The 133,163-nt window shown below is 52.6% G+C and overlaps 11 protein-coding genes and 1 non-coding gene across 27 annotated transcripts; 6 read left to right on the top strand and 6 right to left on the bottom strand.

The window, feature by feature from the left end:
* Positions 1–5,733: 5,733 nt before the first annotated feature.
* On the bottom strand, positions 5,734–17,448 carry FUS (FUS RNA binding protein). Of its 2 annotated transcripts, none has more exons than XM_004057553.5 (15): positions 17,121–17,448; positions 14,920–14,944; positions 14,678–14,829; positions 13,334–13,478; positions 12,934–13,112; positions 12,155–12,398; positions 10,499–10,533; positions 8,974–9,006; positions 8,108–8,211; positions 7,543–7,672; positions 7,196–7,297; positions 6,939–7,062; positions 6,498–6,598; positions 6,230–6,377; positions 5,734–5,941 (listed from the first exon to the last, which is right to left on the bottom strand). In XM_004057553.5, exons 1-15 carry the CDS (start codon positions 17,131–17,133, stop codon positions 5,902–5,904), a joined length of 1,575 nt encoding a protein of 524 aa, XP_004057601.1. In that variant the 5' UTR covers positions 17,134–17,448; the 3' UTR covers positions 5,734–5,901. The 2 variants fall into 2 exon arrangements, with proteins under 2 accessions (XP_004057601.1, XP_018867815.1); XM_019012270.4 differs by having other exon boundaries at positions 13,334–13,475; positions 17,121–17,277.
* A 5,071-nt stretch (positions 17,449–22,519) lies between these two features.
* Positions 22,520–22,774, bottom strand: LOC109023658 (NADH dehydrogenase [ubiquinone] 1 alpha subcomplex subunit 3-like). The gene has a single exon (XM_055365977.1). It carries the CDS (start codon positions 22,772–22,774, stop codon positions 22,520–22,522), a length of 255 nt encoding a protein of 84 aa, XP_055221952.1.
* A 22,381-nt stretch (positions 22,775–45,155) lies between these two features.
* Positions 45,156–56,327, top strand: PRSS36 (serine protease 36). Its single transcript, XM_019011615.4, has 15 exons — positions 45,156–45,223; positions 45,491–45,526; positions 45,724–45,759; positions 45,987–46,149; positions 46,547–46,827; positions 49,295–49,461; positions 51,424–51,670; positions 51,787–51,916; positions 52,261–52,517; positions 52,610–52,773; positions 53,294–53,531; positions 53,644–53,785; positions 54,493–54,758; positions 54,835–54,956; positions 55,838–56,327. Exons 1-15 carry the CDS (start codon positions 45,187–45,189, stop codon positions 56,114–56,116), a joined length of 2,565 nt encoding a protein of 854 aa, XP_018867160.3. The 5' UTR covers positions 45,156–45,186; the 3' UTR covers positions 56,117–56,327.
* Positions 56,328–59,487: 3,160 nt separating this feature from the next.
* Positions 59,488–63,791, top strand: PRSS8 (serine protease 8). 3 transcript variants are annotated; one of them, XM_004057536.4, is made up of 6 exons: positions 59,488–59,827; positions 60,070–60,087; positions 61,838–62,000; positions 62,273–62,544; positions 62,631–62,797; positions 62,890–63,791. In XM_004057536.4, exons 1-6 carry the CDS (start codon positions 59,743–59,745, stop codon positions 63,214–63,216), a joined length of 1,032 nt encoding a protein of 343 aa, XP_004057584.1. In that variant the 5' UTR covers positions 59,488–59,742; the 3' UTR covers positions 63,217–63,791. The 3 variants fall into 3 exon arrangements, with proteins under 3 accessions (XP_004057584.1, XP_055221950.1, XP_018868282.1); XM_055365975.2 differs by having other exon boundaries at positions 59,787–59,827; positions 61,146–62,000; XM_019012737.3 differs by lacking the exons at positions 59,488–59,827; positions 60,070–60,087 and having other exon boundaries at positions 60,108–62,000.
* Positions 63,792–63,864: 73 nt separating this feature from the next.
* Positions 63,865–77,824, bottom strand: KAT8 (lysine acetyltransferase 8). 2 transcript variants are annotated; one of them, XM_031002961.3, is made up of 11 exons: positions 77,316–77,818; positions 74,938–75,012; positions 74,684–74,859; positions 68,137–68,190; positions 67,872–68,036; positions 67,086–67,175; positions 65,068–65,208; positions 64,865–64,958; positions 64,619–64,769; positions 64,327–64,481; positions 63,865–64,032 (listed from the first exon to the last, which is right to left on the bottom strand). In XM_031002961.3, exons 1-11 carry the CDS (start codon positions 77,524–77,526, stop codon positions 63,968–63,970), a joined length of 1,377 nt encoding a protein of 458 aa, XP_030858821.2. In that variant the 5' UTR covers positions 77,527–77,818; the 3' UTR covers positions 63,865–63,967. The 2 variants fall into 2 exon arrangements, with proteins under 2 accessions (XP_030858821.2, XP_030858820.2); XM_031002960.3 differs by lacking the exon at positions 63,865–64,032 and having other exon boundaries at positions 64,039–64,481; positions 77,316–77,824.
* Positions 77,825–82,642: 4,818 nt separating this feature from the next.
* On the bottom strand, positions 82,643–86,967 carry BCKDK (branched chain keto acid dehydrogenase kinase). Its single transcript, XM_055365974.1, has 12 exons — positions 86,719–86,967; positions 85,794–86,165; positions 85,633–85,701; positions 85,429–85,539; positions 85,088–85,135; positions 84,888–85,007; positions 84,713–84,811; positions 84,451–84,524; positions 83,993–84,121; positions 83,823–83,912; positions 83,185–83,343; positions 82,643–83,091 (listed from the first exon to the last, which is right to left on the bottom strand). Exons 2-12 carry the CDS (start codon positions 85,986–85,988, stop codon positions 82,947–82,949), a joined length of 1,239 nt encoding a protein of 412 aa, XP_055221949.1. The 5' UTR covers positions 85,989–86,165; positions 86,719–86,967; the 3' UTR covers positions 82,643–82,946.
* Positions 85,894–86,001, bottom strand: MIR1343 (microRNA mir-1343). Its single transcript, NR_106470.1, has one exon. It is a non-coding gene; the product is annotated as a microRNA mir-1343 (primary transcript).
* A 10,709-nt stretch (positions 86,968–97,676) lies between the features above and the next one.
* Positions 97,677–98,336, top strand: LOC101127117 (zinc finger protein ENSP00000375192). Its single transcript, XM_055365972.2, has one exon. It carries the CDS (start codon positions 97,677–97,679, stop codon positions 98,169–98,171), a length of 495 nt encoding a protein of 164 aa, XP_055221947.1. The 3' UTR covers positions 98,172–98,336.
* VKORC1 (vitamin K epoxide reductase complex subunit 1) lies at positions 98,157–102,228 on the top strand. 3 transcript variants are annotated; one of them, XM_055365973.2, is made up of 4 exons: positions 98,310–98,498; positions 99,635–99,744; positions 100,201–100,284; positions 101,740–102,228. In XM_055365973.2, the coding sequence occupies exons 1-4, from the start codon at positions 98,326–98,328 to the stop codon at positions 101,946–101,948; spliced, it is 576 nt and encodes a 191-aa protein (XP_055221948.1). In that variant the 5' UTR covers positions 98,310–98,325; the 3' UTR covers positions 101,949–102,228. The 3 variants fall into 3 exon arrangements, with proteins under 3 accessions (XP_018867958.1, XP_055221948.1, XP_018867960.1); XM_019012413.3 differs by lacking the exon at positions 100,201–100,284 and having other exon boundaries at positions 98,157–98,498; XM_019012415.3 differs by lacking the exons at positions 99,635–99,744; positions 100,201–100,284.
* Positions 102,229–102,231: 3 nt separating this feature from the next.
* PRSS53 (serine protease 53) lies at positions 102,232–109,633 on the top strand. 3 transcript variants are annotated; one of them, XM_004057535.4, is made up of 11 exons: positions 102,363–104,328; positions 105,254–105,274; positions 105,381–105,543; positions 106,176–106,441; positions 106,583–106,737; positions 106,891–107,110; positions 107,814–107,964; positions 108,050–108,294; positions 108,371–108,516; positions 108,739–108,955; positions 109,265–109,633. In XM_004057535.4, exons 1-11 carry the CDS (start codon positions 104,271–104,273, stop codon positions 109,282–109,284), a joined length of 1,662 nt encoding a protein of 553 aa, XP_004057583.1. In that variant the 5' UTR covers positions 102,363–104,270; the 3' UTR covers positions 109,285–109,633. The 3 variants fall into 3 exon arrangements, with proteins under 3 accessions (XP_063556233.1, XP_004057583.1, XP_055221938.1); XM_063700163.1 differs by lacking the exon at positions 102,363–104,328 and adding an exon at positions 102,232–102,307 and having other exon boundaries at positions 105,254–105,543; XM_055365963.2 differs by having other exon boundaries at positions 108,739–109,633.
* ZNF646 (zinc finger protein 646) lies at positions 109,562–119,312 on the bottom strand. Of its 5 annotated transcripts, none has more exons than XM_055365946.2 (3): positions 119,114–119,312; positions 111,397–116,855; positions 109,562–110,126 (listed from the first exon to the last, which is right to left on the bottom strand). In XM_055365946.2, the coding sequence occupies exons 2-3, from the start codon at positions 116,774–116,776 to the stop codon at positions 110,005–110,007; spliced, it is 5,502 nt and encodes a 1,833-aa protein (XP_055221921.1). In that variant the 5' UTR covers positions 116,777–116,855; positions 119,114–119,312; the 3' UTR covers positions 109,562–110,004. The 5 variants fall into 5 exon arrangements, with proteins under 5 accessions (XP_055221921.1, XP_055221919.1, XP_004057577.2 ...); XM_055365944.2 differs by lacking the exon at positions 119,114–119,312 and adding an exon at positions 118,381–118,681; XM_004057529.5 differs by lacking the exon at positions 119,114–119,312 and adding an exon at positions 118,470–118,679.
* On the top strand, positions 119,305–132,217 carry ZNF668 (zinc finger protein 668). 4 transcript variants are annotated; one of them, XM_004057531.5, is made up of 3 exons: positions 119,305–119,441; positions 128,608–129,276; positions 130,784–132,217. In XM_004057531.5, exons 2-3 carry the CDS (start codon positions 128,630–128,632, stop codon positions 131,994–131,996), a joined length of 1,860 nt encoding a protein of 619 aa, XP_004057579.2. In that variant the 5' UTR covers positions 119,305–119,441; positions 128,608–128,629; the 3' UTR covers positions 131,997–132,217. The 4 variants fall into 4 exon arrangements, with proteins under 4 accessions (XP_004057579.2, XP_004057581.2, XP_055221933.1 ...); XM_004057533.4 differs by lacking the exon at positions 119,305–119,441 and adding an exon at positions 120,248–120,359; XM_055365958.2 differs by lacking the exon at positions 119,305–119,441 and adding an exon at positions 127,478–128,289.
* Positions 132,218–133,163: the final 946 nt, after the last annotated feature.

Genomic DNA, 133,163 nt, shown 5'->3' with positions numbered 1-133,163 from the left:
TTGCTTGGACCCTGCTTGCTGAAACGCTTTGTCGTTGGCTCCAGAGTCCAGCATCAGCACTCTCACAGGAACAGCACATCCACCATCTTCAGCCCAACCATCCAAGCTTTCCTCTGCCTCTTGCCGCTAACATGGGTGGCCCTCAATTGTTTTCCAGTTAAGAGTCGCTACTGCCCCAATATTTAGGGCTAAAGCCACAATCCAAGGAGCTGACAGCATTAACCACCAACAGAAAGCAGTATTTCTTCCAGCTCCAAACTCCTGCTCATAAACTACATTCTTTCTCCAAGTCTGTTCCTGCCTCAAAGATACTGGGAATTTTAGACTCAATGGTCTCCAAAATTTCTTAGAATACCTTGAGATTGAGGATCTAATACTTCGTTTTTTGAGACGGAGTCTCACTTCGTTGCCCAGGCTGGAGTGCAGCGGCGCGATCTCGGCTCACCGCAACCTCCGCCTCCTGGGTTCAAGCGATTCTCCTACCTCAACCTCCCGAGCAGCTGGGACTGCAGGCACCTGCCACCACGCCCAGCTAATTTTTGTTTTAGTAGAGTCGGAGTTTCACCATGTTAGCCAGGCTGGTCTCAAACTCCTGGCCTCAGGTGAGGATCCAATATTTCTACAACAAAAAATCCTGGTCAGATGTGCTGGCACAACCCACTTGACAATACTTCTCAGCTTGTATATGCCAGCGCCACTGAAGATTGTATTTGCATAAGGTGAACACAGTTGTAGAAATATTCTTCTAAGTCAAATTATTTCAAAATAGCCAGGTGCGGTAGCACACCTGTAGTCCCAGTCATTCAGGAGCCTGAGGCGGAAGGATCGCTGGGGCCCACTGAGACCAGCCAGGCCAAAAGTGAGACCCCATGTCTTTAAAATTTCAAAATAAAGTTAAAAATGAAGAAAAAGAGGGTTTGTCAGAACTGAGGATCCAAAGGTAAAAATGGAGTCTGAGACTACTGGGGAGGAATGACTGCAGATAGGATGCCACATTCCAGGACCCCACATTCCCTACTAAGTTTAGCCTCTCTTGCAGGCTAGGATAGGAAGTGAGACCTGGTTACAGACTCCATGGTGGATGGTTAAGAAGGATAAGAAATGTCACCTCACACCTGTTAGAATGGCTGTATCAAAAAGATGAAGATAACCAGCAAAGATGTGGAGGAAAGGAACCCCTATACACTGCTGGTGGAAATGTGGACTAATACAGCCATTACGGAAAATAGCAGGAAGCTTCCTCAAACAGCTAACAGAAGTACCCTATGACCTAGCAATACCACTTCTGGGTGTACATTGAAGGGAACTGAAATCAACGTCAGCTGGGCACGGTGGCTCACACCTGTAATCCCAACAATTTGGAAGGTGGAGGCAGGCGGATCACCTGAGGTCAGCAGTTTGAGACCAGCCTGGCCAACATGGAGAAACCCCATCTCTACTAAAAATACAAGAGTTAGCTGGGCATGGTGGTGCACACCTGTAATCCCAGCTACCTGGGAGGCTAAGGCAGGAGAATCGCTTGAATCTGGAAGGCAGAGGTTGCGGTGAACCAAGATCCTACCACTGCACTCCAGCCTGGGTGGCAGAGCAAGACTGTCTCCAAAAAAGAAAAAAGAAATCTGTATGTCAGAGATGTCTGCACTCCCACCCAATGCAGCGTTATTCACACTAGCCAAGATATGCAAGCAACCCAAGTGCCCAATTAACGGATGGATTTTTAAATGTGGTATGTAGACACAACAGAATGCTATTCAGCTTTTTAAAAGGAAACCGTTATTTGTAACATGGGTCAATCAATGAATCTAGAAGACATTATGCTAAATTAAATAAGCCACAGAAAGACTGCATGAACTCATACATGGAATCCAGAAAGTCAAACTCGGAAACTGAAAGTAGAATGGGGGTTACCAGAGGCTTGGAGGTATGGGTAAGCAGGGAGACCAAGGGTACAACACTTCAGATGCAAGAAATGAGTTCTGGTAAGCCACAGCACAGCATGGTGACTATAGTTCATAAAAATGTGAGACACAGTGGCATGCATCCATAGTCCCAGCTGAGAGGCTAAGGGCAAGATCATCACTTAAGCCCAGGAGTTCAAGTCCAGCCTGAGCAACAAACATAGGGAGACCCATTTCAACCCATTTATGCCTAGTGCTCCTATTCTTACTGAATGACTGAAGTCAATCATTTTTTATTTTTGGTCTGATTATTCACAAAACATTTGCAACCTCCAGCATAAAAGGGCTGAAATAACATAAATTTCAAAATTTTCTAAGAGTGGCTTTGTATGTTCTCATTCATGCTAATGATATGAAGTGACGGATATATTAGCATGATTTCATTCCACAATGTGTACATGTACAGAAATAGGACATTGTACCTCATAAATATATACAAGTCAATTAAAAATAAAATTTTCATAGCCGGACACAGTATCTCACACCTGTAATCCCAGCACTCTGGGAGGCCAAAGTGGGGCAATCACTTGAGCCCAGAGCAATTTTGAGACCAGACCAGCCTGAGCAACATGGCAAGACCCCATCTCCACAAAAAATACAAAAAAAAATTAGCCAGTCATGGTGGCAGGTGCCTGTAGTCCCGTCCCAGCTACTCCAGAGGCTGCGGTGGGCAGATCGCTTGCGGGTGGGAGGCAGAGGTTGCAGTTGGTCGAGATCACACCGCTGCAATCCAGCCTGGGTGACAGTGAGACCCTGTCTCAAAAAAATATATATTTAAAAAGAATAAGACTGGAAGGAAGACATGCCTAAAGGTAGATCAGTGAGTCAAGTCTCACATGGGCTGGACCCTAGACCTTAACTCCTGGTCAATCTACCCACCACTGACGTAACTGCAGCCCTACATCCAAGTACTGAAACCCAGGAAGGCCCGGCACAAGATATGGAAAAAAGCCGAAAGGGCTAACTGAAGGCTACATCAAGGAAGGGACAAACAGACCTACAGCACAGCTCTCCCCACCCTCCTCACTTCCTACTTAGCCTGTCCCAATTCCAACTCACAAAAATGGGACACCTAATGCTTCAAGACAGATTTCAATAATTCAGTAAGAATAGAGTATTCTGGCCAAGCGCAGTGAGTCACAACCTGTGATCCCAGCACTTTGGGAGGCTGAGGCAGGCAGGTCACTTGAGCCCAGTTCAAGACCAGCCTGGGCAACCCAGTGAAACCCTGTCTCTTAAAAAAAAAAAGTAATTAAAAAAAAAAATTAGCCAGGTGTGGTAGCGAGGAAGCACCTGTAGTCCCAGCCACTTGGGAGGCTGAGGTGGGAGGCTGGCTTGAGAGGCACCAATGTTCTCTCTGCTGCTAGGTGTCTCTATCCATTCTCCTGGAAGATCCCCCCAAACTGGACCTACCCACTAAACAGTCACCTGGGACCCTATTTCCTTTTAAGGTCAAAGCCAATCACATATGCCATTTGAAGGACACAGGAACTTGACACTAATGGTCCCAGTAATCAGATCTTACAAGGAGCTTCGACCTCCTCCACTCCTAACAGGAGGGCCATCAGGGGACCACAACCAAAGCAAGATTAGAATCCTGCTAGGCAAAGCACCAACAGTGAACTACTCAAATATCGTATCAGGCCATTTCAACTAAACATTTAACAAAGAAACCAGCAGTGGCAGGGACGGAGACTCCGAACTGCCACATCCTCTACATGTACTAAGTCAAAGCAATGCCTGGGAAGGCCCACTTGACGATCCTTTGTTTTTAATACGCCATGCCACTCTCCGCCTACTGTTGCTTAGAGAGCACCCCAATGCTGGCAGCGAAGGTAAACCTGCTATTCCTTTTAAAAGTCATGGTTTATTGGGAGGCTGAGGTGTGCACATCACCTGAGGTCGGGAGTTCGAGACCAGCCTGACCAACATGGAGAAACCCCGTCTCTACTAAAAATACAAATAAATTAGCTGGGCATGGTGGCGCATGCCTGTAATCCCAGCTATCGCTTGAACCCAGAAGGCGGCAGTTGCGATAAGCCGAAAACGTGCCATTGCACTCCAGCCTGGGCAACAAAACTCCATCTCAAAAAATAAAGTCATAGTTTCTGTGCCTCAAATCACCCAAGATTCAAGGACGCAGCAACTCTTCGGTAGAGAACATACTTGTGGAACACTTGAAAATTTGAGAGGATGGCCAGATGCAGCGGCTCATACCTGTAATTCCAGCACTTTGGGAGGCCAAGGCAGGTGGATCACCTGAGGTCAGGAGTTAAGAGACCAGCCTGGCCAACACGGTGAAACCACACCTCCACTAAAAATGCAAAAACTAGGTGGGCATGGTGGCCCACACCTGTAGTCCCAGCTATTTGGAAGCTGGGATTCTCCTGAGGCAGGAAAATCGCTTAAACTCAGGAGGCAGAGGCTACAGTGAGCCGAGATCACGCCACTGCACTCCAGCCTGGATGACAGAGCAAGACTCTGTCTCTAAAAATAAAAAATAAAAATTTGAGAGGAAAGCACTTCCCAGTGAGGGGTCCCCAGCACATTTGTAAGCTATGCTTGTGATGGCAGCCGTCTTACAAACCAAGTTCAAAAACCCTGTAACTAAAACCTTTTTGCTCTTGGGTTAATGTTACGCTCTGTGTAACTAAAATGAAAAGCATGCTAAATAACTGGTTGGCAGGTACGTGCAAGTTTACAACCACATGGTAAGGGGCTGAGGAGCACTGCTCTAAGGTTTTAACTCATTGGCTGCAACCCCTTCCCCCTCTTATCACTTATCATTCCCTTACGAGGGCCTTCCACCCTCCAATCAAAAAGGGATCAAGCCTAAAATCTCAAAATGTCAACGACCTCAAGCCCTCTGAGTACAGGCAGGATGTGAAAGTAACCCAGCCAGACCAGTCTCCTTATATAGCAGGTATCTACCCAAGCGCTGTTCACCAGGGCAGCTAGGAAGGGAGTCACTCGCCTCCTTTAAATAAAAGCAACTACGTCTACGTTCCTTTCCCAGAAAACCTTCCCCCTTTTCACCATCTCCATTTCCCAAGTCTCTTCTCATTGTAGCATCCTCTTAAGACCTAAGTAAACCAGGCTGGGATAGGAATTTGGCCCCTTCAGGACCTCCTGCATGATGGTTTCAGAATCAAAATGCCATAAAACGGAAATGGAGTCAAGAAATCTTGAGTAGGACTCACTTCCGGCTTTCCCATTTTCTGATTCTGAGAGCCATGTAACTCATGTACTTCCTTCTCAGCCATCAACTGCCTGGTCTCCCAGGGTTGATTAGATCCTGACTCCACTCCACAAACTCCTGCAGCACTCAGTTACTCTCCTTCCTGTGAAAGACCCAGAGTGGCTAAGCGCTCTCCACCATGGTCAGATCTGAATACTGCCCCATTTAAATGTAGTTTGTTTGAGCCTCACCATTAAAAGGGCCAAAAGATCCAAGAGTTCTTAAAAAGGGATAAACTGCTGCAAATAAACTAAGACCAGTATGCAAATAAATGTGGTAAAGGAAAAATTCCCCATAGCTGGGCAAATTTAGGCCAACACTCATGACATCCCATGTTCTTCATTTCTCATTTATACACCAACTTTCCCCATGACAGAAAAGTTTAATCTCTGCTCTCAAGGATATCATTTGGCCTTCTCCCCGGAACACTGTATTCCAGTTCCTGCTGGGCAGGGTAATCTGAACAGGAAAACTCTCCACCTTCCTGATCAGGACATCGATCTTCCAGGAAAGTGAAAAGGGGGAAGAGGAACAAAATTTAACTAAAATGGTCACTTTTAATGGGAACCAGAGGTATAGTTACAATTACATAGTCCGACACAAAAAAAACCCTTGGGTGATCAGGAATTGGAAGGTTACAAAATAACGAGGGTAACACTGGGTACAGGACAAAAAGCTGTTCCAGAACCTGGGGAGCCAGGCTAATTAATACGGCCTCTCCCTGCGATCCTGTCTGTGCTCACCCCTGCAAAAAAAAAAAAAAAAATTAAGTATCCATTATATTTGAGTTACCAGCCTCTCCAAGCCTAGATATCCCATCTGCCCCTCCTACCTAACCCAGCGAGTATCTTATCTCAAGTGGGTCTACAGATTCACTCCCCCTGAGTTAATATTCCTTCCCTCTCCACTACTGGTTACAACCTCAGGTCTTTCCACCTAGCCCTCAAAATGAAACCACTTTCTCAACAAAACCCTGTTATCCTATGGCCTCTGTTCAACTGCTCTACTTTTTTATTCTGATTTAAAGTCTTACCTGGAATCCATCTTGCCAGGGCCAAAGCCACCTCTGTCCCCACCACCCCGGCCCCCTCGGAAGCCTCCACGGTCCCCGCCGCGGCCCCGGTAGCCGCCTCGATCATAGCCTCCTCTGCCACCACGACGATCATCCCCATAGTTACCCCCTAGGACAAAAGAAACAAGATCTATCATATTCCCATTCCCCTATCTTCCCCGAGCCTCCCCGCTGAAAAATTAAGGATTCTTTGGTCCCAGCTCCCTAGCACCAGGTCTGCCTTTCTTACCCATGTGAGAGCCACCTGGTCCCCCTCCTGGGCCATCTGGTTTAGGGGCCTTACACTGGTTGCATTCATTCCTCCAAGAGAAGTTCATATTCTCACAGGTGCTAAGGAGAAGGAAGACAATCAGTCTGGAGCAATGGGGAATAGGCAAGACCTAGAACTAGGAAGAAACTACCGTAACTTTAGAGATAGTGAGGAAACTGAGGCTTCAGAAAGATAAAATGGCTTGCTTCTCAGAGTCAGGAACAAAAATCATTATTACTGAACCCAATCCATTACCTTTCCCATTACATCAACCTTACCTAGGTAAGCTTTTGGCTAAATCTGACCCCAACAGTGTGGCCTTGACATTTACTTCTTTGGAAAACACACACATACCTCATTACCAATATATCAAAGAGCACGCATGCAAGAGAACTAAGAAAAAAATTAAGTTTCACTCACGGATTAGGACACTTCCAGTCACCAGCTCGCTGCTGTCCTCCACCGCCACCACCTCCACTGGGAAATCCTCCTCGGCCACCACCACCACTGCTACCACCTCCATAGCCTCCACGGCCCATGGGTCCTAATGCAGATAGACCAAGTATGGGTCTGCTCCCCCTCCAAGTTTGGTAAATCTAACCCATTCCATGCAAGCCTTTACCATCTTCTGCACTCTCCCCATCACCCCTCTGCACCACTAGCAGGTAGCTCCTCACCTCCTCGCCCTCGGCCTCCACGACCATTGCCACCACCCCGATTAAAGTCTGCCCGGCGAGTAGCAAATGAGACCTTGATAGGATTTCCGGAGAATTCTTTACCTAGAGAAACAAAAAATCATCAAGAGACTTTAAATACAAGACACATTAATCCAAAAATACAAGAGAAGCGTGCCTTTCTCAAACGGTTTATAATCTGCTGACACATAAGCAAAAATCAGACTACCTGAAACCGCAGCTAAAGTAAGTGTTGGAAGACTCAAAAGAACCCTCAAACTATGGCTTGTTTCCTAAGGCTTGCTGCCCTATATCCCCAGCCCCACCTCTGCCAGCCTTCTCATACATACCATCAAACCAGTCAATAGCTGCTTTAGCGGAAGGTGGGTCATCAAAAGAGACCGTTGCCTCTCCCTTCAGCTTGCCAGTTTCCCTGTCTGTGTACAAATTAATCATGGGCTGTCCCGTTTTCTTGTTTGTCTGAAGAAAGCAAAATGAGGTAACATCAATTTTAAAGGTTACAGTACTCCCTTTCCATCTTCTTCCTCTAGAACATGAGGTTTATAATTCCCAAACTTCAGCTCCCCTCTTCCCAGTTACTTCTTCCTACCTCACATGTAAACCTCCATTAAAGAAAACTATCTCTCACTCCAATATTGAAAGATAAAACTAAAAGTTACTATAGAGTACAAATCTCAGAGTTTAGGGCACTCTGATAAGTTATACTTTTTGTGTTAAGATAGAACTTCTTTTAGAAAACAGTAACTAAGGCTCTTTCCTCAACAAATTAAGCTGGCAACAACCACTAAGACTTGTTTTTACTGCTGGCAACCATTAAAGACTTGCTTTTACTAATGTGTGAAATCCACAAGCCTGCAACACTGACAGAAAGCACCCACTCCTCTCCACAAGTACCTTAATAATACCAATCTGCTTGAAGTAATCAGCCACAGACTCAATTGTAACATTCTCACCCAGGCCTTGCACAAAGATGGTGTTGTTGTCTGAATTATCCTGTTCTGCTTGTTGAACAGAGAAAATGCAAATGTGAAAAGGTAAAATAAAAAACACAGGAAAAAACCTAAAGCACCTAGTATCCATCAAGCAACTGGTATCATTTGGTTTATGGAAGACAACTAAAAAGAAATCCACATCCCTTCTGAGTCCCTATATGCCAGCCATGCTGATAAATTTCAGATTCAGTTTGACAATTATCCTTTGAAACATGTTAACACCCAGTATACAGTATGGAAACCAGGGCTCAGGAGTGAAATGCCCAAGACCACACAGAAAAGTCCATCAGTATTTATCAACTTTCAGTTGAAGGTCCCCGAATTAAATAAGAAACCCATTTTACATTCAAATCTAGTACACAAACATCAATACAACCTAAACAAGAGTTCAATGCTTTACTTCATGTGGTCAGGTCTTTCACTAGTTTTGTTCACCAACTTGGACACGATCCACATTTTGAAAGAACCACTGCTGTAAACCATCTGAGTGTGGTCCAGACGCACCAGCATCACTGGGGACTTGTTAGAAAGGTAGATTTTCAGGGTCATCTCAGACCTAAATCACTGGGGGTGGAACCCACAAGCCAGGTATTTCTGAGAAATACTTCATAACAAATACTTCTCACTGCTAACTAAGGACACACCTAACTCCCTTCCTCCTCTATCCCCATTTTTTTCAGTTTCCTTTTTATAATAGTTTCAAAGAACATCCAGGCAGTCGTGATACCACTTTAGCCACTCTTTTCATGCCACCACCTGTGAACTCACCGGAGTCATGACGTGATCCTTGGTCCCGAGGGCCTTTAGTGACATGGAAAAAAAGAACAAAAAAAAAACAAAAACAAGGAAAAGAGAAGCCGTTAGTCAACAGGAAAAAACGGACAAGGAAAAAAATTAACACCAAATCCAAACTTGTAAAATATCAAGTAAGTGCTCACAGCCTCACTCCAAACCCTTTCCTGGGTCGCCTGCCCAGAGGAGAAAATTCTAGGCAGGCCCCTTAAGATCTGTAACTTGAGTCTCCACAGAGACAACTCCACACTTCAGAAAATGCTGCCTCCCCCAGCTCAGGCTGGGAAATGTCCTCAGCACAGGTGGCAGGGGAAACGGAGACCCATTAAAGTGAACAAACCAACTCAGCTTGGCCCAGTTCTCTCACCCGAGAGAAGAGAGATGGGCTCGCCACCAGCCATGCGATGTGCATCCATCCAGTTTCTCCCAACTTTACCACCAGACACTTAACCCTTGTGGAACAATTTTTAATTTCATCTTTAGAAACCATCCTTAAAACCGTGTTATGTTTCCCCAAAACCACATGAAAATAAAAACCATACATAATAGCTATCGTATTTTTTAAGCATGTCCCAGGGAACAGACCAGAAATCTTATTTCCGTAATGCAGCCTCTATTTTGTTTTTCCAGAGACCATCCTTGACCAATGTTTATCTGAATTCGCCATATATAAATATTGTACCCACACGCAATGACACCTAAGTCATGAACCCACGCCTTTGGCTTTAAATGTTGAAACAGATCAAGAAACCTTTTGTTAGTTAACCAAACCAGAAAAGTTCCAGCTTACTGGGAGACTTCTCAAATTTGTCATTTTTCCATGAATTCAGTTTGTGCTGTTTAAGACCTTCCTGGTCCATGAATTCAGTTTGTGCTGTTTAAGACCTGGTTATTTCCCATGAGCCACACATGCTTCCAATCTTTCTTGAAGTAGTGCACATGTTCCTTCCCAGCTAGTTTCTATTTGCCCATCTCAGTTAAGTCCATATACAGAGAATTGCATTCATTGACACCATTCCGTACTTTATAAATGTATACCAACTTCACCATCCTCAGGGCAATGTTACATCCCTCTTCCAGAATTAAACATTCGGAGTTGTCTCCCACACACACACACACACACAAGCCTTGGACACAACGATCAAAAGGATCCTAAAGCCAAGATGGCACCACGTGTTCCAGCACGCACTCTCCAGTTTCTCATGATGATGGTCACTAAGTGCCAGGTGTGGCAACAGCCCGGTCCAAGGCCTACTAGACCCCTCTTATTAACCTGGGGCAAACCCATTTGGTAAAAGATGACTATTGAGTCTTACCCCTACCTGCTCCAGGTTAGCACACACCAGGCAACAGATGGCATTCTACCCTACCCCTTTCTGGAGGTGGTTCTGGATACCTCAAAACCTTTGACATTTAAATTAACACGCTAAGACATCTGCAAATGAACAATCAGACAAAGCATTGCTGGGAGTTGGGAATTTTGGAAACTCTGTTCACTTACCACCAAATTTATTGAAGCCACCACGGTCACTTCCGCTGGAGAAGACAAGTTAGAAGAAAGGACATGAAGCTTCCAACGGCTACAAAAGGTTGTTTTTTGATTTTGTTTAACATTCCCCAAACATGGGTAGGTGTTTTTGGAAAAAGATACAAGTGGCTACTAAAATACATCCCTTCCTGACCACCCCTTGTCTGACCTTTGAGCATGTCACACACACGTGTGCAATTTCTCAAACACAGTTTATAAAGATTTTGCTTTAAAAGGTTACGTATCTATTTCCTCTGGAAAAAAAATAACCCATTTTCCTTGGTCGTTCTTCCGATGGAGCAGATGTTTTTTTTTCCTCTTGTCGCAAGTGGTTGACAACCAAGTAGTTGGTTTAAAAACCCTACCCCAATTTACCCAGAAGACATTTCACACCAGGCTGGGGTAGCCTTGAACACATTTTTGTGGTTTTTGCTTTGAAAGCAGCAAGCAGACCCAACCCCATTCCATAAAAAGTCAAAACCAAAGGCAACTTCCCCTTAAAGCAAGACAAACTTAGCTAAGCTCTGTCCTAACTACTGAGCTGTTTTTGATCTCCCCCAACCCCCGGGGTCACCCCTTCTACACTGCGAGAAGAGCGGAGTATTTTGCAATGTCACCTTTCATACCTGTGGCACATAAAATGCAGAGCAAGTTAACAGTCACATAACAGTTGTTTTTCTTTTTAAAGTTTTGCATTAAACACACGCACACATTTCCTCATTTTTGTTTTCCTCATTTTTGTACGTTTTTGAGATTGCCCCCACCCACCTCTGCATACTTACCATTTCCAAACTCGGTTTAAAAATCTACTTTTTCCAAAAACAGTAACACTGACATTCCTCCCCTTTTTCAAGGGAGACAGAGTAGGGTCCTTCAAATCTTATTTACCAACAGATTTGACAACTGTTTTAACATCAAATCTAAGGTTTTACTTCAAATCAACTTCAGCAGGAAGGAAAGAAGGTCCAGTTGGACAAGCTGATGAATTTTAAGAAACCAGGGGAAGGCAGACAGTGGAACAAATAGGTGGGAGACCACTGTCAAAGCATATTTTTGCCCAAAAGGTCTGCTTACTTCAGTCAGCTGGCCCCATAAACCAAGTCACACACAAAATCAATGTCGGTCAAATTAGTGCAAATCAAGCTCGTGGATTCAAATGACTATAGAAAACGGGAAGAGTAGCCAATTCCTGGAAGCTGAAGTCAGGTTAACCATTACCAACTCCCTAGAGGACACATGGGAATACACATACCAAGTTTCCCTACTATTTCCCAGGAGTGGGATCATCGGTTTCCCTTGCAGAGAAAGAAGTCTTCACTTCCATGTTTCTTGCCTAGGATATTAATGACTCCAATCCATACGTATCTATGTATGGTTTCTTTTTTTTTGGAAACAAGTATCATTACTCAAAATCTCTATTCAGTGGGATGGATGGGAGTTCAGGCTCCCAAGTTCTCACAAAAATAAAATGGGGATGTAAAAAGAAAGTCACTGCCCCCAAATCAAAGCCCTCACAGATTCCTAGACAACAAGAATACTAAACCATGCACTAGGGACTGGCTTCAGGGAGATTCATGCAATCCTCCACACTCCCCACCAAAGATACTCCCTGGCTCATGAGACACCTACCCCATGCCACCTCTGCCTCCACGGCCACCTCCACGACCTCTGGGTTCATAGCCACCACTGCTGCGGTTGTAACCACCACCGCCGCCGCCGCCGCCGCCGCCACCACTGCCACCCCTGCCGCGGCCTCCACGGTCCTGCTGTCCGTAGCCACCGCTGCCACCTCCACCACTCTGGTCTTGATTGCCATAACCGCCACCACTGCCACCACCACTACTCATGGAGGATTGATCTTGGCCATAGTTACCTGTGAGAAAAGAAAGAGTGGTTAAAAAAAAAAAAAAAAGATTGTAAAGTAGCACTAAAAGGTTTGAAAAGGTTGACAAGTGCCAGGCAATAAAGGACAAAAGTAAAAAGACAGCTAGGAAACAAGACAGGAACCCTCTTTTAAGCTAAAACAGGAGAATACAAATCCTTATAGAAAATGGGCTGCAGACACCAGGCGCGGTGGCTCACGCCTGTAATCCCAGCACTTTGGGAGGCCGAGGCGGGCAGATCACAAGGTCAGGAGATCGAAACTATCCTGTCTAACATGGTGAAACCCCGTCTCTACTAAAAATACAAAAAATTAGCCAGGCATCATGGCGGGTGCCTGTAGTCCCAGCTACCCGGGAGGCTGAGGCAGGAGAACGGCGCGAACCCGGGAGGCGGAGCTTGCAGTGAGCCGAGATTGTGCCACTGCACTCCAGCCTCGGCAACAGAGACAGAACGAACGAGACTCCGTCTCAAAAAAAAAAAAAAAAAAAGAAAATGGGCTGCAGACAAAGCTGAAGACATCTCACCTCCACCTCCGCCACCACTGCTGCTGTTGTACTGGTTCTGCTGTCCATAGCCCTGAGGGGGATTATAGCTTTGCTGCTGTCCACCATAGCTAGGCTGCTGTCCACCATAGCTAGGCTGCTGGCTGTAGCTCCCACTCTGGGGCTGCCCATAGCTGCTGCTCTGAGAACTGCTACCGTAACTAAGGAAAACAAACAAAAAACACAATCACAATCCCAGCATAGCCCCCAATTTTCTTTCACTTTTAGTGGAGTCCATTCTCTGTACCCAACACAGGCTCCCCTACCCCAATTACACCTCTGAACTGCTCCTACTGCTGGTCCCTTTATCATTCCTCATCAATTCACCCCTCTTTTCAAGCCTTCCCCAACATCACCACCACCAGCATCAACACCACCGTACCTTCCCGAGGTGCTGCTGGGAGCTGGCTGCTGGCCATAGCCAGGGTAGGAGGACTGCTGCCCGTAAGACGATTGGGAGCTCTGGCTACTGCCATAGCCGCCAGTCGAGCCATATCCCTGGGGAGTTGACTGAGTTCCATAGCCTGCTAACCAGGATAAGAAAAAGGGAGTCACAAAAGCCACCAGGAAACAGAAAATGTAAGGAATGGGTTAAAGAAAACATATACGACCTAATACCTATACTCATAAAGTCAGCCTCTCAGAAGCTGTTAGTGATGTCGCAACTCATAGGCAGATAGTTACCCTCCTTTCAAAGCCTAAATTTAATGCTTCAACTTCTACCAACTCTTTAGTACAGTTCCAATTTCACCCCGCCAATCCCAACACCATCTCCAGCACCACCCTCTAAACCCAGGCCCAAGGATCCCTGTTAACAGCACTGTAATATGCAGCTGTGCGTGCAGTATCTACAGGACAACCACCTTTCTTAGTTACACTTCGGGACCTTGGAGCAAATCCCACCTCCTTATGTATCACATGATTTCATACATTTTCAAACAAAACCATTTTCTCCATTTCAGAATTGGCCTAAAACTGGTTCTTCCTTTAGAAAATATGCTCTCTTTCATGCTGATGGAAAATAAGAAGAGTCAAAAAAGTTAAAAGCCAAAGAAAATAAATGGAAACAGAATCACAAACCAATAAACATTTTTTTTTTTTTTTTTTTTTATGTTTTTGAGATGGGGCCTCAACACACTGCCCAGGCTGGAATGCAGTGGCTGTTCACAGGCACCATCATAGCTCACTGCAGCCCCAAACTCCTGAATTCAAGGGATCCTCCCACCTCAGCCTCCTCAGTAGCTGGGACTACAGGTGTGCCACAATGCCCTGTAAAGGACTCAGACCCGAAAGAGTTTTAAGACTTATACACTGTTTCAGGGAAAAGAAATATGGAACAGTTTCAACATTTCAGTGCTGCTCAGGTTTAAGAAAAGCAACATTCAGGGCATTGTGGCTGACGCCTGTAATCCCAGCACTTTGGGAGGCCAAGGCAGGCAGGAGGTCAGGAGTTCCAGACCAGCCTGTCCAACACGGTGCAACCCCATCTCTACTAAAAACACAAAAATTAGCCAGGCGTGGTAGCAGGTGCCTGTAATCCCAGCTACTCAGGAGGCTGAGGCAGGAGAATCGTTTGAACCCGGTAGGCTGATGTTGCAGTGAGCTGAGACAGCACCATTGCACTCCAGCCTGGGCAACAGGACCAGACTCTGTCTCCAAAAAAAAAGAAAAAGAAAAGCAATATTCAGAAGGAGTAGGAAGAGGTGACCCGCTGAAAGAGACTCACTGTTCTGGCTCTGGCCATAAGAAGAATAGCTGCTCTGGCCATAGCCTGAAGTGTCCGTGGACTGGCTATAACCACTGTAACTCTGCTGTCCGTAGGGCTGACTGCTCTGCTGGGAATAGCCCTGCCCGGGCTGGGTGGGGTAGGCCCCATAGCTAAATAAAAGGAAAACCAGCGTGATCAGAAAACATGGCTTGACCACCCTTGCCCTCTACAAACTCTGGAAGCCCAAAAATAGCACTCACCTTTGGGTTGCTTGTTGGGTATAATCTGCAAAAGAAAAATACAATCACATTATTTTAAGCTGCCACTCTGAAAGAGTTGAATTAAAGCTAAATTCCTTAACTCAAGACTGATGAATAAAAAGGACCACGTAGGCCAGGCACGGTGGATCATGCCTGTAATCCCAGCACTTTGGGAGGCCGAGGTGGGTGGATCACTTGAGGTCAGGAATTCGAGACTAGCCTGACCAACATGGTGAAGCCCCATCTCTAATAAAAATACAAAAAATTAGCCGGGCATGGTGGCGCACGCCTGTAATCCCAGCTACTCGGGAGGTGAAGCAGGCGAATCGCTTGAACCCGGGAGGCAGAGGTTGCAGTGAGCCATTGCACTCCAGCCTGGCAACAGAGCGAGACTCCATCTCAAAAAAATAAATAAATACAAATAGGACCATGTTGCAACAAAGGGCATAAAATTCCTCCATGAGACACTGGTTGAGAAGAGGAACAAACTGGCGTTATCAGCCAAGTGTTCTTACAATAAAGAAAAAGTGAAGAAAATGCAAGTTTCTAGAGAGTCCCAGAAGCCTTAACCATTGGAAAAACCAAGGTCTTGGTGGACATCCACAATTTTCTGCAAGCCCAATTCATGTCAGTGATTGCCTTAAAACATCGCGCATTCGTTTCATCCACTCTATGAGAAAGCCATTATCGCCAGGAGTCAAGAGACTAACTCTCCCAACGTCGCAGAGCTACCAAAGTGGCACAGGTTTGAATTCGAACAGTGTTCAGATTGTGGCCTCTGCTCTCTCAGCCCAGACCCACAGAATAAGAAAGTCTCAAAAATGGCCATTCTTCACTCTTTGACCAATCCCGGAGATGAAGTGGGCTTTTTATTAGTGCAAAGCCAGAGAATCAAAAGAGCCCTTGGACCCCAAATGACAGAGATCATGCAACTGCTCGCCTTAGGAGGCGAAAGTCAACAGGTACTCGAGTCCCCAGCCCTGGGACTCCAGATGGTTCCGTTTTCTCACCTACCCTGCCTTCCCCCAGCGAACAAAAAGCAACAAAAGCGCTTTTGAAAAGCCCCACTTTCGATACACGAACAAGATCAACTCATCCTCCCAGCACAGGAAACGCGGCGCTTCCCCCGCAGGAAAAGGGAAAGGACCAGGAGAGGGTGTGGCCTCGGGCGGCCGTTCTTCTCCGTCCCTATCTCAGAAAAAAGAAATTTAGACCAGGCGTGGTTGGCTCACGCCTGTAATCCCGACACTTCGGGAGGCCCAGGCGGGCGGATCACCTGAGGTCAGCAGTTCGAGACCAGCCTGACCAACATGGTGAAACCCCGCCCCTACTAAGAAACACAAAAACTAGCCGGGCTGTGGTGGCGGGCGCCTATAATCCCAACTACTCAGGAGGCTGAGGCAGGAGAAATCACTTGAACCCAGGAGGTGGACATTGCAGTGATCTGAGATTGCACCACTGCACTCCAGCCTGGGCGACAGAGGAAGACCGTGTCTCAAAAAAAAAAAGAAAGAAATTTAGGCGGGAAAAACTCTCGGGCCCTGTCCCCAAGTCCGTTGGTCGAACCCTGACCACCGCCGCCAAACCGTTAAGCTAGAGGGCGGCCCCGATCCCGAGCCTCCGCCCCCAGCCGCGTGGCAACCCAGGCGGGAACGGAGCGGTCCCGCCCATTCGCGAAGGACCACTGAGAGACAAGGCTCACACCGGACGCGCGCCGCCGAGTCTTCCGCGAAGGGTCTCGCGACAGAAAGCTGAACCAACACGAGGCGGGGAAGCGGTACCCGCGCCGCGAAGGGGGAGGGGCCCGCAGAGCGCGTGCGCGCCGCGAGTGCCCGGATGCAGCACTGCGACAAAGCGGGCTCGAGCGCGGGGCCGGGAATTGGGGGAGGCGAGGCCACGGAGAATGGGCGTTTTCCACCCTCACCTGACGCTTCAAACCCCTAAGAAGCGTCCCTCCCAACGCCCACCCCAAGCAAACGGACTGCGAAGAAAAGGCTTCCCGCCCCGCGCGCGAGGGCCAGAGAAGCGAAACAAAATGGCGACACCAGCCTCCTCCAGTTACTCCTCTCCGCGGCTTCCCGCCACAGGGGCGCCAAAGAATCCCACACGGGATCGCCGCCCCGGACCCACTGAAAATGAAAAGCCCAGCTGGGAGGCCTCGGCCGGGTGCGCCGCCGCCGTCGCCTCGCGCCCTTACCTACCGTTTGAGGCCATGTCCGCGCACGCGCGCACAGGCAAGCAAGCAACGAAGTTCCAACAATGCTAAGCACCGACGCCTGGAGGACTGAGCAGCCCCGCCTCCTGCGTCGAAGCTTAAGTACGCTCCGCCGCCTACGCACCGCGCAGGCGCGCACCAAACGCGGAAGAGCAGGGGGAGGCAGGAACGCACTCCGACCCTTTCGTAGGGCAGGTAGAGGATCCGAGCAGGCAGAAGGGAAACAAGTTAACTAGAATCATGCGAATACTATACATAATCATATTTTTTGAGGAAGAACTCCTCTCTCCTCGGCAGGACTAGCCCACGATCTATCTCCACCCCCATGAGGCACAGTGGTACGGCCTGAGGGCCCGCTGGGGGCGGGGCGAGGGGGGGTCCCGGCGGCTGGGGAGGAAACTGGAGTCACAGCCGGGAGTAGCGGGGTGGAACCGAGATTCCTGTGGCCGGGCCCCTTCGCTGGGCCCTGCTTTCACCCAGGATGGCGAGCTCCTGCCCTCCGCCCTCTTGCCGCTGTATGGGGCGCCTCGTCCCCGCGGCTCCAGCCTCCCTCGTCGGCAGCACACTGGCCCTCCCTCTCCTGCGCCCTGAGGTTGACTTCGTCGTCTTTCGGGGTTGCCTTGCCTTTCGGCCTTTCTGGGGTTCGGGGATTATGACGTTTGACCTGAAAGACAGCAGGGATTTCGGCCGGGACCCCCGGGCCCCGGGCTCGTCCAGCACTGGGCTCTCACCCGGATCCTCATGGCTTTGCCCCTGGGGAGCCACGGGGCGGAACAGCCCAGGCCATCCTTGGGACCAGAGAGGGTTGACCTCAGATGTAGGGTCCCCAGCCTTTTCTCAGGGACCTCCTTTTTGTTTTTCTGAAGCCCTACCAGGGCGATCCCAGAAATAAAACGTGTACAAGGCTTAAGTGGTTTCAAAATGCACAGATAATTTCCTTGTCATCAGTCTTAGGAAGGAAGTAAAGATGCCTCCGTTTTCTAGATAAGGAAAGTGAGACTCAGAGACCCAAGTAATTGTGCCTGATTACAGGGCAGCTAAGAGGAGTCGTGATTCGAATCCAGGTCTTGTAACTGCAAAACACTCCTCTTTTTGGTGGCATGAATGCTAGAGTGTTTGGTCGCCTTTTCACTTCCTGTGAGAGCAAAAGCAAAAAGAAACATTCAAATTAACTTGCAACTTGCACTTTCATCAGCCTTGCCTGGAGAAGGCAATTTGAAACTACTGAATAAAACAAGACAAAAGACGTTAATTCATGATACATAGGCATGCAGGTTTTCCTTCCCAACTTAACCTTTCAGCGGGATTTCAGAAGGTCCTTTGAGGGTTGGACACGTCTTTCTAGAGAAACAATGAGGGCCATGCCCTCGGCCCGCCCACAAATTAAGCCCCACTAAGCCCTTGACTTCAGCCCTAAAGGCCCTGAATATGCCAATATCCACCCCACCGCCTTTGGAAGGAGAGTTCAACTCTCCAGTGAGAGCAAAAGAAAGGAAGTCCACCCTTATTCATGCATCAAGTCACAAATATTTATTTAGCACCTAGTATGTTCCAGGCACTGTTCTGGGCACTGGGTATGCATTCGTGTACAAAGCAGATGAAGCTAACATTTAATAATAAAGCTGACCGGGTGCGGTGGCTCACGCCTGTAATACCAGCACTTTGGGAGGCCGAGGCGGGTGGATCACGAGGTCAGGAGTTCGAGACCAGCCTGGCCAACATGGTGAAACCCCATCTCTACTAAAAATACAAAAATTAGCCAGGCGTTGTCCGCGCATCTGTAATCCCAGCTACTCAGGAAGCTGAGATGGGAGAATCGCTTGAACCCAGGAGGCGGAAGTTGCAGTGAGCCAAGACGTGCCACTACACTCCAGCCTGGGCGACAGAGCAAGACTGTCTCAAAACAAATAATAATAATAAAGCTGACATTTAATAATGATATACATTGTGCTCATCTATAATATGTAATAGCTAACACTTTAACAAGACTTACTGTCAGGCCCTGTTCTGACTGAGTAAACTCTTGATTTTATTTTTCACAACAAAAGGCTGATGTGAGGATGACATTTTATCTTTTTTTTTTGGGGGGGGGTCACCGTCTCACTCTGTCACCCAGGCTGGAGTGCAGGGGCGCCGTCTCGGCTCACTGCAACATCTGCCTCCCGCGTTCAAGCGATTCTACAACTTCAACCTCCCAAGTAGCTGGGAGTACAGGTGTGCGCCACCACACCCAGCTAATGTTTGTATTCTTAGTAGAGACGGGGTTTCACCATGTTGGCCAGGCTGGTCTCGAACTCCTGGCCTCAGATGATCCACCTGCCTTGGCCTCCCAAATTGCTGGAATTACAGGTGTGAGCCACCACGCCCTGCTAAGGGTGACATTTTACAGATAAGGAAATAAGCATAGAAAGACAGGCAGTTGACCGGGCATGGTGGCTCACGCCTGTAATCCCAGCACTTTGGGAGGCCAAGGAGGGCAGATCACAACGTCAGGAGTTCGAGACCAGCCTGACCAACATGGTGAAACCCCGTCTCTACTAAAAATACAAACATTAGCCAGGCATAGTGGCGCGCACCTGTAGTCCCAGCTACTCAGGAGGCTGAGGCAGGAGAATCGCTTGAACCCCGGAGGCAGAGGTTGCAGTGAGCCGAGATCGCGCCACTGCACTGCAGCCTGGATGATAGAGTAGAGCAAGACTCCGTCTCTAAAAAAAAAGAAAGACGGAAACTTATGCTGAAGCTACACAGGAAGTGGCAAAGCTGGGTTCCCAAGCCAGGTAGCCTGCTCTTAACCCCTGCGCTTCAGCAAACATTGCCTGAGCACTGCATAGTATGTTCCAATCATGGGGCCGACTGGATGGATATGGATAAAAAAAAGCTCAGTTCCTAAACCACAGGACCAGCCAGTGGGTGAATGTGGGTGAGACACACAGACCACAAAGTGTACTTGAGTGTAGTAAGTGCCATCACATGGAATCAAAGACTGGAAACCCTGCCAGCAGAGTAAGTCATCCATCAGGTGGACAACCACAGAACACTAAAGAGAGATGGTAACCCTGAAGCCAAGGCTTACTGGGTAAGTAGAAGTTTGCCAAGCAGCAAGGGAGGAAAGGCTATAATAGGCAGAACCGCAAAGACAAAGGCACAAGTGGGGAAGACACTGAGGCAGAGTTCAGGCTCCAACTGTGACTCTGGGCTGGGCATGGTGGCAGATGAGACTCGGTCTCAAAAAAAAAAAATTGTGACTCTGAAAGACTATATCAAATGGCCATTTCTTTCTTTCTTTCTGTTTTTTGAGATGGAGTCTCGCTCTGTCACCCAGGCTGGAGTGCAGTGACGTGATCTCAGCTCACTGCAACCTCTGCCTCCCGGGTTCAAGCAATTCTTGTGCTGCAGCCTCCCGAGTAGCTGAGATTACAGGCATGCATCACCATGTCCAGCTAATTTTCCTATTTTTAGTAGAGACGGGGTTTCACCATATTGCCCAGGCTGTTCTCGAACTCCTGATCTCAAGTGATCCACCTGCCTCGAATGTTTTAATTTTTTTAACTAGTTGCCAACACTAAAAATAGTGGGCCATTCCAGGCCCACTTCCATAGGGCAAGGGTCAGCTGGAGTGAGACACTGTTACCTTTAGCTGCCATATGTGCTTTAAGTTCACCATAAATGTCTTATTTACTTCCTATCTCTGACAGGAAAGTCAATGTTAAATTTTTCTTTTTTGAGACAGGGTCTTGCTATGTTGCCCAGGCTGGTCTTGAACTCCTAGGCTCAAGGGAATCCTCCCAAAGTGCTGTGATTAAAGGTGTGACCACCACACCCAGCTTCAATTAACATGTATATCAGATATTGGGCCAGATGCGTTGGCTCACACCTGTAATCCCAGCACTTTGGGAGGCTGAGGTGGGTAGATCATGAGGTCAGGAGTTCGAGACCATCCTGACCGACCTGGTGAAACCCCATCTCTACTAGAGATACAGAAATTGGCCGGGCGTGGTGGCGCGCATCTGTAGTCCCAGCTACTCGGGAGGTTGAGGCAGGAGAATCGCTTGAGCCAGGGAGGCAGAGGTTGCGGTGAGCAGAGATTGTGCCATTGCACTCCAGCCTGGGCGACAGAGCGAGACTCCATCTCAATAAAAAAATAAACATGTATATCAGATATTGATTTTTTTTGAGACAGAGTCTCACTCTGTCACCCAGGCTGGAGAGCAGTGCTGCAATCTCAGCTGACTGCAACCTCTACTTCCCAGGTTCCAGCAATTCTCCTGCCTCAGCCTCCTGAGTACCTGGGATTACAGATGTGCACCACCACACCCAACTAATTTTTTTAGTAGAGATGAGGTTTCCCTATGTTGGCCAGGCTGGTCTCGAACTCCTGACCTCAAATGATCTGCCTGCCTTGGTTTCCCAAGTGCTGGGATTAGAGGCATGAGCCACCGCACCCAGCTCAGATATCCAGATATTTATTTAGTTAGTTAGTTTTAATTTATTTATTTAATTTTTTGTTTGTTTGTTTTTTTGAGACAGAGTCTCACTCTGTCACCCAGGCTGGAGTGCAGTGGCACAATCTCAGCTCACTGCAACCTCCGCCTCCAGAGTTTGCAGTTCTCTGCCTCAGCCTCCCGAGTATCTGGGATTACAAACTCCCACCATTACGCCTGGCTAATTTTTTGTATTTTTAGTAGAAACAGGGTTTCACCATCTTGGCCAGGCTGGTCTTAAATTCCTGACCTCCTGATCCGCGCGCCTGGGCCTCCCAAAGTGCTGGGATTACAGGCCTGTGCCATCGTGCCAGGAAGTTACATATATATATTTATTTATTTATATTTATATATATTTGTTTGAGATGGAGTCTCGCACTGTTGCCTGGGCTGGAGTGCAATGGCGCGATCTCGGCTCACTGCAATATCTGCCTCCCGGGTTCAAGCGATTCTCCTGCCTCAGCCTCCAAGTAGCTGGGATTACAGGCACCCGCCACCACGCCTGGCTAATTTTTTGTATTTTTTTTTTAGTAGAGACAGGGTTTCACTATGTTGGCCAGGCTGGTCTCAAACACCTGACCTCGTGATCCACCCCTCCTCGGCCTCCCAAAGTGCTGTTACAGGCGTGAGCCACTGCGCCCGGCCCCAGAATTTATTTTTTAAAGAGGAGGTCTCATTTTGTTGGCCAGTTTTGTCTTGAACCCCTGGCCTCAAGCAATCTTCCTGCCTCGGCCTCCCAAAGTGCTAGAGTTACAGTTACAGGCATGAGCCACTGCGCCTGGCCTAGATCAGATATTTAATGCAATTTTTCTTTTTCTTTTCTTTTTTTTTTGAGCAGGGAGAGGTTGGTTTTCACATTTTTAGTGGGAGCCATGGGAGGGTCCTCCTTTGGCAATGGAGGTGCTCACAATTTCTTCAGCCACTCCAAACTGGGGCCTTGGGGGTCCTGGGGGTGGCTGGGCACGGCGGGCATGTTCCCATCATTGCAGACAGGCACTGGGTAGTTGTAGGGCATTGCCTCGTTGGTCATGATGGAGTACTTGGTGTAGGGGCTAAGTGGGGGTAGAATTACAGTGAGGCTCCGGATGACAGAGGACATGACCAGCGCTGGCTCCTTGGCCCAGGAAATCTTGAGGAAGGTGCTGAGTCTCGTGGCCATCTTGGTCTCGGTGGTGATGACAGCGGCCTTTTTTTTTTTTTTGAGATGGAGTCTCGCTCTGTCGCCCAGGCTGGACTGCAGTAGTGCTACCTCGGCTCACTGCAAGCTCCGCCTCCCGGGTTCACGCCATTCTCCTGCCTCAGCCTCCCAAGTAGCTGGGACTACAGGCGCCCACCACCATGCCTGGCTAATTTTTTTTTTTGTATTTTAAGTAGAGACGGGGTTTCACTGTGTTAGCCAGGATGGTCTCGATCTCCTGACCTTGTGATCCACCCGTCTCGGCCTCCCAAAGTGCTGGGACTCAGGCGTAAGCCACCGCACCCAGCTATTTTTTTTTTTTTTTTTTAGATAGGGTCTCGCCCTGTCGCCCAGGCTGGAGTACAGTGGTACAATCTCTGCTCACTGCAGCCTCAATCTCTTGGGTTCAAAAGATCATCCCGCCTCAGCCTCCCCAGCAGCATGCACCACAACGCCCCAGTAATTTTTGTTTTTTGTAGAGACTGGGTCTCATCACATTGCCTGTGGGCGGCAAGCCACCCAGGCGCCAAGGCAAGAGACCGAGGACACGAGCTGTTCCAGTATAATAAAATATAAAACAAGAATAGTTATACCAGATATAGATCTTAGATATGATTATATATGAATATCATTAATCATTAGTTTGTAGCAATTACTCTTTATTCCAATATTATAATAATCCTCGCTGTATAATCATAACCTAGGAGAAACCAGGCCATACAGAGGTAGGAGCTGAGGGGACACATTGAGAAGTGACCAGAAGACAAAAGTGCGAGCCTTCCGTTATGCCCAGACAGGGCCACCAGAAGGGCTCCTTGGTCTAGCGGTGACCCCAGCGTCTGGGAAGACGCCCATTGCCAGGCGGACCGTGGTCTAGCGGTAGCGAGAAGTGTCAAGGAACAACACCCGCTACTTAGCAGACTGGGAAAGGGAGTCTCCTTTTCCCCAGGGGAGTTTAGAGAGGACTCTGCACCTCCACCTCTTGTGGAAGGCCTGACATCAGTCAGGCTCGCCCAGAGTTATCCGGAGGCCTAACCGTCTCCCTGTGATGCTGTGCTTCAGTGGTCATGCTCCTAGTCTGCCTTCATGTTCCATCCTGTACACCTGGCTCTGCCTTCTAGATAGCAGTAGTAAATTAGTGAAAGTACTAAAAGTCTCTGATATGCAGAAATAATGGTGTAAGCTGTCTTTCTCTTTGTCTTCTCTCTCTCTCTGCCTCGGCTGCCAGGCAAGGAAGGAAGGGCCCCCTGTGCAGTGGACACATGACCTTACCTATCATTGGAGATGACTCACACTCTTTACCCTGCCCCTTTTGCTTTGTATCCAATAAATAACAGCACAGCTAGACATTCGGGGCCACTACCGGTCTCCACGCATTGGTCGTAGTGGTCCCCCGGGCCCAGCTGTCTTTTCTTCTATCTCTTAGTCTTGTGTCTTTTATTTCTACACTCTCTCATCGCCGCACACAGGGAGAAGCCCACCGACCCTGTGGGGCTGGTCCCTACAATTGCCCAGGCTGGTCTTAAACTCCTGGGCTCAAGCAATCCTCCTGCCTCAACCTCCCAAAGTGCTGGTATTACAGGCATGAGCAATTGTGCCCAGTGAGGAGTTGACATTTCAACTGAACGAATGAAGCATTTCTCAGTACAAAAACTGTACGAACAGAAGAGAGCAAGCTTGACCCAGAGCCTGTCCTGTCCAGGCACTTTAGCTGGGTTCTTGTATGTATTTATATTTTAGAGACAGGACCTCGTTCTGTTGCCCAGGCTTCTTGAGTGCAATGGTGCAATCATAGCTCACTCTAACCTCGAACTCCTGGCCTCAAGCAGTTCTCCCACCTCAGCCTCCCAAAGTGCTGGGACCACAGACGTGTGCCACTGCCCTAGCTGGGTCCCTGTAGAAGGGCAAGGGAGGAAGAGCAGGCGTGTAGAAGGGCAAGGGAGGAAGAGCAGGCGTGTAGAAGGGCAAGGGAGGAAGAGCAGGCAAGGCCCTCCCCTCAGGAGCACTCTGGCTTGGGGAGCAGCGTGGAGGGATGGTGAGAGATGGCTGGGGCCAGACCCAGGCCCCACCTCTGGCCTGCTGCACATCTTTGTGCAAATTAGGAAAAGGCATCCCTTCCTCCAGGCAGAAACCCACCCCCCGCCCAACTCTGCCCCCCAAGGCCGAAGACTTGGGGAGGAGAGCGGGAGCTGAATTTTACTCAGCCCCATTTCAGCTCTGAACAGAGGATTTCATGCAGGACAAAACAGTCACACTCCTAAGCAGAGGCACTGAGGTATGAGACAACCTGCTATTTCACATCACTCAAAACAACAGGCTTGGGATTGCTCACACCTCTAATCACAGCAATTTGGGAGGCAAAAGCATGTGGATTTCTTGAGTCCAAGAGTTCAAGACCCCAGGCTGGTCTTGAACATGGCGAAACCAGTCTCTACAAAAAATACAAAAATTCGCCAGGCTTGGTGGTACACACCTGTGGTCCCAGCTACTCAGGAGGCTGAGGTAGGAGGATCTCTTAAGCCCTGGAGGCAGAGGTTGCAATGAGTGGAGATTGCACCACTGCACTCCAGCCTGGGAGACAGAGCAAGAACTGTCTCAAAAAAAAGCAACTTCTACTGGGAATATTAAATGACATTTCCATCTGCAAATTACCCTTAACTGGGCCTAGAACATAGTAGGCATGAATAAATGACCTTTTCTCTCTCACTCGTCCTTCAAGATGTACTGCTTCAAGCAAGAAATAATTGCTTTATTATCTCCTTGGGCAGTGCCCAGGACAGGAAGTGCCCCTGTCTGCATGGGGCCCACTCAGATTTTGTGTCTCTAGGAGAGGTTGTCATGGTAAACAGACTGGGAAAGTAAATGCTGGGCAGATAATTGGCTTGTGCTAAGAAAAGACCTGCTTGGACCAGCTAGAAAAGAGCAACACAGTGCTGGGTCTGAGGGAAAACTGCAGAAAGTCCCCCTGGAGGCAGGAAAAGGGCCTGGGGCAAGGTATGCAATAGTCACAGTGATAGATGGGAAATTGACCAATCATTGTGCCAGGTCTATTTCCAAACAGGTTAAAGGTCCCAGGGAAACAAATTGAGCGTCCTGGTACCTGGTTTGCAAAAATGCAGTGTGGCCAGGCACAGTGGCTGACACCTGTCATCCCAGAGCTTTGGGAGGCTGAAATGGTGGGGGATATCACTTGAGCCCAGGAGGTCAAGGCTGTAGTGAGCTATGATTGAACCACCGTACTCCAACCTGGGCCACAGAACAAAACTGTTTCTCAAAGACAAAAACAAAAGTGTGCCAGGCGCTGTGGCTCATGCCTGTAATCCCAGCGCTTTAGGAGGCCAAGGCAGGCGGATCACCTGAGGTCAGGAGTTCGAGACCAGCCTGACTAACATGGTGAACTCCTGTCTCTACTAAAAATACAAAAATTAGCCGGGCGTAGTGGCGTGTGCCTGTACTCCCAGCTACTCAGGAGGCTGAGGTGGGAGAATCGCTTGAACCCGGGAGGCAGAGGTTGCAGTGAACCGAGATGGCGCCACTGCACTCCAGCCTAGGCAACAGAGACACTGTCTCAAACAAACAAACAAAACAAAAGTGTAACTTAGGCCGGGCGCGGTGGCTCACGCTGTATTCCCAGCACTTTGGCATGCCGAGGCAAGCAGATCACCTGAGGTCAGGAGTTTGAGACCAGCCTGGCCAACACAGTCAAATCCTGTCTCTACTAAAAATACAAAATGTTAGCTGGGCCTGGTGGCAGGCGCCTGTAATCCCAGCTACTCGGGAGGCTGAGTCAGGAGAATCGCTTGAACCCGGGAGGCGGAAGTTGCAGTGAGCCTAGATCGCGCCATTGCACTCCAGCCTGGGCAACAAGAGTGAAATTCTGTCTCAAAAAAAAAAGTGTAAAGTAAAAGGATCTGTTAACAATTCCATATCATTTGCCTTTTTCAAGGACTCTGGGCTACAGATTCTCTAGCTCTAAATAGGAGAAGGGAGAAGAGTGAGAGAGGGTGTCAGTACAGGGGCTTCTGAACAAATACGCAAAAGAACGGAGAAACTTCTTTATGCTTAAGGCCAAGCTCAGTGGCTCACACCTGTAATCCCAGCACTCTGGGAGGCCAAGGTTGGAAGATCACTTGAGCCCAGGAGTTCGAGATCAGCCTGGGCAACAAAGCCAGACCCAGTTTCTACAAAAACTTTAAAAAATTAGGCCAGGCGTGGTGGCTCACGCCTGTAACCCCAGCACTTTGGAAGGCCAAGGCGGGAGGATCACCTGAGGTCGGGAGTTGGAGACCAGCCTAACCAACATGGAGAAACCCCGTCTCTATTTAAAAAAATACAAAATTAACCAGTCATGGGGGCCCATGCCTGTAATCCCAGCTACCTGGGTGACTGAGGCAGGGGAATCACTTGAACCCAGGAGGCAGAGGTTGCGGTGAGCCAAGATTGCGCCATTGCACTCCAGCCTGGGCAATAAGACTGAAACTCCGTCTCAAAAAAAAAAAAAAAATTAGCTGGGCATGGTGGTACATGCCTGTAGTCCCAGCTACTGGGGAGGCTGAGGAGGGAGGATCATTTAAGCCCAGGAGTTCAAGGCTGCAGTGAGTCGTGATTGCGCCACTTCAGCCTGGGCGACAGAGAGAGACTCTGTTTCAAAGAAAAAAAAAAAAAAAGAAACTTGTTTATGTTTGACCCTGCAAGGTGATTTAAACACTAATATGCCAAATATATATGTATACTTTTTTCAGATTAATTTGCAAATATTTCCAGGAAGATACATGTAAAACTACTGAGAAGAGTTCTTTCTCTGTGGGACAGCTAAAAAAAAATTACACACATTTGGCCAGGTGCAGTGGCTCACACCTGTAATCCCAGCACTTTTGGAGGCTGAGGCAGGTGGATCACAAGGTCAGGAGTTCGAGACTAGCCTGGCCAACATGGTGAAACCCCATCTCTACTAAAAATACAAAAATTAGCCAGGCATGGTGGTGGATGCCTGTAATCCCAGCTACTCGGGAGGCTGAGGCAGGAGAACTACTTGAACATGGGAGGTGGAGGTTGCAGTGAGCCGAGATCACGCCACTGCATTCTAGCCTGGGTGACAGAGACTCCATCTCAGAAAAAAAAAAATTACACATATTTATTTTTTATTTATTTATTTATTTATTTTAGACAGAGTCTCGCTCTCTCGCCACGCTGGAGTGCAACGACATGATCTCTGCTCACTGTAACCTCCACCTCCTGGGTTCAAGCGATTCTCCTGCTTCAGCCTCCCAAGTAGCTGGGATTACAGGTGCCCGTCACCACACTTGGCTAATTTTTTGTAATTTTAGTAGAGACAAGGTTTCGCCACGTTGCCCAGGCTGGTTTCGAACTCCCGAGCTCAGGCAATCCGCTCGCCTCGCCCTCCCAAAGTGCTGGGATTATAGGCATGAGCCACCGCACCCGGCCTACACATATTTTTTAAATTTTTGATTTTTTGTTTTTTTAAGATGGAGTTTCACTCTTGTTGCTCAGGCTAGAGTGCAATGGTGCAATCTCAGCTCACTGCAACCTCTGCCTCCCAGGTTCAAGCATTCTCCTGTCTCAGCCTCCCGAGTAGCTGGGATTACAGGCACATGCCACCACGCCCGGCTAATTTTTGTATTTTTAGTAGAGACGGAGTTTCATCAAGTTGATCAGGCTGGTCTCGAACTCCTGACCTCAGGTGATCTGCCCACCTCGGCCTCCCAAAGTGCTGGGATTACAGGCATAAGCCACCGTGCCCGGCCTAAATTTGTTTTAAATGGATGCCTCAAGGGAACTATTTTGAGCAGCATGATATACTTACGTAATTTTAATTTTTTTTTTTTTTTTTTTTTTTTGAGACACAGTCTTGCTCTGTCGCCCAGGCTGGAGGGCAGTAGTATGATCTCAGTTCACTGCAACCTCCACTTCCCGGGTTCAAGTGATTCTTCTACCTCAGCTTCCCGAGTAGCTGGGACTACAGGCCTGTGCCACCATGCCTGGCTAATTTTGTATTTTTAGTAGACATGGGATTTCACGATGTTGGCCAGGCTGGTTTCGAACTCCTGACCTCGTGATCCGCCCGCCTCGGCCTCCCAAAGTGCTGGGATTATAAGCGTAAGCCACCGCGCCCGGCCATAATTTTAAATTTTCTAGGAGCTATTTTTTTTTTTTTTTTTGAGAAAACTGTTTTAAGGCACTGTGACATGAAAAGGGCTGCCAGGGACGTGTTCCTCCCCCCACTTCACAGCCAGCACGTAATGGCCCCTCTCCTTGACGACGTGTGTGACATTGTATTGCTCGTTGCCTACATGCTTCATGGAGACCTTCTCGCAGGCGGTGGTGGGCCCATGTACCCCGATCAACAGCATGTTGGAGCCGGCTTTGCTGCAGTCCACCAGGAAGGAACTCTTCTGGCCCACAAAGGCCTTCGAGATCCCTGCCCTCTTAGAGGTCACCTTGCTGGCATCATTTTTTTTTTTTTTTTTTTTTTTGAGACAGGTTCTCACTCCGTCACCCAGGCTGGAGTACAGTGGTGGGATCATGGCTCACTGCAGCCTTGAACTCCTGGGCTCAAACAATCCTCCCACCTCAGCCTCCCAAGTAGCTGGGATTACAGGTGCACACCACCATGCCTGGCTAATTTTTTGTATTTTTAGTAGAGGCAGGGTTTTGCTATGCTGCCCAGGCTGGTCTGGAGCTCCTGGACTCAAGCAGTCCACCTGCCTCAGCCTCCCAGAGTGCTGGGATTACAGGCGTGAGCCACCATGCCCAGCCTTGTTTTTCATACCAAGTCTTCAAAGTCTGGTGGGTCGCCAAGATGATCCTGGCCAGGCTAGACCAAGAATGCACAGACACACACACACACATACACACACACACACACACCCACCCCTGGAAGGACATCTCTTGGAATTTCCAAGACTGATTTTTGTTTCCAACTAAGCAGTTTTCTTGTTGTGTTTATTGGTGTGTGTGTGTGTGTGTGCGTGTGTACGTGCATACGTGCATGTGTGTGGATGTGTGTGTGAAAGAATATTGTGGCCAGGTGAGGTGGCTCACACCTGTAATCTCAGCACTTGAGGCCAGGAGTTTGAGACCAGCATGGGCAACATCGTGAGATGCTGTCTCTACAAAAAATACAAAAATTTGCCGGGTGCAGTGGTGTGCACCTTTAGTCCCAGCTACTCGAGAAGCTGAGGTGAGAGGATTATCTGAGCCCAGGAGGTCGAGGCTGCAGTGGGCCATGATCGCACCACTGCACTCCAGCCTGGGCAACACAGAGAGACCTTGTCTCAAAGAAAAAAAAAGAATTTTGGGGAGGGATGGCATTAGGAGAAATAACTAACATAGATGACAGGTTGACGCGTGCAGCAAACCACCAGGGCACATGTATACCTATGTGACAAACCTGCACGTTCTGCACATGTACCCCAGAACTTAAAGTATGAATAAATAAGAATTTTGCCCTCAGCACCAGCTTGCATGGTGAAAAAAGAAAGAAGGAAAGTAAGAATTTTGCCCTAAGGCACCTATTAGCTGTTTAGAAACCACAGAATTTAGCAACTGTTTTCTTTCTTTAGTGGAAACTTCATAAGAAATTATTTTGGAAAGTTTTGCCTACAAAATTAAAAAGGAGACACGGTGAAACCCCGTCTCTACTAAAAATACAAAAAATTAGCCGGGCGTGGTAGTGGGCGCCTGTAGTCCCAGCTACTCGGGAGGCTGAGGCAGGAGAATGGTGTGAACCCGGGAGGTGGAGCTTGCAGTGAGCCGAGATCGCGCCACTGCACTCCAGCCTGGGCGACAAAGCAAGACTCCGTCTCAAAAAAAAAAAAAAAAAAAAAAAAAAAAAAAAAAAAATTAAAAAGGAGGCCGGGTGAGGTGGCTCACGCCTGTAATCCCAATACTTTGGCAGGCCGAGGTAGGCAGATCACCTGAGGTCAGAAGTTCGAGACCAGCCTGGCCAACATGGTGAAACCCCCGTCTCCATTAAAAATACAAAAATTAGGCCAGGCTCTTTGGCTCACGCCTGTAATCTCAGTACTTTGGGAGGCCGAGGCGGGCGGATCACCTGAGGTCGGGAGTTCGAGACCAACCTGGCCAACATGGTGAAGCCCCGTCTCTACTAAAAATACAAAAAAAATAGCCATGTGTGGTGGCAGGTGCTTGTAATCCCAGCTCCTCAGGAGGCTGAGGCAGGAGAATTGCTTGAACCCTGGAGGCAGAGGTTTCAGTGAGCCGAGAATGCTCCATTGCATGCCAGCCTGGGAAATGAGTGAAACTCCATCTCAAAAAAAAAAAAAAAAATTAACAAGATGCTGAGCATGGTGGTGCATGCCTGTAATCCCAGCAAATTGGAAAGCTGAGGTGGGAGGATGGCTTGAGCCCAGGACTTGGAGACCAGCCTGGGCAACATAGTGAGACCATCTTGCCCCCGATTTTAAAAATAATAATTAAAATGAAAAGGCTGTGGGAAAACATTACATAATAAAGCTGGAAGATTTCCTTCTCATTTGAGAAGGGGTCTGTTTGTTTGTTTTATAGAGACGGTCTTGCTGTGTTGCCCAGGCTGGTCTGGAACTCCTAGACTCAAGCAATCCTCATGCATCAGCCTCCTGAAGTGCTGGGATTACAGGCATGAGACACCACGCCCAGCCTCAGAGGGTTTTTTAGGTTGTTTTGTTGTTTTGTTTTGTTTTGTTTTGTTTTGTTTTTTGACACGGAGTCTCCCTCTGTTGCCCTGGCTGGAGTGCAGTGGGGTGATCTCAGCTCACAGCAACCTCCACCTCCCAGGTTCAAGCCTCAGTTCTCCTGCCTCAGCCTCCTGAGTAGCTGGGATTACAGGCATGCGCCACCACGCTTGGCTAATTTTTGTATTTTTAGTAGAGACAGGTTTTCACCATGTTGGCCAGGCTGGTCTCGAACTCCTGACCTCGTGATCCACCCACCTCGGCCTTCCAAAGTGCTGGGATTACAGGTGTGAGCCACCGCACCCAGCTGTTTTTCTCTTTTTTTAAGACAGAGTTTTCGTTCTTGTTGCTCAGGCTGGAGTGCAATGGCACGATCTCGGCTCACTGCAAACTCTGCCTCTTGGGTTCAAGTGATTCTCCTGCCTCAGCCTCCCAAGTAGCTGGGATTACAGGCATGCACCGCCACACACAGCTACTTTTGTATTTTTAGTAGAGATAGGGTTTCTCCATGTTGGTCAGGCTGGTCTCAAACTCTTGACCTCAGGTGATCCGCACCCCTCAGCCTCCCAAAGTGCTGCGATTACAGGCGTGAGCCACTGCACCCAGCCTCAGAGGGTTTTTTAACCTGATGATGCGTATCGAAATAGGAAGACATTTTTATTAGTAAATTTGACTTTAGTATTTTTAGGTGAATATGTGTTTTTTCTCCATGGTGGCAGAAGAAGAAACACATTATCGGATCGCCAAAAAACCTAACCATGACAGAGTGTAAAATTGGAGAAACAGATATGGTTTACTTTAGTCTACCAGGGACAATTATGTGGCTGTTTGTGTAACATAATTGTTACTTGCTACTTTTTCTATGGCTGACGATATGCAAAACTCTCTGGGCCAGTACAAAAATTGTGGGAAATTTACCAATGGCTGGAAGCAGTGGCTCACGCCTGTAATCCAAACACTTCAGGAGGCAAAGGTGGGAGGATTCCTTGAGGCCAGGAGTTCAAGACCAGCCTCAGCAACATAGCAAGACCCCCATCTCTACAAAAAATGTAAAAACCTAGCTGGGTGTGGTGGCATCCAAGTAGTCCCAGCTACTCTGGAGGCTAAAATACAAAATTACTAAAATACGAAATACTACATTACTAAAATACAGAATTACTGAAAATACAAAATTAGCCGGGCATGGTGGCCAGGGACTACTTCAATTTCTCTGCCTTCTCTTTGTCAATGATGACCAGGGTATAAAGGTATCTGCTGCATCGAACTTTAAACTTCACATTGTCCTTATTTTTCTTTTTTTTCTTTTTTTTCTTTTTTTTATTTTGAGACAGAGTTTTGCTCTTATTGCCCAGGCTAGAATACAGTGGTGCGATCTCAGCTCACTGCAACCTCCACCTTCCAGTTTCAAGCGATTCTTCTACCTCAGCCTCCCAAGTCGCTAGGATTACAGGTGCCCGCCACCATGTCCAGCTAATTTTTTATATTTTTAGTAGAGACGGGGTTTCACCATGTTGGTCAGGCTGGTCTTGAACTGCTGACCTTGTGATCCACCCGCCTAGACCTCCCAAAGTGCTGGGATTACAGGCGTGACCCACCGTGCCCGGCGCATTGTCCTTATTTTTCTTGATCTTGTCAGATTTGGCATCCTTTTGTCAGGCTGTGAGCAGAAAGACCTTGATTTCCTCAATTTTCTGAGGCATGGCAACAAGGAACACAGGGAGCAGGCGGGGACCCGGACAGTGAGCAGCGACCAAGGAGAGCTTGAGTTTATTATAAGAGCCTAGAGCCGCCACAGAGACTTTTAAGCAGGGACAAACACTTTTTTTTTCTTTTTTTGAGATTGAGTTTCACTCTTGTTGCTCAGGCTGGAGTGCAGTGGCGCAATCTCGGCTCCCTGCAACCTCCGCCTCCCGGGTTCAAGCGATTATCCTGCCTAGCCTCCCGAGTAGCTGGGATTACAGGTGCCTGCCACCACACCCGGCTAATTTTTTTTTTTTCTTTTTCTTTTCTTTTTTTTTTTAAGACAGAGTCTTACTCTGTTGCCAGGGCTGGAGTGCAGTGGCACAATCTCAGCTCACTGCAACCTCCACCTCCCAGGTTCAAGCAGTTCTCCTGCCTCAGCCTGGGATTACAGGTGTCTGCCACTACCAAACACCCAGCTAATTTTTTGTATTTTTAGTAGAAAGGGGGTTTCACCGTGTTGGCCAGGCTGGTCTCGACCTCCTGACCTCATGATTTGCCCACCTCGGCCTCCCAAAGTGCTGGGATTACAGGCGTGAGCCACCTCATCTAGCCCGGAGTTTCACTCTTGTTGCCCAGGCTGGAGTGCAATGGCACGATCTTGGCTCACTGCAACTTCTGCCTCCCGGGTTCAAGCGATTCTCCTGTCTCAGCCTCCTTAGTAGCTGGGATCACAGGTGCCCGCCACCACTCCCAGCTAATTTTTTGTATTTTTAGAAGAGATGGGGTTTCACTATGTTGGCCAGGCTGCTCTTGAACTCCAGACCTCAGGCAATCCACCCGCCTCGGCCTCCCAAAGTGCTGGGATTACAGGCGTGAGCCACCACTCCCTGCTAATTTTTTGTACTTTTTTTTTAGTAGAGACAGGGTTTCACCATGTTGGCCAGTCTGGTTTCAAACTCCTGACCTCAGATGATCACCCACCTCGGCCTCCCAAACTGTTGGGATTACAGATGTGAGCCACCACGCCTGTCGGTGTCCCTGTGTGTTTGATTAAACTAATCTCACTGGGTTTTCATTATCTAAACAGCTTCCCCTCTCATACGCACTCTCGTTTCAGATGTTCAGAATTCAGAAAATACAAACAACCTGCAGGAGAAATGGCTGCTCAGCTTGAGTACCTGAGGTCCCGCAACACCCCACCTCCTTTGTTTTCCAGAGGGGTTCAGAAAGCTTGCTGTGCTCAGGCCTCCAAGTCAGGGCCATAAGCCTTGTTGCCTCCAGCCATGACTCAAAAACCTCGCCCTCACCCCCATCCCATCCTGACCTCCTCTCTTGCCCCCAAGAGCTCTCCCGGACCCCATACAGTTTATACAGGAGCACCCCAAGACTACTCCCCTCAGAAGCAGGGGGACGTCTCTCTCCCAGCAATGAGCTGCCACCTCCTCAGACTCCAACTCGGATTGTTCTCTCTGTGTCTCAGGAACCACTCTCCAAATTGCATACAATGGCCAGGCACGGTGGCTCATGCCTGTCATCCCAGCACTTTGGGAGGCTGAGGCAGGTGGATCACCTGAGGTCAATAGTTCAAGACCAGCCTGGCCAACATAGTGAAACCCCGTCTCTACTAAAAATACAAAAATTAGGGCCAGGCACGGTGGCTCACACCTGTAATCCCAGCGCTTTGGGAGGCCAAGGCGGGTGGATCACCTGAGGTTGGGAGTTGGAGACCAACCTGGCCAACATGGAGAAACGCTGTCTTTGCTAAAAATACAAAATTAGCTGGGCATGGTGGCACATGCCTGTAATCCCAGCTACTCGGGAGGCTGGGGCAAGAATCACTTGAACCCAGGAGGCAGAGGTTGCAGTGAGCTGAGATCATGCCATTGCACTCCAGCCTGGGCGACACAGCGAGACTCCATCTCAAAAAAAAAAAAAATTCCATACAGTGCATCTCACAAAGTGAGGTCCCCTTGATGTAGGGCAACTCATTTGCGGCTAAAGCGCTGAGTCCTGGGGCAATCTCTGGCTCCGATAGGCTCAGGGTACCAGCATGGTCCCTGGAGACCAAGAGGTGGGTGGGGAGGTGGGGGCAGAGTCTGGGAGTGAAATTGAAGGAGCAGTTACTCTTCTTGCCACGAGAGGGAGCACCAAGGGGATGTCTTGATCGTATCAGTCAAGTGTGGAGTCAACAAACAACATGTTCCCAATTTTATCAGGTCTCTCAAATATTCCCACTCAGAGGGTCCCTCATAGAATAACATTCTAACTCCAAGTTTTTTCTGAGAACAAGTTATTTCTGGCCAGGCAAAGTGGCTCGTGCTTGTAATCCCAACACTTTGGGAGGCCAAGGCGGGCAGATCTCCCGAGGTCAGGAGTTCAAGACCAGCCTGGCCAACAGGGTGAAACCCTGTCTCTAAAATACAAAATTGTAAAATACAATTTTGTATTTAAAATACTAAATTGTAAAATACAATTTTGTATTTAAAATGCTAAATTGTATTTAAAATACAATACTCTGTCGTATTTAAAATACTCCAAAATACAAAATTGTAAAAATACAAAATTAGCTGGGAGTGGTGGTATACACCTGTAATCCCAGCTACTGGGGAGGCTGAGGCAGGAAAATCGCTTGAACCCAGGAGGTGGAGGTTGCAGTGAGCCAAGATCGTGCCATTGCACTCTAGCCTGGGCAACAAGAGCAAAACTCTGTCTCAAAAAAAAAAAAAAGTTATTTCTTCCAAGCAGATATGTAACAATATAGTGACTTAGCAAGATAATATTATGGAATAGGGAACAGGGTTGCCAGGTTTAGCAAAAAATTTTATTTTACTCCTTTTTTTGTTTTACAAAAAAAATTTTGTACAAACGGGGTCTATGTTATGTTGTCCAGGCTGGTCTCGAACTCCTAGACTCAAGTAATCCTCACACCTCAGACTCCTGAAGTGCTGGGATTATAGGCATGAGCCACCACTCCCAACCAGATTTAGCAAATAAAATAAGTGCCCGATTAAATCTGAATTTCAGATAAACACAAATTTTTTTTTTTAAGACAGGGTCTTGCTCTGTCACCCAGGCTGGAATGCAGTGGTGCAATCATAGCTCACTGCAGTCTCGAACTCCTGGTCTCAAGTGATCTTCCTGCTTCAGCCTCCCAGACCACTGGGATTACAGATGTGAGCCCTGTGCCTATTGGAAACACAAATAATTTTTTTTTGAGATAGAGTCTGGTTCTGTTGCCCAGGCAGGAGTGCAGTGGCACGGCTCACTGCAACCTCTGCCTCCTGGGCTCAAGCCATCCTCCCACCTCAGCCTCCCAAGTAGCTCCCAAGTGCACACCACCACATCCAGCTATTTTTTTTTTTTTTTTGAGACGGAGTCTCGCTCTGTCACCCAGGCTGGAATGCAGTGGCGCTATCTCAGCTCACTGCAAGCTCCGCCTCCTGGGTTCGCGCCATTCTCCTGCCTCAGCCTCCCAAGTAACTGGGACTACAGGCGCCCGCCACCATGCCCGGCTAATTTTTTGTATTTTCTTTTTAGCAGAGACGGGGTTTCACTGTGTTAGCCAGGATGGTCTCAATCTCCTGACCTCGTGATCCGCCCGCCTCAGCCTCCCAAAGTGCTGGGACCACAGGCTTGAGCCACCACGCCCGGCCCACATCCAGCTAATTTTTTAAAAAACTTTTTGTAGAGATGGGGGTCTCACTATATTGCCCAGGCTGATCTTAAACTCCTGAGCTCAAGCAGTCCACCTGCCTCAGCCTCCCAAAGTGCTGGGATTACAGGTGTGAGCCACTTCACTTGGCCCGACAAATAATTTTCAATATAACTCAAGTATTTCCTGAGACCTAGTTATAGTAAAAAAAAAAAAAAAAAATCGTTTATCTCAAATTCAGACTGAGCTAAGTATTCTCTATTTTAGCAGGCACTCCAAAAGGAGTGACACGTGCTTTAAGAGTTTTATACACCAGCTGGGTGTGGTGGCTCACGCCTATAATCCCAGCACTTTGGGAGGCCGAGGCGGACAGATCACCTGAGGTCAGGAGTTGGAGACCAGCCTGCCCAACATGGCGAAACCCCATCGCTATTAAAAATACAAAAAAATTAGCCGGGCATGGTGGTGGACACCTGTAATCCTAGCTACTCAGGAGGCTGAGGCAGGAGAATCACTTGAACCCGGGAGGCAGAGGTTGCAGTAAGCTGAGATCGCAACACTGCACTCCAGCCTGGGGGACAAAAGCAAAACTCCGTCTCAAAAAAAAAAGAGTTTTACAAACCAAATGTTTGCAGTGGCTGCGCTCACGCCTGTAATCCCAACACTTTAAGAGACTGAGACAGGTGGATCACTTGAGGTCAGGAGTTCAAGATTAGCCTGGCCAACATGATGAAACCCTGTCTCTACTAAAAATACAAAAATTAGCTGGGCATGATGGTGGGTGCTTGTAATTCGAGCTACTTGGGAGGCTGAGGCAGGAGAATCACTTGAACCCAGGAGGCAAAGGCTGCAGTGAGTGGAGATTGCACCACTGCACCCCAGCCTGAGCAACAGAGTGAGACTCTGTCTCAAATAAAAAATGAAAATAAAATGCAGCTTTCTCTGTCATGGCACCCATTCTGGTGTGCATGAGGACAGACAGCCCAGATTATTTTTCGAGGAGACATGTGGCCCTGCCCACAATATATTCCACAGAACAGCCCTGACCAGAAGTGGAGTGACTCCCAGCTTCTGGCTTCCTCTTTTCACGATGAGATGCGGCACTGCTGGGCTTCGCTGGTGTGGAGCGCATGCGGCTGTGTGCTTGAGCTGTGAAACAGTCTTCTGCTCCCTCTGGTCAGCACCTTTGGAAAGTTTGGTGAGAGCAACAATACTATCAAGGATTATCTGAAGAATGCCTTTTTTTGTAGGTCAGTGATAACCAGACATTTTAGTGACAAAGCCAATTCAGAAAAAAAGTAACCTGTTACCAAAATCCTTTAAAAAACATGATCTCTTTTATCAGGAAACATAATATCAACATCTTTGGTTAAGCATGCTTTTCTTGTTTTTCCAAATGCTGAAGGGTTTCATTATTTTAGCTAAGCTTTCAGAAGCGACATTACACACATGCCCTGGTGTTATCGGATGTAAAGCTGCACCTTTTCCCAACGTTTTTGGTCCAGGAAAGCATTTCTGGAGCTAGTTCGTTTGGCTTTTTCTTAATTGACCCTGGAATCCATTTATTTGCAAAGTGTGTTTTGCCTCTTTTAATTTCTTTTTACTCATGTGGAATAACCGTATAGTTTTTTTTTCTTTCTTTCTTTCTTTTCTTTCTTTTTTTTTTTTTTTTTTTTTGAGACAGAGTCTCGCTCTGTCACCCAGGCTGGAGTGTAGTGGTGTAATCATAGCTCGTTGCAGCCTCGACCTCCTGGGCTTAAGTGAACCTTCTACCTCAGCCTCCCGAGTAGCTGGGACTACAGGTGCATGCCACCATGCCTGGCTAATTTTTATTTTATTTTATTTTATTTTGGGGACGGAGTTTTGCTCTTGTTGTCCAGGCCGGAGTGTAATGGCACGATCTCAGCTCACTGCAACCTCTGCCTCCTGGATTCAAGCGATTCTCCTGTTTCAGCCTCCCAGGTAGCTGGGATTATAGTCATGCACCACCATGCCCAGCTAATTTTGTACTTTTTTTTTTCAGTAGAGACAGGGTTTCACTGTGTTGGTCAGGTTGGTCTTGAACTCCCAACCTCAGGGGATATACCCGCCTTGGCCCCACAAAGTGCTGGGATACAGGTGTAAACTTTTTTTTTTTTTTTTTTTTTTAGAGATGGGGTCTCATTATGCTGCCCAAGCTAGTCTCAAAACTCCTGGGCTCAAGAGATCCTCCCACCTCAGCCTCTCTAGCTAAGTTCATAGAGAGTCCTGATCTTAAGGGTACAGCTCAGTGAAACTCTGCATGTGTATATTCCTGTGTATATACACACCTACATCAAGATCTAGAACTTTCTTGCACTCTAGCAAGTTTCTCTGTGCTCCTTCCCACATAATATAATACTTCCACCAGAAGCAACCACTATTCTGATTCCTTTTTTTTTTTTTAGATGGAATCTTGCCCTGTCACCCAGGCTGGAGTGCAGTGGTGCTATCTCGGCTCACTGCAACCTCCGCTTCCCAGGTTCAAGCGATTCTCCTGCTTCAGCCTCCTGAGTAGCTGGGATTACAGGCATGTGCCACCACACCCGGCTAATTTTTGTGTTTTAGTAGAGACAGGGTTTCACCGTGTTGGCCAGGCTGGTCTTGAACTCCTGACCTCAAGTGATCCGCCTGCCTCAGCCTCCCAAAGTGCTGGGATTACAGATGTGAGCCACCGTGTCCGGCCACTATTCTGACTTCTACCACTGGGGATTAGTTATGCTTGTTCCTAAATTGCATATAATTGGAATCACGCAATATGACACATATTTGTTGAAAAAAAAATCTGTAAGATTCATCCATGTTGTTGCAGATATCAGTAATTCATTCTTTTTTATTGCTGCATAGTATTTCAGTGTATGACTATGCCACAATTTATCAATCTTCCTGGGGCCAGACATTTATGTTCTGGATCTTGGCTCTTGTATCTAGACCTTCTATGAGTGCCATGCTCTGCATATGCCTTATGGCACCCTCATTTCTCTTAGGTCTATACCTAGGATCTTGATTGTTGGGTCAAAATACAGGCATATGTTTAGCTTTCGTCTATTCTGCCAGTTATCTTTTTTTAATTTTTATTTTTAGGAATAGAGATGAAGTTTTCACTATGTTTTCCAGGCTGGTCTCAAGCTCCTGAGCTCAAGTGATCCTCTCGCCTCAGCCTCCCAAAGTGCTGGGATTACAAGGCGTGAGCCACTGCGCCTGGTCTTTTTTTTTTTTTTTTTTTTTTGAGACGGAGTCTCACTCTGTCGCCCAGGCTGCAGTGCAGTGGTGTGATCTCAGCTCATTGCAACCTCCGCCTCCCAGGTTCAAGAGATTCTCCTGCCTCAGCCTCCCGAGTAGCTGAGATTACAGGCACCTGCCACCATGCCCGGCTAATTTTTTGTATTTTTAGTAGAGACGGGCCTAAGTTTTGTAATTTTAGTAGAGATGGGGTTTCACTGTGTTGGCGAGGCTGGTCTCGAACTCCTGACCTCAAGTGATCTGCCCACCTCAGCCTCCCAAAGTGCTGGGATGGATTACAGACGTGAGCCACCACACCCAGCCCCGTGCCAGACTTCTAATCTTTGAAATTGTAACATAATAAGTTGGTATTGTTTTAATCCACTGAGTATATGGGAATTTGTTACATCAGCAATGGAAAACTAATATACTAGTTCACCTATCATTTCCCCCTCCACTAGTCAGACCAGTACAGAACTGTGTATGTATCACCTTTCTTACCCAGAGGCACCACCACATATCCTTATTTTATTGACTGTGGTTTGTTTATGGTGTCATAGGCTGAAATTAAGCAGCACTATAAAAATCAACCTTAGGCATGGTGACACATGCCTGGAGTCCCAGCTACTCAGGAGACTGACATGGGAGAATCAATTGAGCCCAGGAGCTCAAGGCTGCAGTGAGCTATGACCATGCCACTGCACTCCAGCCTGGGTTGACAGAGTGAGACTCCATCTTTAAAAAAAAAAAAAAGGCTGGGCATGGTGGTTCATGCTTGTAATCCCAGCACTTTGTGAGGCCAAGGCACACAGATCACCTTAGGTCAGGAATTTGAGACCAGCCTGGCCAACATGGTGGAAACCCGTCTCCACTAAAAATACAAAATTAGCAGGGCATGGTGGTGGGCTCCTGTAATCCCAGCTACCTGGGAGGCTGAGGCAGGAGAATCACTTAAACCTGGGAGGTGGAGGTTGCAGTGAGCCGTGATCATGCCATTGCACTCCAACCTGGGCAAAAAGAGTGAAACATCATCTCAAAAAAAAAAAAAAAAAACCTCATGAAACTATTTGCTGTTTTTCACATGATGTTGTTAAGAAAGATTTTATTATACCCAAGTAAAGAGACATGATCTCCCAACCAGAATGGACTCGAACTCCTGGGCCCAAGGGATCCCCCCACCTCAGCCTCCAGAGTAGCAGGGACTACAGGCATGCACCGGCACACCTGGCTCCTCCAAGGAGAAATTTATTTTCTGTCCTTGAACCTGGAAGAGAGAGACTCCTGCTTGAGCTTCCCTCCTTACCTTGGCTGCTAGTTGCAATCAAGGGCATCTTAGAGTGGTGAAACCATAAGGATCACCTGGGCAGCTTTTGCAAACTGCACTTGCTCCTCCAGAAATTCCAATCTGTCTCCCTACAAGAAAATGTTCTCCTTCCTCCCATAAGATCCATTGCTTTGGCGAGCCTCTGTGCTATTTATTTTTTATATTTATTTATTTATTTATCTATTTATTTTTGAGATGGAGTTTTGCTCTTGTTGCCCAGGCTGGAGTGTAATGGTGCAATCTCAGCTCACTGCAACCTCTGCCTCCCGGATTCAAGCGATTCTCCTGCCTCAGCCTCCCAAGTGGCTGGGATTACAGGCACCCACCACCACACCCGGCTAATTTTTTGTATTTTTAGTAGAGACGGGATTTCACCATGTTGGCCAGGCTGGTCTCGAACTCCTGACCTGAGGTGATACACCTGCCTCGGCCTCCCAAACTGCTAGGATTACAGGCGTGAGCCACCGCGCCTGGCCAACGTCTGTGCTATTTAGCAGAGCAAGTCCTACTCCTCATGTCTGTTGGGTTGGGGAAAGGGTTAAGAATCATTGTCTTGGCTGGGCTCAGTGGCTCAGCCTGTAATCCCAGCACTTTGGGAGGCCGAGGCAGGTGGATCACCTGAGGTCAGGAGTTTGAGACCAGCCTGACCAACATGGAGAAACCCCTGGGCAGCTGGGACTACAGGTGCACACCACCACACACAGGATCGCGTTATGCTGCCCAGGTTGGTCTAGAACTCCTGGCCTCCAGCAATCCTCCCATCTTGGCCTCCCAAAGCGCTAGTACAGGCTTAAGCCACTGCACCTGGCCCCAAAATTTTATTTATTTATTTATTTATTTATTTATTTATTTATTTATTTATTTTGAGACAGAGTCTCACTCTATCACCCAGCCTGGAGTGCAGTGGTGCGATTTCAGCTGACCACAACCTCCGCCTCCTGGGTTCAAGCCATTCTCCTGTCTCAGCCTCCTGAGTAGCTGGGATTACAGGCACATGCCACCACGCCCAGCTAATTTTTTAATTTTGAGTAGAGATAGGGTTTCACCATGTTGGCCAAGCTGCTGGTCTTGAACTTCTGACCTCATGATCCACCTGCCTCAGCCTCCCAAAGTGCTGGGATTACCAGCGTGAGCCACCGCGCCCAGCTCCAAAATGTTTGTTAACCACTAAATTGGAGCAAGCAATGTATCGGTGAGGGTCTCCAGGGCGTGCATGTTTTGCGTCAATGACACTTGCACTCTCTTCTTTCCTACCTTTGCCCATTACCTCATTTTTCTGAGTTTTTGTTAAATGATTGGTTATTTATCCTTTGAAGGGCAAAGAGCTACCCAAGCAGCAAGTTAAACAAATGCCTGAGGAGGCTCTCATTGTTAAGAAATCTGAAGTTAAGACTCAATTTACCTCCATCGTTTCCTGTGGACAGGCTAAGGCTAGCAGATTTATCAATTGAGTCCAGTCCGTTGCTGGGTGGCTGAATTTGCATTTTCCCTCTTCCTGCTCACTTCTCATTTTCCCTCAATCTTGCCACCCTGGGATTGCACCTCCCAATTAAGCACAAGCATGCAGGCTTTGCCTAGGCCTGTTTTCTAGGGCAACTAGACTCATAGACCAATATTATTATTAACTGATATTATCAGTAAGAAGATAGATACACATGTGTAAATATTCCTGGGTTGACCCTGCATTTCTGCTGTCCACCCTGATTTGTTCCCTAAGAGTGACCTTTATGGACCATATAATGGGCTCCCTTGAACTCTGGCCTCTGGGAGGTTTCAATGAGAAGAGCCAGGGGGTGATCAGAGGATGGGAGGATCCCAGCACTTTTGGAAGGCTGAGGCAGCAAGATTGCTTGAGACAGGAGTTTGAGACCAGCCTGGGCAACATAATAAGACCCCATCTCTACAAAAATAAAAAACATTAGCTGGGTATGGTGGTGCGTGCCTGTAGTCCCAGCTTCTCAGGAGGCTGAGGCCAGAGGATCGCTTAAGCCCAGGAATTCGAGGTTACAGTGAGCTATAATCACAGCACTGCACTCCAGCCTGGGTGACAGAGTGAGATCGTGTCTCTAAAATTTTTTTAATTGGTTTAATTAAAAATAGAGAGGATGAGATGAGAGTGAGATGGGGATTTTTCTTTCCCCACTCCCTCTCTGCTGGTAAAGGCTGCATTTCTCTATTGAAGGCCACGGCTCCTAACAGCTATCTCTTCCATAGCTGCAGCTCTTGCTGGGTTCCAGTAACTGCCCCCTCTCTGCCTCTTCAGGCCAGCAGGTAGCAAGGGCTCTCTATTATTGCTGGCCCCAGGATGTGTTACCATCCCTCTTTGGTTTCCTTTTTTTTTTTTTTTTTTTTTTGAGACAGAGTTCGCTCTTGTCACCCAGGCTAGAGTGCAACGGCGCTATCTTGGCTCACTGCAACCTCCACCTCCTGGGTTCAAGCGTTTTTATCTGCCTCAGCCTCCCTAATAGGTGGGATTACAGGTAAGTTCCACCACACCCGGCTAATTTTTGTATTTTTAGTATAGATGGGGCTTCTCCAAGTTAGCCAGGCTGGTCTTGAACTCCTGACCTCAGGTGATCTGCCCGCCTCGGCCTACCAAAGTGCTGGGATTACAGCCGTGAGCCACCCAGCCTCTTTGGTTTCCTTTGACCCTGCCTACACTTCTATAAATAGTTTCTTCCTTAAACTCTCTTCAACTCCTCTTTGAAGAGCCATATGTTTCTTTCTTCTTCTTCTTCTTCTTCTTTTTTTTTTTTTTGTTGTTGTTGTTGAGACAGGGTCTCGCTTTGTCACCCAGGCTGGAGTGCAGTGGCACAATCATAGCTCACTGCAACCTCGACCTCCCAGGCTCAAGCAATCCTCCCACCTCATCTCCCGAGTAGCTGGGATACAGGCGTGCACCACCACGCCCTGCAGTTCATAATTTTTGTATTTTTTAATTTTTTGTAGAGATGGGGTCTTGCTATGTTGGCCAGGCTGGTCTTGAACTCCTAGTCTCAAGCAATCTTCCCACTTCAGTCTCCCAGAGTGTTAGGATCACAGGAGTGAGCCACCGTGCTCGGCCAAGTCATATGTCCCTTAAACTGGCTCTTACTGATACACAACAAGAGGTTGGGTTACTTTCCCAAAGTCACACAGAGTAAGTGACAGGGCAGCTAAGAGCATTGTCACTGGAACATAGAGCAGGGTGGAGGCTTTTTCAGCCTCGCCAGCCTGCCCAGCCCCCTCCCAGGGTCCCTATGCCCTGCCCAACCTGCTGGAATCTGTGATCCTTTTGTTGGGATGGGATTGAATTCCCTAGGGCTCCTGTCCCAGACCTGGCCAGCAGCTCCAGTAACCAGAGCTGTGTGAGAAGAAAAGGCCAAGCCACTGGGGCAGCCGCACCCCAAACAGAGGTGAGGTCTCCGATGAGTCATGCCCGTGAGGGGCCACTTCCCCTGTCCTAAGGGCCACTGCTCACCAAGGACCCAGAACACTGTCCTCCTCTTTGACCTTTGCCTGCAGTGTTTTTCATCCCTCCCTCTCCCACCCAACAGGTGTCCAGGAGCTAGGACACCTGTCCTCCACCCCCACCCTGGGCCTCCAGAGACGTGAGATGTGCGCAGGGCTCTGGGTGGGGCCTTCAGGCTCCCCAGCTTCCCCCTTCCAGCCCCAGATCCTCTCAGATTTCCAGAGATGGGCTCCAGCCAGGGAGGGTGGGGCTGCCCCTGGGACCATCAGGAGTCACGGGCTGCCTGGGCAGTGACAGAGCCCTGCAGGGAGCAGACCTTCACTTGGCTCTGCCTCCGCTGACTCTAGCGCCATGGCCCGGCACCTGCTCCTCCCCCTTGTGATGCTTGGTAACCTCAGGGGACAAGAGTGGCTGCAAAGGGCCTGGGTCCTGGCATCTGGGGGGCTGGAGAGCAGGATTCCTGGTTTCTGTGTGGGGAGCAGGAAGTCAGAGGGAAGGAAGTGAGGCAGCAGAAGGCGAGGATGTATCAGAGGAGGGAGAGGGAGGCCTGGGTGCCCTGGGGAGACGGAGGCTAGGAGGCTGGGGGAGGGAGTCAGGGAGGGCACATACTGAGTGCGAGTCGCCAGCCTCTTCCTGCCTACCTCTGTCTTTCCAGTCATCAGTCCCATCCCAGGAGCCTTCCAGGACTCAGGTAAGGTAGCCGGACTGGGGGAAAGTCACGTGCAGAGGCAGAAAAGACCAGAGGACTGGCATGGGTGCTGGCAGGGATTGCTGAACGGACAGGGAATTGGGAAGATAGGGTCGGGGGTTGGAGAGCAGGAAGTGGGGCTGGGCGGTGCAGGCCTGGAAGTCACAAGTGTCCTCCTCTCTTTCCCCTCTGGCTCCCAGCTCTCAGTCCTACCCAGGAAGAACCTGAAGATCTGGGTAAGGAAGAGGCCTTGGCAACCTCAGACCTTAAAGGAGGCTAAGGCTGGTCAGGCCATGAGGGAGGTGGAAAAGACCAGAAATGTAGACAAGCCTGGGTCCTCTATGTTCTTTGTTCAGAGGGGCAAACTGAAGCGGGTGGAGGACGGGGCTTCGTCCTGAGTTACCTGGGCTTCTGGAGTGGGGAACCCGAGGGGAGCTTTGGCTTCCACGGCTCCCCGTTGCAGACTGCGGGCGCCCTGAGCCCTCGGCCCGCATCGTGGGGGGCTCAAACGCGCAGCCGGGCACCTGGCCTTGGCAAGTGAGCCTGCACCATGGAGGTGGCCACATCTGCGGGGGCTCCCTCATCGCCCCCTCCTGGGTCCTCTCCGCTGCTCACTGTTTCATGACGTGAGTATTCGCCCTGGTCCTGGCCCCTCTCCGCCAAAAGCTAGCCCCCGCCCCCGCAGTTGGTCCCCTCCTCCCGCCCCACTTCCGTCCTCAAGGATAATTTGCAGCCAAGCTGTCCCCAAAGCGAGGTGCTATTCGAGGCATCATGGTTCCGAGTGGGGCAAGGCTGCCGGACTGGTCCCACCACTCCACTCAATATCCGGGTCTGAATCCCATCTTTCCAATGACCCCCGCACCACCAGCTCCAAATAGGATTTGCTCTTCCCCTTTGAGGAGTATCAGCACCAAATCTGGATCGGATAGCACCTGCCCCTCTGGCTCTGAGCCCCTGCCCCCCACGAGGGTCTGCCCCCTCCATAGGGTCAACCTAACCTCCTACTGCCCCGGTCGAGCGCAGGAATGGGACGCTGGAGCCCGCGGCCGAGTGGTCGGTACTGTTGGGCGCGCACTCCCAGGACGGGCCCCTGGACGGCGCGCACACCCGCGCAGTGGCCGCCATCGTGGTGCCGGCCAACTACAGCCAAGTGGAGCTGGGCGCCGACCTGGCCCTGCTGCGCCTGGCCTCACCCGCCAGCCTGGGCCCCACCGTGTGGCCTGTCTGCCTGCCCCGCGCCTCACACCGCTTCGTGCACGGCACCGCCTGCTGGGCCACCGGCTGGGGAGACGTCCAGGAGGCAGGTGAGTGGGACGGGACAAGAGGGGAGGGCCTCGGGGAGGTGGGGCTTCGAGAGGTGAGGTTCCTAGGGCGGGGCCTCGGGAGGTGAGGTTCCTAGGGCGGGGCCTCAGGAGGTGGGGCCACGGAGCGGAGCCTGCGGGGAGCGTTGGAGGGTAGGTTTCTGCGGGTCGGTGGATGAAGCCCACACCGATCTCCATGTAGCCTTCTCCCTGCAAGGATTCTCAAACTAAGACCACGGAATCACCCACACGCACCCCATTCCCTCCTTACCTTTCCTTCCAGTTTTTTCTTTCCTGGGTTTAGGCTCCGACTAGGGTTCCCATCCCAGCTCTAACATGTCAGACAAAGCACTTCACCCAGTACATTTCCTCATCTGTAACACGAGGAAAATAGCCGTACCCACTTCAAGGGGTGGTTGGGTGGATTAAATGAGAAAATCCATGTCAAGTTCATAGTACAGTGCCTGGCATAGCAATAACCAATGCACTTTACATATTTCACCTCAGGTAATCTATAGTAAAGCACTACAGCATAAGGCTGGCCTATAATAGATATTCAGCAAATGCCAGTCTGTGCCTCCCTCCCATCCGCCTTCCTCTCATTCCATCCACCCCCACTCATCTCTCTACTCCCCACCTCCTCTCTTCTTCCTACCCACCATCATTCATTCCATCATTCTTTCACTCAAGATATTTCTTGAGCACCTTCTACATGCCAGGCACCGTGTTAGGCATTAGAGAGACACCAGTGAACAGAAAAAGCCAAAATCCTGCCTTTTCAGAGTTTACATCCTAGCAGATAGACAAGCAACAAATTCAATAAATAAGCACGCATTATGTTAGAAGGTGGGGGGGAATAGACCAAATCTCCATCCCCATCATCCCCATCACCCAAGCTTTCCATGCTCCCAGGGCCCCCACAAATATTATCATCAGCCATGGTCAGACCTGTGCCCATCCTGGGGGCTTTGGGAAGGTGCTACAGGGGAAGATGCTAGAGCCTCTGCTTGTGGAGGTCCCATCAGGGCAGGAGGTGATGAGAAAGCATCACTGTGAGCCCCAGGAAGTCTGTGTGAATGGGGCCAGGCCATCCTAACAATGGGCACCCAGAGAGGGAGATTTCTGCAGAGATTTTTGAAGAGAGGGTACATTGCAGGAAGATGGGGGGAGATGAAGGCCACCCTGTGGACCCAGATAAGGCATGTTAGATGAAGAAGGGCCAGGATGCCAGGCTGGAGTGAGAGGGGTACAGGCACCTGGGCTGCAAAGGCTGCTGAGGCCCGGCCATGAAGACCTTAAGATCAGACTGAGGGCCAGAGCACCCCACCAGCTCCAGGGATGCCCAGGACAATCCCCAACTTCCCTGGTGAGCCCCAAGTACAGCTTCAGCCATCACCTGACCTCAAATTCTTTTTTTTTTCATTAATTCTTTTTTTCTTTTTGAGACAGAGTTTCGCTCTTGTTGCCCAGGCTGGAGTGCAACGGTGCGATCTAGGCTCACTGCAACCTCTGCCTCCCAGCTTCAAGCAGATTCTACTGCCTCAATCTCCCAAGTAGCTGGGATTATAGGCACCCACCACCACGCCCGGCTAATTTTTTGTATTTTTAGTAGAGACAGGGTTTCACTATGTTGGGCAGGCTAGTTTTGAACTCCTAACCTCAGGTGATCCACCTGCCTCGGCCTCCCAAAGTGCTGGAATTACAGGTGTGAGCCACCGCGCCTTTGACCTCAAATTCTGAGTGAGTTGGGGAAGGAGTTCTGTCTGTACTTCCCCCCACCCCCTACTCCTTTCTGGATCCTGAAGCTGTTTCCGTCAAAAGCAGGATGGGGCTGCGGCACCAGGTTTAGACAGTGTGATACGTTTATTTTTCTTGGCGAGATCAAAACTGAACTTGAGTAACATTCCTCTTCATTGCTGAAGTGAAGAGTGGATCAGAAGGCTGGGTCAGTTATCCAGGCCCAAAGCTATGCAGCCTCAACTAGTGTAGTTGTTTAGAATGCCAAGACGTCACAAATGAGAGGTTTTCATGAACTGGGAACTGACTGGAGGAGGGGAGTTGAGAGAGGAGACAGAGATGACACCCAGATTCCATGCTTGGCAACTCAGGACAGGACCATGTCAAGTCCGTATGGCATCTCTGTGAAAAGATGTCTCTGGACCAACACAACTCCACATGAGAGCTCAGAACTTAATGGTTTTAGTCCCTACATTGCATCCTTTGTTGCAGTGCACAACCTGCACAACCATGCATGGCAGCTCTCACTAGGAGCTTGATGAGACCATTCCTGAGATGAAAAAGTAGAAAGAACAGATAGAAGCAGGAGGAGATGTGGTGAATGTGGTGGGCTGAGAGGCCATGGGGCATCTAGCTGATGTCCAAGAAGCAGCCGCAGGAGGCAAACCTGAACCCTGGGAACTGGGGATGCCATACCTGCCTCACAGCACCTGCTCTCTGGTTCTGCCTCCAGATCCTCTGCCTCTCCCCTGGGTGCTACAGGAAGTGGAGCTAAGGTTGCTGGGCGAGGCCACCTGTCAATGTCTCTACAGCCAGCCCGGTCCCTTCAACCTCACTCTCCAGATATTGCCAGGGATGCTGTGTGCTGGCTACCCAGAGGGCCGCAGGGACACCTGCCAGGTGAGGGAAGGCCCCGGCACCTGCCTGGCAGGGCCAGAGTCCTAACCAGTGACAAATAGATAAAGGACATCTCTCCAAGCCTCATCTGCAAAAGGAGGGCAAGACTGCCAAGGGATGGGGTTGACGTGAAGTTTTTTGTTTGTGTATTTTGAGACAGAGCCTCACTTTGTCGTCCAGGCTGGACTACAGTGGCGCAATCTCAGCTTACTGCAACCTCCCTCTGCTCCACCCCCACCGCTCAAGCAACTCTTGTGCTTCAGCCCCCCAAGTAGCTGAGATTACAGGCATGCACCACCACAGACTGCTAATTTTGCATTCACTTGCGCCTGGCCAAGTGAATTTATTTATGTATTTATTTATTTATTTTATTTATTTTTTGAGACGGAGTTCCTTTTTTTTTTTTTTTTTTTGAGACGGAGTCTTGCTCAGTCGCCCAGGCTAGAGTGCAGTAGCACGATCTCAGCTCACTGCAACCTCCGCCTCCCGGGTTCACGTGATTCTCCTGCCTCAGTCTCCCAAGTAGCTAGGACTACAGATGCCCACCACGACGCCCAGCTAATTTTTTTTTGTATTTTTAGTAGACACGGGATTTCACCAGGTTAGCCAGGATGGTCTCGATCTCCTGACCTCGTGATCCACCCGCCTCGGCCTCCCAAAGTGCTGGGATTACAGGAGTGAGCCACCGCGCCCGGCCGAGACGGAGTTTCACTCTTATTGCCCAGGCTAGAGTACAATGGCACGATCTCAGCTCACCACAACCTCTGCCTCCCAGGTTCAAGCTATTGTCCTGCTTCAGCCTCCCAAGTAGCTGGGATTACAGGCATGTGCCACCACGGCCAGCTAATTTTGTATTTTTAGTAGAGATGGGGTTTCTCCATGTTAGTCAGGCTGGTCTCGAACTCCCGACCTCAGATGATCCGCCTGCCTCGGCCTCCCAAAGTTCTGGGTTTACAGGCGTGAGCCACCATGCCCGGCTATTTATTTATTTATTGAGACAGAGTTTTGCTCTTGTTGCCCAGGCTGGAGTGCAATGGCACGATCTTGGCTCACTGCAAACTCCACCTCCCGGGTTCAAGTAATTCTCCTGGCTCACCCTCCCAAGTAGCTAGGATTACAGGCATGAGCCACCATGCCCAGCCAAGGCCGAGTGAATTTAAAAACCAAAGACAGCATAGCCAGGAGCAGTGACTCATGCCTGTAATCCCAGCTAATCAGAAAAATTGAGGCGGGAGGATCACTTGAGCCCAGGAGTCTGAGACCAGCCTGAGCAACATAGTGATACCTCATCCCAAAAAAAGAGACGAACTGGCTGGGCACAGTGGCTCACGCCTGTAATCCCAGCACTTTAGGAGGCTGAGGCAGGTGGATCACTTGAGGTCGCGAGTTTGAGACCAGCCTGGCCAACATGGCAAAAACCCATCTCTACCAAAAATACAAAAATTAGCCTGCTGTGGTGGTGTACACCTGTAGTCCCAGCTACTCGGGAAGCTGAGGCAGGAGAATCACTTGAACCCGGGAGGCAGAGGTTGCAGTGGGCTGAGATTGCACCACTGCACTCCAGCCTGGGAGACAGAGTGAGATTCCATCTCAAAAAAGAAAAGAAAGAAAGAAAAAGAAAGGGAAGGAAAGAAGGAAGGAAGGGAGGGAGGGGAATTATTTGAGCTAGTAACAACAAGAATCACTTGGCTCTGATGACAACTGCAGGATTATCTTGCGTGGCTTTGAATGCCCTCCCCTGGTGCTCTTGGCTCTGGCTGCCATCGGCCTTCTGCTTACAGGGTTTTCTTCTGTTTAGAGCCGCAGGGAATGCAGAGGACAAGGCCTAGCCAAGGAGGGTTTCTAGGAGAAGGGAGAAGGTGGTGTATGTTGGGCCAAAAGGAGGTGCAGGACCTTTTCGAGGAGGCCAGTATAAACGGGTAGGTCCCTGGGCTAACCCCTTGACATGCAGTCATCTGTCACTAGGGTGACTCTGGGGGGCCCCTGGTCTGTGAGGAAGGTGGCCGATGGTTCCAGGCAGGAATCACCAGCTTTGGCTTCGGCTGTGGACGGAGAAACCGCCCTGGAGTTTTCACTGCTGTGGCCACCTATGAGGCATGGATACGGGAGCAGGTGATGGGTTCAGAGCCTGGGCCTGCCTTTCCCACCCAGCCCCAGAAGACCCAGTCAGATCCCCAGGAGCCCAGGGAGAACTGCACCATTGCCCTGCCTGGTGAGTGGGCGGCACCCCTGGATGTAAGCGGGACATGGGAGAGTGAGTTGAGATGGAGACTGCTGGGAGCGATTGGGTTGCAGGAGGCCCACTGACCCAGGCTTCTCACCCCTCAGAGTGCGGGAAGGCCCCGCGGCCAGGGGCCTGGCCCTGGGAGGCCCAGGTGATGGTGCCAGGATCCAGACCCTGCCATGGGGCGCTGGTGTCTGAAAGCTGGGTCTTGGCACCTGCCAGCTGCTTTCTGGAGTGAGTGAAAATCTACGTTTCAAGCCGATCCTTGCCCCTCCCTACAGCCTGAGATACCATCCATTCGGCCCCAGCCCCTCCCCAGGGGGTGTGGGGGGGCGGGGTCCCATTTGGAGGTGTAGGATCCAGCACAAAAAGAGGGGTCCTGGCCTGGCAGGGGTGGGTAGAGGCATGGTAGAAGTTCGATCCCGGAGGCGGGGGTGTGAGTGAGCCGTTGGAATGGGGGTGGCGTGGGGATCCCGCCAGGATGCAGGATCCTCGCCTGGCAAGTCTAAGCCAGGGGTGTGAGGTTTCCAGCCACGTGTGCGGGATCCGGCCCACGTCCCTCGGCCCCCATCCCGCAGCCCGAGCAGCTCCGACAGCCCACCCCGCGACCTCGACGCCTGGCGCGTGCTGCTGCCCTCGTGCCCGCGCGCGGAGCGGGTGGCGCGCCTGGTGCAGCACGAGAACGCTTCGTGGGACAACGCCTCGGACCTGGCGCTGCTGCAGCTGCGCACGCCCGTGAACCTGAGCGCGGCTTCGCGGCCCGTGTGCCTACCCCACCCGGAACACTACTTCCTGCCCGGGAGCCGCTGCCGCCTGGCCCGCTGGGGCCGCGGGGGTGAGCTGGGGCCCGGCGCTGGGCCGGGCGGCACCGGGCGGTGCAGGGGCCGTCTGGGCCGCAGCGCGGGCTCCCTGCCTTTTCCCTTCCAGAACCCGCGCTTGGCCCAGGCGCGCTGCTGGAGGCGGAGCTGTTAGGCGGCTGGTGGTGCCACTGCCTGTACGGCCGCCAGGGGGCGGCAGTGCCGCTGCCCGGAGACCCGCCGCACGCGCTCTGCCCTGCCTACCAGGAAGAGGAGGAGGTGGGCAGCTGCTGGGTAAGCGGCGGGGGCGGGGCCTGCGGAACGCGGGCCCGAGAGGGCTCTAGGAAGAGGGCGGGGCCTGTGGAAGGCGAGTCCAAGTGGGCTCTAGGGAGAGGGCGGGGCCTGCGGAAGGCGGGTCCGAGTGGGCTCTAGGGAGGGAGCGGGGCCTGGGGAAGGCGGGTCCGAGTGGGCTCTAGGAAGGGGCGGGGCTTGCGGAACTGGGAATGGGGCGGAGCCGGGGTGGAAGCGGGGCCAGAACGAGCTGGGGGTGGGGCCTGTCCCTAGAGAACTTTTGGGAGGGAGCTGAGGCGGGCTCTGAGCTGGTGCTGTGGTTTCTCTCTATCTCTGGATTTAAGGAGAGTCTTAAAGTGAGGGCTGAATTCTTACACAAATTAGTATTTGGAGTCTGATTTGGAGAAGGTGGAACTTGATATTTCCGCAAATGGGAAAATCTGGAGTCCTGGAAAGCTCCAGGAGCTCTGATATTCTCTGCACACACGCAGAGGCAAGTAACACACACACTTTGTTGCTACAGAATGACTCGCGTTGGAGCCTTTTGTGCCAGGAGGAGGGGACCTGGTTTCTGGCTGGAATCAGAGACTTTCCCAGTGGCTGTCTACGTCCCCGAGCCTTCTTCCCTCTGCAGACTCATGGGCCATGGATCAGCCATGTGACTCGGGGAGCCTACCTGGAGGACCAGCTAGCCTGGGATTGGGACCCTGATGGGGAGGAGACTGAGACACAGACTTGTCCCCCACACACAGAGCATGGTGGTGAGCAGGACGCTTTTGGGCCCTAGGGGCTCCTGGGGGTGCACAGACCCATGGCAGGGGCTCAGGGGTCAGCCATGGGGCCCCAACTGAGGTGGCCACCTCCTCTCCCTAGCCTGTGGCCTGCGGCTGGAGGCTGCTCCAGTGGGGGTCCTGTGGCCCTGGCTGGCAGAGGTGCATGTGGCTGGTGATCGAGTCTGCACTGGGATCCTCCTGGCCCCAGGCTGGGTCCTGGCAGCCACTCACTGTGTCCTCAGGTGGGTCTCACTCGTCTCCTAGGCGAGAGACGGGAGGGGAGAATGGAACAGAGCCAAAGACTTGTTTTTGTTGTTTGTTTGTTTGTTTAAAAAAAATTAACAATGAGATCTTGCTGTGTTGCCCAGGCCAGCCTCAAGCAATCCTCCTGCCTTGGCCAACGTACTAGGATTACAGGCATGAGCCACTGTGCCTCACCCAAAGGACTCTTAAAATAGTGAGATATTCTCCTTTAAGCATCTTACAGCTGGGTGCAATGGCTCACGCCTGTAATCCTAGCACTTTGGGAGGCCGAGGCGGGCAGATCATGAGGTCAGGAGTTCAAGACGAGCCTGGCCAACATGGTGAAACCCCTCTACTAAAAATACAAAAATTAGCCAGGGGTGGTGGCAGGCGCCTGTAACCCCAGCTACGTGGGAGGCTGAGGCAGGAGAATCGCTTGAACCCAGGGAGGGTAGAGGTTGCAGTGAGCCAAGATTGCGCCACTGCACTCCAGCCGGAGCGACAGAGCAAGACTCTGTCTGGGGTGGGGCATGAGGGAAGAATCTTACAGCACTGGGAGATGTTTTGACCTAGAAGGGAGATTTGGAAGGAGGGATGATGAAGGAGTGAGTGGCATGACCCCAGAGAGTCATCCTTCCCCTGGGCTGGGAAGGACTTTGCCAGCAATGGGAGGAGCAGAAGGTGACATTGGACCTTGTTCCAACAGGCCAGGCTCTACAACAGTGCCTTACATTGAAGTGTATCTGGGCCGGGCAGGGGCCAGCTCCCTCCCACAGGGCCACCAGGTATCCCGCTTGGTCATCAGCATCCGGCTGCCCCGGCACCTGGGACTCAGGCCCCCCCTGGCCCTCCTGGAGCTGAGCTCCCGGGTGGAGCCCTCCCCATCAGCCCTGCCCATCTGTCTCCACCCGGCGAGTATCCCCCCGGGGGCCAGCTGCTGGGTGTTGGGCTGGAAAGAACCCCAGGACCGAGGTGAGACCCCTGGGTCACGGGAACGAGGAGTAGCTGGAGGCCAGAGCCCTGGAACAACTTTGTCTCCTCTCCCCAGTCCCTGTGGCTGCTGCTGTCTCCATCTTGACACAACGAATCTGCAACTGCCTCTATCAGGGCATCCTGCCCCCTGGAACCCTCTGTGTCCTGTATGCAGAGGGGCAGGAGAACAGGTGTGAGGTACAGGGGCCTGGGCGTCCTGGAGTAGGCAGGGGAGAGGCAGTGTTGGACTACTGTACCCTAGAGAGAGAGCAGAATTGGAATTTTTTTTTCTTTTTTTTTGAGACGGAGTCTCACTCTGTCCCCCAGCTGGAGTGCAGTGGCGCGATCTCGGCTCACTGCAAGCTCCGCCTCCCTGGTTCATGCCATTCTCCTGCCTCAGCCTCCCGAGTAGCTGGGACTACAGGCACCCGCTACTATGCCCGGCTAATTATTTGTATTTTTAGTAGAGACAGGGTTTCACTGTGTGAGCCAGGATGGTCTCGATCTCCTGATCTCGTGATCCGCCCGCCTCGGCCTCCTAAAGTGCTGGGATTAGAGGTGTGAGCCACCGCGCCCGGCCAAGGAATTTTTTTTTTTTTTTTTTTTTTTTTTTTTTGAGACTGAGTCTCGCTCTGGTACCCAGTCTGGAGTGCAGTGGTGTGATCTTGGCTCACTGCAACCTCCACCTCCCAGGTTCAAGAGATTCTCCTGCCTCAGCCTCCCTAGTAGCTGGGATTACAAGCATGCACCACCACACCTGGTTAATTTTTGTATTTTTAGTAGAGACAGGGTTTCACCATGTTGGCCAAGCTGGACTCAAACTCCTCACCTCAAATGATCCGCCCACCTTGGCTTCCCAAAGGGTTGGGATTAGAGGTGTGAGCCACTGCACCTGGCCAGGATTGGAATTATTGGGTATTTGGCCCCAAATGGGACCCTAGCTGGACCCGGGAGAGAAACCAGGGACCTGGATGTCTAGGGATGCAGACCAGAGTGCTTCGTGGCCAGACCCTGGGGAAAGGGGGAGGGGACCAAGAGGAAGGGCAGCAGACCCACGTGGCCTCGCTCCAACTCTGCAGATGACCTCAGCACCGCCCCTCCTGTGCCAGATGACGGAAGGGTCCTGGATCCTCGTGGGCATGGCTGTTCAAGGGAGCCGGGAGCTGTTTGCTGCCATTGGTCCTGAAGAGGCCTGGATCTCCCAGACAGTGGGAGAGGCCAACTTCCTGCCCCCCAGTGGCTCCCCACACTGGCCCACTGGAGGCAGCAATCTCTGCCCCCCAGAACTGGCCAAGGCCTCGGGATCCCCGCGTGCAGTCTACTTCCTGCTCCTGCTGACTCTCCTGATCCAGAGCTGAGGGGCTAGGGTCCCAGCACCACTTCCGCCTTCTCCGCCCTCTACTTCCCGCCCAGTGGGGCTGGAATGTGGCCCAGCCGGCTGGAACCTCAAGGGCCCCACCCACCGAGATTGCAGCGGCTCTGGCTAATTGGGCCTCAGTGCCCGGGCTATTTTGAACCCAGGAATCCTTGGGGGTGGTGGGAGGAGCGGACAATAAAGGTGTAAACACAGGTACCTGTGTGGCCTTGTGGCATCGCTGTGGGCAGGCTGAGGGGCTGGGCATCAGAGGCTAAGCGGGAAGCCCAAGGGGGAGGTCCCCTCCCTCCTCCCTCCTCCGGCCTCTGAGTCAGGCCTTGGGCTCTCAGGAAATGTACCCTGATAACCTGGCAGCGATTCCTTCATTCCTGTCCCAGGGCAGGGAAGTCGGGTGGCCAGCTGGCTGTGTGTCACCTGCCCAGTGGAGTCAGCACCCTCGGCACGTGCTGGACATCTCAGCCCCTGCTCAGACCCGCTGCCCTCGCTGCCCTCCATAGACACACCTCAATGCATGATGCTCCGATGTATCCCCCGCACACACACAACACTTGGCCCCTTCAAGGGTCTGCCACTTTCACATTCTGCCCAGAACTTGGGTCCCTTATATGTGAACCTCACTCCCTTACCCACTGCTTACCTGCACCTCCCTACATTCATTCAACCCGTGTTCCCTGGTGGCTACTAAGTCGTGGCACAATTGGGGTCTGATATATAAGCCCACAAAGTCCTCCCAATCTAGTGGGGACACATGTGGACATCCCTGGCTGGGATTGGGAAGAGGTCATAGCAGTGATGTTTGAGCACAGAAAAAGGGAAGGTGGTTTCCAGCCAATGAATCTACAATTAAAAAGTAAAGCAAAACCAGAGACGAGGTGCGGCAGCTCATGCCTGTAATCCCAGCACTTTGGGAGGATCGCTTGAGGCCAGGCATTCCAGACCAGCCTGGGCAACAAAGCAAGACCCCCATCTCCACTTTTTTTTTTTTTGAGACAGAGTCTCATGCTGATGCTCAGGCTGGAGTGCAGTGGTGCAATCTCGGCTCACTGCAACCTCCACCTCCTGGGTTCAAGCGATCCTCCTGCCTCAGACTCAAGTAACTAGGATTGCAGACTCAAGACACCACGCCGGACTAATTTTTGTATTTTTATTTAATTTATTTATTTTTAATTTTTTGAGACAGAGTTTTGCTATTGTCGCCCACACTGGAGTTCAATGGCGCAATCTCGGCTCACTACAACCTTCACCTCCCAGGTTCAAGCAATTCTCCTGCCTCAGCCTCCTGAGAAGCTGGGATTACAGGCGCCCACCACCATGCCCAACTAATTTTTGTATTTTTAGTAGAGGTGGGGTGTCTCCATGTTGGCCAGGCTGGTCTTGAACTCCTGACCTCAGATGATCCGCCCACCTCAGCCTCCCAAAGTGCTGGGATTTACAGGCGTGAGCCACTGCATCTGGCCTATTTATTTTATTTATTTATTTATTTTGAGATGGCGTCTCCCTCTGTTGCCCAGGCTGGAGTGCAGTGGCGCAATCTTGGCTTCCCGGGTTCAAGCAATTCTCCTGCCTCAGCCTCCCGAGTAGCTAAGATTACAGGTATGCGCCACCACGCCTGGCTAATTTTCTTTGTATTTTTTAGGAGAGACGGGGTTTTACCATGTTGGCCAAGCTGGTCTCAAATTCCTGATCTCGAGAATGATCCTCCCACCTTGGCCTCACAAAGTGCTGGGATTATAGGTGTGAGCCACCACATCCAAGCTCCACAATTTTTTTTTTTTTTTTTTTTTTTTTGAGACGGAGTCTCACTCTGTCGCTCAGGCTGGAGTGCAATGGCACAATATCTCAGCTCACTGCAACCTCCACCTCCCGGGTTCAAGCGATTCTCCTGCCTCAGCCTCCTGAGTAGCTGGAATTACAGGTGCGTGCTACCACGCCTGGCTAATTTTTGTATTTTTGATAGAAATGGGGTTTCACCATGTTGTTCAGGATGGTCTCAAACTCCTGACCTCGTGATTCGTGTGCCTTGGCCTCCCAAAGTGCCGAGATTAGAGGCGTGAGCCACCACACCCAGCCTCAACAGGTGTTTTGAACGGCCAGAGTGGCCCTCAAAGAGGATACATGCCTCACTCCCACCGCAGCCACACGGCAAGCCTTCTTTCCCTGAGCCTCTGCCCTCTGCACCCCATCCCCCCATCTTCGCCTTACCACCTTTTATAATCCCTTTCGGTCTCAGTTTCCAAGGCAATTCCTCGAGGACCCTTTCACAATGCCAGCCTTTGCCAGGCTGTGGTGTGCTCACGCCATTCTTTTTCATCACTATTCCTAGCTTGAAATTATTGTGTAATTGCAATTTTTTTTTTTAAGACAGGGTCTCCCTCTGTTGCCCAGGCTGGAGTGCAGTGGCGTGATCATAGCTCAATGCTTCGTTGAACTCCTGGGCTCAAGCAATCCTCCTGCCTCAGCCTCCCAAATAGCTGGAACCATAGGCATGCGCCACAATGCCTGCCTAATTTTTATATTTCTTTGTAGAGATGAGGCCTCGCTATATTCCCCAGGCTGGTCTGGAACTCCTGGCTTCAAGTGATGCTCCAGCCTCAGCCTCCCAAAGCCGACTAGCCACCTTGCCAGCCTGTTTGTGATTATTTGATTGAAGTGTGTCAGGGCTCAAGGGGGACGGGGCTGGTGCCTGTTTTGTCCTGGACACCTGGGAACATCATAGGCACTTAGGAAATGTCTGTGGGATGATTGGTGCTGCTCCACAAGCTCGCCACCACCCATGAGGTGCAGGCATCACAGAAAGGGCCTGGCAGGGGACAGACCCTAGTGTCTTAAGCTCCCATACCCAGCCTAAGGAGGGAGGGAAGAAGGGAGGAGTGGCTGTGGCTCCAGATAATAAAAGCTGGGGCCAGGCCCTGAGGGGCATAACTGGCCTGAGATAACCTGAAAGACCTGAGGCGGAGGAGAGTCGTCACATTCCAGGGAGACTGCACACACACACAAACCACATGCACGTGCGTGCACGCACACTCAGACACACACACTACACACACAGGGACACACACAGCCTACACATGTGCACACACACACAGCCTGTGCACGCACACACACACACACATACCACACCACATAAGAGGACACCCACAGCCTACACAGGCATATACACACACCACATACACACTACACACCGGGACACACACACAAAAGGCCTATGCATGTGCACACACGTACACACGGACACATACATGCACACACACGGGCCTGCAGCTCTGAAAGGACTCATGACTTTGGTGGCAAGAGGAGCTGGCGGAGCCCAGCCAGCGGGCGGGGCCAGGGGAGGGGCGGGCAGGTAGGTGCAGCCACTCCTCGGAGGACCCTGCGTGGCCAGACGGCGCTGGTGACTCGTCCACACTGCTCGCTTCGGATACTCCAGGAGTCTCCCGTTGCGGCCGCTCCCTGCCTTAGAGGCCAGCCTTGGACACTTGCTGCCCCTTTCCAGCCCGGATTCTGGGATCCTTCTCTCTGAGCCAACATCTGGGTCCTGCCTTCGACACCACCCCCAGGCTTCCTACCTTGCGTGCCTGGAGTCTGCCCCAGGGGCCCTTGTCCTGGGCCATGGCCCAGAAGGGGGTCCTGAGGCCTGGGCAGCTGGGGGCTGTGGCCATTCTGCTCTATCTTGGATTACTCCGGTCGGGGACAGGTAAGTGAGGACGTGGGGGCAGGGTGGGGACAATGCACTGGAGGGAGCCAGCGTGATCATTTTCTGGGGTGTGCCCTTGTCTGGGGCCCAAGAAAACCCCCGGCCTCCCTAGCTCTTGGCCTCCCTTTCCCACCTTGGCTCTGCCAGGGAAGGGGCCAGCCCTCTGGAGCAGTGGTGAGTACTAAGGGGTCAGGGAACCTGAGTCTTCCCTACTCACCCCTCCTCTTTCTCTTTCTTTCTAGGAGCGGAAGGGGCAGAAGGTGAGACTTTCCTCGGAGAGGGAGGAGGGGAGGGGGAGGTGACTTGGATCGGATTCCCCTGGGGTTTAACCAGTGCCTGGCCTTCAGCTGGGCTGCGTTCCAACTAGATTCTCTTAGGGCTCCCAGAGTGGGGGGTTTTAGCCCTCACCTTATGGGCAGAGAAGCAGGGACTTGCCCGGGGCACACTGCCAGTGAAGGTGCAGCTGGGATTCAGATCCACGTCTGACTCCCAAAGTGGGGCAATCGAGGTGGTTTTTTTGGTTTGGTTTTGTCTTTTGAAACAGGGTCTGGGTCTGTCGTCACCCAGGCTGGAGTGCAGTGGCCCGATCGCAGCTCACTGCAGCCTCAGTGATCCAGCCTCCCGGGCTCACGTGATCCTCCCTAGTGGCTGGGACTACAGGTGCATGCCATCACACCCAGCTAGTTGTGTTTTGTTTTTGTTTTTGTTTTTGTTTTTGTTTGGTAGAGATGTGGGTCTCACTATGTTGGCCGGGCAGGTCTTGAACTCCTGGGCTCAAGCGATCCTCCTGCCTTGGCCTCTCAAAGTGCTGGGATTACAGGTGTGAGCCACCGTTCCCGTCCTGGAGGTGGTTTTGAGGGAACCAAACCAAGGGTCTCCTTTCTTGGAAGGCACCCAACCCGGCTCTGAGTCAGACCGGCTTTCAATCCTGGCTTCCCCATGCACTGGCTGTGTGTCATTGGCCAAGTCCCCCCACTTTTCTAAGCCTTAGACTCCTCACCTCTAAAATGAAGCTGGTCATGTCCGTCTCCCGGGGCTGTGGAGAGGATGCAGGGAGATGAGGAAGCGAAAGCCCCTCCAGGGCCTGGCACAGCCGCTAGGCTCTCTAAATAGTGGCTATTGTCATGATGATAAGGGAGAGAAAGATCTGGTCTGCAATTTTCTCTGCTCCTAGATGACTTTGTGAAGAGCAGTTGGGCTCCACTCCAAAGTGGCCTCAATGGGGGTGGAGCTGGGGCTGTCCTGGAAACTAGACATTCACATCACAGGAGCCCAGTTCTGCTGTTGGTTTGTTGAATATATGTCCACGACGCCACAGGCACTGCAGACATGAGAGTCTGCCCCTAGGGAATGCCCAGATTGGTGTGGTGGAAACAGACACAGTTGTGGACTCCGGAACAATTGTGAGACTGGGCAGCATCGGGGAGCATGGTGGAGGTTGAGGGGTGCTGGGCTCGGAGGCAATGCCCAACTCAGCCAGCAGAAGCCCGCCTGTCTACGGAGGGGCTGCTGTTCCAATCAAGCATCCACAGGCAAAGGGAAGTTTGCCAGACAGTAAGGATGGGGAAGGGCATACCAGGTAGAGTGACCTGGATCAGCCAAGGTCCCGGGTAAACAAGTGTGTGGCCTGATGTACACGACTGAAGGGTCCAGAGGGGACGGCTGGGTCTGATGGCGGTGCCATGGTCTGTCTGGAATGTATCTTAAGGGCCGCGTGGAGCCAAGGAAGGGTTTAAGCAGGGCTGTGGCCTGGTCAGATTGGGGGTTTATGAAAATCTTCAGACTTGTAAGGGGCGGGATGGATGGAAGGCTTGCAAGGAGAGAAGCTGCCATGAGACCTGAATTAGGTAATGGGTAGTGGACAGAAGGGGCACAACTGCCCATGCCTGGGAGGGGACAAAGGGGTGTTGACTCCTGTGAACCCACTTCCCAAGCTCTATATCAGAGCTCCTGGGCTGCATAGGAGTGGCCAGGCTAACAACCTGACCCCTTCCCTTCCTCCCTGGGCAGCTCCCTGCGGTGTGGCCCCCCAAGCACGCATCACAGGTGGCAGCAATGCAGTCGCTGGTCAGTGGCCCTGGCAGGTCAGCATCACCTATGAAGGCGTCCATGTGTGTGGTGGCTCTCTCGTGTCTGAGCAGTGGGTGCTGTCAGCTGCTCACTGCTTCCCCAGGTACCAAATGGTGAAAGTCAAAAGTGGGCTGGAGGTCAAAGTTCATGGGTCAATCCAGGTCAGAGGTTGGGGTTCTTGGGTTGGGTCTGAGAGTGTCAGTTCTAAGTCTGGAAGGACCACTTAGGAGTGAAGGTGAGGGGTCAGAGGTTACATGATAAAACTAAGGTGCAATTTGAGACCTAAAAGGGGCTGATCGGAATCAGGGGTTGGCAGCGGGGGTTGGGGAACAAGGAGAGGTCTCCTGGGTCTCAGCCTTTGCCCCCTGCCTGCAGCGAGCACCACAAGGAAGCCTATGAGGTCAAGCTGGGGGCCCACGAGCTAGACTCCTACTCCGAGGACGCCAAGTTCAGCACCTTGAAGGACATCATCCCCCACCCCAGCTACCTCCAGGAGGGCTCCCAGGGCGACATTGCACTCCTCCAACTCAGCAGACCCGTCACCTTCTCCCGCTACATCCGGCCCATCTGCCTCCCTGCAGCCAACGCCTCCTTCCCCAACGGCCTCCACTGCACCGTCACTGGCTGGGGCCATGTGGCCCCCTCAGGTGAGGTGGGACACTGGGTGCCTAGAGGTGTGGAGGGGCACCTGACTTGGGGAGGGGCCCAGGGTAAGCCTCTTTTACCCCCACAGTGAGCCTCCTGACGCCCAAGCCACTGCAGCAACTCGAGGTGCCTCTGATCAGTCGTGAGACGTGTAACTGCCTGTACAACATCGACGCCAAGCCTGAGGAGCCGCACTTTGTCCAGGAGGACATGGTGTGTGCTGGCTACGTGGAGGGGGGCAAGGACGCCTGCCAGGTAAGCACAGGCCTGGGGGCAGATGACCAGTGCAACTTCGGAAAGGAGGCCTGGCCCGGTCCTGATGGCTGCTGTGTGGCTTCTCTCCTCAGGGTGACTCTGGGGGCCCACTCTCCTGCCCTGTGGAGGGTCTCTGGTACCTGACGGGCATTGTGAGCTGGGGAGATGCCTGTGGGGCCCGCAACAGGCCTGGTGTGTACACTCTGGCCTCCAGCTATGCCTCCTGGATCCAAAGCAAGGTGACAGAACTCCAGCCTCGTGTGGTGCCCCAAACCCAGGAGTCCCAGCCCGACAGCAACCTCTGTGGCAGCCACCTGGCCTTCAGCTCTGCCCCAGCCCAGGGCTTGCTGAGGCCCATCCTTTTCCTGCCTCTGGGCCTGGCTCTGGGCCTCCTCTCCCCATGGCTCAGCGAGCACTGAGCTGGCCCTACTTCCAGGATGGATGCATCACACTCAAGGACAGGAGCCTGGTCCTTCCCTGATGGCCTTTGGACCCAGGGCCTGACTTGAGCCACTCCTTCCTTCAGGACTCTGCGGGAGGCTGGGGCCCCATCTTGATCTTTGAGCCCATTCTTCTGGGTGTGCTTTTTGGGACCATCACTGAGAGTCAGGAGTTTTACTGCCTGTAGCAATGGCCAGAGCCTCTGGCCCCTCACCCACCATGGACCAGCCCATTGGCCGAGCTCCTGGGGAGCTCCTGGGACCCTTGGCTATGAAAATGAGCCCTGGCTCCCACCTGTTTCTGGAAGACTGCTCCCGGCCCGCCTGCCCAGACTGATGAGCACATCTCTCTGCCCTCTCCCTGTGTTCTGGGCTGGGGCCACCTTTGTGCAGCTTCGAGGACAGGAAAGGCCCCAATCTTGCCCACTGGCCGCTGAGCGCCCCCGAGCCCTGACTCCTGGACTCCGGAGGACTGAGCCCCCACCGGAACGGGCTGGCGCTTGGATCTGGGGTGGGAGTAACAGGGCAGAAATGATTAAAATGTTTGAGCACAACTTGCCGTGCATGTGTGAAGTGAAATGAAGAACATCCACTCTTGGCCTCCCCTTCCCCTCCAAAGTCCAGGGCCACCAGCAGAACTGACTTTATTAAAAAAATGACAAAACAGGTCTATACATATTTACAGGCTGACAGCCAGGAGGCTCAGGTCCGACAGCAGGGGCCAGGCTGCTCACTTCTTGGAGAGCTTGACTTGCTTGTGCTTGGGGGGTGCCCACTTGAGGCAGACGGAGTCCACTGTGGGGAGAAGGGGCGGGAGGCAGGGCTGGGCCTGGGCCAGGCCAGCTCACACCTGGCTGCCCTGCTCTGGGCTCAGGCCAGTTTCACCTCCTCCAGGTGAGAACAAAAGGGCAGGCTGTGCTGGGGAGGGGCAGGGAAGCCCAGGAATGAGAGGCCTGCCCCGGGCTCCATCCTGGGAGCTGGTCTGACTGGTTTGGGATCATGTGACAGCAATAAGGAGGCCTTGACTCCTACCAGTCCATATACTGACACTCCCCCACCGCCCCCGACACACAGCAGCCCCCCACCCACCTGTGATGGGTGGTTTCTTATACTGGGCACTTTTGAGGTGCTCCTCCACCAGCTTGGGTGTGACACAGATCACGTGCTGGCCCTTCCAGTACTTGACCATATTGAGGGACTGCAGGGTACTGATGATGTCATTTTGGGTGATACTGGTCATCTGGCTGCAAAAAGGGATGAGAGCAAATGCCAGACCTGGTGCCCTTGTGGGATCTGGCCAGGATGGTGATGGTATGAGGAAGCAGGATCGTGGCCCATCTCAGGGCAAGTCCTGCCCCCAGGGCCCGGGAGGCCCCCTCACCTGAGGTCCTTGATGGACAGTGTGCCCCGGAAGTCCCGCAGGATCTCCAGCAGCACCCAGGACCAGTAGCTGCGGTAGCTGAGCTTGCCCAGGTCAGACAGCGGCTTCTCCGGGGAGCCGACCGTGCTCTCCAGTTTGGAGAGCTCATAACCTGGCAGCAGTAGAAAGAGGAACTTAGGATCCAGCCTGCCCTGGCACCCCTGCCCCACAGGTCTCCCCCTCCCAGACAGGCCAGGAACCACTCACTGAAAGCGATGAGGAACTTCCCGTAGCCACGGCGTTGGTAGGGGGGCAAGGTCAGGATGCAGGCCACATTGTTTCCATCCGGGGACTCCTTCTCCTGCAGGAGGCGGGTGCTCAGGGCCGCTGGGGAGGCTCTGCCCCACTCTCTGTTCATGCCCACCTTCGCCCTCCCCACCCTTCCCACCCCGAGTGTCCAGACCCAGCACCTTGGAGAAGTAGCCAACAATGTGGGCCCCCTGCCGGTCCACCTCAGTCAGGATGTAAAAGACGAACGGCTCCACGTCAAAGTACAGTGTCTTATGGTCCAGGAAAAGCTTGGCCAGCAGACACAGGTTCTGACAGTAAATCTAGGGTTGAGGAGGGGGAGACAGGCTCAGGGGCAGGCACAGGCCCCACCCAGCTGGTTCCAGCAGCCGGCACCAGCCCACGCGAAGTGGGCGCCTCGCCAGGCCAGAAGGATTTCACACTGGAAGGAGTCTTCGGTCAGCCTCTGACGAACAGGGAACTGGAAATGAGAGAGCAACAGCACTTTGGAGGTACCAGTGGAGCTGGACGAAGCCCGGCCACCCCTTCTGAGTGCCAAATACGAGCTGGGTGCCTTCCATGCAGGATCTGCTTCAGTCTTCACAGACATTAACTCTGTTTCAGCTAGTGAAACTGAGGCTCCGAGGCAGGAATTTAGACCGTCCTGTTCATGGCTGTGTCCCCAGCGCCTAGCACGAGGCTAAGTATGAAGCTGGGTGCCTGGTAAACGTCTGCTGAATGGAGGAACCTCGAGCCCTGTCTGTCCACTTGGCCGCACTCCAGGAGGGGGACAATGGGACCGAGTTTGGCTTCACGGCACACACTAAGGGGCTCCCTGGTTTATGACACCACAGCCACTCTCTCATCCAACCCGGCAGCTGTGCGAGCCCAGCACTGCCAGGCCCATCTCACTCAGGAGGAAGCTGAAGCTCCCACAGTGGAAGTGCTTGCCCAGGGCCTCAAAGCTGGCAGAGCGCAGTTGGAAAGCACCCCCACATCTCCAGCGGGGGCCCTTCTGCTATTCCACACAGCCATGCTCAGGAAGGCAGAGCAGGGGCAAGGGCTGGGCTCAGCCTGCGTATTCTCCGAGTCCAAGACTAATCAAGCCCCAAGAGGTCACCGATAATAACAAGGCCCGTGTTTATTAAGCACATACTAGTGCCAAGCACTGCACTGAACACTTGACATTTGCTGTCTCATTTATTCCACTAACAACACAACTAGGTAAATATTAAATATTATGACTCCCGTCTTATGGACAAGGAAACAGGAACAAACCATGTTAAGTAACTTGTCTGTGGTCAGTGAGGAAGTGACAGGGCAACATGAGCCACCCTGAAGCCTGCCCTCTCCGTCCTATGCTGTACGGCCCATCTGCGGGAAACCAGTACACTTGGCCAGACCCTCCCAGACTGATAAGGCAAACGCCAAGTTCTCTACAACAGCAAGGCAGGTCCCAAAGGCCCCAACCTGCCCCGCTGAAGTCATTCAGGGCCAGGAACAAGGAACTCAAACCTTGAAAGCCACAGAGCTCTCTCAGCAGGAAATTTCACACAAAGCAGTCCCCTCCCAGGCAAAAACAAACACCTTTCTTTCCAACGGAAGGAGAAAGCACTTCTAAAAGCAGCCTCAGGCAAGAAAATCTCCTCTGGGTTCCAGAACAACCCAAGTTTGAACCTAATCCCACCAGCAGAAGAGTCTTGGGGCCACCACAAGGCCCTGTGTTTCCTATGCACCAACTACAGGCCTAGTGCCAGGCTAGGAGGCCCTCAGAGGCCTTCTGTTTTTTTTTGAAACAGATTCTCAATCTGACGCCCAGGCTGGAGTACAGTGGCACAATCTCAGCTCACTGCAACCTCTGCCTCCCAGGTTCAAGCAATTCTTGTGCCTCAGCCTCCCGAGTAGCTGGGATTACAGGTGCACACCACCACGCTGGCTAATTTTTTGTATTTTTAGTCGAGAAGGAGTTTCGTCATGTTACCCAGGCTGCTCTCAAACTCCTGAGCTCAGGCAATCTGCCCACCTCAGCCTCCAAAAGTGCTAGGATTACAGGTGTGAGCTGCAGTGCCTGGCCCCTCAGAGGCATTCTGCCCATAGAGGCTCAGCTAAGGCTGCCCCCTCCCCTTTGGTGGTGATGAGGATCATCTGGGAGGTGCCCAGGGCCTCCCCGGCCTCACCCGGCCCCTGGCCACCCACTCACCTTATGGTCTTTGCCATCAACTTCGTACACGGAGATGTTGCTCTTGCGGTAGATCTCTTTCCCGGGGGGCTGCCGCCACTGGCACTGACCCTGGTGGGGGACAAGAGAACAGGTTCGCTGCCCATATGTTCTCTGCTAGGAGGCACCCAACCCACCACTGAGTGCTTTGGAGCAAGTCTCTGCCTCTCTGTTTCCCCCCTCAACACTTCACCTACATCGAGTAATCCTCCCAGCAGCCTTAGGAAAGTGATCCTGCTTTTACAGACCAAGGCCCAGGCACAGAGATCCAAACATCACACAGCACGGTGGGGTTTTGAGTCTCTGTGGGCCTGGCTCTGGAGGGACCCGTCCATGACAATGGCTTCCCTAAACCACACCTATTCGCTTCAGATTCCACACTTCGGGAAGCAGCCCACTGTGTCAGTGATGAGAGCGCTCCTTCCTGACAGCCCCCAATTTCATCCACACTTAAGGTCACACTGCCAGGGGCTATGTGTGCTTCCTGGGATGGAGCTGGCCTTGGCAAAAGACCTGAAGAGGGTGAGTTACTATCCCCATTCCAGAGAAGAGGAGCTGAGGTCTGAAGTTGGCAAGGTCACCCTGCCAGCAACAGCAAAGCCAGGCCTGGAATCCAGGCCTCCTGACCCCCAGCAGCTCTTCCCTGTACTCGCTCCTTTGGGCCTGTCTCCTCCCTGGAGCTGCCGGCGCAGCCGCCCTCAGTCTCCATGCCTGCCTCTGCCTCTCACCAGGCCCCTGCCCAGCTTGGCCCGGCCGGCCCAGCCTCACCAAGTGGAAGCGGTAGCTCTTCTCATATTTCATGTACTTGAGGCAGTACTCGCAGAGCCAGAGCTTGGGCTGTTTCCCATAGTCTTCGGGGAATGGTGAGAAATACCAGGCATCAATTTCGTAGTTCCCGATGTGGATCTTGTCCACATACTTCACCTTGGTGATCTGCAGGCAGGGTGGGAGTGAGGCATAGTGCACGGCTCAGCAGGGGCTCCTCGGCAAGGGGAGACGGGGGACCTGCAGGCAGCTTCCCAGACCCACTTACCGCCTCATGCTCCTTCTCCAAGGCTGCTGTGGTGGGGTCCATCTCTGCATAAGTCTGGGCCAGGAAAGAAAAGTGGGCAGAGGTGAACAGAAGTGGTGACCAGGCTGTCCCTCCCGTCAGGACCCACAAGGCTTCCCTGCTGTCTACCAGACCTCATTCCTGGATGGCAATAATAACCACACCAATAGCTAACCTATCTGACTTGGTTCTGAAGCTGGCTGGTCCAGACTCCTCTCACACCCACCCGCCCCACCCCCGATATCCCAGACATCCCTGATGTCCAAGTTTGGACCTTTTGCCAGATGAACAGGGTTAGGATCAGGATGGGGCTTCAGCTGCACGATGGGGGGCAATCCAGCTCTGCCAAAGTTGTGAGACTCAAATGAAATAACAGATTTGCCTTCCAGGCCCACCATAAGAACTGTTACTACCTCCCCGATGTGCCTGGACCCCTTTCCTGAGCACCAGACCCTGCCTGCCCATGGGACTGCCCCAGAGGTCCCTCCCACAGGGACAGCAGACTCAAGATGTGCAGAAAGGACCTCAACACTCCTCCCTGCAAACCTGCGCCTCCTCCTGGGTTGCTCATTTCACTGGGAACATCATCCTTGGTCCCAATGTCCAAGACCCATAACTAGGCTTGCCTCAGACTACTCTCTCTCCCTCAGCCTGGCCAAGTCCTAATACAGTGGATGTCGAGTCTACTTCTGACATCTCTGGAATTGGGCCCGCTCTGGAATTCTCCTCTCTGTCCTGCTCCAGGTAGTCATGGCCCCATCTCAGGTCTGGACAATTTACTAGGCCTCCTCAGATTCCTTGCCTCCAGCCCCAGCCTCCTCATTGCTATCAGCAGCCCCATTTTTGCGGCCTTCATGCTTCTGCACAAACAGCTCCTTCTACCTGGAGAATGCCCTTCCTTCTCTCACTGCCAGCAGAAAACACTTTCTCAGCCTGGCACGGAGCATGAGTCAGGTGAGTCCATGATGCTTTGTGATCTCTCCTGTGTCACTGTTGTTATTGTGCTCTTTCCCATCCTTCAAGGCTTGAGATTCTTACCACCCCCTCCAGGAGGCCTGACTGGATTCTTCCCATCCAGAAAACATTCCCTCCTTCCCAAGTTCAGTGAGAAGTGGTCAACAGGGCAACACTGTCCAAGTATGCCCACCTGGGTTCCTCTATTTTTCAAGTCCTTAGAAAGCAGAGACTAAGAGTCACACCACACTCACAACACATCCTGCTCCTAGGCCAGACCCTGTGGGAGGAACCCAGTACAGCCTGACAATGGAAGGGGGACCCAAGACGGCCCATGACCTACACCAGGGCAGACGAGGCCCTGCCCTGTAGCTGAGAAGGGAGGAAGGAGCCAGTGCTTTACCCAGAACCCCCTCCACAAAGCACTGTGCTTATATGCTTATATGGCCTCATTTAATCCTTTCAGTAACCCTTACATAGAGTGTTATTTCTTTCTTTTTTTTTTTTTGAGACGGAGTCTCACTCTGTTGCTCAGGCTGGAGTACAGTGGCACCATCTCGGCTCACTGCAACCTCCGCCTCCCAGGTTCAAGCAATTCTCCTGCCTCAGCCTCCCAAGTAGCTGGGACTACAGGCACGTGCCGCCACATCCAGGTAATTTTTGTATGTTTAGTAGCGATGGAGTTTCGCCATGTTGGCCAGGCTGTTCTCAAACTCCTGACCTCAGGTGATCAACCAGCCTCGCACTCCCAAAGTGCTGAGATTACAGGCGTGAGCCACTGCACCCAGCTGCGTTATTTCAATTTTACAGAGTAGTAAACAGGCAGGGCAAGGTGAGGTCCCTTACCCTCGGGGACTAGTGAGCTGCCATTTATTCCAAGTGGCAAGCACGGCACAGACATTTTTTTTTTTTTCTTCTGAGATAGACTCTCACTCTGTCGCCCAGGCTGGAGTGCAGTGGGGAGATCTCAGCTCACCACAACCTCTGCCTCCTGGGCTTAAGTGATTCTCCTACGTCAGCCTCCCAAGTGGCTGAGACTACATGTGCCTGCTACCATTCCCAGCTAATTTATTTTGTTTTTTGAGATGAAATTTCGCTCTTGTTGCCCAGGCTGGAGTGCAATGGTGCAATCTTGGCTCACTACAACCTCCACCTCCTGAGTTCAAGCGATCTTCCCATCTCAGTGTCCCAAGCAGCTGGGATTACAGGTGCCCACCAGCAAGCCCGGTTAATTTTTTGTATTTTTAGTAGAGATGGGGTTTCACCATGTTGGCCAAGCTGGTCTTGAACTCCTGACCTTCAGATGATCCACCCACCTTGGCTTCTCAAAGTGCTGGGATTACAGGCGTGAGCCATAGCCTTTTTTCTTTTCTTTTTTTTTGAGATGGAGCCTCGCCCTGTCACCCAGGCTGGAGTGCAATGGCAAAATCTCCCGTCACTGCAACCTCGCCTCCTGGGTTCAAGCGATTCTCCTGCCCCAGCCTCCCAAGTAGCTGGGATTACAGGTGTGCGCCATCACACCCAGCTAATTTTTTGTATCTTTAGTAAAGACGGGGTTTCACCATGTTGGCCATGCTGGCCTCCAGCTCCTGACCTCGTGGTCTGCCTGCGCCTGGCCTCTTTTTGTATTTTTAGTAGAGACGGGCTTTCACCATATTGGCCAGGCTGATCTCGAACTCTTGACCTCAAATGATCCAATCATCTCAGCTTCCCAGAGTGCTGGGATTACAGGCATGAGCCACTGCACCCAGCCGACATTATTTCATTTTGTCCTCACAATGAGCCTTTGAAATAAGAGTGCTCATTGTCCCTGTTGTATGAGAGAAAACTGAGGCACAAAGAGGTGAGGTCACTTGCCCAAGGTCACAGAACTGGTACTCAGCAGAGTTGGGCATGGGCCCCTGGTCTGTCCAATTCTGAACCTAACCACTGTAAAGATGAGGAAGAAAGATTTTCCTCCTCACACATCTCTTTAAAACACATTTCCCAATTCTCACAAAATACAGTACTCTTCTGCAAATGCAATAAAGAACTACAAAAACACTACTTTTCTTAATTGTTGCAATTTATTTAGAATTAAACATTAATTAGGCTCTGAAGAACCTTGCTGATTGTTAACTGGATGATTGTTTCATTACCTATTCTTTGATTTTATCACCACTGGCCCGTTATCCACCCTGCTGGTTGCCAGCTCAGAGGTATGTCTTTGTTGAGTGCAAAACGGTTGAGGAATTAATCTTAGATCTACACTGTCCAATAAAGTAGCCACTTGTCACATAGGGCTATTTAAAATTATACTCAGCCAAACGTGGTGGCTCACGCCTGTAATCCCAGCACTTTGAGAGGCCGAGGTGGGAGGACCACTTGAGGCCAGGAGTTCCAGACCAGTCTGGCCAATGTGGCGAAACCCCATCTCTACTAAAAATAAAAATAAAAAAATAGCTGGGTGTGGTGGCACACGCCTGTAATCTCAGATACTTGGGAGGCTGAGGCACAAAAATTGCTTAAGCCAGGAAGGCGGAGGTTGCAGTAACCCAAGAGCTCGCCACTGTACTCCAGCCTAGGTGACAGAGTGAGACTCTGTCTCAAAAAATGAAAATTTTGGCTGGGCACGGCGGCTCACACCTGTAATCCCAGCACTTTGGGAGGCCGAGGCAGGCGGATCAGTTGAGGTCAGGAGTTTGAGGCCAAACATAGTGAAACCCTATCTCTACTAAAAATACAAAAATTAGCCAGGCATGATGGTGCGTGCCTGTAGTCCCAGCTACTTGGGAGGCTACGGCAGGAAACTCACTTGAATCTGGGAGGCGGAGGTTGCAGTGAGCTGAGATCGCACCACTGCACTCCAGCCTGGTTGACAGAGTGAGACTCTGTCTCGAAAAAATAAAAATAAAATTTAAAAAAAAATGATAATTAAATTTTTTTTGAGACAGTATTGATCGGACATCCAGGCTGGATGGAGTGCAGTGGCGTGACCTTGGCTGACTGCAACCTCCATCTCCTGGGCTCAAGTGATTCTCCTGCCTCAGTCTCCTAAGTAGCTGGGATTACAGGTGTGAACCACCACGCCCGGCTAATTTTTGTATTTTTAGTAGAGATGGGGTTTTGGCCATGTTGGCCAGGCTGGTCTCAATCCCCTGACCTTAAGTGATCCACCCACCTCCGCCTCCCAAAGTGTTGGGATTACAGGCGTGAGCCACTGCACCCGTAATTTAAAAAAAATTTTTTTTTTTTTTTTGAGACGGAGTCTCACTCTGTCACCCAGGCTGGAGTGAGCCCAGGATCTCGGCTCACTGCAAGTTCCGCCTCCCGGGTTCACGCCATTCTCCTACCTCAGCCTCCCGAATAGCTGGGATTACAGGCGCACGCCACCACTAATTATTTTGTATTTTTCAGTAGAGACGGGGTTTCACCATGTTAGCCGGGATGGTCTCGATCTTCTGACCTGGTGATCCACCCGCCTTGGCCTCCCAAAGTGCTGGGATTACAGGCGTAAGCCACCGCGCCCGGCTAAAATTCTTAATTCTTAGTCACACTAGACACATTTCAAGTGCTCAACAGCTACATGTGGCTAGTGGCTACTGTACTAGATAGTACAGCGATAGAACATTTCCATTACAATAGGAAGTTCGATTGGGCAGTTTAGACCTTGAGGAGTTCTTCCAGTTTAGGGTATTTCAATTTTTTAAATCACACCACAGTAGGAAGTACACTTGGCACTGTAACATGTCTGTATATACACACAAGTATGTGCTAGGATCATCGGGAAGGTAAGGCTGGAACAAGAGGAATCCTGCACACTTTTATTGGGTGTGAAATAAAAGCTTTTCAAAACAATACCTACACTTAATAAAGTGCAACACCCTGATTTTTCTATCTTATCCACTTTCTTTCTTCCATTTAAAGAAATTTAAATGTTGGGCTTGCCCACTAACTCATGTACTCAGAAGGATGAAGCTGCAATAGCTGAAAGTAACAAATGTCTGGGTGTCTGGAGACTTTGACAAATCTTGCTCTGGTTTGCACTCCTGATTTTTATAAATTTAGAAACTGAGACTTGGTTGGGCGCAGTGGCTCACACCTGTAATCCCAGCACTTTGGGAGGCTAAGGCAGGAGGATCGCTTGAGACCAGGAGTTTGAGACTAGTGTGGGCAACATAGCAGATCCCGTCTCTACAAAAAAATAAAAAATTAGCTGGGCACGGTGGCACGTGCCTATGGTCCCAGCTACTCAGGAGGCTGAGGCAGGAGGATTGCTTGAGCCCAGGAGGTTGAGGCTGAAGTGAGCCATGATTGTGCCACTGCACTCAGCCTAGACGATAGAGTAAGACGCTGTCTCAAAAAAAAAAAATAACAATAATATGTACAACTATTATGTATCAATACAAGAAAAAACCAAGGCAGGTACAGGGATGCACTCCTGTAGTCCCAGCTACTTAGGAGGCTGAGGCAGGAAGAACATTTGAGCCCAGGAGTTCAAGTCCAGCCTGAGCAACACACCAAGACTCCCGTCTCTTAAGAAAAAAACCAAAATCATTGCTAAGGCCTCTGGCTCTGAGGTAGCACAATCTAGCTGGTAGATCAAATTCCTGTCTGGGTCCCTAAACTTATCTGTAGCTCTTCTGCATGCTTACTTCACAGGCCTACTGTGAAATGTCAGTGAGGTCATGTATTAAAACACTTAGCTTAGGCCGGGCGCAGTAGCTCACGCCTGTAATCCCAGCACTTTGGGAGGCCGAGGTGGGCGGATCACCTGAGGTCAGGAGTTCGAGACCAGCCTGACCAATATGGCGAAACCTCGTCTCTACTAAAAATACAAAAATTAGCCGGGCGTGGTGGCAGGTACCTGTAGTCCTAGCTACTTGGGAGGCTGAGACAGGAAAATTGCTTGAACCCAGGTGGCGGAGTTTACAGTGAGCCGAGATCATGCCACTGTACTCCAAGCTGGGCGACAGACCAAGACTCCGTCTCAAAAAACAAAAAAAAAAACACACACACACACAAAAACCATTTAGCTGAATACTTCTGCTCACTGGCTAACAAGTGTTTGGCATTATTATTCTAATTCCAGCCCACCGTTTTACTAGCTGTGTGACCTTGGGCATGTTACTTAATCTCTCTCAGCCTGCTTCCTCACCTACCAAAAAAGTAACTATTCCTGTGTGTTGAATTGTTGGAAAGGATTTGAGGAGCTTATACATATACAGGACTTGGCAGGGTGCTTGGCTATAGCAACTGCCAAATAACATTCTCATCTTTCCCACTGAACTTCAAGTCATTTTTTCTACTAAGACACAGCTACTAGGAGACAAAAGAGGCTACCGGTGCAGGAGGCCTGAGTTCTAGTCCCAGCCGTGCCATTTCCTTGCTGTGAGACTGCAGAGAAGCCCTTACCCTCTGTCTGTTTTCTTACCTATGAAAAGTAAGTAAGAGGAAGTAGGTAAAGTCCCTGACACACTACAGGAGCTTAAGAAATGGGATTTGCTATGGTTTTGGCACTGGGGCCCGAGAGACCCAAGGGAACTGGCAGAGGCAGCTGGGCCTCCTGGGCCCGTGGATGGGAAGGGATCCGGACCTTCTGTACATGGTTGATCTCATCATGCTTGCGCTTTTGGTTGCGAGTGATCTTGCGCTCAGGCTGCTCTGCGAGCTCGCTCAGGTACTTCTCTGAGTTCTTCTGTACAGCATCCTTCACTGTCTTGGTCAGCGCCAGCCGGTTCTTGTCTACCCACTCGTCCAGCCGCCGGTTAACTGTAAGGATGGGCCATAAGAGTGCTGCCAGGGCAGCCAACTCCCCGCACCCACGCCCAGATGTGCCAAGCCACTCACAGCCCACGTAGTGTACATAGAATTCCTCTCGGCCCTCCTGGTCGTTCACTCGAGACTGGATCACTTCAGCAGAATCTGTGATGGAAAAAGGCTAGGGTCATCAGGAAGGTAAGGCTGGAACAAAAGGAATCCTGCACACTGAGAAGCAGTTTCCAGAGTTCAGGGCCACACATCAGCTAACCTCACTGGTCCACCTCTGCCATTCTACTCAATCACTGCCACAACTGTGAGGTGGATCAGGTTGGGGCTGTTATTCTCATTTTACGAATGAGAAAATAACTGGCTGGGTGTGTGGCTCACACCTGTAATCCCAGTACTTCTGAAGGCCGAGATGGGCAGATCACTTGAGGCCAGGAGTTTGAGACCAGCCTGGTCAACATGGCAAAACCCCATCTGTACCAAAAAGACGAAAAAAAAAAAGCCAGGCATGGTGGCACACACCTGTAATCCCAACTACTCAGGAGGCTGAGGCAGGAAAATTGCTTGAACCCGGGAGGCAAGGCTGAGGCAGGAGAATTGCTTGAACCTGGGAGGCAGAGGTTGCAGTGAGCCAAGATTGTACCACTGCACTGCGGCCTGGGTGACAAGAGCAAGACTCTGTCTCAAAAAAAAAGAACCCCAAAAAACAGAACAAAACTGAGGCTTACCCAGGGTCACAGATTTGAAAAGTGATAAGAGCTAATACTTAACTGAATTTAAGTCTGACTCTAAATTCAATGCTCATTTTACCACATACCCGCAGTTGTTCATTTGTTCAGGGATCATGAGTGCTGGCTCTGGATTAAGATAACCTACATTAATGTATCATTCCAGGGCTGGGCATCGTGGCTCACGCCTGTAATCCCAACACTTTGGGAGGCCGAGGTGGGTGAATCACGAGGTTAAGAGGTCAAAACCATCCTGGCCAACATGGTGAAACTTCGTCTCTACTAAAAATACAAAAATTAGCTGGGTGTGGTGGCGCACAACTGTAGTCCCAGCTACTCAGGAGGTTGAGGCAGGAGAATCGCTTGAATCCGGGAGGCAGAGATTGCAGTAAGCCAAGATGGCGCCACTGCACTCCAGCCTGGCAACAGAGAGCGATTCCATCTCAAACAAACAAACAAAAAAAAACCAAAAAAAAAATACATAAAATTCCAGCTCCCTACTTCCTAGCTATGTGTAACTGAGCAAGTTATTCCATCTTTCTGAGCCTCAGTCTCTTCATCTGTGAAAAGGGATAACAGCTGGGCACAGTGGCTCATGCCAGTAATCCCAACACTCTGAGAGGGTGAGGTGGGAGGATCACTTGAGCCTAGAAGGACTAGGCTTCAGTGAGCTGTCATCGTGCCACGGCAATCCCACCTGGGTGACAGAGCGAGATCCTGTCTCAAAAAAAAAAAAAAAAAAGACAAAAGGGATAATAGTACCAACCTTAGAAGGTGAATTAATGCCTCCAAAATTTTTAGCAGCGCACCTGACAATTAGCAGAGCATTCAATAAATGAGTAAGGCAACCACTACGTGTCTGGCCCTATGCTGTGTTGTTGCCGGGTACAGAGGACACAGTGATGAATCACAAGAAGTGCTGCCCTCCAGAAGTTCCCAGTATGATGGAGGAAGACAGAGAGAGAAAATTACAACATAATGTTACAAAAACTATGACTGAGGTAGGAAAAAAATGTTGCAGGAACATAGAGAAGGGAACCACTCACTTTGCCTGAAGGGGAATCAAGGATGACATCACAAAGGATATGAAGCTAAGAGGATGAGTAGGAGCTAGGCAGGCAAACAAGGAGAAAGCGAATAAAAAACATTCCAAGCAAAGGGCACAGGTGGTAAAGGGCGTGTGGTCTTCAGAGGACACAGTGTGTTCTGGCCTGGCAATGCCCTTTCCTAGTGTTGGCTAGAAACTGGAGAGGTCACAAAAATGAATGCCACCCTAAGGAGTTTGGGGTTAATTTTGAAAATGAAAGAAGGCAGCAGAACTTTAGGAAAGGGAAGCCTGTTGTTTCTGGAAGGTCTTCTCTCTGCGGATGGCTGCCAGGGACAAATGGAAAAAGAAGACGCAGAGACAAGAGACGGGTGAGGAAGCAGCGTTAGCAAGAAAAAGGAATGAAGCCTAAGACTGGGCAAGGAAGTGGAATGGGAACAATCCTGGTGAAGGCCTGAGCGGTGGGTTTCTAGGCGTCGCTCGGCATAATTCAGGGTCAACAGCCTCCCACAACCCGGCTGGTTTCTCAGCGCCCGGAACGCGGCGCTCTTTCCTCAAGCCCCGCCCCTCCTCCTCTCCACTCCCAGCCCCCGGATCTTGACCTCACTGACAGCCTGTCCTCAGGCCCCGCCCCACCCCCTGCCCCTGAGCTCCGCCCCACCCCCAGCCCTGGGCCCCGCCCTCACGCCAGGTGCTATCCGGTCGCCGGCACAGGTACGTTTCTCCGATCTCCACCGTGACTTCCGGCTCGCCGCGCGCCGGGGTCGGCGGAGAGACGCGGCCCGGGGATGGGGCGGTCCCCTCAGCGGCCGCATTCTCCCCGGGCCCGGGCTCGCCCTCCCCCGCGACCCCTGAAGTCGCCGCTGCAACCGCCGCAGCAGCTCCCTGTGCCGCCATCGCGGGAAGGGAAGTGACGCCAGAATCGGACGCCACGCAGTTCTTTTGGCTCCGGGTCAGCAGTGCGTGGGGCGGGCTCCTCAAGGTTTGAGGGCGGGGTCTGTGATGTAGCAGGAGCCGATTGGCTTCTGTGGCCGTCCCCGCGGCCCCGCGAGTTGGATGTTGAGTGTGCGGCAGTCTTGGAGCTCCTGGTTTTCCGTGCGGGCCTGTGGCTGCAGCCTATGGGTGAGGAGAGGAGACAGACTTACCTCATGCGATGACTCAACTCAACCTTTTATTTATTTATTTATTTATTTTGAGACGGAATCATGCTCTGTCGCCCAGGCTGGAGTGCAGTGGCGCGATCTCGGCTCACTGCAACCTCCGCCTCCGGGTTCAAGCGATTCTTCTGCCTCAGCCTCCCGGGTAGCTGGGACTGCAGGCGCGCGCCACCACGCCCATCTAATTTTTGTATTTTTAGTAGAGACGGGGTTTCACCATGTTGTCCAGGATAGTCTTGATCTCTTGACCTCGTGATCTGCCAGCCTCGACCTCCCAAAATGCTGGGATTATAGGCGTGAGCCACCGTGCCCGGCCAGCTGAACCTTTTTAAAGGCCCTGGTACCTAAGGAAGCCAAGATGTGCCAATTTTCAGCGGGCGCTGCCCCCACTTTAACAGGGCAGAGCCAGAGCGGCCGCCCTGGTGGCCTGGAGCCGCACACTCGCGCTGGCCTAATGTCGCTCCCCGCCCCCCCCCCTTTTTTTTTTTTTTTGAGATGGAGTCTCGCTCTGTCGCCCAGGCTGGAGTGCAGTGACGCGATCTCGGCTCACTGCAGCCTCCGCCTCCCGGGTTCAAGCGATTCTCCTGCCTCAGCCTCCTGAATAGCTGGGATTACAATCGCGCGCCACCACGCCCGGCTATTTTTTGTATTTTTAGTAGAGACAGGGCTTCACCCTGTTGGCCAGGCTGGTCTCGAACTCCTGACCTCAGGTGATCCGCCCGCCTCGGCCTCCCAAAGTGCTAGGGTTACAGGCGTGAGCCACCGTGCCCAGCCAGTGCCCCATTTTTGAAGGTTGAAGAGACTACTTCCCCTATTTGGGATACAGTTGGTGCGGGGAAAGCAGAACGGGTGTGTCCAGGGACAGCCCATAATTCACCCTCACAGGATAAAGTCTAAAGAAAGGACGAGTTGGGCGGGGCGTGGTGGCTCACGCCTGTAATCTCAGCACTTTGAGAGGCCGAGGCGGGCGGAGATCGAGACCATCCTGGCTAACACCGTGAAACTCCGTCTCTACTAAAAATACAAAATTTAGCCGGGCGTGGTGGCACGCGCCTGTAGTCCCAGCTACTCGGGAGGCTGAGGCAGGAGAATCGCTTGAACCCGGGAGGCGGAGGTTGCAGTGAGCTGAGATCCCGCCATTGCACTCCAGCCTGGGGACCAAGAGCCAGACTCCATCTCAAAAAAAATAAAAAGGCCGGGTGCGGTGGTTCACGCCTGTAATCCCAGCACTTTGGGAGGCCTAGGCGGGTGGATCACGAGGTCAGAAGATCGAGACTATTCTGGCTAACACGATGAAACTCCGTCTCTACTAAAAAAAAATACAAAACAATTAGCCGGGCGTGGTGGTGGGCCCCTGTAGTCCCAGCTACTCGGGAGGCTGAGGCAGGAGAATGGTGTCAACCCGGGAGGTGGAGCTTGCAGTGAGCTGAGATCGCGCCACTGCACTGAGGGTTCTATGAGAGTCAGTAAAGGTTAAAGCCATTTATATGTGTATGGTCCAACCATATACAATCAGCCCTCCATATCCGCATGTCCCACCTTTGAAGATTGAACGAAGAGCGGGTTGAAAATACAGTGTTTAGGTGTGGTGGCTCACACCTGTAATCTCGCACTTTAGGAATCCAAGCAGGAGGATCGCTTCAGGCCAGGAGTTCAAGACCAGCCTGGGCAGCATAGAGACCTCCTTTCTACTAAAAATTTGGGGGAAAAAAAAAATTAGCTGGGCCTGGGGGCCCGCACCTGTAGTCCCACCTACTCAGGAGGCTGAGGCAGAGGGATCGCTTAAACCCAGGAGGTCGAGGCTGAGTGAGCTATAATCCCTCCACTGCACTCCAGCTTGGGTGACAGTGAGACCCTGTCTCAAAAAAAAGGGGGGAAAGAAAAGGAGGCTGGGTGCAGTGGCTCACTCCTGTAATCCCACCACTTTGGGAGGCCGAGGCAGGCAGATCACCTGAGGTCGGGAGTTCGAGACCAGCCTGACCAACATGGAGAAACCCCATCTCTACTAAAAATACAAAATTAGCCAGGCGTGGTGGCCGCATGCCTGTAATCCCAGCTACTCGGGAGGCTGAGGCAGGAGAATCACTTGAACCTGGGAGGCAGAGGTTGTGGTGAGCTGAGATTGTGCCATTGCACTCCAGCCTGGGCAACAAGAGTGAAACTCTGCCTCAAAAAAAAAAAAAAAAAAAAAAAAAAAAAAGACTGGTCGCGGTGGCTCACACCTGTAATCCCAGCACTTTGGGAGGCCGAGGCAGGTGGATTACTTGAGGTCAGGAGTTCAAAACCAGCTTGGCCCACATTGTGAAACCCCGTCTCTACTGAAAATACAAAACAGTCAGGGATGGTGGCGTGTGCCTTTGTAATCCCAGCTACTTGGGAGGCTGAGGCAGGAGAACTGCTTGAACCCAGGAGGTGGAGGTTGCAGTGAGCCGAGATCGCGCCACTGCACTCCAACCTGGCCGACACAACAAGACTCCATCTCAAAAAAGAAAAAGAAAAAAGAGGGAGGAAGGGAGGAAAAGAAAAGGAAAGGAAAGGAAATATCCTAAGGATGTAGAACCCACAGATCTGAAGAGCTGACTCCATATCTGCTGTTTGGCAGGGCCAACTGTAGGACTTGAGCACCTGCAGATTTCGGTATTCACAGGCGGTCCTGGAACCAATCCCCAGCAGTTAAGCATGTATAACTATCAATCATATAACTATGTAACGGTTGAACTATCCGTCTTAGCAATATACAAGTGTATTGCAAAGTGCCAGACCGGGTAGGTACTCAGTAAACATTCCCTTTGGCTATTCTCTGAATCTTGTTTGATTTATAATGTGGTTATTGGGCTTGGAAACAATTCTGAGAGGAGTGGAATGCTCAGGGCCTGCGGATGGGTCTCTCAGAGGTTACAAATCAAGAAACATCCGACAGGCATGGTGGCTCATGCCTGTAATCCTGGCACTTTGGGAGGCTGAGGTGGGTGGATCACGAGGTTGGGAGTTCGAGACCAGCCTGGCCAACGTGGTGAAACCCCATCTCTACTAAAAATAGAAAAATTAGCTGGGCGTGGTGGCACGCGCCTGTAATCCCAGCTACTCGGGAGGCTGAGGCAGGAGAATCGCTTGAACCTGGGGTTGGGGGGCGGTGGGGCGGAGGTTGCAGTGAGTGAAGATCGAGCCACTGCACTCCAGCCTGGGCAACAGATTGAGACTCCGTTTAAAAAAACAAAACAAAACAAACAAAAAAAACAATGTAGGTGCTCCACCCAGATCCTCTGGGAGTTCTTGCTGTTTCTGTGTGCCCAGATTACCTTTGATGTGCTTTCAAAGGCCCACGCCAGCACCTGAGGCTCTTCTTAAAAAACCATCCTTAGGTTAATAGAGCTGTTCGCTTTCCCAACTGACTTTAACCAGTGACTGCCAAGTGGAGAAATTAATCAGTGACTCTCAGGTTTAGCTCTCTTACCTTCAACCCTGAGGCATAATTGACTGGTTCTGGGCTTTTGCCTGAGGTCACATCCTTGCTTGGCTTCCTCCCCTTCCCCTTCCTGCTTCCCCTACTCTGTTCTGGGAGCACTTTCTTAAGAAATCACGTGGACATGAATCCTCTCAGGGACTCCAACCAGAAACATCCCTTCCCAGCTCAAAACCCACTCATGGGCCAGCTGCAGTGGCTCATGCCTGTAACCCCACCACTTTGGGAGGCTGGGGTGGAAGGATCATTTGAGCCCAGGAGTTCAAGTCCAGCCCGGGGCAACATAGGGTTTTGTAGAAACCCTGTTTCTACAAAAAATTTTAAAATTTAGCCTGGCATGATGGTCCAAACTACTCAGAAGGCTGAGGTGGGAGAATCTCTTGATCCCAGGAGTTCAAGGCTGCAGTGAACTCTGCAGCCACCATATTCCAGCCTGGGCAACAGTGCAAGACCCCATTTCTAAATAAATAAAAACTCACCCATGGATCCCTATGGCTCAAGATAAATCCCATGTTTCAGGGCCCTGGCCTCTGACTGCTGCCTGCCTCTCCAGCCTCAGCGCCCTGCCTTGCAGCTGGCGGGATTTTTCAGTCTAGCAAGTCACTGTGGTTTCCTAGCCCCTGCCATTTGGCTTCCACATACAACTTCCCCTCCATCCCCGTGAAGGGTAGGAGATGGTACAGGCCTAGAGCCAGCCTCAGGAAGTTTGCTGTGGGAGCTCACATGTGAAGGCAAGAGAACTTTCCAGTTCTCCTCCCAGCCCCACCAGGCCGCCCTTAGGCCTTTCTTCTTCCCTGGCAAGGTGGGTAGGGTGTTCCTATCTAAGATGTCATCTGGAGTTCTGATTCAGGTCTAACCTTGAGCCTACCTGATATCTTTGCCCAAATCCTTGGTCCTTTCTATCGGCCCCACCTTTCCTTGCAGTGGGGCACCCAGTCCCTGCTAGGGCCTGCCAAGGCACAACCTTGTATGTTCTTTTCCTTGGCAGCAGCAGACACAGTATTTTTAACCTTACTCAGGCTTGGGAAGCAGTTGGCTTAGGAGTTTGCCCAGTCTGGTGACCTTCACCTCTAGAAACTGTGACTGCCAGGAAAGGAAGAGTCAAAACTGATGCCCGAAGCTGGGTCAGTCTGGGCCTTCAATATTATCTGGGACCCGGAAACATTTGTTCAACAAGATGAATGAAAGCTCTTTGTATAAGGTGCTGCAGTCATCCCACTCCCACCAAATCAAACATGCAACAGACTTGGGACCCATTCTACTCCTGGCCCTCCAGGCTCTCAGGGCAGGTAAGAGACTGGGACACGAACCAGTTCAACCCAAGGGCTCAGTGAACCTGAATTGGGGCAGAAACAAAAGTTCACCTGCCCTCCCCACACACGGGGCCCGAGAGGGCATTCAAAATGTGAACTTTAATAACAACAGGTCAGAGTGGGGGTTCCCCAGGAATGAGAATGACGGAACTGGTGCTGGAGGCCTCAGGGTGCCCACTTCCCCGCTCCAAGGTCTGGAGGCGAGGAGGCAATGGACCCTGTTGAGGCGGGGCAGTGCCCAGCTCCATGTAAGTCCATCTGTCTGGGGCCCTGAGACCCAAGATGCAGCAGTGTGTGGAGCAGGGGGCCGCCCTGCCTGACCCGGGAGGTCCTGCAGGGAATGCGGCCCAGGCTGGTCGGGTGAGCAGGCCAAAGGCTGTGAGGTCAGATCCGGAAGCTTTCCTCCCGGCCATCGATGTGGCGGAGCCGCAGGTAGACGTCCGTGCCAATGCCCTGCAGGGACTGCAGCTGCAGAGACCCACCGAGGTACTCCGCGTAGGCCCGTGACGTGGGCAACCCGAAGCCAAAGCTGGGGGTGGGCAGGGGGACAGGACAGGAGGCTTCAGAGGCTTGAGTCTCCTGAGGTCCCCCACCCCTCCATCCTGGCCTGGCAGGGTCTCACCCGTGCATGGGTCCTGACTGGGCGCCACTATGCATGTCCAGATGGCCAAAGAGGGGGCTGATCCGGGGGTCCTGTGTGCTGGCCTCAGCAGTAGTGAAGTGGTAGTCCATGACCCGGTCCAGATCTTTGTGAGCGATTCCTCCACCACGGTCTGAGATCCTAGCAAGATGGCAACAACAATGGGCTTGGCTCAGCTTTGATGGGGTACTCACCACCCCCCAAGCAGACAGTGCAAAGTCTGCCTTCCTGTTCCTTCCACCCAGAGCTGGAATGTGGTCCACCTAGACCCTTGGGCCTTGTTTGTATCATCCTCACCCCTGCCAGGGCCACCGACTGCTTATACCTTCTCACAGGATGTGACATTTATCCTCGGCCCAGCATCCTAGACCGACTCCTGACTGTTTCTCAGTTTCAAGCTCCTCAGCTGCTGACAGAGGCAGGATACCTAGGCCTGCAGCTGGCCCCAGATCCATTAATAAGCAGCTCATGGTCATCTCAGGATTCAGAGAATAGTTTGTCTGGTCAGGGACCAAGTCCCAGAATGGGGCAGGAAGGGGCTCAGGGTCCTAAATCAAGTCAGAAACAGTGCCTAGACCCCCATCCCATCCACCTCAGCTCAACTCCCACTCGGGGCAAACCTGATGATCAGATCGACATCGTTGTTGGCGATGGTGATGACCACATCTGGGACATTGTAGGGAGTGTCTAGGTGACTCTCCATTGTGGCTCTATGCAGAGGGGAAAGACCAGTAGGTAGAAGCACCCCGGTTCCTGTCTGCCCCCAACCCAGCACATCAAGCCACCCCACCTCATGGCATTCTTGAGCAGCTCCGGCAGGATGTAGTCCAGTGGCATAGGGATGAAGGGGAACCGGGCAGCCACATGGCCATTGATGCGGACACGGGGTGCATTGCCATACTTGTGCTCACACAGGCGTCTGTGGATAGGAGCGAGGGTTCAGTCAGGGGCCCCTCCACCAGTGGTTTGCAACTGGAAACAATTCTGCCCCCCTAAGTAATATATGGCAATATGCAGAGACATTTTTGTTTGTCACAACTAGGCAGTACTGCTGGCGCCAGGGATGCTGCTGAACTTCCTAACGTGCACGGGGCAGCCCCTATGACAAAGAATTATCTGGCTGGAAATGTCAATAGTGCCATGGTTGAGAAAACCTGCTCCCCGCAGACCATGCCCCGGGCAAGGGCTCAGACCCAAGCCTTCCCTGCCCCAGACGTCTGCCCACCCTCTGAGCCATTCTTGCCTCACCTGGCAAAGTCCACCCACTTCTCAATAATCTTCTTTGGTGAGAGACGAGTACAGATGATGCCGACAAAGTCAGGCTGGCCGGAGAAAGGAGGTCAGGACTACCCACGCCCCTAGCCCCATCCCAAGATGCTGGCAACTTCGGAACTGCCCCAAAGCACCAGCCCCACAGCCTCAGCCCCCAGGCCCTTGACCCGGATCCCCAGCCCAGTCTCCTCTGTCTCACTTAACGTTCCCAGGTGGGTCTCAGGTCCCAGAGCCCCACCTTGTCCTCATGCAGCGCCAGGTGATGCGTGGCCAACATGCGGATTCCAAGCCTCGAAGTCAGCGTCTTGTCCAAGAAGTAGCGGACGAGCTTTTCATCCTGTAAAGAGTGAGGTCTCAGAATCCTGTGCCCTTCCCACTCCCAGCAGGCCCGGCCTCTCCTTTGCTGCCCCAACCTCTATGTGCTTCCGGCTCTCACGCAGGCCCTCTGCCAAGAGGGTCACCACATCCTTGTGGTCATCCAGCAGCTGTCGCACCAGCTGGCAGTACTGGGCCTCGTCCGCCTGGTCCTTGATCTGCAGGTCACAGAGTCATGAGGAAGGGTGGTCCAAGCCCAACCTCTCAGCCCCTCACCCTGCTCTGGCCCAGCACTCACCGGAGGGAAGTCTGTCAGCTTCTGGAAGGCACGGATATATAGCTCGTGCTGCAAGGAAGAGGTGTGGGAATTCACAAAGCCGCATGGGCACTGAGCAGAGAACAGCCACCCCCACCTACCCATGGGGATCACCACCCAGCTGGTCGACCACGTGATCAAACCCCCACTTCGACCCTTCCAGGCTCCGTGAATACACACCTTTGGCTTCTGAAGGCCTGGGGTTGAATCCTGTGTGGCCCTGACACCTTTAGGCAAGCAATCGTCTGCCACTCTGGGCCCCAGACTCCCCACTTGCCCCCGGGGCAGGGTGGCCCGCTGACCTAAGGTCCTCTCTACCTTACCACGTGCAGTATGGTGGGGTTGCAGCCAATGATGAAAGGAAGGCAGCGGAAGCCCTTGATGCGGTGAGCAATCCTCACTGGAAGTTCTTGCTGCAGGTACCGAGCACTTTTCTAGGAGAAAAAGAGAAGGGAAGGCGGGGCTGGAGCCTGAGTGTCTGGGAGAGCTCCAGGATCCACAAGGAAAATAGAGGGCGTGAATCTTACCAGAAGGTGGCTGCCGTCCTGAGAGCGGCCAGCGTAGAGCATCATGGTGGGCGTTAGGCGGACTGAGGGCTAGCGAGGGAGAGAGGCCTTGAGCAGAGAACCCCCAACACTCTCCCTCCCGCCTACATCCCGGACCCTGGGCTCGCTGCCCCCTTGCGCACCTTCTCCGCTGCCGCGTCGATGGCCGACTGGTTGTAAAAGGAGGTGACGGTCTTGGAGCGCTCCCGAGCCATCTCCACGTGGTGTGTGTCGGTGGCCGACGTCGAGCGGGCCCGGAGCGCGAGTGCGGGCCCCAGGAGGGGCCGGAGCGGAAGCCCGCCCCGGGGACCGCTCCTCAGCACCGACGCCAGGATCATCGTCTTGCTCCTTTCAGACCCGGTGGCCTCTAGGACTGAGGATCCGCTAGGGCTGGGGACCCACGCGACCCAAAATGGGGCAAGGGGGTGTGGGTGGGTAGGGGCTCTTCCCCGACTTCAGGGACCAGGGTGCGTCGAGGATGCTGACAGGCTCAGCCCGCGGAGAGCAGCTCCCATCTACCGGGGCGGGGAAGAGGAAGTTGTAAGGATCCGAATCCACAGAACCCGCACCATCTCTCCACCTGTGCATCGATCTCCCCAGACCCGGGCGACCTCTCCCCACCACTCCCACCGTCTCCCCAGATGCACACAGGCCGCGCCCAAAGGACCTAGCCTCCCGGGGGCTTCTGTTCCCCAACCCGAGGCTCTACTGGCGGTGGGAGGGCTGTCGGGGGAGGAGCCCCTCAGACCCTTCCAGCCCGAAAACCTCGCCCCAGCGCCCCGGGGTCCCGGGTACCCTTCTCAGGGGGCGGGGCTGCCCCTGCCTGCCCAGCGCCTTCAAACCCGGGCCCTGGGAGCGCGGCCAGCGAACGTGCGACACCAGCCCCGGCTTGGGAGGGTGCGGCACGGAGTCCCCAGCGGGACCCCCCACGCGGGTCACTTGGTTCGGCCCGGATGCCCCCCATATGGTAGATGCCAGCCCCGTCTGCGCGCCCGCGCTGTGATGGAGGCTGCGGACGTGCGCCGCGGGGCCTCCGCGGACTGAGTAGGCCGGGGTCGCCCCACTTACCGCGGGGCCGGAGCCAGGGCCCGGGTCCCAGCGGAAGGGCTCGAACAGTCCACTCGCCGGGCGCCCAGCCGCCTGCGCCCTCCGCCGCCGTGACGTCGCGTGGGCGGCAGCGCCCGCTGGGTCCTGGGAGTTGTAGTTTGGTCTGAGGACGTGCAGCCCCCGGGCGCCCGCGCATCCAGGCCACGCCCTTGCTCCCGAACCCCAAACAGCACCGCTTCCTCCACACGGCTCTCGAGGCTCTCCGTGTCCCTCCCGGCCTCTATCTCCTGCTCTATGAAACGGGCTCCCTGGGAGCTGGAAGATCTTAGATGTAAAGCGCACAGATCACGCCCTACCTGATTCCTTCTCGGAGGTCTTGTCCTCCTTCCAGTTCTTGGTTCATTTATGGGTAACCAGGCTTCAGACCCCAGCTCGGCCCCTTAATATCTGGAGCAAGTTATTTAACTGCTCAGTGCTTGGTAAGATGAAGAGATATCATCAGTTTTCGGGTTGTGTGGATTACATGAATTTATATGAGTGCCTAGAACAGTGCCAGGCGTGGAATTAGCACTATATAAGTGTTAGGCATTATTATTATTCACTCATGCCTGCAGATAATGCAAGTCGCTGACTGGGTGTCTTTTCTGCACCAGGAGAGGAGATTGGGCAGTGAGTTGAATAGATCTTTCCGTGCCCTGCATAAGAAAACAGTTTCAGTATCATTGGCTGTGATGAGGACTTTCAGAGGAGGCTGCGGGAGCCTCAGATAGAAACTGAGACAGCTGTGTAGGTGCAGCCTGAGTAGGACTTGCAAGGGAGCGGGGTGGGAAGGGTATGTGGCAGGACAGACAACAGCCCAGATGGTCTGAGGATATGGCTGGAGCCATATGGGATCTGGGAAGGAGAGGGGCGGCAGCAGAGAGCGAAGGATAAGTCTGCATTTGTCCTAGGGTAGTTAGGAACCACTGAAGGGTTTTAACTGGTGGGCTCTCCTCCTTAGACAGAACCCCTTGTCTGCAGTGATTTAGAGTGGGGCGTTTGGTGAGACCAAAGGCAGAGAAACCAATAAGAAGACAATTACTTTAGGCCAGGCGCGGTGGCTCAGGCCTGTAATCCCAGCACTTTGAGAGGACGAGGTGGGCGGATCTCAGGAGTTCGAGACCAGCCTGGCCAACTTGGCAAAACCCCGTCTCTACTAAAAATACAAAAATCAGCCGGGTGTTGTGGCGGGCGCCTGTAATCCCAGCTACTCGCGAGGCTGAGGCAGGAGAATCGCTCGAACCCGGGAGGAGGAGGTTGCAGTGAGCCGATATCCCGCCACTGCTCTCCATCCTGGGCAACAAGAGCAAAACTCCGTTGCAAAAAAAAAAAAAAATTATCCAGGCAGGAGGCTCTGGAAGGGACACGTTTCAGTGTGTGCACGTGCATATGTGGGTAGTGTGTATTTGTACTAATTGCAATTTTCTTTACCATGGTTATATATTTCCTAAATATGTTCAATAAAAAGTGCTAAGTGAAGCAAGTGACATCTTTGGAGGCTATCTTTATTTATTTATTTGGAGATGGGGTCTCGCTTTGTTGCTCAAGCTGTAATACAGTCACTCCATCGTAGCTCACTGCAGCCTCCGACTTAAATGATCCTCCCACCTCAGCCTCTCAAGTAGCCGAGACTGTAAGTGTGCACCACTACCCCCAGGGTGATTTTTTCCCCCTCAGGCAATCCTTTTGCCACAGCCTCCCAAAGTGCTGGGATTACAGACGTAACCCACCGTGCCTGGCCTATTTTTGTTAGAGCCGGGGTCTCGCTATGTTGCCCAGGCTGGTCTCAAATTCCTGGCCTCAGCCTCCTGAGTTGTTGGGGTTACAGGAGTGAGCCACTGGGCCTGGCGGCTGTCTTTAAACTTGGAGGTTAGCCAGGTGCAGTGGCTCATGCTTGTAATCCCAGCACTTTGGGAGGCCAAGGCGGGCGCGGATCACCTGAGGTCAGGAGTTCGAGACCAGCCTGGCCAATATGGTGAAACTCTGTCTTTACTAAATATACAAAAATTAGCCAGATGCGGTGGCATGCACCTGTAATCCCTGCTACTCGGGAGGCTGAGGCAGAAGAATCGCTTGAACCCGGGAGGCGGAGGTTTCAGTGAGCCAAGATCGTGCCAATGCACTCCAGCCTGGGCGACAGAGAGAGACTCCGTCTCAAAAATAAATAAATAAATAATAAACTTGAAGGTGAAAAAAATAAATAATAAATAATAATAAATATAAACTTGGAGGGAGGACCCCTCACCGTGACTGGCCTGCCTGAGCAATTGGGGGCAGACCACGGGAAAGGGGCGCCCTGCATCTCTGGGTTTCCTCTTTGCCCCCCACCCACACCATTCCCACCCGTTCTTTCCCAACGTCCTGGAGTACAGCCAGGCGGCGGCAGCCCCGAGGCAGCCACGGCTGGAGCCCGTGGTAGAAGGGAGCGGGAAGGGTGCTCCTGGCGGGGAGGACAGGCTGCGCAAAGCAGCAAAGGACTGGCAGTGGTCTGTGCGCCAGAATCCGGCGCTCACGTGGCCGCGGCGTGGACAGGAGCCGCAGGCGGAGGAGGCTGCGGCTGCCACCGAGGTGGAGACGTCTGGCACAGGCCTCACCCCATTTGACCCCGCTCGCTAGGCCCCGGCTCGGCCTGGACTCGCTGCTGCCCCCGGCGGCGGAGGTTGGACATGCACCCCGCGACCCTCTTTTCAGAATACTGTATACAGGTCAGGCGGCTTTCTAAGCGCTTTCAATGTATTTTTAAAAATTTACATATACTCGATGTAAAAGAGAACTGTATGTATTTATTTATCGAGACAAGATATCGCTCATGTCACCAAGGCTGGAGTGCAGTGGTGCGATCACAGCTCACTGCAGCCTCGAACTCCTGTTCTCAAGCAATCCTCCTGCCTCAGTCTCCCAAAGCACTGAAATTACAAGCGTGAGCCCCACGCCTGTCCTACATTTATTTTATTTTATTTTATTTTATTTTATTTTATTTTATTTTATTTTATTATTTTTTCTGAAACAGTGTCTCACTCTGTTACCCAGGCTAGAATGCAATGGCATGTTCATGGCTTACGGCAGCCACAACCTCCCTGACTCAAGCGATCCTCCTACCTCAGCATCCCGAGTAGCTGTGACCACAGGTGCCTGCCACCACACCCAGCTGATTTTTAAAAAAATTTTGTAGGGACGGGATCTCCTTGTGTTGCGCAGGCTGGTAACGATGGATCTTCTGGCCTGAAGCGATCCTCCCATCTCAGCTTCCCAAAGTGTTGGGATTACAGGCGTGAGCCACTGGGCCCAACCAACTTCTCTCTTTTTTTTTTTTTTTTTTTTTTTTTTTTGAGACAGAGTCTTGCACTGTAACCCAGGCCAGAGTGTAGTGGCACAATCTCGGCTCACTGCAACCTCTGCCTCCCAGCTTCAAGCAATTCTCATGCCTCGGCCTCCCAAGTAGCTGGGATTACAGGTGCATACCACCATGCCCAGCTAATTTTTGTATTTTTGTAGAGATAGGGTTTCACCATGTTGGCCAGACTGGCCTCAAATTCCTGACCTCAGGTGATCCATCCGCCTCGTCTTCCCAAAGTGCTGGGATTACAGGCACGAACAACAGAGACAAGCAAGGCCTGGCCAACTTCTTACCATATAACTTTGACACTTCTTGTATCAAGAGGTGAGGGAGTCTATGTTCCCTCCCCTTGGAACTGGGAAGGCTTGTGATCACAGTGGAAGGGATGCTATATGACTTCTGAGTTTAGATCATAAAATATGTAGCTTCCACCTGGCTTTCTGAAGCACATGTGCTAGAGTCCTCAGCTGCCAGGTGGGCAGTCTGACTGCCCTATATTATTATTATTATATTTTTAAATTGAGACAGAGTCTTGCTCTGTGACCCAGGCTGGAGTGCAGTGGTGCGATCTTGGCTCACTGCAGCCTCCACCTCCCAGGTTCAAGGGATTCTCCTGCTTCAGCCTCCCAAGTAGCTGGGATTACAGGCATGCACCACCACACCTGGATAATTTTTAGTAGAGAAGGGCTTCTCCATGTTGGCCAGGCTGGTGCCCTGTACGAATTATTTATTGCTGTGTAACAAATTACCTCCAAAACATAGCACCATGCTGGAGTGCAATGGCACGATCTTGGCTCACTGCAACCTCTGCCTCCCGGGTTCAAGCGATTCTCCTGCCTCAGCCTCCCTAGTAGCTGGGATTACAGGCGCCCGCCACCATGCCCAGCTAATTTTTTGTATTTTTAGTAGAGATGGGGTTTCACTATGTTGGCCAGGCTGGTCTCCATCTCCTGACCACAGGTGGTCCACCCACCTCAGCCTCCCAAAGTGCTGGGATTACAGGCGTGAGCCACACCATACCCAGCTCAAACATAACATCTTAAAAACATTTTTTTAAATAGAGACAAGGTCTCACTATGTTGCCCAGGCTGTTCTTGAACTTGAACTCCTGAGCTCAAGTGATCCTCCCACTTCGGCCTTCCAAAGTGCTGGGATTACAGGTGTGAACCACTGCGCCTGGCCAATATCTTAAAACAATAAACACTGGCCGGGCGCGGTGTCTCACGCTTGTAATCCCAGCATTTTGGGAGGCGGAGGCGGGCGGATCACGAGGTCAGGAGATTGAGACCATCCTGGCTAACACAGTGAAACCCTGTCTCTACTGAAAATACAAAAAAATTAACCAGGCGTGGTGGTGGGTGCCTGTAGTCCCAGCTACTCAGGAGGCTGAGGCAGGAGAATGGTGTGAACCTGAGAGGCGGAGCTTGCAGTGAGCCGAGATTGTGCCACTGTGCTCCAGCCTGGGCAATAGAGTGAGACTCTGTCTCAAAAAAAAAAAAAAAAAAAAAAAAACAATAAACACTTATCACACACAGTTTCCTTGGGTCAGGAATCTAGGAGGTTGTGGCTCAGGGTCTCTCATGAAGTGCAGTGAAAATGTTGGCCAATGCTACCGTCATCTGAAGGCGTGACTGTTTTACAGAATCTAATTCCAAGGTAGCTCCCTCACATGCCCAGCAGGTTACTGCTGGTTGTTGGCAGAAGGCCTGTCATGCTCAGGGTTGGGGTCCAGCCCCAGCTGAGGTGTGAGAGGAACCAGTGGACGTGAGGCAGGGAGCTAGAAGAACACTCGAGAGACAGCAGGTAAATGAGACATGGCTTTATTCAGCAGCTCTCTCATCATCAACATCTTACTCTCACACTGTCTGCTCTGTCTCAGCTGCTTACTCCGGCAGCTCCCACACACACACAGCTGTGTGGCCAGCTCTCCCTTCAGGGTCAGCAGCTTCACTCTTTCTTTTCTTTTCTTTTTTCTTTTTTTCCTGAGATGGAGTCTCGCGCTGTTGCCCAGACTGGAGTGCAGTGGTGTGATCTCGGCTCACTGCAACCTCTGCCTCCTGGGTTCAAGCAATTCTCCTGCCTCAGCCTCCTGAGTAGCTGGGATTACAGGCATGCACCACCATGGCCAGCTAATTTTTGTATTTTTAGTTGAGAAGGGGTTTCACCATGTTGACCAGGCTGGTCTCAAACTCCTGACCTTGTGATCCACCTGCCTTGGCCTCCCAAAGTGCTGGGATTATGGGCATGAGCCACCACACCCCACAACCTTACTCTTTCTCCCTCTGGGCATGAGCAAGCTGAGCTGTGTCTTGGCTTCCCCGAGATGGACAGCTCTGGCTTTCTCTCTTTCTCTGGGCACAAGCACCTGCACAAGAGCCATGTCCCATGTCAAGCCATGTTGGGCCGAGCCCTGTGCACAGTGTCAGCAGGGCAATTATACCTTTTACAGACAACAGTGGCTCAGAGCCAAGTGATGAGCCTTCCCATGTTATGGCTACACGGCTGTGATAACAAGTGGAGCTATATGCCTGCACTCTAAACTCACTGAGTCACTCTGGATGTTTACTTTGGCCTATGCCCACTTGACTGCAGCACACCCATGTTTCTTACAGGGCCTCAGTTCCTCACTAAGGAGATCTCTCCCTAGGGTTACTTGAGTGCTTTCATATCATGGTAGCTGGCTTTGTCTAGAATGAGTGGTCTACAAAGGAGCAAGATGGAAGCCACAATATCTTCATGATTTAGCCTCTAAAGTCACACACTGTCATTTCTGCATTATCCCAATGGGCCAGTTCAGCCCCTTTCAATGTGAGAAGAGACTTCACAATGGTATCAATACCAGGAAGCAGGAATCACTGAGGACCATTTTGGAAGCTGACTATTAAAGCCTTGAGGCTGCCATGCTGTGAGGAAGCCCAAGCTAGCCCATGCAGAGGACAACATAGATAGGCCCGGAGACTACTCAGAGAAAGGGAGAGAGAATGCTAGGTTGTCTTTCAGCTGTTTTAGCTGCTTATTGTTCCAGCTTTAGCCACCATCTGACTGCAATTGTATGAGCCAGAAATAGCCAGGTAAAAGTGTCTTCCCAAATTCCTAGTGCACAAAAACTGTCAGAGGCTGGGGGCAGTGGCTCACTCCTGTAATCCCAGCAGCACTTTGGGAAGCCAAGGTGGGAGAACTGCTTGAGCCCAGGAGTTAGAGGCAACATAACAACAACTCGTCTCTAATGAAAAAAAAAAAAAGAAAAAGAAAAAGAAAAAGGCCAGGCACAGTGGCTCACGCCTGTAATCCCAGCACTTTGGGAAGCCAAGGAGGGTGGATCATGAGGTCAGGAGTTTGAGACCAGCCTGGCCAATATGGTAAAACCCCGTCTCTACTAAAAACACAAAAATCAGCCGCACATAGTGGCTGGCGCCTGTAATCACAGCTACTCAGGAGGCTAAGGCAGGAGAATCGCTTGAATCCGGGAGGCAGAGGTTGCAGTGAGCCGAGATTGCACCACTGCATTCCAGCCTGGGCAGCAGAGTGGGACTGTCTCACATTAATTAATTAATTAATTAAACGCTAGAAGAAAATATGGTCAAAATCTTTTATAACTCTTGGAGTGAGGAAGGCAATCTTGGCTCACTACAACTTCCACCTCCCGGGTTCAAATGATTCTCCTGCCTCAGCCTCCTGAGTAGCTGGGATTACAGGCACCCACCACCATGCCCGGCTAATTTTTGTATTTTTAGTAGAGACGAGGTTTCGCCATGTTGGCCAAGCTTGTCTTAAACTCCTGACCTCAGGTGATCCACCCACCTCAGCCTCCCAAATTGCTGGGATTACAGGCATGAGCCACCATGCGCCGCCTAATTTTAAAAATGTTTATAAAGACAGAGTCTTACCACATTGTCCAGACCTGCCTCAAACTCCTGGGCTCAAGTCATTGTCTTGTCTCAGCCTCCCAAAGTTCTGGGACTACAGGTGTGCACCACCACACCTGGCTAATTTTGTTTATTTTTTATAGAGTGAGGGTCTCCCTGTGTTGTCCAGGGTGTCTCAAACTCCTGGGCTCAAGTGGTCCTCCTGCCTCAGCCTCCCAAAGTGCTGGGATTATAGGCATAAGCCACTGCACCCGGCCCCAGTGTGTGTCTTCTGAGGCTAAGTCATAAAGAGATTGCGGCTTCTATTTTGCTTCCTCTTAGATCACTCATTCTGGGGGAAACCAACAATAAATAACAGGAACACACCAGGAGACCAGAGAAAGCTGAGATACAGGCCTAATGCCCAGTCCTCTGTATTCATTTCTAATTGCTGCTGTAACAAGTTACTGCACATTTAATGATGTAAAACAACACAAATTTATCTTACAGTTCTGTAGCTTAGAAGTCTGACAGAGTCTCACTGGGCTGAAATCAAGATGTTGATAGTTCCTTCCTGGTGACTCTAGAGTGAGAATCCAGTTCTTTACCCTTTCTTGCCTTTAGAGGCCACCTGTATTTATTAACTCACAATCCCCTTCCTCCATCTTCAAACCGGAAACATTGCAGCTCTCTGTGTCTTTTTTCTTTACTCACATTTCCCTCTGACTTTCTTCTGCCATCCTCCTTCATTTTTTAAGGACCCCTGTGGGCCAGGCATGGTGGCTCATGCCTGTAATCCCAGCACTTTGAGAGGCAGAGGCAGGCGGGTCACCTGAGGTCAGGAGTTCCAGACCAGCCTGGCCAACATGGCAAAACCCCATCTCTACTGAAAATACAAAAATTGGGCCAGGCACAGCGGCTCACACCCGTAATCCCCATACTTTGAGAGGCTGAGGCAGGTGGATCACTTGAGGTCAGGAGTTCGAGACCAGCCTGGCCAACATGGTGAAATCCCGTCTCTACTAAAAAAAAAAAAATTACAATAATTAGGCGTGGTGGCCAGCACCTATAATCCAAGCTACTTGGGAGGTTGAGGCACAAGAATTGCTTGAACCCGAGAGGGGGAGGTTGCAGTGAGCCGAGATTGCACCACCGTACTCCAGCCTGGATGACAGAGCAAGACTCTGTCTCAAAATAAAAATTAAAATAAATAATAAAAAATAAATAAAAATCAGCAAATTAGGCCAGGTGTGGTGGTGGCTCATGCCTGTACTCCCAGCACTTTGAGGTGGGAAGGTTGCTTGAAACCAGAAGTTTAGACCAGCCTGGGAAACAAAGTGAGACCCCATCTCTACAAAAATAAAAATAAATTAGCCAGGTGTGGTGGGACGTACTTGTACTCCTAGCTACTAGGGAGGCTGAGGTGCAAGAATCGCTTGAACCTGGGAGACAGAGGTTGCAGTGAGTTATGACAGTGCCACTACACTCCAGCCTGGGTGTCAAGGGTCTTTGAAAAAATAAAATAGGCTGGGCGTGGTGGCTTACACTTGTAATCCCAGCACTTTGGGAGGCCGAGGCAGGCAGATCACAAAGTCAGGAGTTCGAGACCAGCCTGGCCAACACAGTGAAACCCCGTCTCTACTAAAAATACAAAAATTAGCCAGGCATGGTTGCACGCGCCTGTAGTCCCAACTGCTTGGGAGGCTGAGGCAGGAGAATGGCTTGAACCTAGAGGGGGGGTGGGCAGAAGTTATAATGAGCCAAGATTGTGCCACTGCACTCCAGCCTAGGCAACAGAGCGAGACTCCGTCTCAAAAATAAAAATAAAAATAAATCAATAGAGCCTGGTATGATGGCTCATGCCTATAATCCCAGCACTTTGGGAGGCCCAGGTGGGTGGATCATCTGAGGTCAGGAGTTTGAGACCAGCCTGACCAACATGGAGAAACCCCATCTCTACTAAAAATACAAAAAATTAGCCAGATGTGGTGGCACATGCCTATAATCCCAGCTACTCAGGAGCCTGAGGCAGGAGAATCGCTTTAACCGGGGAGGTGGAGGTTGCAGTGAGTCGAGATAGCACCATTGCATTCTAGCCTGGGCAACAAGAGCAAAACTCCATCTCAAAAATAAATAAATAAATAGATAGATAGGCTGGGCACGGTGGCTCACGCCTGTAATCCCAGCACTTTGGGAGGCCAAGGTGGGCGGATCACCTGAGGTCAGGAGTTCAAGACCAGCCTGGCCAATATAGTGAAACCCTGTCTCTCCTAAAAATTTAAAAAATTAGCCAGGCGTGATGGCGGGTGCCTGTAATCCCAGCTACTCGGGAGGCTGAGGCAGGAGAATCTCTCGAACCTGGCAGGCGGAGGTTGCAGTGAGCCGAGATCACACCATTGCACTCCAGTTGGGCAACAAGAGCGAAACTCCACCTCAAAAACAAAATAAAATAAAATAAAATAAAATAAAATCAGGAGATTGGTCAGCTTAATTCCATCTGCAACCTTAATTCCCTTTTGGCCATTTAACCCATCATATTCACAAGTTCCAGGGATTCATGCAGGGACACCTTTGGCGACCATTATTCTGTCTACCACACTCTCTAGAAGAGAGTAGATGTGAGAAACAGCATCTGGAGAGGGAGGAGCCAGCAGGAGAGGGAAATATCACAGACGCCAGAGGAAGAGAGTTCCCAGAAGGGTATGTGCAACAGTAAGGGATCCCTCTGGGAGGTCAAGCAAGAGAAGACCTGAAAAACAACCATTGGCCGGGTGCGGTGGCTCACGCCTATAATCCTAGCATTTTGGGAGGCCGAGGTGGGTGGATCACTTGAGGTCAGGAGTTTAAGACAAGCCTGGCCAACATGGTGAAACCCTGTCTCTACTAAAAATACAAAAATTAGCCGGACATGGTGGCAGGCACCTGTAGTCCGAACTACTTGGGAGGCTGAGGCACGAGAACCACTTGAACCCTGGAGGCGGAAGTTGCAGTGAGCCGAGATGGCACCGCTGCACTCCAGCCTGGGCGACAGAGTGAGACTCCGTCTCAAAATAAGTAAATAAATAAATAAATAACCATTGGGTCTAGCGTCTGGTGACACCAGCCACTAGGTGTCAGGGCAATGCTGGAGGCAGCAGCTAGTTTATGGCATGGGCAGCAAGGAAGAAGTGAGGAAGTAGAGACTGAGAGTGTAGAATCTTTCCAAAAACTTGAATGTGGAGGGGTAGATGGGATAATGCCGGGAGAGGAGGCTGGTGAAGGACCTCTTAGTGAAGGGAGATTTGTTGCTGTTTCTGAGATGGGAAAGAGAAACAAGTTGCAATGTAGATGGGGAGGATGGAGAGGTTGAAGGTGTAGGAGAGATGGGTCACCATCAGATGGGACGTCTGTGAAGGAAAGACCTCAGCTGGCGCACAGCTTGGAAAGGAGAGACTGACTGTTGAGTTGATGCAAGCTCAGGTGTTGCCAGGCGGGCGCCATGATAGTAGAGAGGTTAGGATACTGTCAAGGGTGTGTGTGGCCAAAGGAGTGGTTCTGTGAATGTATGGGAGAAAGGGAGACCGACCACCAGGAAGCACTGGTGAGGCAGGACCCGGGAGGATGGGAGGCTGCAGCCCGAATGGTGCCTGAAATAGTTTCAGGGGAAATGCTTGGTTCCCGAATCGGATCGCCGTATTCGCTGGATCCCCTGATCCGCTGGTCTCTAGGTCCCGGATGCTGCAATTCTTACAACAGGACTTGGCATAGGGTAAGAGCAAATGCTGTTAACCACACTAACACACTTTTTTTTTCTTTTTTTTTTTTTGAGACAGAGTCTCACTCTGTCGGCCTGGCTGGAGTGCAGTGGCACGATCTCGGCTCACTGCAACCTCCGGCTCCCCGGCTCAAGCAATTCTCCTGCCTCAGCCTCCCGAGTAGCTGGGATTACAGGCATGTGCCACCACGCCCGGCTAATTTTTGTATTTTTAGTTGAGATGGGGTTTCACCATGTTGGCGAGGCTGGTCTTGAACTCCTGACCTCAGGTAATCCGCCAGCCTCGGCCTCCCAAAGTGCTGGGATTACAAGCGTGAGCCACCGTGCCCGGCCAACAGTTTATAAATCTGTGGAGACTTCATTTCCCTTGATGCCTTGCAGCCGCGCCGACTACAACTCCCATCATGCCTGGCAGCCGCTGGGGCCGCGATTCCGCACGTCCCTTACCCGCTTCACTAGTCCCGGCATTCTTCGCTGTTTTCCTAACTCGCCCGCTTGACTAGCGCCCTGGAACAGCCATTTGGGTCGCGGAGTGCGAGCACGGCCGGCCAATCGCCGAGTCAGAGGGCCAGGAGGGGCGCGGCCATTCGCCGCCCGGCCCCTGCTCCGTGGCTGGTTTTCTCCGCGGGCGCCTCGGGCGGAACCTGGAGATAATGGGCAGCACCTGGGGGAGCCCTGGCTGGGTGCGGCTCGCTCTTTGCCTGACGGGCTTAGTGCTCTCGCTCTACGCGCTGCACGTGAAGGCGGCGCGCGCCCGGGACCGGGATTACCGCGCGCTCTGCGACGTGGGCACCGCCATCAGCTGTTCGCGCGTCTTCTCCTCCAGGTGTGCACGGGAGTGGGAGGCGTGGGGCCTCGGAGCAGGGCGGCCAGGATGCCAGATGATTATTCTGGAGTCTGGGATCGGTGTGCCCGGGGAACGGACACGGGGCTGGACTGCTCGCGGGGTCGTTGCACAGGGGCTGAGCTACCCAGAGATACTGGTGTTCGAAATAAGAGTGCGAGGCAAGGGACCAGACAGTGCTGGGGACTGGGATTATTCCGGGGACTCGCACGTGAATTGGATGCCAAGGAATAACGGTGACCGGGAAAGGCGGGGAGGCAGGATGGCGGTAGAGATCGACGATGGTCTCAAGGACGGCGCGCAGGTGAAGGGGGGTGTTGGCGATGGCTGCGCCCAGGAACAAGGTGGCCCGGTCTGGCTGTGCGTGATGGCCAGGCGTTAGCATAATGACGGAATACAGAGGAGGCGAGTGAGTGGCCAGGGAGCTGGAGATTCTGGGATCCAGGGCAAAGATAATCTGCCCCCGACTCCCAGTCTCTGATGCAAAACCGAGTGAACCGTTATACCAGCCTTGCCATTTTAAGAATTACTTAAGGGCCGGGCGCGGTGGCCCACTCCTGTAATCCCAGCACTTTGGGAGGCCGAGGCGGATGGATCACTTGAAGTCAGGAGTTGACCAGCCTGGCCAACATGGTGAAAGCCTGTCTCTACCAAAAATAGAAAAATTAATCGGGCGCTATGGCGGGTGCCTTAATCCCAGCTACTCGGGGGGGCTAAGGCAGGAGAATCGCTTGAACCCGGGAGGCGGAGGTTTCAGTGAGCCGAGATCGCGCCACTGCACTCCAGCTTGGGCCAGAGTGAGACTCCGTCTCAAAAAAAAAAAAAAAAAAAAAAGAGACTTAAGGTCTAAGATGAAAAGCAGGGCCTACGGAGTAGCCACGTCCGGGCCTGGTCTGGGGAGAGGGGAGGATAGGGTCAGTGACATGGAATCCTGACGTGGCCAAAGGTGCCCGGTGCCAGGAGGTCATCGACCCTTGGACTAGGATGGGAGGTGGGGGAACAGAGGATAGCCCAGGTGGCTTCTTGGAAATCACCTTTCTCGGGCAGGGTCCAAGGCACTGGGTTGACAGTCCTAACCTGGTTCCACCCCACCCCACCCCGCCCCACCCCTCTGCCAGGTGGGGCAGGGGTTTCGGGCTGGTGGAGCATGTGCTGGGACAGGACAGCATCCTCAATCAATCCAACAGCATATTCGGTTGCATCTTCTACACACTACAGCTATTGTTAGGTGAGTGGCTCCGCCCCCTCCCTGCCCGCCCCGCCCCGCCCCGCCCCGCCCCTCATCCCCCTTGGTCGGCTCAGCCCCACTCCATGCAATCTTGGTGATCCACACAGCTGACAGCCAGCTAGCTGCTCATCACGGAGCGTCCTGCGGGTGGGGATGTGGGGAGGTAACTAACAGGAGTCTTTTAATTGGTTTAAGTACTGTTAGAGGCTGAAGGGCCCTTAAAGACATCCTAGGTCCCCAGGTTTTTTGTTTGTTGTTGTTTTGAGACAGGGTCTGGCTCTGTTGCCCAAAGTGAGGTCTAGGATGCCCTTAGTGTGCACTGGCGTGATCTCAGTTCATGGCAACCTCTGCCTCCCTGCCCAAGGGATCCTCCCACCTTAGCCTCCCAAGTAGCTGGAATCACAGGCGTGCACCACTATGCCCAGCTAATTTTTGTTTTTGTTTTTTTTTTGGTAGAGATGGTGTCTCGCCATGTTGCCCAGGCTGGTCTCAAGCAATCTCTCTGCCTCAGCCTCCCAAAGTGCTGGGGGGATTACAGGTGTGAGCTACCATGCCCCACCAACACCCCAGTTTTGTGGAAAAGATGCCGAAATTCCTTTTTAAGGAGAAGCTGAGCATGAGCTATCTTTTGTCTCATTTAGTGCTCAGCAGGAAAATTTGTATCTAGTCCCATAAGAACAGAGAGAGGAACCAAGGGAGTGGGAGACAATGGCGCCCCAGGCCTTGCTGATGCCATATGCCGGAGATGAGACTATCCATTACCACCCTTCCCAGCAGGCTCCCACGCTCCCTTTGAGTCACCCTTCCCAGCTCCAGAGAAGGCATCACTGAGGGAGGCCCAGCACCATGGTCCTGGCTGACACATGGTTCAGACTTGGCCGATTTATTTAAGAAATTTTATTGCTCAGAACTTTCCCTCCCTGGGCAATGGCAAGAGCTTCAGAGACCAGTCCCTTGGAGGGGACCTGTTGAAGCCTTCTTTTTTTTTTTTTTAAGAAATAATCTTGCTCTGTTGCCCAGGCTGGAGTGCAGTGGCACAATCATAGCTCACTGTAACCTGGCTCAAGCGATCCTCCTGAGTAGCTAGGACTATAGGCACATGTCACTGCACCCAGCTAATTTTCAATTTTTTTTTTTTTTTTTTTTTTTGAGACATAGTCTCGCTCTGTCACCAGGCTGGAGTGCAGTGGCACGATCTTGGCTCACTGCAACCTCTGCCTCCCGGGTTCAAGCAATTCTCCTGCCTCAGCCTCCCGAGTAGCTGGGACTACAGGCGCGTGTCACCACGCCCAGCTAATTTTTGTATTTTTAGTAGAGACAGGGTTTCACCATGTTGACTAGGATGGTCTCAATCTCTTGACCTGGTGATCCAACCGCCTTGGCCTCCCAAAGTGCTAGCATTACAGGCGTGAGTCAACCTCACCGGGCATTTTTTTTTTTTCTTTTTTTTGAGACGAAGTCTCGCTCTTGCTGCCCAAGCTGGAGTGTGGTGGCATGATCTCGGCTCACTGCAACCTCCACCTCCTAGGTTCAAGCAATTCTCCTGCCTTAGCCTCCCCAGCAGCTGGGATTACAGGTGCCCATCAACACGCCCGGCTAATTTTTGTATTTTTATTAGAGATGGGGTTTTGCCATGTTGGCCAGGCTGCTCTCGAACTCCTGACCTCAGGCGATCCACCCCCATTGGCCTCCCAAAATGCTGGGATTACAGGCATGAGCCACCGTGCCCAGCTGAATTTCTAAATTTTTGATACAGATCGGGTCTTTCTATGTTGCCCAAGCTGGTCTTGAACTCCTAGCCTAAAGCAGTCTTCCCACCTCGGCCTCCCAGAGTGTTTGGATTACGTGCGTAAGCCACCATATCTGCCCTGGAGCCTCTTGTTTTAGAGACCCTTCCCAGCAGCTCCTGGCATCTAGGTAGTGCGGTGACATCATGGAGTGTTCAGGAGGTGGCCAGTGCCTGAAGCCCACACCGGACCCTCTTCTGCCTTGCAGGTTGCCTGCGGACACGCTGGGCCTCTGTCCTGATGCTGCTGAGCTCCCTGGTGTCTCTCGCTGGTTCTATCTACCTGGCCTGGATCCTGTTCTTCGTGCTCTATGATTTCTGCATTGTTTGCATCACCACCTATGCTATCAACGTGAGCCTGATGTGGCTCAGTTTCCAGAAGGTCCAAGAACCCCAGGGCAAGGCTAAGAGGCACTGAGCCCTCAACCCAAGCCAGGCTGACCTCATCTGCTTTGCTTTGGCATGTGAGCCTTGCCTAAGGGGGCATATCTGGGTCCCTAGAAGGCCCTAGATGTGGGGCTTCTAGATTACCCCCTCCTCCTGCCATACCCGCACATGACAATGGACCAAATGTGCCACACGCTCGCTCTTTTTTACACCCAGTGCCTCTGACTCTGTCCCCATGGGCTGGTCTCCAAAGCTCTTTCCATTGCCCAGGGAGGGAAGGTTCTGAGCAATAAAGTTTCTTAGATCAATCAGCCAAGTCTGAACCATGTGTCTGCCATGGACTGTGGTGCTGGGCCTCCCTCGGTGTTGCCTTCTCTGGAGCTGGGAAGGGTGAGTCAGAGGGAGAGTGGAGGGCCTGCTGGGAAGGGTGGTTATGGGTAGTCTCATCTCCAGTGTGTGGAGTCAGCAAGGCCTGGGGCACCATTGGCCCCCACCCCCAGGAAACAGGCTGGCAGCTCGCTCCTGCTGCCCACAGGAGCCAGGCTTCCTCTCCTGGGAAGGCTGAGCACACACCTGGAAGGGCAGCCTGCCCTTCTGGTTCTGTAAATGCTTGCTGGGAAGTTCTTCCTTGAGTTTAACTTTAACCCCTCCAGTTGCCTTATCGACCATTCCAAGCCAGTATTGGTAGCCTTAGAGGGCCAGGGCCAGGTTGTGAAGGTTTTTGTTTTGCCTATTATGCCCTGACCACTTACCTACATGCCAAGCACTGTTTAAGAACTTGTGTTGGCTGGGTGCAGTGGCTCACACCTGTAATCCCTGTACTTTGGGAGGCCAAGGCAGGAGGATCACTTGAGGCCAGGAGTTCCAGACCAGCCTGGGCAAAATAGTGAGACCCCTGTCTCTACCAAAAAAAAAAAAAAAAAAAAATTAGCCAGGCATGGTGGTATGTACCTATAGTCCCAACTAATCGGGAAGCTGGCGGGAAGACTGCTTGAGCCCAGAAGGTTGAGGCTGCAGTGAGCCATGATCACTGCACTCCAGCCTGAGCAACAGAGCAAGACCGTCTCCAAAAAAAAAAAAAAAAAAAAAAAAACTTGTGTTAACGTGTTAAACTCGTTTAATCTTTACAGTGATTTATGAGGTGGGCACTATTATTATCCCTATCTTGATGATAGGGACAGAGTGGCTAATTAGTATGCCTGAGATCACACAGCTACTGCAGGAGGCTCTCAGGATTTGAATCCACCTGGTCCATCTGGCTCCAGCATCTATATGCTTTTTTTTTGTTGGTTTGTTTTTGAGACGGACTTTCGCTCTTGTTGTCCAGGCTGGAGTGCAATGGCACAATTTCGGCTCACCACAACTTCCACCTCCCAGGTTCAAGTGATTCTCCTGCCTCAGCCTCCCGAGTAGCTGGGATTACAGGCATGCGCCACCAGGCCTGGCTAATTTTGTATTTTTAGTAGAGACAGTGTTTCTCTATGTTGGTCAGGCTGGTCTCGCACTCCCGACCTCAGGTGATCTGCCTGCTTTGGCCTCCCAAAGTGCTGGGATTACAGGCGTGAGCCACCACGCCCGGCCAGCATCTATAATATATGCTAAACCTTACCCACAGCTGCCTCTGTCTTGGGGTCAGGGTTCTTGAATGGTCTGGGCCAGCCTGAGTTAGGAGTGGGAAGAGGAAGAGGAGGCACGCGCCGAAGTGTTCTTCCCGCCTGACCGAGTCCTCTGTGCCTGTGAGGAAGGTGGGCACCGCTGTCACCCTGTTTCCCGGGAAGCCAGCAGGCCCAGGGAGATACTGGGATTTGCCAAAGGCTCACAGCGAGCAAGCAGCAGTGGGTGCTGGCCCCTCACCACTCAGCCTGGCACACACTGTCTCAGAGCAGACCTGGGAGAAGGCATGTGAAACCCACCTAGCCCTGGCTGGAAGAGAAGTGGGGGAGTGGAAATGAAAGGTGGGGACTGGGAGGAGCTGCCCACGTGCCCTCCATGGTTCCAGGATGGCACTTTCATGCTGGGAGTGAGCTTGCCCTGTGCCAGGCTGTCATTGAGGCATTTTCCATTCAACAACTGTTTCTCAGACGAGGCACAGGCAGGTTAGCTCTCCCAGGCCACTCAAGTAGTAAGGAAACAGATTTAAACCCAGACAGTTTGGCTCCACGGCTAAGGCCCAGAGAGGGGTGGTGACAAGCCCAGGGTCACACAGCCACAGCCCCAGAGCCTAGGAACTGCTGGCTAGGGCAAGCAGACAGCTGACTCCTAGCCAACTGGAGGTGGAGCAGAGGTGGAGCCAGGGAGACCCAGGTGGCCTCTCTGAGAGTGGAGCACAGGTGGCAGAGTGGCCCGGGGCAGCATGAAGTGGTGCTGGGGCCCAGTGCTGCTCATCGCGGGTGCCACGGTCCTCATGGAGGGTAAGCCGCCATGTGCTGGGGTATAGGGGTGGCCTGGTGGGGGCTCAGGGGCCATCTCTGCCCCAGCAGTCCCTGCTTCTTGGTGGGGGGACCGCCTGTGGGCGACAGTCCACCAGTGGGGATGTAACTCCGTAGGACTCTGTGGGGCGGTATATGTAGCCACCTGTGTCAACATGGATGAGATTTTCTCGGGCCAGCTGCAGTTTGCGTTGGCGGGGCCTGTGGTCTTGTGTGTGTGTGAGGTGCTGCCTGTGTGTGTCCTGTGCCTGCCTCCCCCTCAACTTTCACAATGACCTCAGGCAAACTCTGGGCTCCTCTGGCCTCAGTTTCCCTTTCTTTTCATCCATCCTCTGGGCAGCCTGGCTCAGCTGTCTCATGGGGTGCCTGTGTGCCTGTGAGGGGCGGTGGGCAGGGGCCCTCTCTCTGGCGGGCTCTCAGGCAGTTTCTGGGAAGGTGGGGAAGACTGAGTCTCTAGACCAGGGTGAGGTAAGTTTCCATTTCTTGGGGCCCTCCCCACTTGGAAATGATGCAGGCCTCTAATCCTTCCTCTTAGGCCTCTGCTGCTAAGAGGACAATTAAGCTAATGCTCTCTACACACAGAGGCCGCCTGGCTGACTCAGTGGCGGGGGCAGGAGTTGGGGGTTCTGAAGCCTGGAGGGGGGCTGGCCTACTCCCAAGCTGAACCCCAAGCCCCGGAGTGCTGAGCACAGCTGAAGGAGAATTAATTACTGAGTGTGCACACTGAATAGGTTCCAATAAAAGCTGTCTCAGCCTCATATAAATATTTTCATTCTGGGAGGGGCTGGTGAGGTAATCAGAGTCACAGGCAAGGACCCTGGGCCCGCCCCCCAGCCCATCCCCTCTCCTCCCCAAAGCTAGGCAGGCCTGGAGTCCCTGCGTCTCACCTGTGTCTCTCTCTTCCCAGGTCTTCAAGCCGCTCAGCGTGGTAAGGTCTGGGGACACGGGGCCTAGGTCTTACTTGGGTCTGGGTCGGGACTGGGGTGAGGTCAGGACAGGTATCTGCTGTCAGTGTGACCAACTCCTTTCCACAGCCTGTGGACAGCGTGGCCCCGGCCCCCCCAAGCCTCAGGAGGGCAACACAGTCCCTGGCGAGTGGCCCTGGCAGGCCAGTGTGAGGAGGCAAGGAGCCCACATCTGCAGCGGCTCCCTGGTGGCAGACACCTGGGTCCTCACTGCTGCCCACTGCTTTGAAAAGTAAGTCATGGCTGGGGTCAGGCAGGGTCTCCGGCTCTGGGGAGTGGACAATTTGTCTCAAGCCCCACAAGGCTAGTCCCTGCCTCTAGAGTAATAATAAAGAACCATTTACTGAGAATCTGCCATGTACTGGGTACATATTGTCAAGTTAATTGTAACAACCACCTTTCATAGTAGATTTACAAATCAGAAAACTCAGGTTGCAAGGGAATGACCTCGCTTAAAGTCACAGACTGAGGCCGGGCACAGTAGCTCACGCTTGTAATCCCAGCACTTTGGGAGGCCACGGAGGGAGGATCGCTTGAGCCCAAGAGTTCAAGACTAGCCTGTGCAACATAGCAAGACCATGTCTCTACAAAAACTGTAAAATTAGCCAGGCATGGTGGTGCACACCTGTAGTCCCAGCTACTCACGAGGCTGAGGTGGGAGGATCACTTGAGCCTGGGAGGTCAAGGCTTGTAGTGAGTCATGGTCATGCCACTGCACTGCAGCCTGGGCGACAGGACGAGACCCTACCTCAAAAAGAAAAAGCCGTGGAGTGCTCTCTGCTATCTTCCACCTACCTGTGGAGTCTCCCATGGTGTCACTGTCTACCCTTGCACTCAGCAGCCTGGACTTTGTCCCCCTTCCAGGGCAGCAGCAACAGAACTGAACTCCTGGTCAGTGGTCCTGGGTTCTCTGCAACGTGAGGGACTCAGCCCTGGGGCCGAAGAGGTGGGGGTGGCTGCCCTGCAGTTGCCCAGGGCCTATAACCACTACAGCCAGGGCTCAGACCTGGCCCTGCTGCAGCTCGCCCACCCCACGACCCACACACCCCTCTGCCTGCCCCAGCCTGCCCATCGCTTCCCCTTTGGAGCCTCCTGCTGGGCCACTGGCTGGGATCAGGACACCAGTGATGGTAAGTGCTGGCCCAGACTGAAGCCCGGAGAGGCACTCTGCTTGCCCAGCGTCACAGTCTCAGCTCCCAACTGTCCTGGCTTCCAGTCTCCCTTGCTTCCCAGATCCCAGACTCCAGCCCCAGCCCCGTCTCTTTCACCAGCTCCTGGGACCCTACGCAATCTGCGCCTGCGTCTCATCAGTCGCCCCACATGTAACTGTATCTACAACCAGCTGCACCAGCGACACCTGTCCAACCCGGCCCGGCCTGGGATGCTATGTGGGGGCCCCCAGCCTGGGGTGCAGGGCCCCTGTCAGGTCTGATAGGGAGAAGAGAAGGAGCAGAAGGGGAGGGGCCTAACGCTGGGCTGGGGGTTGGACTCACAGGACTGGGGGAAAGAGCTGCAATCAGAGGGTGTCTGCCATAGCTGGGCTCAGGCATCTGTCCTTGGCTTTGTTGCCTGGCTCCAGGGAGATTCCGGGGGCCCTGTGCTGTGCCTCGAGCCTGACGGACACTGGGTTCAGGCTGGCATCATCAGCTTTGCATCAAGCTGTGCCCAGGAGGACGCTCCTGTGCTGCTGACCAACACAGCTGCTCACGGTTCCTGGCTGCAGGCTCGAGTTCAGGGGGCAGCTTTCCTGGCCCAGAGCCCAGAGACCCCGGAGATGAGTGATGAGGACAGCTGTGTAGGTACGAGTGGGGCATGCTGGGAGTGGGTAGGAGCCACTGTGAAGCAAACCTCAGTTAGGACTAGAGAACTGGCACAGGCATCCACACCGCCGAGCCTAATTAGGGGGCTCTTTCACCCCCTGGGATGGGAACAGCCCTGTTAGGGCTGAGAGGCACAGGCACTTTGGAACTCTACAGGTTTGGAGTTTAGGTGAGAAGAGGAATCTCTGAGACCTGACTTGGGTTTCTGGGGAAGTGGCAGGCTTCCAGCAGGGACCCAGCGAGCCTGCACAGGGTAGGGCTCCCAGTCAGAATTCCGGCATTAAGTGACTGGCATGCAAATTGAATGCAAAGTAATTCCTGGGACGGATATTATGTCTTGATGATAAGAGATGCACTAATGAGCCAGGAATACGGGAGGCAGGCCCAGCCTGGAGGGTGCAGACGGGTGGAGCAGGGGAGTGACAAGTAGGGGCATTCCCACGAGGCTGGGACAGGGGTCCCATCAGACCAACAGGGCTAAAAGTTCAGGCCCTGGCTTGTGAATCGCAAGTCTGCCACCTGCCTGTAGTTACAGAGCAAGGAAGTCTCTTAACCTCTCTGGAACTTTGGTTACCTTCAGTAATGAGGGGAACAAAATTCAATTTCAAAAGATACTGTGAGGATTTGATGGGAAGTGGGAAGTGCTTAGCAAGAAGTCAGATGAGGCACTCATCTGTTTCAGCCTGTGGATCCTTGAGGACAGCAGGTCCCCAGGCAGGAGCACCCTCCCCATGGCCCTGGGATGCCAGGCTGATGCACCAGGGACAGCTGGCCTGTGGCGGAGCCCTGGTGTCAGAGGAGGCGGTGCTAACTGCTGCCCACTGCTTCATTGGGTAAGTCTTGGATCCCTCTCTGCTGTGCCCCCTGCCCCTGCCGGCAGCCCTGTCACCTGGTGCCGTCCACACTGCCTCTGCACAGGCGCCAGGCCCCAGAGGAATGGAGCGTAGGGCTGGGGACCAGACCGGAGGAGTGGGGCCTGAAGCAGCTCATCCTGCATGGAGCCTACACCCACCCTGAGGGGGGCTACGACGTGGCCCTCCTGCTGCTGGCCCAGCCTGTGACACTGGGAGCCAGCCTGCGGCCCCTCTGCCTGCCCTATGCTGACCACCACCTGCCTGATGGGGAGCGCGGCTGGGTTCTGGGACGGGCCCACCCAGGAGCAGGTAGGTGGGCACAGGGCCAGGGCTGCTGTCCATCCAACCTGCAGGCCGGGGCAGCCAGCTTTCCCTTGCTCCACAGGCATCAGCTCCCTCCAGACAGTGCCCGTGACCCTCCTGGGGCCTAGGGCCTGCAGCCGGCTGCATGCAGCTCCTGGGGGTGACGGCAGCCCTATTCTGCCGGGGATGGTGTGTACCAGTGCTGTGGGTGAGCTGCCCAGCTGTGAGGTGAGCCCCAGGCCCCCACACCTTACCTAATAGGCCCCTGGCATCCCCTCACCCAATAGCCCAAGAACGGACCTTCTAGGCTTGGCCTCTGGACCCACCTCCCACCTGAAACTAAGCCTTTTTGCCAATTAGCCCCCAAACAGCCAGAGGTTCCCTAGCCCGCTCTACCGTCCTGCACAGCTGCCTATAAAAAGTCACCCATTGTCACCTGACCCCTGACAGGGCCTGTCTGGGGCACCACTGGTGCATGAGGTGAGGGGCACATGGTTCCTGGCCGGGCTGCACAGCTTCGGAGATGCTTGCCAAGGCCCCGCCAGGCCGGCGGTCTTCACCGCGCTCCCTGCCTATGAGGACTGGGTCAGCAGTTTGGACTGGCAGGTCTACTTCGCCGAGGAACCAGAGCCCGAGGCTGAGCCTGGAAGCTGCCTGGCCAACATAAGTATGTGGCCCCGGGGCCTCCTGCCAAACCCTGCCTCTCCAGGACCCTTCTCTCTCCAGTAAGAACGTGCCGTTCTAACCCACTCCAGCTGCCTTGGGTAGGGTGGAGCAACAGGCAGACCCATTTGATTCAGATTCTGGTTCTTTGTCATCGTGTGACTTGGAGCAGGCTGCTCAACCACTTTAAGCCTCAGTATTCTCATCTGTCATGGCAGCCAAGACAGACCCTGTTCCTTCGAGGAATGGGGAGGGAGGGAGGGACCAAAGCCGTGAGGATGAGGACAACTCCACCCTCCTTCCTTCCCCACAGGCCAACCAACCAGCTGCTGACAGGGGACTTGGCCATTCTCAGGACAAGAGAATGCAGGCAGGCAAATGGCATTACTGCCCCTGTCCTCCCCACCCTGTCATGTGTGATTCCAGGCACCAGGGCAGGCCCAGAAGCCCAGCAGCTGTGGGAAGGAACCTGCCTGGGGCCACAGGTGCCCACTCCCCACCCTGCAGGACAGGGGTGTCTGTGGACACTCCCACACCCAACTCTGCTACCAAGCAGGCGTCCCAGCTTTCCTCCTCCTTTACCCTTTCAGATACAATCACGCCAGCCACGTTGTTTTGAAAATTTCTTTTTTTGGGGGGCAGCAGTTTTCCTTTTTTTAAACTTAAATAAATTGTTACAAAATAGACTTTAGAAAATAAGTTACAAATTGTAGCAAAAGGCTCCTTTCCACAGGCAACTTTCCCATCGGTGGGGCTCTGCATCCGCCTCTCCCTGGTGTTGCAATCTGGCTGCTGAGGGTGGCACGGCATCTCAGCAGAGGCTGGCGCTGAGAAGAGCACGGTGATGAGGCTGGGGGAAGGAGGTCCTTCAAGGACAGGGACGCGAGGAACACCCCACCCCCTCCTTGGGAAAGAAGCCAGATCTGGGTCCTCTTCACAAGGGGAGAGGAGAAGATACGGGGATGCCCGAACTACTCCTGAGAAAATGTGGAGATCAAGCCCCTCCCTGCATGCGCTCCCTCCCCCAGATTCTGATCTTTGGAGACTTGAAGTTCAGAGGGAGAAGCTGAGGTCTGCAGGCCACTGGGGTGAAGGATCCAGGAGTGGGGTCGTGGGGGTGGGTGGAGGGGGCAATGGCAAGTCCCCTCTGCCCGTCACTGGTGCCACTGGGGCTCCTGGGGGGAGAGACAGAGGAGGTCACCAACTGAGGGGCAGACCCCGCACAGCGTGTACCCCCTCCCAGCCCTGCAGGCCATTCCCCCGCCCCTGGCCCCGGAGGCCCAGATGAGAACAGGGATTCTAGGCCTCCTAATTATTTTCCCAGCCCTGGCAAACTGGCTCCTCCCTCATATCCCTTGAGGTCATGAGAAATCTTCTATCCTTAAAGCCATTCCTTCAGCTTTCAGGTGACTCCCACCTGCCCTCTGCTCTGACAAGGCCTGTCAAGGGCCCACCATCTCAGGGCCACCCACCCTCGGTGGCCACTAGATGGAATGGGTCCGCCTCTACTAGAGGAGGTGGAGAGGCCAGCCCAGGTCCTGCTGAGGGAACCGGCCGCCCCACTCCCTGGCAGCCGCCGGCTTCCAGCAGTGCTGGGTGGAGGCGATTCCCCACGGAGATGCCCTCTGATCAGGGATGTGACAGGGGCTAATGACTGTTGTTGCTGCAGCTGGGCCTGGACTTCAAGGAAACAATTATCTGTGACTCAGTCCTCCAGTTAAAGGTGTGCAGAGGGTGGCAGGGTGCGCAGGTAGAAAGGGTGGTTTGGTTGGATCCTATAAAGGCCGTTGGCAGCAGAGGGAGAAGGGGCTGAATAAAGGTTAGAGAAGAGATGGGAGCAACACTGACAGGGAAGGACCAGAGGTCTAGTTTCCAAGGAGAGAAGCAGCAGAGACAAGGCACAGGGAAAGAGGGACAGGGAGTAGGGTGCCAACCAGTGACCCAGTTTCCGTGGCCAAGTCAGCAGGGAAGCCATGGAGCCCATGCCCCATCCCTTGTTCCCTGGCACCCGGCCTGCTCTAGGAAAGAATGGAACCTAGACCAAACCAATGGCTTCCTCTTTTTCTCTGGAAGTCATTACTTTACTGGCTGACTCAGGAGGGTTTCCAGCCACAGCAGCCAGGGCGTACCCAGTGACCTTCCCCTGAACAGAAAGACCATTCCATTCTGGCTACAGTGTAATGGAGGAGCCCAGGTAGCAGCCTCGGCCTGAACACGCCCCCACGTGCTGCCCAACCCACCCTGCTATTTGTTATACCTGACCTGCGGGTGCTCAGCTCAGCACATCCTCAAACTACTTCTCTCACCCCATAGCCAAGCCCCCACCCACCTCTTAGAATCCCTGGGGCTCTCTCCTCTCACTCCTTGCTCCCCCACCCACTTTGGGGCTGGACTTCCCCCTCCACTGTGTGCCCACCTCCTCCTGGGACCCTTCACGCCCCCTACCGGAGCCGGCCACCGTCCACTCCTCCTGGTGCTGCTGCTGGTGCTGCACGAAGCTGATTCGGCGGCGGAAGTGGCGGGGACAATGGGGGCAGGTGAAAGGCCCCTCCCGGGGTGCGTGGACCCGCCCGTGGCCCTCCAGCCGGGCAGCTGTCCGAAAGGCCTTGCCACAGATGCTGCAGCAGTGGCGCTTGGGGTCCGTGTGGGTCCTGCTGTGGTTCTTAAGAGACAGCAGGTTAGGGAGAAGTTTGGGACAGAGGGAGCACGGGTACAACCCTGTGGTGTGGGCCTTCTGGTGGTTCAGCAGGCTGCCGGCATGGCGGTAGGAGCGCCCGCACTGGGTGCAGCGGAAGGGCCGCTCCTTGTCCTCAGCCGCCATGGACGTCACCGCTTGTCCTCCCCTGGCTCTCTCCACACTCTCTCCTGGGCCTCTGGGGGTTTCTGATGGGGCCTCCCGGGCTTTCCCTTGACCAGGGAGAACCACCTGGTCCTCCCCAGTCCCGGCTTTGGGATCTCTGGCCTCCTCCATCTGGGCTGGCACCTGGCTGTGGCCCCGGGCATGAGCCTGCAGGTGGCTGGCCAGTTCCTGGTGGGACTCAAAGGCTTTGCCACAGTCAGGACAGGCAAAGGTCTGGGCGTCTATGTGGTTGTGGCTGTGGCTCTTTGTGGCCACAGGATTTAAGAACTCCTTGGAGCAGAGCAGGCAATAGTGTCGGTCTGTCTTGTGGGTGTTGTGGTTCAAGAGGCTGCCCGACTGGCAGTAAGTCTTGCCACACTGGCTGCAAGAGGAGGAGTGGCTCCCTGGCTGCAGCTGAGAGCTGTTGTCTCTGTTGTCCCAGCTATCCATGTGACTCAGAGTAGGTCCATTGAGCTGGCAGTCACCAGCGTGGCAAGGACTCCTGTGGACACTGTCCTCTGGCTCCTCTGACCTAGTTAGGAACTGAGGAACCCAGCCTCCACTATGATTCCCCAGTCCCTCACCTACCGGCCACCCACCTGCCTTCCCTGCACCCCAGGACAGTGGCTCTGGGGCTTCTGAGCTTGCTGCCCTGATGGGGCTCTGACTGCGCTCCCCTGGCCTTGGGACTCCATCCTCCAAGTGGGGTACTGGCTCAGCACCACCCAATTGGGTCTCTAGTCCCTGGCTGCCAGCCTGGTTCGCCTCACTGGCCGCTGTGCCATCCAGGCCTCCCTGGCCATTGGCTGGCTCCCTTTCTGTCTCCTCATGCTCCCGCAGGTGCCGCTCCAAAGATCCCCGGCCAGGGAAGCTGCGGCCACAGAGGGCACAACGCACAGCTGTGCGCCTGGACCGTCCAGCCCGTCGCCGCCGATTCTCTGAGTGCAGCCTCTGGTGGTCCTTCAGGGCCATGCGGTTGGAGTAGGTCTTGGGGCAGGTGGGGCAGCTGTACTGGCCCGTCTCGTGGCTGCGCCGGTGGTTCAGGAGGCTGCCGGCATGGCGATAGGTCCGCCCGCACTGCCCACAGCGGAAGGGCCGATCTTCCCGAGTCGCCTTTCGGGTGCCCCCACCCCCACGCCGTTCCATGTGGACCCGCTGGTGGCTGGCCAGCTGTTTCCGCAGGCGGAAAGCCTTCCCACACTCGCTGCAGCGGAAACGTCGGGGATCTGCATGGATGCGCCGGTGGTTCTTGAGGGACATGAGGTTTGAGAAGCCCTTGGAGCAGGCCTGACAGCCAAAGTGGCCGGTCTGGTGGCTCTGCCGGTGGTTGATGAGGCTGCCGGCGTGCTTGTAGGATCGGCCACACACCTCGCAGCTGAAGGGCCGCTCAGAGCTGGCTTCAGTCTGGCAGCCCTTCTCGGCGGTCTCCAGCCTGGGCTCTATCTCCTCCCCCTTCACAGTGGTCTCCTCCCACACCTCTTCTTTCACCCTGGCCACTTCCTCCAGGGGCTCCACTTTAAGTTCTTCCTGGAGCTTCTCGACTTCTGCTTGCCCCGGCCCCTCCTCTGCCATGTGCTGGGGCTTGTTGCTGCCTCCTTCTGGGATGGGCCCAACCTGCGGCTCACTGCTACCTGCTGCCTCTGGGATGGGCCCAACCTGGGGCTCAGAGCCTTTGCAGCGAGGGTGGTTCCGCAGATGATTACGGTAGGCAGCCAGGTTGGGGTAGCAGCGGGAGCAGACAGGGCAGAGAAAGTCTCCAGTCTGGTGGATCTTGCGGTGGTTCACCAGGCTGCCCCCATGGCGATAGGTCTTGCCACACTGGTTGCAGCGGAAGGGGCGGGGCTGAGCCTCCAGCAAACTTTCCCCACCCTGGATGCAGAGGCTGTCTCCCAAGGGGGTGCCTGCTCCCTCTTGAGACTTGGCATCTCCACCCTCTCCAGAGACAGAATTCACTATGTCCTCCAAGACACTATCCACGACCATCTCCATGGCATCACCTGCCACTCCCAAGGGGCTGGGAGCCTTGTCTGCAGTAGTCCCAGAACTCTGACTTTGGTGGTGACGCTCCAGGCTCCCCAGGTCATCGTAGGTCTGACCACAGCAGCCACAGATGTGCCCATACCCTGCACTGTCCAGCGCTTCCACCTCCCGCTGCAGCTGATTCAGCAGCTCTGCTTCCGAGAGCTGCAGTGGCGGACTGCGTGCAGGGGCTGCCTCTGCCACTCCTTCCTCTTCCCCCTCCTCCTCTGAGCCCTCAGTCATGCCAGAGGAGCTGTGGGCCTGGCGCCGGTGAAGCCTGTAGCCAGCCCGCCCAGGGAAGATCATGCCGCAGAGGCAGCAGAGGAAAGGCTGTGCTGAGGTCGCCTCCCCAGGCCTATGGTTCTGGAAGTGGCTGCGGAGGGCAGGCAGAGAGTCAAACTCCTTCGGGCAGAGGGAGCACTGATAGATGCCTGGTGGGTGGCAGGGCCTGTGGCTCAGCAGGCCAGTGGCATGGGGGAAAGAATGCCCACAGTCAGAGCATGTGTGAGCGGCCCCAGCCTGCCAGCCAGTGACAGCGTTGGCAGAGTGGGAAGAGGAGTTGGGTTGGCCAGTGGTTGGCTTCTGGTCTTCATCCACCCCAGTGAGGCTATCGCAGAAGTGAGTGCCACCACCTTCCTCACCTGGGATGTCCAAGTTGTCAAGTAAACTGGCATCCTTCCTTTCCAGTCCTTCCCCAGTGCCTCCGCACTCTTTATCACCCTGGAAATGGGTCTCATCCCTCTCAAGCCCACATTTGTCCCCTTCAGATTCAGCCTGCAAACAGTCCCCATCACTTTCCAGGTTGCCTTCAGCCCCATGAGGACTTTCCCCTGAAGGGTCTTGGGGAGACTCCAGGCCTTCATTGTCTTCTAGCTCCCGGGTCCAGCTCTCCGCTGCCAGGAGTTTGGCTTCTCTCCCACCGCTGGCACCGCCAGCCCGCTTCCGATGCCGCCTGCTCCGCCGCCGACTGTGCCGGCGCAAGTGGTTCTTCATGGCAGCCATGGTGTGGAAGTGCTTGGCACAGGCCCCACAACTGAAGTCTCCTGTCTGGTGGGTCTGCCTGTGGTTGATAAGGCTGCCTGAGTGGCGATAGCTCTTTCCACAGTCTCGGCAGGCAAAGGCCCTAGGAGGTGACATTGTGGTCTCTGTTCTGCTATTTTCCTTTTCCCCTGCCCCATGAGTCAGGCCATGACGTTCAAGGCTCTCAGGGTCTTCAAAGAGCAGCCCACAGATGCTACAGATATGTGCTGCTGTCTTGTCTGCTGCCGGGGTGATATCCGTGGCCTCTTCTTCATGTTTGCACACATGGTCCTGATCTGTGTGCGGGGCTGCCTCTGCCTCCACTGGGTCAGGCGGGAGTTCTACCTTGAGGTGGCTGGGGGCACCCTCAGCCCCGATGTCTGCACTTCGGCGAGCAGCCTTGCAATGTACCCGCACGTGGTTGCGCAGGGCCATGAGATTGGGGTACTTGCGGGGACAGAGTGAGCACTGGTACTCTCCAGTCCGATGGCTGTGGCGATGGTTCACCAGGCTCCCCCGGTGGCGGTAAGCACGACCACACTCACTGCACTTATAGGGCCGATGGTCCAGGGTGGTGGTGGGGTCCTCTTCCTCTTTGTGGGTGGTCTCAGCCAGCAGCAGGGGAGCTGGTGGGACTGATGGCTGCCCATTTTCCCCAACTCCTTGCCTGGGCCTGTGATGAGCCCGCACATGGTTTTTGAGGGCAGCCGCATTGAACAGCTGCTTAGAACAGAGTGAGCAGGGGTAGACACCTGTCTGGTGGCTCTTTCGATGGTTGATGAGGCTCCCAGCATGGCGGTAAGTACGGCCACAGTCCCCACAGCGGAAAGGCCGGTATTCCTCCAGGCCACTGTCCTCCAGCTCCCCAGAGGTGCTGAGCTCCACAGAGCCATTCAGCATCTGTGCACTGGGGAGCTGGTCCTGGCTGCTCTCATCTGTGTGCCCATTGGTGGTGGGCATCCCTTTCTCCTCCCAGTGTGGCTCCTGCCTTTCACCCTCATGGGACTGCTGGTGTTCCAGCAGCTCCCGGGGGAGCCGGAAGACACGGGGGCAGTGGGGACAGTGGTAAGGCCGATACTGGGCATGCAGTCGAGAGTGGTTCTTCAGAGCCATGAGGTTAGAGAACTCCTTGAAACAGATGGCACAGGGGTAGATGCCCAGCGTGTGGCTCTGGCGGTGGTTGGTGAGGCTCCCGGCGTGCTTGTAGGTCTTGCCACACTGACTACATTTGTACCGCCGCTCCTCCTCAGCAGGAGGGGACTGGGTGGGCTCCTGGCCCCCTGTGAAGTTCACTACTGATTCAGCCAGATACTGTTCCAAGTTGCTAAGGAGGCTGCTGGCTGGGATGGGGAGAGGAGGGGCTCTGGCAGAGTTAGTGGAGGGTCCCCAGCCGTCTGCACCATCCTCAGGACCTGGGTGGCTTGCCAAGCCTTCTCTTTGTCTGGTGGGCAGATCTTCCCACGTACCCGAAGCTGCCCTGGGGTCAGGTACAGATTCACAGTCAGGTGTCTCTTCTGTATGTTTTGTCTGGTTTTCCCAGCCTTCACTAGAGCCAAGCCTTTGGCCCCAGGAGTCAGTGGACACCGTCTCACCCTGGAGGTGTGGAGTGGCTTCCTTGGGGCGTGGGGGCCTGTGCCTGCGGCGGCCCTCAGGAGCATGTGTCCTCATATGGCTCTTGAGAGCCATGGGATTGGAGAAGTCCTTGCCACAGGTGGTACAGGGGAAAAGGCCAGTCTCGTGGGTCCGACGATGGTTAACCAGGCTCCCGGGGTGACGGTAGCCCCGCCCACACTGCTGACAACGGTAGGGCCGAGGGATGCTGTCAGCCTCCTCACTGTCCTGGTTGGGAGATGGATGGAGCAGTTCTCGGTGCCGAGAGAGCTCTGGGAGGCTGGGAAAGTGGCGCTGACAGTCGGAACAGCTGAGTGAGGGGGGTGTGTCCTCCATGGGGCAACGTAGCAGAAACCTGGAGGTTCAGAAGGAGCAGACACGTGGCAGCACCTTCCTCTGGTGGAGGGGCCAAGGCCTAGGAAGAGGGGGCAGTGGTCAAAAGGAAGGCCTGAATTAACTTCGCCTCTTGGCTCTACGAGCAACAAGTTCACCTGAGGTCACTGAGAGGTTCCCCAAGCATCCATGCCCAAGGACCTAATTTCTACTAGATCCAATCTGCAGGCACCATCATTTAAGGCTTCCCTGTGCACAAGCTTCCCAAATATAGGAGCTCCCCTAGGCTTAAGTCATCCCTACAGGTATAGCTAAGGAAATTAAAGTTGAGAGAGATGCAACCTACTTCTGATCACAGACCTGTTATGTTCTTCAGACCAGACTCAAAAGGCATTACTGTCCTTTAAGAACAGTAGGAATCTGCTCCCTACAATCCTGAAACAAAAATTTTCTGTGACATCTTAAAAGGACACCAAAACCTTCTCTAGGCCTTTCAATAAGAGAAGTCCAAATCTTCCTACTTCATCTCTCAGCTAAACAGAGTAGCTGAGAAGCACTAAAAAAGCAGCTGTTTCCTCCAGTTAATAGCTGAGGACCTGAGAGGAGAGGTTAGAGGCCTCCTTCAGGGAAAGGGCTGGCTTGTTCCCCCACCACCCCGAGTCATTTCAGTGTCACAAGGTCTCTTTTCCTTGTGACAAGAGAGTTAAGAGAGTTAAGACTCTCTTAACTGGGCCAGGCGTGGTGGCTCACGCCTGTAATCCCAGCACTTTGGGAGGCCGAGGCTGGTGGATCACCTCAGTTCAGGAGTTCAAGACCAGCCTGGCCAACATGGTGAAACCCTGTCTCTACTAAAAATACAAAAATTAGCTGGGCGTGGTGGTGGGCACCTGTAATTCTAGCTACTCAGGAGGCTGAGGCTGAAGAACTGCTTGAACCTGGGAGGTGGAGGTTGCAGTGAGCTGAGATCCCACCACAGCACTCCAGCCTGGGTGACAGAGCGAGAATCCATCTCAAAAAAGCAAAAAACCCCAAAAGACTCTCTTAGCGACTTCTTTTATCTACTTCCCTTGAACTCAAACTATCTTCCATCTTGGGAATAACATCAATACCAGGTTGTAATGTCACTTCATTGCCTACCTTTTCTCTCCCATGCCTCCTGATCTTACCCTCACCAGTCTTTCTCATTTTTTTCTTCTGCCTCCTCTCTTAATACTGATGATGACAGCAACTCATGAAGAGTATTATATTACCATGTGCCAGGCACTGTGCTAACTATATTCATTGTGTTACTTAATCCTCAGAACACACGGCAATGCCTGTTATTCTAGTTCACGTAACAGCAAACCCCCTGACTGAGGCGGTCTTCATCCCAAAGCCCTTGCTCTCTCATGCCTCCTACATCGTCTTGTCCTTCTCCAACTCTGACTCTTCTTCCCATGGGACCCCAGTACAACTGTCTCCGACCGTAAACCCCTTCACTGAACCTGCCCCCGGAATTCTCACCTCACAAAGCCCCTTTGATCAAAAGTCCCCTCCCCTAGTCAACCACCAATGAAGTCCTCTGACCTCACTCATCTCGTCTGCCAATTTCCTCTCAGGACGCCTACCTCGCACCGGCGGCCCCCTCTCCTTCCCGCTGCGGGCGCGTCAGTTGGGGACCGCGAACGAGAGCGCGCCTGCGCACTGGGACCCTTACCCTAACTGCAGCCGCGCGCCCCAAGGGGTGGCTGTCGGGGGGCTCTCGCGCTCCCACACACGCACACTCAGGCAGGGTTCCCGGGAGGTGGGAGGGAAGGGAAAGAGGGAAAGGAGAAGGGGGGAAGAGGAAGGAGGTAGAGAAAAGAGGGCGCAGCTGGCATGAGCCAGGAGTCTACCCCCAGCTCTGCGGACACTTCCTATTGTTACTAGGAAACAGGAAGTGTCCTTAGGTGCAAAAGCTTCCCCGCGAAACTTCCGCTTCGGGAGCACTGCCTGTCCCGCCTCCGAGCCGCAGTTTTACGCAGACACACTTCCGGCGCTAGGTTCTAGGTCTGCACGGCTGACTCCGCCCACGTAGGTCACAACGCGGCGTCTTTGCACGCTATGCTAGCCACACTTCCGGCAAGAGCAGCTAGAATCGTTCCGGTGCATATTGAATAGGCGCAGAAAGGGAGAAAAAGATTCTACAGCCCTGGCCACAGTACTTTGGTGACGCTTTTCGTGGGGCCCTCTGGAGGACTTTTCCCAAGGCAGATGGAGAAAACTTCGTGAAACCCACACCTTGCTATTAAAGGAAATGTTGTGGAATATAATTGGACTTAGGTTTTGCAGAGCTTGAGTATGGCCTTTTTGTCCTCCCACCTTCTGGTTCTTGAAGACATTGCCGGTGACCTGGCCCCAGACTAACACGAGGCGGGCGTATACCGTCAGCCTGCCCGGCGTCCCCTTGCCTCAGCACACACAGAGACCTCTTGCAAGATGCTTCTCTGCCGCCATAGGCTGGAGGTTCCCCGGGAACTTTCCCTTCCTTCCTAGCTGAGGAAGATCCCTCACTTCCGCTCGCCGCACCACCGCTCCCACCTCCCCGCCCCCCGCTGGGTCCTAGCGCCGGCCTCTGTTTGGCAGGGTCCGGGCTCCGTCGGTGCGAGGATCGACGCCGACGCCACGGAGTCAGCACAAGTCTCATCAGGTAGGAAACGCCGGCGGGAAGCCGCGAGGGCCCCGGGCAGCTCCCACGCGGCCACGATCCGAGCTGGCCTCAGTTTCCCTGAGGGCGCCGAGGGCGGGCCGGGTTGGCCCAGCGCGAGCAGCGCGGGCGGGGCGGGCTGTGAGCGGCCCCGGGCGCATTGCGGGCCCAGCAGGTCCTAGAACCCGCCGGCTGTCTCCGCGGTTCTGGGCTGCGGACACCCAGGCTCGGCCCGCGCGGCTGCTGGCCCGGCGCGGTGTGGTCCCGGGGGTCCTAGAGCCCGCCATGTTGCGGGGTTTTGTCCCGGCCGCGAGGTCCGCGCTGCAAGATCCCCGGCGCCGGCGGCCCCCTCCCCTGCTGAGGCCCGGCCACCACTCCCGCGGTCCTAGAGAACGCCATCTTGCAAGCCTTTGTCCCTCATTCGGCCTTCCGTCCATTCATTTGTTCATCTCCTCATCCTTCGTTCGGTCCTCCTTGCCACGTCCTCCGAGGCCACGTTTTATGAGGCTCATAACCGGGGTCCTGCCCTCCAGGGGCTGCCTGGCTGGCGGGGGCGCCGCTTACAGACGGTTGCGAGGAGCAAGGAGCTCCGGGTTTCTGCAACTCTCGGCTCCTCGGCGCGCTTCGTAGGCCCCACCGCCCTTCAAACTCCCACAAACTTAAGGGACCCCATTTTACTGATGAGGAAACTGAGGTCCAGAGCGGCGTGGGGCCCTTACCTCTCTACTGCCATTAAGTATTCCTGAGGGCACTAGGGAAGGGGGTTCTTGAAGGATGTAAAGGGGCTTTCCCGTTGGAGAAGGCAGGCAAGGGCTCCCGAGCCCAGGAAACTGCATCTAGAGGTGGAGGATTGAGAATTGTGGCTGGAGGTTCGGTCGCTGCCGGGAGGAGGACTCTGTCGCTGGAGCTGAGGCTGGAAAAGTAGGTTGGGATCAGGTTGTGAACTGGCCAGGTAGGAGGCCTAGGATATGATTAGCGCTCACTTCTGCAGGGTTCATCCGCTCACTACGTCACTCCTGGCCGTGAGGCCTGTGTGGTGACTGCTTGTTTAGAGATGGGAAGATTGAGGTGCCTTTTTCTCCTCATCCCTGCCCCAGGGTCCTAGCCTAGGATTTTTGGAAATTGAATCTTTGCTTGCCTAGTGAGACAGCAGAACTTCATCCCCTTCCTAAGCCAGTAGTGAGGCAAAGCAAGGCTTCATCGCCACGACAGGGAGCCCACTGTGGGATACTGGGGCAATAGTTGGGCCTTGTGGACTTGGAAAGGTGGAGGAATTTAGTTAATAAACAGTTATTGGTGGACATTCTCACAAACTCCTACTGTGGAGGAGGCAGAGGCTACAGACCTGGGTTCAAATTTCATCTGAGGTTGGTTCTTTCCATTTGTTTTGGGTCACCACACAGGGTTCTGGGTGTAGAGGAGGCAGATGATCGGTTTCCTAGCCCTTTGCCAGCCTGGACTCTGGTGCTGGTGATGAAGAATTAACAGCCAAACGATAAGATGTGTAATGCTAGCAAAGCAATAGTCAGGGCTCAGAGAGCAGGTGTTTGGGATTTGAACACTGGCTGGGACCGTGACTAGTAAGCTTGTTTCTTTGTGGTGTCACTTCTCATAAGAACGCTAATCCTACTGGACCAGGGCCATACCCTTATGACGTCATTCAGCCTTAATTACTTCCATAAAGGCCTTGTCTCCAAATACAGTCACAATGAGAGTTAGAATTTCAATATATGAATGGACAGGGAACACAAACATTCACTCATACTGAACTGCTAGGCAGCTGTGCAGTTGGCTTGAGTAGTTGAGTATTATGCACAAAATGCTTAGAATGATACCTTGCCCATGGTAAGCTTGCAAGGAGTATTGTCCAGATGACACCATAAAGGAAATTAGAGAGGAGGGGGGGCTGGTCACTGTGGCTCATGCCTGTAATCACAGCACTTTAGGAAGCCAAAGTGGAGGAGCACCTGAAGCCAGGAGTTCTTGAGACCACTGTCGGCAGCATAGTGAGACCTCCATCTCTATATACAAAGAATTTTTAATAAATTAGCGAGGTGTGGTGGTGGGTGCCTATAGTCCTAGCTACTCAGGAGGATTGCTTGAGTGCAGGAGTTTGAGGCTGAAGTGAGCTATGATTGAGCCACTGCACTCCAGGGTGACAGAGTGAGACCCGATCTCTAAATAAAAATAAAGGCCAGGCATAGTGGCTCACGCCTGTAATCCCAGCACTTTGGGAGGCTGAGGCGGGCGGATCACTTGAGGTCAGGAGTTCGAGACCAGCGTGGCCAACGTGGTGAAACCCTGTCTCTACTAAAAATACAAAAGTTTGCCAGGTGTGATGGCTTTCGCCTGTAGTCCCAGCTACTCGGGAGGCTGAGGCTGGAGAATCACTTGAACCCGGGAGGTGGAGGCTGCAGTGAGCTGAGATGCAGCCACTGCACTCCAGCCTGGGCAACAAAGACTTTCTCTCAAAGAAAATAAATAAATAAAAATAAAATAAATAGGCCAGGCATGGTGGCTCAAGCCTGTAATCCCAGCACTTTGGGAGGCCAAGGTGGGTGGATCACCTGAGGTCAGGAGTTCCAGACCAGCCTAGCCAACATGGCCATCTCTACTAAAAATACAAAAAATTAGCTGGCCGTGGTAGCAGGCACCTGTAATCCCAAATACTTGGGAGGCTGAGGCAGAAGAATTGCTTGAACCCGGGAGGCAGAGGTTGCAGTGAACCGACATCACACCATTGCACTCCAGCCTGGGCAACAGAGGGAGACTCTGTCTCAAATAATAATAACAATAAATAATAAAATAAATAAAAATAAGCCAGGCACGGTGGCTCATGCCTGTAATCCCAGCACTCTGGGAAGCCGAGGCGGTGGATCATCTGAGGTCAGGAGTTCGAGACCAGCCTGGCCAACATGGTGAAACCCCATCTCTACTAAAAATACAAAAAATTAGCCGGGCGTGGTGGTGGATGCCTGTAATTCCAGCTACTCGGGAGGCCGAGGCAGGAAAATCTCGTGAACTGGGGAGGCGGAGGTTGCAGTGAGCAGAGATCGTGCCATTGCACTCCAGCCTTGGCAACAAGAGTGAAACTCTGTCTCAAAAATAAATATATAAATAAAAATAAAAACAATTTTTAAAAAGTAAAGAGGGCTGGGCGCGGTGGCTCATGCCTGTAATCCAAGCACTTTGGGAGGCCAAGGTGGGTGGATCACTTGAGGTCAGGAGTTCAAGACCAGCCTGGCCAACATGGTGAAATCCTCTCTCTACTAAAAATACAAAAATGAGCCAGATGTAGTGGTGGGCGCCTATAATTCCAGCTACTCGGGAAGCTGAGGCAGGAGAATCGCTTGAACCTGGGAGGCGGAGGTTGCAGTGAGCAGATATTGTGCCATTGCACTCCAGCCTGGGTGACAGAGTAAGACTCCGTCTCAAAAAAAGGGCCGGGCGCCGTGTCTCACACCTGTAATCCCAGCACTCTGGGAGGCCGAGGTGGGCGGATCACGAGGTCAATAGATCGAGACCATCCTGGCCAACATGGTGAAACCCCATCTCTACTAAAAATACAAAAATTAGCCGGGATTGGGCCGGGTGCAGTGGCTCATGCCTGTAATCCCAGCACTCTGGGAGGCCAAGGCAGGTGGATCACGAGGTCAGGAGATTGAGACCATCCTGGCTAACACAGTGAGACCCTGTCTCTACTAAAAATACAAAAAATTAGCCGGGCGTGGTGGCGGGCACCTGTAGTCCCAGCTACTCGGGAGGCTAAGGCAGGAGAATGGCATGAACCCAGGAGGCGGAGCTTGCAGTGAGCCAAGATTGTGCCACTGCACTCCAGCCTGGGTGACGGAGTGAGACTCCGTCTCAAAAAAAAAAAAAAAAAATAGCCGGGCATGGTGGCGGGCACCTGTAGTCCCAGCTACTTAGGAGGCTGAGGCAGGAGAACTGCTTGATAGATAATCATGAGATTCCATCAAAAAATAATAATAATAATAAAGAGTAGATAGAGAATGATTATCAGGGGTAAAGCTAGCATTGAGAAAGGTAGTCATTCAGTGCTCCTTGGTTGGTTAAAAAAGGAAAAAATTTGGAATATTAAAAGGGGGGAAGAAAAGGAAAGGTGGTCAAGAAAGCTCTTTTTGGGGAGGTGACTGGGAGCTGAGATCCAAATAACACCAAAAAAGACAGCTACACAAAGATCCTGGGAGAAGAGTGGCTCAGACAGAGGGAACTGCTAGTGCCACTGCCCTGAGGTGGGAAGGAATTTAGCTCTTTGAGGAGAAGAAAGGAGGCCTCTGTGGGTAGAGCCCAGTGGGCCAGGGAGAGGAGTGGGAGGTGAGGTAGGCAGGATGTGTGTGTGTGTGTGTGTGTGTGTGTGTGTGTGTGTGTGTGTGTGTGTGTGTATTTTTAGTAGAGATGGGGTTTCACCATGTTGGCCAGGCTGGTCTCAAACTCCTGGCCTCAAGTGATCTGCCCAGGTAGGCAGGATTTAGATGGTTTGGGGCTATGCTGGCCATGGAAAAGATATTGGTGTTTTTCCTGGGAGCAGTGGGAAGTCTCATGATTCAACCTGGGGGAGAGAATGGAGACTTGGGTTCGAGTCTGGCTCCTTGACCAGTTGTGTGTCCTTGTGTACAGTTTTTCCTTTGTGGGGACCTTAATCTCAATATCTGAAAAAGAGGTGTAGTGAACACTTAAAATGCTCCTCTCCTGAGAGCTCGTGGAGACCTAAGGATGTGTGTTTGGTTCTTAAGTATTGGTTGGGCAGGCACGGTGGCTCACGCCTGTAATCCCAGCACTTTGGGAGGCTGCGGTGGGAGGATCACTTGAGCCCAGGAGTTCTAGACCAGCCCAGGCAACATAGCAAGACTTCATCTCTACTAAAAATAAAATAAAAATTAGCCAGGCATGGTGGTGCATGCCTGTAGTCCCAGCTACTTGGGAGGCTGAAGTGGGAGGATTGCTTGAGTCTGGGAAGTCAAGGCTGCAGTAAGCCATGACTGCACCACTGCACTCCAGCCTGAGCGACAGAGTGAGATCTTGTTTCAAAACCAAACAAACAAAAGTATTGGCTGGAATGATCCAGAGTGTATTTAAAATACAGATTCCTGAGGCCTACCTCAAGCTCTTTAATAAAAAAAAAAAAAAGGCTGGGCGTGGTGGCTCACGCCGGTAATCCCAGCACTTTGGGAGGCCGAGGCGGGCGGATCACGAGGTCAGGAGATTGAGACCATCCTGGCTAACACAGTGAAACCCCGTCTCTACTAAAAATACAAAAAATTAGCCAGGTGTGGTGGCAGGTGCCTGTAGTCCCAGCTACTCAGGAGGCGGAGGTTGCAGTGAGCCAAGATCATGCCACTGCACTCCAGCCTGGGCAACAGAGTAAGACTCCATCTCAAAAATTTATATATATATATAATTATTTTTTTTTAATGGTGGGATGTTAGACAGAGACCTAGCCTAGCTGGGCGCATGCTGAGACCAACCTGGCACTCCCCTACCTTTTCCCCTGGGAAGTGCCATGGGAGGAGGGATTTCCCCTCCAGCTACCTGGTGTCTAACTCACAGATAGGAAGGCTGAGACCCAGAGCTGGCAAGAGGCAGTAGAAGGACCAGAGCTCAGAACCACTGGGCCAAGCCCTCTGAGAGGGAAGCAGAGACATAAAGGGTGCCGGCCAGGGTCTCAGGGCAGTTCTGCAAGGATGAGAGAAGACACAGGTATGACCTGAGCTCAGGGTTCTGGTCACTGTGGGGCTGGTGGAGGCAGCAGACAAGCGTAAGAGGCCCCAGACCACTGAGCAAGACCCCAGCAACTTAAGGCAAATTAAACACCTGGACTGAAGTCCCAGCTGCTTAGGTTACCCATTGTGGGACCATGGGCAAGTCACTTAACTCTTGGAACCTCGATTTATTCCTCTGTAAAGTAGGGACAAGAATCCCTATCTCAGGAAGCTATAAGACATTAAATTAAATAAACTAGCACACCCAGCAATGTGTCTGGCTCTGAGAAGACGCTTTGATAATTGAGGACAGTAATTATTTTTAACTCATTCATTCCTCACCCAACTCTGTCAGGTAAGTACTATCATCTCCATTTTTCAGATTAGAAAACTGGGGTTCTAAGACATGCAGTACATTACACACGGTCACATCAGCTGGGAAGTGATGGAGGCAAAATCTGAAGCCAGACAGTTTGGCTTCAGGGACTGGGCACTTAACAAAATACTGAACCATTTCTCTGGACCTTGGTTCCCTTATCTGTGAAAATGGAATAACAGAACTTTCCTCATGGGGTTGCCATGAAGGGTAACTGAGCTAATACACATAAGGAGTTTAGGATACTGCCTGGTATTTGGCGAGTGCTCAGTAAATGTGAGCTATCTTTTTTATTATTTATTTATTTATTTATTTATTTATTTATTTATTTATTTTTGAGATGGGGTCTCACTCTGTTGCCAGGCTGGAGTGCAGTGGCACCATCTTGGCTTACTGCAACCTCAGTCTCCTTAGGCTCAAGCATTTCTCCTACCTCAGCCTTCTTGAGTAGCTGGGAGTACAGGCATGCACCACCATGCCTGGCTAATTTTTGTATTTTTTGTAGAAATGGGATTTCGCTATATCGCCCAGGCTGGTCTTGAACTCCTGGGCTCAAGGGATCCACCCGCCTTGTCTTGAACTCCTGGGCTCAAGCGATCCCCCCGCCTTGGTCTCCCAAAGTGCTAGTGTGAGCCACTGAACCTGGCCCAAGCTATCATTTTTATTAAGGAGGAACATTATCAGGCAGATTCTCCAGAAACCGTCTGGAAGAGGTAGTGAGTACCTCATCCAGAAATAGGGAGGGATCCCTTGGAAACTGTAGGAAGAATTCAAGTCATCAGAAAGGTTAGAATTCAGTCCCTTTAACTTATCTTCAAGCCCCAGGATTGATTGATTGATTATTGATTGATTGATTGATTGAGACAGTGTCTTGCCGTCTCCCAGGCTGGAGTGCAGTGGTACAGCCTTGAACTCCTGGGCTAAAGCAGTCCTCCCACCCCAGCCTCTCAAGTAGGCAGTACTACAGGCACATGCCACCACATCTGCTAATTTTTATTTTTAGTAGAGATGGGGTCTCGCCAGGTTGCCCAGGCTGGAGCGCAGTGGTACGATCATAGTTCCCTGCAGCCTCGAACCCCTGCGTTCACGGGATCCTCCCGCCTCAGCCTCCCACGTAGCTGGGACTTCAGGCGCATGCCACCACACCTGGCTAAGCCCTAGGATTTAGTGGGAAAAGTGAAATAACCAAGTGAGAATAGAATGGAGTTTTGTGGGATTGGGGCCAAACCCAAAGGGGAGATGCTTGAGGATCCTCCTGGTGGAAGTGGGGCTCCAGTGAAGGACTTGTCAGATTTGGAACAAGCAGGAAGGACCTGGGGATTTGCATGGTGTGGTGGAAGCCATGGAAAGTTCTTGAGCAGGGAACAGGAAACATCATTCATTACTTTTGGGAGAAGACCGGCTGCATGGGGTTGGGGAGGGAGGGCAGCGTGCAGGCCTGAGGCCGGGATTTCAGGCAGAAGGGTGCTGACTCTAAGGATGTGGCCCTTGCCACGCGTCAGGGGCTCCTGTGTCCTCCCTGGGTCAACCAGGTAAGCTGTTTCTCCCACCCTTTCCTGGCATAAGGGGCCCTGAGTCTCTGTATTTCCCCTAGCACCCTCGTGGCTCAGCTCAGTTTCCTCCTCCTGAACCCCAGTGTCATAACTTAGAAGCCACCAACCCGTAATGTGTCCAGATGAGGAAACAGTCTTTTTTTTTTTTGAGACGGAGTCTCGCTCTGTCGCCCAGGCTGGAGTGCAGTGGCACGATATTGGCTCACTGCAAGCTCCGCCTCCCAGGTTCACACCATTCTCCTGCCTCAGCCTCCGAGTAGCTGGGACTACAGGCGCCCGCCACCACGCCCGGCTAATTTTTTTGTATTTTCAGTAGAGACAGGGTTTCACTGTGTTAGCCAGGATGGTCTCGATCTCCTGACCTCGTGATCTGCCCCCCTCGGCCTCCCAAAGTGCTGGGATTACAGGCGTGAGCCACCGCGCCCGGCCAGGCGGAAATAGTCTTATAAACAACACTCATTTCACTGAGGTCTCATAGTAATCCACAGGGCTGGAAGTAGAACGTAGGCCTCCTAGCCTCTGGGCACACCTGGCTCCCTGCAGCCCCCACTCCTCAGACCCCTTCCCCCAGCAGCAGCTGCTGAGCACTCCTTAAGTGGATCTGCCATAATCCTCTTCCCTTCATCCCCCAGGGAGGATGAGCTGGTGTTAAGACTAATACAGCCATTAATCCTGTTTCCTCCCAACCATGATCCCCAGGAGCAGCTGGGTGGAGGGCGTCTGGGTTCTGGACCAGAAAGTAGGGATCTCAGCTAGAGCTGGTATCCCAGGAGGCCATGTTAGATCAGATACATCAGTTATGACTCAGAAAGAGGCTTCTAGCTGCTAGTAATGGCTCAGGCTGCCTTGAGTGATTCTCCATTACCAGAGTTGTGGGAACAGGCCAACAAGATTCCAGAGCAGAGAGTGGACAGATTCCAGTCTGGGGCGGAGGCCCGTACAGCTGTGCAAGGCCAGAATTCTGTGTGAACAAGTTGCTGTCTCTGAGGACTAGCCATCCAGAGGAGGAAAGAAAACACAAATGCTGGGGACCTGTCACTTCCAGACAGTGCCAGCTACCAGATTTAGCCCATTGGCTCAGCCCTTTTCTGGTCCCAGGTCTGTCTTTTCTGGGCGCTTGGAGACCTTCAGGCCAGGCCCACGTCTGGGTACACTCTTTATCCTGGCATAGTTCTTGGACACTGAGCTGAAGAAGGAAGATGGTGAGACAGATGGAACCTGGGCCTCTGGGAATGCCACAGTGTTTGGAAAAGCCCATTGAGGAGGGGGAGGGAAGTGTAGGTGAATCTTTTGTGACCCCCAGCCTCCTTTCCTAGTGGCTCTGCGGACACTTGGTCCAACTCCTTTCTTCAATGAGCAGATCAGGGAGGAAACGAACGCAGGGCGTCAGAGCCAGGAATGCTGGGCAGGAAGGATGTGTGGGTTCCGAGGTGAGAAATGCAGATGAGATAGGGTTCTCTCTGAGGCCTTCAGGAGTGGCGAAGGTATGTGGCTTTGGTCTAACTTTGCTTCTCTTGCAGAGAAACCCCATTCACCAAGGCCATGGAAGTGGAGGCTGCAGAGGCCCGGTCCCCAGCCCCCGGCTACAAGCGCTCGGGCCGCCGCTACAAGTGCCTGTCCTGTACCAAGACATTTCCAAACGCGCCCAGGGCAGCGCGCCACGCTGCCACACATGGGCCGGCAGACTGCTCTGAAGAGGTGGCCGAGGTGAAGCCAAAGCCAGAGACAGAAGCTAAGGCAGAGGAAGCCAGTGGGGAGAAGGTGTCAGGCTCCGCGGCCAAGCCTAGGCCCTATGCGTGTCCTTTATGCCCCAAAGCCTACAAGACGGCACCCGAGCTGCGCAGCCACGGGCGCAGCCACACGGGAGAGAAGCCCTTTCCATGCCCCGAGTGCGGCCGCCGCTTCATGCAGCCCGTGTGCCTGCGCGTGCACCTGGCCTCGCACGCTGGCGAACTGCCCTTCCGCTGTGCGCACTGCCCCAAGGCCTATGGCGCGCTCTCCAAGCTCAAGATCCACCAGCGTGGCCACACAGGCGAGCGGCCTTACGCCTGCGCCGACTGCGGCAAGAGCTTTGCTGACCCTTCAGTGTTCCGCAAGCACCGGCGTACTCACGCTGGCCTGCGGCCCTACAGCTGCGAGCGTTGCGGCAAAGCCTATGCGGAGCTAAAGGACCTCCGCAACCATGAGCGGTGAGGATGCCTTCCGGGGCAGGGCGACAGCGTTGCTGCAGCCAATGGGGCCGGGGGTTGAGTCTCAGGCTAAAGTGAGCCAATGGGAAGGTGGGCATGGCAGATCCAAGGGGAGGGGCTAGGCATGTGGGAGAAATTGGTGCCCCTGATTGGGCAGAGGTGGCAACCACCTTGAGGTTGATCCCTGAGAATGGGATTGGGTCAGATTGGCCTCCGTTCTAGGCCAGCTGGAAAGGGGGCGGGGTTTGGAATTGGGCAGTTCTGAGGGTCTTTTGTGGAGACCAGGAGGTGTGAGTGGGGCCTGGTTTGTCTAGGTCATTTTTTTTTTTCTTTTTCTCAGCCTCTACATTAATGACATGTTTCTAGGCTGGGCACAATAGCTCACGCCTATAATTCCAGCACTTTGGGAGGCTGAGGCAGGAGGATTGCTTGAGCCCAAGAGTTCAAGACCAGCCTGGGCAACACAGCAAGCCTCGTCTCTATAAAAATAAAAAAATTACCTGAGCGTGGGGATGTACACTTCTAGTCCCGGGTACTTGGGAGGATAAGGTGGGAGGATGGCCTGAGCCTGGGAGGTCGAGGCTGCAGTGAGCCATGATCAGGCCACTGCACTCCAGCCTGGGGAACAGGAAAAAAAAGGCGGAGGACACGTATCTTGGTTTTCTGTTTTGTTTTGTTTTGTTTTTGTTTGTTTGTTTGTTTTTTGAGATGGAGTTTTGATCTTGTTGCCCAGGCTAGAGTGCAATGGCGCGATCTCGGCTCAACCTCCGCCTCCCAGGTTCAAGCGATTCTCCTGCCTCAGCCTTCCGAGTAGCTGGGATTACAGGCATGTGCCACCATGCCCGGCTAATTTTGTATTTTTAGTAGAGATGGGGTTTCTCCGTGTTGGTCACACTGGTCTTGAACTCCTGACCTCAGGTGATCCGCCCGCCTCGGCCTCCCAAAGTGCTGGGATTACAGGCGTGAGCCACCGCGCCTGGCCATATCTTGGTCTTTTTTTTTTTTTTTCTTTTCTTTTTTTTGGGGGACAGAGTCTCGCTCTGCCGCCCAGGCTGGAGTGCAGTGACAAGATCTCGGCTCACTGCAAGCTCCGCCTCCCGGGTTCACGCCATTCTCCTGCCTCAGCCTCCCGAGTAGCTGGGACTACAGGCACCCACCACCACGCCCGGCTAATTTTTTATAGTTTTAGTAAAGACGGGGTTTCACCGTGTTAGCCAGGATGGTCTCGATCTCCTGACCTCGGCCTCCCAAAGTGCTGGAATTACAGGCGTGAGCCACCGCGCCCGGCCCATATCTTGGTCTTTAATGTGCAGAGACAGGTCTTTGGAATAGAGACACCCAGCCAGCCTGAAGGCTTCTTCCTCTGGGGTGCAGCCATGTGGCTCTTAGGGGATTAAGCCTAGGCCCCCACGAATGTTTGGGGAGCCCCTAAAGTACAGCCCAGACAGGCAGTGGGGTCACGTTATGGGTCTGTCGCCTTCATGCCAAGTCCTCCACACCCCCGCAGGTCCCACACCGGCGAGCGCCCCTTCCTCTGCTCCGAGTGCGGGAAGAGCTTCTCCCGCTCATCCTCGCTCACGTGCCACCAGCGCATCCACGCGGCACAGAAGCCCTACCGCTGCCCTGCCTGCGGCAAGGGCTTCACGCAGCTCAGTTCCTACCAGAGCCACGAGCGCACGCACTCGGGGGAGAAGCCCTTCCTGTGCCCGCGCTGCGGCCGCATGTTCTCCGACCCCTCGAGCTTCCGTCGCCACCAGCGCGCGCATGAAGGGGTGAAGCCATACCACTGCGAGAAGTGCGGCAAGGACTTCCGGCAGCCGGCGGACCTGGCCATGCACCGGCGTGTGCACACGGGCGACCGGCCGTTCAAGTGCCTGCAGTGTGACAAGACGTTCGTGGCGTCCTGGGACCTCAAGCGGCACGCGCTGGTGCACTCTGGCCAGCGGCCCTTCCGCTGTGAGGAGTGCGGGCGAGCCTTCGCCGAGCGTGCCAGCCTCACGAAGCACAGCCGGGTGCACTCGGGGGAGCGCCCCTTCCACTGTAACGCGTGTGGGAAATCCTTTGTGGTGTCGTCGAGCCTGAGGAAGCACGAGCGGACCCATCGAAGCAGTGAGGCCGCGGGGGTGCCCCCTGCACAGGAGCTGGTGGTGGGGTTGGCGCTGCCTGTGGGCGTGGCAGGTGAGAGTTCAGCCGCCCCGGCAGCAGGGGCGGGGCTAGGGGACCCTCCAGCAGGGCTGCTAGGGCTGCCCCCGGAGTCAGGTGGTGTGATGGCCACACAGTGGCAGGTGGTGGGCATGACGGTGGAGCATGTGGAATGCCAAGATGCTGGTGTCCGGGAGGCTCCTGGTCCCTTGGAAGGGGCAGGCGAGGCGGGGGGTGAGGAGGCTGACGAGAAGCCCCCCCAGTTTGTGTGCCGAGAGTGCAAGGAGACCTTCTCCACAATGACGCTGCTGCGTCGGCACGAGCGCTCACACCCGGAGCTCCGGCCCTTCCCCTGCACCCAGTGCGGCAAGAGCTTCTCTGACCGGGCTGGGCTGCGCAAACACAGCCGCACTCACAGCTCAGTGCGCCCCTACACCTGCCCCCATTGTCCCAAGGCCTTCTTGAGTGCCAGCGACTTGCGCAAGCATGAACGCACCCACCCTGTGCCCATGGGGACCCCCACACCCCTGGAGCCCCTGGTGGCTTTGCTAGGAATGCCTGAAGAGGGGCCGGCCTGAAGCCTATGACCCCCCAGCACCACACTCCGGGAGCCCAGCCCCCATCGGGGGCTTCCTGTACCTCCTTTTGCCTGGCTCTGCTCTTTAGACTCCAGATCCCTACCCCTCAGCAACTAGCTCACCTGTCGCCCAGCTAAGAGAGCTGGGACAGTGGAGGCTGGCAGAAGCTGAGACGTGACTGTCTAGGAGTAACACTCATTAAAGCTTCCATTTTGGCACCAGGTCATCTTCTGTGTTCTGGTTGGCAGTGAATGGGTGGGAGTTTGGGCATCAGGTAAGGTTCAGTGGAGACCTCTGGATCCACAGATTTGAAACTAGAAGGGTCTTTGGACGCAGTTTCCCAAAGTATGCTTCAGGATGTCTAGTGACAAAAGGTTTCATGGGCAGGTAAGAAAGGAAATTCCCTGTGCCCTTCTTGGGATTCTTGGTGATCAAAACTTGATGATCAAAAGTGGGCTGGGGTGGCCCTGGAGGAGCAGTCCCTCTGGCAGCTGAAGCTGGCATCTCCAGGCCCACTGCCCCCTTGTTGTGAGGGCCTGGGACTTAGGAATCTGCCCACAAAAGGGGTATTGTTCATTAAAATCTACCCATTTCTTCATAGAAAATACGTCTTCAATTGCCTGGTGGTGGTGGCTCACACCTGTAATCCCAGCACTTTGGGAGGCTGAGGCAGGCAGATCACCTGAGGTCAACAGTTCTGAGACCAGCCTAGTCAACATGGCGAAACCCTGTGTCTATTAAAATTACAAAAATTAGCCAGATGTGGTGGTGCATGCCATAGTCCCAGCTACTCGGGAGGCTGATGCAGGAGAATCACTTGAACCCGGGAGGTGGAGGTTGCGGTGAGCCAAGATCCCGCCATTGCACTCCAGCCTGGGCTACAGAGCAAAACTCTGCCTCAAAAAAAAAAAAAAATTATCACAAGCATTGATAAGTCCAGCAGTGAACACATCTGTTTAGCTTTGTTTAGCCCATACTTATTTGATTATGGAAACCTTTTACTGAGTAGTTCTACTTTTATCCTTTCATAGATAATAAACTGCGGATAAAAATTAGTTATCTTTCCTGTATACTAAAGTAACAAATTAGAAAATATACTTGGTGGAAAAAGGATTCCCAATTCACAACAAAATCCTTGGACCATGAAGGAATAAACCTCACAAGAAA

The sequence above is a fragment of the Gorilla gorilla genome, chromosome 18, assembly GCF_029281585.2.
Source record: "Gorilla gorilla gorilla isolate KB3781 chromosome 18, NHGRI_mGorGor1-v2.1_pri, whole genome shotgun sequence".
Classification (NCBI taxonomy): domain Eukaryota; kingdom Metazoa; phylum Chordata; class Mammalia; order Primates; family Hominidae; genus Gorilla; species Gorilla gorilla.
This window is presented reverse-complemented; position numbering and strand designations above follow the sequence as displayed.

Excerpts from the sequence above, each read along its gene's own strand:
- BCKDK (XM_055365974.1), bottom strand. The coding sequence starts at position 85,988 with ATGATCCTGGCGTCGGTGCTGAGGAGCGGTCCCCGGGGCGGGCTTCCG. Across the intron at positions 85,540-85,632 it reads AGGACGGCAGCCACCTTCTG|AAAAGTGCTCGGTACCTGCA; the intron begins GTAAGATTCACG and ends TTTTTCTCCTAG. Across the intron at positions 84,525-84,712 it reads TGGCGCTGCATGAGGACAAG|CCTGACTTTGTCGGCATCAT; the intron begins GTGGGGCTCTGG and ends TTCTCCGGCCAG.
- LOC109023658 (XM_055365977.1), bottom strand. The coding sequence starts at position 22,774 with ATGGCCACGAGACTCAGCACCTTCCTCAAGATTTCCTGGGCCAAGGAG.
- PRSS53 (XM_063700163.1), top strand. The coding sequence starts at position 102,254 with ATGGACTGTGGTGCTGGGCCTCCCTCGGTGTTGCCTTCTCTGGAGCTG. Across the intron at positions 105,544-106,175 it reads GCTGCCCACTGCTTTGAAAA|GGCAGCAGCAACAGAACTGA; the intron begins GTAAGTCATGGC and ends TCCCCCTTCCAG. Across the intron at positions 106,442-106,582 it reads GGATCAGGACACCAGTGATG|CTCCTGGGACCCTACGCAAT; the intron begins GTAAGTGCTGGC and ends CTCTTTCACCAG.
- LOC101127117 (XM_055365972.2), top strand. The coding sequence starts at position 97,677 with ATGCTGTTAACCACACTAACACACTTTTTTTTTCTTTTTTTTTTTTTG.
- PRSS36 (XM_019011615.4), top strand. The coding sequence starts at position 45,187 with ATGGCCCGGCACCTGCTCCTCCCCCTTGTGATGCTTG. Across the intron at positions 51,671-51,786 it reads CTGCACCATTGCCCTGCCTG|AGTGCGGGAAGGCCCCGCGG; the intron begins GTGAGTGGGCGG and ends CTCACCCCTCAG. Across the intron at positions 54,957-55,837 it reads GGCAGGAGAACAGGTGTGAG|ATGACCTCAGCACCGCCCCT; the intron begins GTACAGGGGCCT and ends CCAACTCTGCAG.
- ZNF646 (XM_055365946.2), bottom strand. The coding sequence starts at position 116,776 with ATGGAGGACACACCCCCCTCACTCAGCTGTTCCGACTGTCAGCGCCAC. Across the intron at positions 110,127-111,396 it reads GTGGACGGTGGCCGGCTCCG|GAGCCCCAGTGGCACCAGTG; the intron begins GTAGGGGGCGTG and ends CTCTCCCCCCAG.
- FUS (XM_004057553.5), bottom strand. Across the intron at positions 13,479-14,677 it reads TTATGGCCAGAGCCAGAACA|CAGGCTATGGAACTCAGTCA; the intron begins GTGAGTCTCTTT and ends TATCCTGGTTAG. Across the intron at positions 7,673-8,107 it reads AGCAGATTGGTATTATTAAG|ACAAACAAGAAAACGGGACA; the intron begins GTACTTGTGGAG and ends TGCTTTCTTCAG.
- VKORC1 (XM_055365973.2), top strand. The coding sequence starts at position 98,326 with ATGGGCAGCACCTGGGGGAGCCCTGGCTGGGTGCGGCTCGCTCTTTGC. Across the intron at positions 98,499-99,634 it reads TCGCGCGTCTTCTCCTCCAG|GTGGGGCAGGGGTTTCGGGC; the intron begins GTGTGCACGGGA and ends CCCCTCTGCCAG. Across the intron at positions 99,745-100,200 it reads CACACTACAGCTATTGTTAG|AGATGGTGTCTCGCCATGTT; the intron begins GTGAGTGGCTCC and ends TTTTTTTGGTAG.
- PRSS8 (XM_055365975.2), top strand. The coding sequence starts at position 61,678 with ATGGGTAGTGGACAGAAGGGGCACAACTGCCCATGCCTGGGAGGGGAC. Across the intron at positions 62,001-62,272 it reads GCTGCTCACTGCTTCCCCAG|CGAGCACCACAAGGAAGCCT; the intron begins GTACCAAATGGT and ends CCCTGCCTGCAG. Across the intron at positions 62,798-62,889 it reads GGGGCAAGGACGCCTGCCAG|GGTGACTCTGGGGGCCCACT; the intron begins GTAAGCACAGGC and ends TTCTCTCCTCAG.
- ZNF668 (XM_063700162.1), top strand. The coding sequence starts at position 128,486 with ATGCTGGGCAGGAAGGATGTGTGGGTTCCGAG. Across the intron at positions 128,518-128,607 it reads AAGGATGTGTGGGTTCCGAG|AGAAACCCCATTCACCAAGG; the intron begins GTGAGAAATGCA and ends CTTCTCTTGCAG. Across the intron at positions 129,277-130,783 it reads GACCTCCGCAACCATGAGCG|GTCCCACACCGGCGAGCGCC; the intron begins GTGAGGATGCCT and ends ACACCCCCGCAG.
- KAT8 (XM_031002960.3), bottom strand. The coding sequence starts at position 77,526 with ATGGCGGCACAGGGAGCTGCTGCGGCGGTTGCAGCGGCGACTTCAGGG. Across the intron at positions 64,959-65,067 it reads TTGTTGGCTACTTCTCCAAG|GAGAAGGAGTCCCCGGATGG; the intron begins GTGCTGGGTCTG and ends CGCCTCCTGCAG. Across the intron at positions 64,770-64,864 it reads GAAGTTCCTCATCGCTTTCA|GTTATGAGCTCTCCAAACTG; the intron begins GTGAGTGGTTCC and ends TACTGCTGCCAG.